Source organism: Carcharodon carcharias, chromosome 22 (assembly GCF_017639515.1).
Source record: "Carcharodon carcharias isolate sCarCar2 chromosome 22, sCarCar2.pri, whole genome shotgun sequence".
Classification (NCBI taxonomy): Eukaryota; Metazoa; Chordata; class Chondrichthyes; order Lamniformes; family Lamnidae; genus Carcharodon; species Carcharodon carcharias.
Window position 1 is genome coordinate 35,414,234 of NC_054488.1, and position 144,091 is coordinate 35,558,324.

At 42.2% G+C, this 144,091-nt stretch overlaps 1 protein-coding gene across 1 annotated transcript; it reads right to left on the reverse strand.

Moving 5' to 3' along the window:
- Window positions 1-63,958: 63,958 nt before the first annotated feature.
- Window positions 63,959-115,652, reverse strand: LOC121293726 (SEC14-like protein 1). Its single transcript, XM_041216944.1, has 16 exons — window positions 115,375-115,652; window positions 115,073-115,158; window positions 91,382-91,531; window positions 89,257-89,388; window positions 86,624-86,752; window positions 79,016-79,259; window positions 78,529-78,638; window positions 77,647-77,836; window positions 75,640-75,728; window positions 69,017-69,087; window positions 68,698-68,869; window positions 68,463-68,597; window positions 67,098-67,232; window positions 66,684-66,935; window positions 66,313-66,491; window positions 63,959-64,931 (listed from the first exon to the last, which is right to left on the reverse strand). The coding sequence occupies exons 2-16, from the start codon at window positions 115,133-115,135 to the stop codon at window positions 64,826-64,828; spliced, it is 2,157 nt and encodes a 718-aa protein (XP_041072878.1). The 5' UTR covers window positions 115,136-115,158; window positions 115,375-115,652; the 3' UTR covers window positions 63,959-64,825.
- Window positions 115,653-144,091: the final 28,439 nt, after the last annotated feature.

Below are 144,091 nucleotides of genomic sequence, written 5' to 3' on the forward strand. Positions count from 1 at the left end.
GGTAAGGTGTTCTGGTTTTTGGGTTTTGAACCAGATTTAGTTAATTTTAACACTTGAAGAATGCTGAGATGTGATACAGCATACAGTATTTATTGGCCCTGAGCTTCCTTAGAATAGTGGAATCATCCCACACCTGGATGAAGTGCGGTAGAGTGAGAAAAAGGACGTTCTATCCGCTGGCCACAATAGAAGATTTTCAGGCCGTATCACCCCAATCCCACCTCATTAATCATGTATTCCCGGGAAACATGCCGGGTCACTGGTGGGCCATCCTCTCATTTGCCCACCGTGCCATCACCTCAGGCCTTCAGTAAACCGGGCGCTACATTTAAAGGCCGCCCCTGCAAAGGGCTAACACTCTTCAAGTCATAGGAAGCCGCTGAGAACTGATGACTGCCAAAAGGAGGAAAAATGCTGCCTCCAGATTTAGCGATGCCTCCCTCGAGCGCCGACTGGAGGCAGTGGAGTCTCGCCGCAATGTCCTCTACTCCTGCTCTAGGTAAATGCCAGCAAGCAAGTGACAAATCCAGCATGGAAGGCAGTGGCAGTGGTGGTCAGCACCAATGCCCTGCAAAAGAGGGCAGCCACCTAGTGCTTTATCCGTTCTGCCAGGGTAAGTCACTCTTCTCATCACTCTCAACTCACATACTCACAGATCCATCACACATCCACAGGGATCTCACACTTCAAGGGACAACACCACTAACTCTCACACACACCTTCACATCTCCATCAAGCTCATACCACTTGGAGCTCACATCCTCATCCCGTCCAAACAAACGCCCGCTTGCCACACAAACATTCCATGCAGTACCATGCATCCCGCTCACTCTCTCTCCATCTGTTTTCAGGCAGGAGAAATTGGCTCACAACAGCAGGGAGAGATCCAAGACCAGGGGCAGAGTGGCCACATTAGGCTCCTCACTCACTTTGAGGAATGTGCTATCACGCTGACTGGTGAGGATGTGGACCCTGCCTGCAGTGACAGTGAGGTCGGCGGCCAACGATGAAGATCCTGCATCACATCATCCCTCTCTCAACGCAAACGTGAGTGCTCTCTCTCCTGCTTTTGACTCTGCTGCCATGCACTCATTATCTTTACTTTGATTCACAGAGAGCTCTGCCATGCCACTGACACCTTCAGCCAGCCAGTCCCTCAGCTCCGTTCATGTCCTCACCTTCAGCCAAGAGGACACCTTGTCCATTGAAGAGCTGAAAATAAGCAGGGTGTGGGTAACCATCACAGCGCATACCCACACCTTCCACCAGCACAGAGACACACACCTCGATAGGACCTAGATCAACCGCAGGCTCGGGTTCACAATCGGGTGGTCACCACATAGACACATGCCCGCAGCAGGAGGAGGCAGGCACTCGGTGGACTGCTGGGGAAGAGGCATCTGTGAAGTCCGAGTCAGATGACGAGCCTCTGGATTCGGCCTTCCAACTCATCCTGGAGAGCTAGCAAAGGTGGGGGAACATCAGGCAGGGCTGTTGGAAGCCCTCAACAGAATGGCACTTGAGTCAGAGGAGTGTATCCGTCTGGTCTCTGAAAATTTACCTGCACTGAAATCTATTTGTCACAGTTTTGTCTACTTAACCCATCGATATCTCTTCATAATTTTATGTTCTCTCTTTATGCCACTATTCATTGCCTATCTATGTGTCACCAGAAAATTTGAATATGTGGCTTCCTATTCCATCAGCTAATAAATACAGTGAATAGCTGAGTCCCCAACACAGATCCTTGCAGGACTCCGCCAGTCACGAAATGCCAATTAGAGTACCTTTTCATTATCAACACTCCCTGTCTATTACTGCTCATCCAACTCCCGAACAAGGTCAATAATTTACCTTCAGTCGCATGAACTTCAACATTAGCTAAGAGTCTCTTATGAGAAACTTTATCAAATGCCTTCTGGAAGTCCATATAACTAACACCAGCACAGGCGTTTACCTGTTCACTAATTTTAGGCACTTCTTCAAAAAACGCACTCATATTTGTCGTGCATGACCCACCCTTTACAAATTGGTGCTGGCTCTCTCTGGACATTTTCAAGGTGTTCAGTCATCCTGATTATAGACTCTAGTAATTTCCTGACAACAGATGTTACTTAACAGGTCTATAATTCTCTGGTTTTCACTCTCTCACCTTTCTTAAACAGCAAAGTGACCTGTGCAATTTTCCAATCTAAAGCATGGATCCAAATAATATTTTGGATCAAGCAAATGTTGAATGTTCTGACAACCTTTCTTGATTGAAACAAAACTGTATAACAACAACAAAAGACAGATCTGGAGAACTTTTGATCTGTTTCTACACAGCGCTGCTTGCAAGCGAAACAGTTATAGATAATGCACCAATCAACCACTGACAGTTCAAATGTACTAATTAAAAGGACCACACTGCACTGAATTTCCCATCAATATATCATTTCTTGCACTGGAGGGCCATTCAAGAACTAACAGAAAATAGCAATTAGCTTCTCCAAGATGCAGGGGGTCTTACCAATTTAGATCAGCTTGGAATGGGAAAGGTGGATTAAATTGCATGTTATGGTATGTCACTGTAATAATTGCAGGTTAGAGTCTTCCTTGTGGTTGTTTATTCTCTAGCGATTTCCTCAATTAATGTATTTATTACATCAGCTGGTAACTAGGGATGGTGAACAAGTGTTGGTCTTGACCGAGATGTCCATATTCCTAAAATTAACATAGTTTCAAAAATTAGGGATTCAGTCAGAAGACAATTGACTTTATTAATGAATTTAAAATAAATTGAGAATTACTATAGAGCACATAAGGAATTCCAAAACATGTATTGCTTCCTGTAAATCATATCAATTGGTGAAATATAAAAAAAACCTAGGATTAAAAAGATAAACTCTTTTTGAATTTCTGCCAAATTAACATTTTCATTCTGCAGCAGTGTTATAATAATTTTTACTTGTATCAGTCACTAATTCAGAATATCTTTGTGACCACAGTTTGGAGATATCTTGTAAAAAAATGAATCACACATATCACAAAAAAATCAGTGTATATAAATTAACAGAGGAGTGTATACCTCTTTAACTGTAATTGTGAAGGCTCCTGGGGTGGATGGCTACTTTTCAGAATGTTATTAAAAACTCTCTCCTGAATTGGGCCCTCATTAGTTTGAGTATTCACCCAAATCATTGAATATTGAAATCCAACACATGGCATTCATTTTAAAAAGAACAAAGACTCTTTGAAAATTGGAAGCAGCCACCCAACCCATCTATAGAACCTGAGTGATGACAAATACCTTTTGTTTAGTATAAATTAAAAAGCTAATTTATTAAAATTCCTGATGTTTGATTTGAGTTGTAATGAAAATCTATACCCCCAGCTCCCACCCAAGAACAGCAGCCAAAAGGCCTGATGAACACCATTGCTACTACAATGGAAAAAGCAATTTTATTAAGGCCATGGCTTAGAAATTGAATCGGTCAGTGACTGTGACATGTGCACACTCATTCTGCGCTGTGCACGCTTGCACACCAAATTGGATAGGGCACCCCAAAGTAACCCAGGTCAACCACCTGAAATAGGCATTTGGCCCTTTGTGCATGCAAACTGAAAGACTCTAAACATTTCGAGCCCCTTTATGAAATTGTTCCCATCTGACTAGTGGATATTTCATTGAAGTCAATATAAATGAAATTAAATGAAATGACTGAATCAATATCACCCATTTTTCATTATTACTCAAAGTGATGATCAATCTCTCTATATAGCAGCCTTTATCCTGGTTTACTCTACAGAGGAGTACTGTTCTCTGGGCTGGCTATCAGCCCCACAGGTCAAACCCATTGGCCAGCTGAGCTCTATTATATTTATTAGTAAAGTGCTTTTATAGACAACAATATCTTGCAGCCTGTGCTTGCAAACATTGCACAAACCACCCTTACACCACCAATATGAAATCACCAGAGAATACAACCGTTACATCAACAAAGACACGCCAATTCAGATCAATTTGACCAACCTGTCACCAACCATCTCTAACCTCGAAGGCTATTTTGGACTGTCACAGGAGCCGTTCAACAATCATTCAGCAACATACTGAATGGATTCCTTATAAAGGGCCCCCCAACATAACCTGAAAGACCAGATCTCCCTTGCAAACAGTGGACAACAGCTAACCACCTCAGGATGGGCCATGGTAGATGCTGTCACCTTCTCCATAGATGGAAGATTAAAGCCCTATCATGCGATTACAGATCTCCGAGGACAGCACTGAACTCTTCCCTCAGGAAATTCACAGGCCACCTACAAGATATCCATACTGTTACTCCAGAAGCTTTGGTCTGACTATTTGACTTAGATTTTGATATTTTGTCTTTGTTACTAACATACAAAAGAAGGCCTGATGTCAAAATTACCTTCAGAAATTTTATGAATTAAATTTTATTCTAATCAATCCGTCAAGTGACCGTGATGATGGATTTTGTATTAGTTGCTATTTTATTTCCTTGCAAGTAATGCAAGAATATTTTGATACCTCACTTATGTAAGAACATAACACAGGTTAGGATGCAAAAACCAAAAGTGCCCAAGTGCTGATATAGTTTTGAGTTTGATTTATTGATACCTTGCATCTGGCACTCCTATAGCATTAGATAGAGATGCTGTTCTTGCTGTCTCTTATATTTGTTATTGACATTGAAAAGTCATTGTAAACCAAAACAAATTTCATTTAATACAAATATAATTTAGATGTAGAAAAATGCTGTAAGGCACTTAACAGAAGTATAATCAGCCAAAAATGAACTTCAAGTCAAAGAAAGAGATATTAGAACTATTGACCAAAAGCTTGATCAAAGAGGTGGGCTGAAGAAGGATCTTAAAAGAGAAAGAGGTGAGGATAGGAGAAGAAAGCAGAGAGGTTTAGGAAGGAAATTCCAGAGTACAGAACCTACATAGCTGAAGGTGCAGCCACCAGTGGTGATGCGAAGGCGGTAGGATACACAATAGGTCAGGATTGAAGAAATGAGTTTTAGGGTGGGCTGTTTTAGGGCTGAAGGAAGTTATAGAGATAGGGACTACTTTGCTGAAAAAGGTCAAGTTGACCTTGAGGGTTTAGATGACATCATAAGCCACAAGGGCAAAGGTCAAAAATGACACATCAGGTTTACAATCTCACTGAAAGCTTAAGTTTGTGTAGTATTTGTTCCAAAAGATCTATGCATTCCTGTCCCCAAGCAACTGAAAAATAACTCACAAAACCAAACCCTGGAGAAAAATAGAATCCGAAGTCTGCTTGCATTTTCATAACTCTATTCAGATTCAGCTTCTGGAAGCAGTTTTTCAGCAATTCCACACACTGGTCCATTTTGGATTTTTAATGGGCGGAATTGTCCCAGATTTGCACTGAGTGCGGTAGCGGACGGGTAAAATGATATTTTACCCGCCGGCTGTCATGGCAGGTTTTCACGCCGTATTGTCCCAAGCCTGCCACATTAATTATGCAGTCCTGGGAAACACACTGTTTCCATGGTGGGCGGGTTCTCACTCGCCCTCCTGCCCTCACCTTGCCACTGCATCATACTGGGCACCATGTTTAAAGTCCAGCAGCAAGCACACATCCCAGTGCTTCCAGAGCACCACTGCTACACAGAAGACATGGCCCTGAAACTGAAGAAGACTGCAGCCCCCAAGTTCAGCAACACGTCCCTCGAACGACTTTTGGGTGCTGTGCAGGTCCGCTAGGATGCCCTCTACCCCCGCTCTGGCTGCAGGACGGGCAGCAACAGCACTAACCCAATTTGGGAGGCGGTGGTAGCAGTGGTCAGTACCAACACCCTTCAAAGGAGGATAGCCACCCAATCTTGCAAGAGGATGAATGATCTCCTCCGTTCAGCCAGGGTAAGTCATTCCCCTCATCATTCCCAACTCACACTCACAAACCTATCACACATCCACAGGGCCCTTACTCACTGCTGGTTCAAGAGACATCACCATTCACTCTCTCACATATACCTTCATTGTCCTCAGCCTGTCCATGGGACCACTCACCACCCACACATGTCAGACATACTTATCATCTGGCCTGGCCATCATCCTGCTTACACTCTCTCCATCTTATTCATGCCGGACAAGCTGGCACACAACAAGAGGGAGAAGTTGGTTACCAGTGGCAGAATGCCTGAGATCAAGGTCTCACCGACTCTGAAATCGGAGCCATCCAGCTGGCTGGCGAGGATCTGGACCATCCTGTGCTGACAGTGAGGTCGGCGCTGCTCTACCAAGAGAGGGTCCAGCAGTGCAACATTCATCAGGTAACCATGCTGTGAGTGATGTGTCCTCTTTCACAGGCCACTGCCATGCACTAAGTATCTCCCCCTTCTTCCGTAGGCACATCTGGGAAACAGCTGATGCAGTCCACCACCCATGGCCTCCAATCAGCTCCAAAGAACCTCTGAAGAGGAATCCGGAGGCACCCTCCTTGAAGACCCATCACAGCGCTCACCCACACCCTCCACCAACGCAGAGACACACACCCTGGTGGGACCTAGCTTTAGAGTAGCCTCGGGATCACAATCTGGTGAGCACATCACACTGTCTGATCCACAGCAGGCAGCAGAAGGGACTTTCCAGGTGGTCTAGCACTCGGAGGACTGCTGGAGGCCAAAGATTTGCTGAGTCTGACTCTCAGATGACGAGCCTCTGGACCTGGTAATGTCACTGTTGCTGGAGCTGCAAAGGCAAGCTCGAGAACATCAGGAAGGGAAGTCTGCAAGATTGCAAGGCATGATGGAGGAGTCCGTCCCCCTTCAGGCTGAGGTGGTAGCACTAGCATGTCAACACACTGAGCTCAACACTGGTAGGAAGGCAGCCGCATGGAGACCTTGGTCCAGGACTTCACTCCCGCCCTGTTGCGTGGCTCAGCTCCATCGCTGATGCCATAGTTGGCCTCCAACAATGTGTACGTGAGAGGGGTGCAGGGCAGCTCGATCTCACTCCAGCCACCCTTCTCCTCAAGGAGTCAGCCTGGGGGCCTATGGCACCCATAGGGAGGAAGATCAGCAGGTGCACACCCCGAGGCCATCCATCCAGGTGACTCCAGGTGACTGGGCTGTCCGAATCCCCTCTTCCTGTGACCTCAGCAACTCCAGTTCCACCTGCCGAGGAAGATGCCACTGCTACTCAGCAAGACCCTGAAAGCAGGCCAGGGCTCTCCAAATCTCGGACTCCAGAGGACGCCCGCCAAAGTTATCACAGACAGGGCATCACAGTCAGCAGGCTGCCTCCACCTCTGCTGTGGATGTCCGAGGAGCACCAAAATCTAGCTGCAGGTTTAGGAAGGTCAAGTTGCACAGCCTGGGCATAGGTGTTAATCACTTGTACATAATATTCACTATTGGAGATAAACTCTCAAGAATGTTTCCCTGCTTATGGCTCCTTGTTCTGATGAGCAGTGCTCTTGTCACTCAAATGTGAAACCTTGCTCTGCATAAGATAAAGGCAGGTGTCTCAGTCCAAGGCCTCTTCCCTGTGTTCTGTGCAGCCTTCAGACCAAAGTGATAGATCAGACTCACACTCCCTGGTCACATCACTGATGCCTGTACCTCGGCGGTGCTGGTCATTGCTGCCAGAATATAGTGGGCAGGTGTCACAGAGTCCCGTCATTCTGTCCGTGTGCTCTCAGCACCCTTATGGTGGGGCTGGCCCCCATCTCGTCAGCATCCGTGACCATTGATGATGTGCTCCTGAAAGGCTCAGCTGCTGAAGGCGGACAAAGGATCAGATGCTTCTAAAGTTTCACGACTGCATCTCTATGATATGATCCTGATCATGGAGTGCAAGCGAGCTGCCCTTGGCCAGAAAGGAGTCAGGCATTCTCAGAGGCTATGTGAAGGTCTCTGAAATGTCTTCATTGCACATCGTCATCATCCTCCTGTGACTATTAGGGCCTCCACTGTGTCTCTATGACAGGAGAATTCTCAGTGAGGGGTGTTCACACTGCCATGAGCCAGACTGGAGTCAAACATTCACAGATGCAATGTGAGGATCTATGGGGCCTCCTACTGCATGTCACCATCACCCTCCACAAATCTAGAAGCTATGAGGGTCTCCCAAGCACGCCTGCCTCTCCTAGCATGTGCAAGGGCCTCATCCCCATCATAGTCGCCTCCGAGGACCTCCTCATTCTCATCCCTGTCGGTGTCCTCCTCTTCAGAGGAGACGTGCAGCTCCTCCATCTCCTCCTCAGCCAGTTCATCTCCCTGTTGGAATGTAAGGATGTAAAAGCCACACCAGACGACCATGATGAATGACACCCTCTGTGGACTGTATTGCAGGGCTCCACCAGACTGGTCCAGGCACCGGAACCTCAGGTTCAGTATCCCAATGGTCTGCTCCACCAAGTTGTGAGTTGCAGCATGAGCCTCATTATACCTTCACTCTGCTGCAGCCTGAGGATGCCACATGGGTGTCATCAGCCCCAGACCCTGTGGATAGCCATTGTCCCCAAGGAACCATCCCTACAGCTTCTGTGGACCCTAGAAGACCCCAGGGATCTGTGACTGACTGAGAGTATAGCTGTCGTGCACATTCCCTGGAAACCAAGCGCAGACCTGCAGGATGTGGTCGCACACCAGGAACCCCTTGCGGTTGATATAGTTCACAACGTGTTGTGATAGAGATCTGAGCGTCACATGAGTGCAGCCGATCACACCCTGAAACCCTGAACCTGTGGGAAAACTGAGATCTGGGCGAATCCAATCTCTCTTGTATCCTGGCCCTCCTGGTCCCGGGTGAAATGCAAAAAGCTGTGTGCCCTCGAGAGAATGGCATCTGTGACCTCATGGATGTATTTGTGGGTGGAGGCTTGTGAGATTCCACATGGGTCACCTGTGGAGCCCTGAAAAGAGCCACTGCCATAGAAATTGAGCACTATTGTCACTTTCACAGCCAGTGGATGCCCTCCATCCCCATGGTGCCAAATCCTTCAGTAGCTGGCAGATGTGACCGACCAGTTCCTTAGACAGGCACAGTCTTCGGTGACACTGGCTCTCAGTATCTACTCGAATGAAAGGTGCCGTCTGTAGATCTTGGGCATCACTAGGCGCCAACCAGCTCACTGTGGCTCTCGGGCGAAGTGTGCAGGAGCCCCATCCACACCTTCTTTCTGAAGTTGCTGCTCCTGCCTATATGCAGTCAAGCACCTCAGTCACTCTCTCCTCCGTCGTTTTCGTGCTCTGTGGGCCATCAGGCATACAGCTAGGTCACAGGCTCCATGGTCCTGATGTGCTGCGTTATATTCAACAGCAGGGCTGCCCTTGCTCCCCCTGCCTCAACAGTAGGCTTCAAAGGCAGTAATTTCAGGATTGCTCCCAGTGTCTTGAGTACAGAAATAGGAAGATGGAGCACATGAATGCATGGCTAAAGAGATGGGACAGGAGGGAGGCTTTAGATTTCTGAGATGCTGGAACTGGTTCTGGAGCAGGTGGGACCTGTACAAGGCTGACGGATTACACCTTAGCACATTCACCTGCATAACCTACCCTCCACACCCCTTTCTCCCTCGTACCCTTTCCCTCCTTCGCACCCCTGCCCCCTTCCGCACCCCTTTCCCCCTCACACCCCTTCCCTCCTTTACAACCCCCCGCCCCCCCCACCACGCACCCCTTCCCCTCCACTTCCCGCACCCCTCCTGCCCCTTCCCCACTGGAACCCCTTCCACCCCCCGGAACTCCTCCCCTCCCATGGAACCTCTTCCCCCCCTAGCCCTCCCACCCCACCGGACTCTTTCGTCCCACACTTAGTCCCTCACCTCTCCTGACTCCTTCCTCCACCCTTACCTCTTCTGCCAGCCTCACTTCTTCCTCCAGTCTCATTTCTTCCTTCACCCTTACCCCCTCTGCTCTCCGCACCCCTGGACACCTTCCCCACTCTGCACCCTTTCCTCCCCACGGACAGCCTCCCCTCTCCACACTCCTTCCCTTGCACGTTCCACTCCACTCTCACCTACCTTCCAAGTTGCCTTCATCTCCCCCGTTACCCCTCCTCCCCCTGTTCTCCCTCCCTGTTCAACCTCACCCCATCCTGACACCTTCATTCCCCACCTCCCAACCTCACCTCCCCGACACCTCTTCTCCTCCCAGTCGATCCTAGCCCTCCCTCTCCCACCCCTTCAACCATTGTGAGCATCAACGGTGATTTTCCAACTTCCGTCCGCTGCTTCACAACAGAGCCATGTCCAGGAGAACCCTCCCAGCATGCCATGGATGTTCCTCCAGTGAGCTGTTGCTGTCAGGGTCCTGCATCGCCTGCTCTTCGGATGTCCGCGATGTGAGCAAAGCCCTGGCGGGTAAATCCTGACCTCTGCACATCACAGTTGTCAGGACGTGTTCTATACCGGTGTTGGCGGGCTCAGCACACAATCGCGAACTGGTTTCACACCGTGGTGAAACCAATCACGCCATATTGTCCGCTCATGCCACCAAACACACCTGACTCTGGCAGACAGGAAAAATCCCGGCCATTGTTTCCATCTGTACTTCCAGCAAAGGACATTAGAGGGTTATCACTGTGTGGAAATCCTGGTCCCTCTTGCTCATTGACACTGTACTCAGTATTTATCCACTGTATCGTAAGAGAAGTTCCTCAATTTAGTTTTGATTACTTTTCGAAGGTATGGCATAAACGCTGTAGGCAATGAGGAGTAATTTTTACAATCTTTATCTCTTTCATGGTGCCAATCATCAATCACTTTCAGTTTTGGCTGATAGTGAAGATTCAGGCCTCTCAGCGTATCCCATCTTCCAACATCATACTTGGTGATATAATTTCAATTAAAGTTGTAAATGCAAATTCAAGGTTGTAAGTTGTAATTGTTTTCCAGGTGCCTCTCTCTGACCGTGAACAAGTGAATCATGCTAGGAGCGAGATTTCCCAGTTTCACAACATCAACCATTGTAGAGCCACATGGAATAGAAATTAAATGCCATAAATTTTAATAATATTGTCAACTGCATCATGTGTTCCTTTGGATTTTGCTTTAAAAAACAATTGGTAATGCTCAGAGCAGAAAGTCCCTTTTTCCACAGTGTAGTAGAAAATAATGAATAGCTTGGAAGCTTCTAAAAAAATCGCTTAGGTGATTTTAATAAAATAGTTCCCTTTTTAGTTATTAGTTCATCTTTGTGGTATTAATCATTTGAATTTTGACATCAAACATAGAAGTTGGCCTGATATTACATTTGCTTTCCTTGTTTAAAGTTGTTATGGTCCTTGGCCAGATCCCAAGTTGTTGGTGAGATCTGGCTACGTACCAATATTGTTTTGTTTAAAGTAGACAATGTTTGAGATCCAAGACACTAAGTAAAGAAAGTCACAAGATTCCATGGGTTTTGAACAAACAAAATAAACTTCACTATACAATGTTAGAAAGATAAAACAACTTGCAATAAGTATCTTATAACCTAACATTCAGAGTAATTATCAGGTGCTTATGAATTAATGAGCCATCTGTGGTCGAACACACTACACAATAAATGCTAAATACAACCAAAACAGATTCCATGGATTTCGCAATAACCACCCAGGTGTCTGAAACACTCTCTCACGAGTGTTTCCAATCTTCACCTTCAAAGATCTTGCCTTGGAATTCTCTCCAAAAGTCGTTCCAACACAGATGGCTTCAACGCCAGCCCACCTCGCTCAGTTTCAATCTTGCCTTCTGAGGTTCTGTTGCCCTAGATTCCCAAGTACACTCAAGCTTCAACTTACAAGCATAATTTCAGAACTTCGGCCGCACCAAGCAGAACACCACTGCTCCAAGGGGGTACCTTTGCCACAATGGCCCTCTTTATTTAATGTCTGCTCCCTGCAGCCATTTCTCTAACTTGGAGCCTGTTTCTCAGCTCCATTCTTTTTTTAACTGGGACCTGTTTCTGCCTACTGTCTTCGTCCCTTACCTGGGATTTCTTTTTGGGACCTCTCCATGTAGCTCTGCCTGGTCCCTCTCTCTAGGACAATTTTTGGGACCTCTCCCTGTCCCCCTCCCCTGTCCTCTCTCTGGGACACTCCCCTTCTGATTAAAACTGACTGACTGATGAAAAACTTACATCCCAAGAACTGCCATCCCAAGAACTGCTGTTCACTGACCCTTGAACTGATCTGATGACCTATCAAAACACTCCAAGAGGGTCCTGCCCTTGTTACTAGGGCGGAACAAATGTAACAAGTAGTGGGACATCCTGTACCTTAAATGTTACAACCTCCATAGTCTGCTAACTTAGCACACAGGTACACAGAAAAAATGGATTTCGTAACAAATTTGAAAATCCTTTTTAAGTTTTGCCCTTATGATCATTTTTTGTTTAAAATTTCAAAGTGTTTTATCTGTTCCCTAACTTTATGAGCTTTGTTCTGATGTGCACCAAAACATTACTGCCAACTAATGCTCATAATTAGACTAGACAATATTAAGGTGAAGAAACGTTCTAGTTTTTGTATGAATGAGTTAAGAAGAAACTTAGGATTGTCTAGCAGAACTCCAAAGGCATTAGTCCTCATTTGTATTTTTAATTGTCTATTCTTCTTAATGATTTTAAGAACCACAGGGCTCAGCTATGATTGGTTTTGGTCACTATGAGTGCTGTTGAGGATCCAAAATGGTGTCAGTAACATGAACAGCCAACGTCTAGTGGGACCAATGCAATTTTAGAGCTCCACGCTCCAGCGACACCCTCTGTTAAGCTCCCACAGATGAACATGTATTAGGCAGCATGAAGGATCCCTCCTCCCCCAGTGTTATTTAAAGAGATTCTCAATTACTTACAGCTACATTGCAATTCAATTCTTCTGGTGGTTGCTACAAAGTCACACATTCGTGGTGCTCTCCATAGTTGTTGTAATATGCCTTTAGGGAGCAGCAGTATGACATCACTAAAAAAAAAGCATGTCATGTGATCCAGTCTTAGTTTCACTTTCACTTTGAGCAGAGCAGACAACACAGCTCCTAATGCTCCAGGCTTTTCAACAATGTACGACTGTTCTCATGTGTTCATTCTTAATAAATGAACCCACAAAGTGTTTACCCAATCCCTTATGAGTGATTGGTTCCTTGTGTCTTATATAGCAAATAAGCTCAGGGACTTATATCATTACAAGAACATGACATGGTGATCAACAGTGGTGAGACAGGTGACAGCAAGATTAAGCACAGGTACAACATGGTGAACAGCCTATTCGATTGTGCTGCATTGCTTGCGAAGGCCCTCAATGTCTTGGTCAGACTGCAACAAATTCACAGCATCAGAGAGTGTTGAACAGGCAGCCTCGTGACTTAGAAGAAAAGTTTTGAAGACAACGCCAAGCTAGCATTCAAATAAAAGAGCTAGCAAACAGCTGGATCCCTCATGGTGAGATTGCAGCACAAAGCCTGTCAATTCCGTGAGTGGACCAGCACTGGATTAGCTCAATCAGGAAAGGCGAGTGACCAAGGTGTAGAGCGGGTCGATAGCGTGCCAGGGAGGATCAAACAACAAAAAAAAGACAAACAAAAGAACCGTCATAATAATCAGGCGGGAGAAAGCTGTGATTCTAATGGGCAGCTTTGGGAGTTGCTAAAAAATAACTTGAATAAAAGGCAAAGATGCCACTAATCTGTGCTGCATTCCAGCCACAACTTACCTTTATGGGTGGAGCTTCAGAAAAGCACACAAAAGCAGCTACAGCGAGATTCATCCCAGGCACTACAGAAAAAGGAAGGTCAAAGGGATGTTGTCAGAATGTCTACAAAATTCTCCCGTTTGAATGGGCTGCAGCTGACCTATTATCCAAATTCAAAATGTTTAAACAGTGTACAAAGCAATGGTTTCTTGATTCAGGTGTGTCTGAACCAGACAAGTAAGTCAAAAAAATTCACCTAGCAATTGAGAATGAAGGTCTACACAGGCTGAACATATCAGAATTAACAGAAGAAGAGCTGAAGGATCCCCAAAAAGATATGGGCTACATTGGAAGACTAGTTCAGAATCAAGTTAAACTTCTGTATCATCAGCTAGAGTTCAACAATAGCCTACAGAATCCATAGACCACTTCCTCAGCCAGTACAGTGAAAATGGTATGTACTGTGATTGTTCAAACACAGAGCTACTAGGCACAATTGTTGAGTTGGTGATTGCATCCACTCCCCTGGAAGCTTTCCAGAAAGATCTGCTTGGCAAGCCCAAAACATACAACATTGAGGAGCTACTCAAGAATAGACATAAGCACAAGGCAATCCTCACAGGTCAACAAAGTTAACAAACGCTAAGTATAATGCCAATTATTGATGCACTCACTAGAACACCCAAACCAACAAGGTGTATGGAAGGTGTGGTCTTCTGCATGCCCATGGAAATGCCCAGCTTTTCATCGTTCAGCATGGCATCTGGGAGAAAGAGCCATTGGCAGCAGCAGTGCACTAGAGCAAAGGCTGATGCAGCTACAAAGACCTGCGCACTGATCCAAATAGAACAATACACAATGAGTACCTTCAGCTCTAAGAATGATCATGTGGTATCCTGTCAGAAACAGATAAATGAGGTGTTTGATAAATCTGAAAATTACAATGATGTTATTGCCATCATGAAGAATGATAAACACGTTTCACACCATCAATCATGTGGAAAACAGAGATGCCATCACACCATCTGAAGTGTTTGCCAAGATGCAAATTATCTGCCTAAGAATGCTGATAACTATAACTGTTTGTTATTGGCCAAGATTGACACACGGACAAGTGCCAACATTCTACCTCTGCAAATTCTAAAAGACTCTTATGCACAGATGTGGAACACCATGGCAAAACCTAAAGTTGTGAAACTTTCAGCAAACAACAGTTCACTAATTCTATCTGCAGGATCCATAGTTTGGAGTGCAAGTACAATCAATCACCTTGGGTATCACAGATGTTCTACATCATGGAAAGGACCAGCAGTTGCATGTCAGTGACCTTGCACTACTCATAGTCCATGGAATCAGTCAGACATCACAAGGCAGATCAACCTCAAATACTACTTCTAAGTTCATGACCTAACATCAAAATATCAAAAATGTTTCAAAAAAATTCACAGTTTCAAGGGAGCTGCAACATTACACTTGCAATAGAATGCAAGTACATCCATTTAATCCACCATGTAAGTGCCGCATCCACATACAAGAAAAATTGAAGGTCGAACTAGACAAAATGGAGAACAACGGCATCGTTAGAAGAGTAGAAGAGTGCACAGATTGGTGCAGCTCAATCTCGTGACATAAAGAATGACAGATCATTGAGAGTTTACCTCGATTGACAATGTTTAAACACAGCTTTGAAATGTTGTCCTTACAAAATACCAACATTAGAAGAGTTAGTTCTATGATTTGCTGGTGAAAGGTTTTTCTTGAAGCTTGGTGCCAAGCAATACATTTCATGGAGAAGTCCCAAAAGCTTACAACATTTCATACTCCATTTGCACAATAGTGTTTCAACAACTTCCTTTCGGGCTATTTGTTAGCCAGGGACGCTTTCAAGCTCACACGGACTGCATTACATGCACTGTATCAGATGACATAACCTGTTATGGGAAGAACAAAACAAGAACATGACCACAATCTGCACTTATTGATGCAAGCGGCACATAATGAAAGGTTGGTTTGCAGTAGACCAATTTCTTTGCTTCTATTTATTCCAGTACTGGCATTTGTCCTGATACAAGTAAAATAGATGACAATCTTCAAAGATGTCTAAGTCTTTTTAATTTCTTCTCTCCATACACTCCCAATTTTGCTCAGAAACTTCATTGCTAAGAAAATTGTTGAGAAAGGATGTGCCTTTCCTGTGGTATGAAGACCACTAATACTTCAAGGCACTGAAACAGTCATTATCAGGGGCATCAACATTGTAATTTTATAATCATAAGGAGACAACTATCCTGGAGATAGATACCTCATAGAAAAGTCAGAGAGTATGAATACTACAGAAAGACAAAGCCATCATAAAAGGACGACCTGATTCAATTCAGCATGTTCAGGAACATGAATCACACAAGTGGAAAATCTGAACTCAACAGGGCCATTTGATTAGACTGCTGAGAACAAACAGACCAATTCTCGTTGCTGCAACAGCCTTAACGCACAGTGTGGCAGCCTTGATTTTATGGAGGAGGAATAAACAGTTGAGAAGGGTGGATGTAAGAGTTATCTAAGTGTCACAATCTGAAATGATTTAATTCCCCAGCCCATTAAAATTGAAAAAAAGAGTCTGCAGAGTTCACTTGGAGTTAAAAAAAGATACCTGCTGCTAGAGTGCATTGATTGACAAGTCATCTGGTGTAGCTTAGAAAAAACATTAGCCATCTGTTTTTGCAATTTCAATAGACTCCATTGTTTAGATTTCCAAAAGGTTGTTATTACAGCTAAGCCCATTATGAATGCTTGACTGAGCTTCAAAGGTTTCGGAACCACTTATGTAAAGAAGGAGCAATTTTTACATTTTTATTGGCAGTTTAAAGTGGTTATTAAAGGATTATCCGTCTTTGTGATAAGTGAAATAGATGTTTGTTTGTTTTAACAACAGACTGCCCACTTGAAGGGATTTAGTTTTTTGAATAGGTTTTATGAATGAGAGTTTTTTTTCAGTATCAAGTGTGTTTGAGTGAGAGCTCTATTTAATTTTTAAAGTGAGGAGTCATGGAGAATATAAGGGGCCATGGAGAGAACTTGGGGAATATGAGAGATCATAGAGGTGGCATGCAGAATATAAGAGAGCATGGAGGGGGCATTGTGTTGAGGGGGAAGGGGCATGGAGGTATGAGGAGACATGGAGGATGCATAGAGGACATGGGCAGTATGCAGGGTCCAGGAAAGGGGGGTGCGGCCCATGCCAATGGCCGGAACTCACGCCTTTGGGGAGGACCCAGGCATGGACAGTACCTCCCTTCTCTCGTGGCTGCCTCATGCCTAGGAGGTAGTGAGTAAGTGCCACATGCCCTCTGGAGGCCTAGGGTCCCCAGACTTAAACTGCAGCTTTTGCTTTACAGGCAGTATCACCATATTCACACCATATTCACTGACTCAGAAACCTGGCCGTTATTCTTGTTTCAACAGAGCGCCTGGACACAGCATGCTAAATGGCCCCCTCCAGGGAGATCTATCTAACAGATGCTCCAATGACAGTGCACCCCCTCCCCAACCACACCCTCTCGAGCCTTGCCCTCAATTTCTGGTTCTCCTACCCCTCCTGACTGTAGTCCACATGGTTCCAACTCTCTGTGGTACTGGTCATGTAGTGTCACCAGGCAGTGGGTAGAGGTGTGAATTTGGGATGCAGTTTGGCAAGAAGCTTATATTGCTGACCTTCCAGGCTAACAGAGAAAGTGCACAGGGAGGATATCTCCTGATTCCAGGAAACTTTGGGTCATTCTGGGAAGGTTGGGAACCCCAGTCCGTTAGCTCATGACTGGCTGAGCCCCAATCCGAGTCACTGTTACCCTGCGTAACAGAAGATGTGCAGGGCCTTTTCATATACAAAGAAAAGCAGCCAATGGTCCTGACAAGAGCAGCAAGTTGCCCTAGCAGGAGAACAGCTGCAAGGAAATGAGCCAAGAAAAGCACAAGAGAGAGGGAGCGTGTAAGTGAGCAAGAGAGAGAGAGCGTGAGAAAGGGAGAGAGAGTGGGAGCATTTGAACACCCTCACATAGAAAGGATTACAAAGTAATAGAAAAGGGCCATTGTAGGTTCATCATGAACTTATAAAGGATGAGGAGACAGAGTAAGGAAGAGAAACTTGAGAAGGAGTCTGGGCTTTTTCACTAAGCTGCGAAGAGTGATTGAGTTGTTCTTTTTTATTCATTCGTGGGGTATGGGTATCACTGGCGAGGCCAGTATTTATTGCCCATCCCTAATTGCTCTGGAGAAAATGGTGATGAGCTGCATTCTTGAACTGCTGCAGTCCCTGTGGTGTAGGTACACCCACAGCCCTGTTAGGCAGGGAGTTCCAGGATTTTGACCCAGTGACAGTGAAAGAACGGTGATATATTTCCAAGTCAGCATTGTGTGTGACTTGGAGGAAAACCTGCAGGTGGTGGTGTTCCCATGCATCTGCAGTCCTTGTCCTTCTAGGTGGTAGAGGTTACAGGTTTGGAAGGGGCAGTCAAAGGAGTCTTGGTGAGTTGCTGCAGTGCATCTTGTAGATGGTACACACTGCTGCCACTGTGCAGTGGTGATGGAGGCAGTGAATGTTTAAGGTGGTGGATGGGATGAATGTTTGTGGAAGGGGTGCCAAATGAGTGGGCTGCTTTGTTTGAATGGTGTCAAGCTTCTTGAGTGTTGTTGAAGCTGCACTCATCTGAATAAATGGAGAGTATTTCATCACACTCCTGACTTATGCCTTGTAGATGCTTTGAGGAATGAGGAGATGAGTCACTCACTGCTGTTCAATGCATTACCATCACTGAATACCCCACTATCAGCATCCTGGGGATTACCATTGATCAGAAACTGAACTGGACTAGCCATATAAATACTGTGGCTACAGGAGCAGGTCAGAGGCCAGGATTCGTGCGACAAGTAACTCACCTCCTGATTCCCCAAAGCCTGTCCACCATCTACAAGGCACAAGTCAGGAGTATTATGAAATACTCCGCTCTTGCCTGGATAAATGCAACTCCCACAATGCTCAAGAAGCTTGACACCGTCCAGGACAAAGCAGCCCACTTGATTAGCACCACATCCACTCCCTCCACCACCGCCACACAGTAGCAACAGCATATACCATCTACAAGATGCACTGCAGGAGTTCACCAAGGCTCCATCGACAGCACATTCCAAATCCACGACCACTGCCATCTAGAAGGACAGGGCAGCAGATAGATGGGAACAGCACCACCTGCAAGTTCCCCTCCAAGTCACTCAATTTCCTGACTTGGAAATCTATTGCCGTTCCTTCACTGTCGCTGGGTCAAAATCCTGGAACCCTTTCTTAACAGCACTGTGGGTGTATCTACACCACATGGACTGCAGTGATCCAAGAAGCAACTCACCACCACCTTCTCAAGGGCAACTAGGGATGGGCAATAAATGCTGCCCCAGCCAGCGAAGCCCACATCCCTTGAATGAATTAAAAAAAGGAATCCTAGCCTAGTATTTATATGGCTGTTCCAGTTCACTTTCTAGTCAATGGTAATCCCCAGGATGTTGATAGTGGGAGGGAATGTGGGGGCGGGGTTCAACGATGATAATGCCATTGAATGTCAAGGGGAGATGGTTAGATTCTCTCTTGTTGGAGATGGTCGTTGCCTATCACTTGTATGTTTGTGTGTGTGTGTGTGTGTGCCAGAGAAAGAGAACACTGAGAGTGGGAGTGACACACACACATGCCCATACACACACACACACACACACACACACATATACACTTGTTCACATGCACATGTGCACACACACATGGAGACACATATGCATGTACCCTTCCCCCACCTCTGCCTCCTCCATCTCCAGAAACATATCCACACACTTGTAGTTCAAGATATTCCCATTTATACATGGGATTGTTGTTTGTGGCGCTCCGGGTTTCGGAGCTCAAGCGGCGGTTGGAGTCACTGTGGCTCATCTGCCAGGCTGAGAGCCACTTGGATAGCATGTTCAGAGAGGTGATCACACCACAGCTTAAGAGGCTAAAGGCAGAACGGGAATGGGTAACTGCCAGGCACTGCAAGAGAACTTGGCAGGTAGTGCAAGAGTCCCTGCTCGTCAATCGGTTTTTCATTTTGGATACTGGTGAGGGCATTGGTTCCTTGGAGGAGTGCAGTCAGAGCCAAGTTTGTGACATGACAGGTGGCTCTGCTGGACAGGAGGAAAGGAAGAAGAAAGGAAGAGCAATACTTATAGGGGATTCGTTAGTTAGGAGAATAGATTGGCATTTCTGTGGCAGTAAACGTGACTCTGGGATAGTATGTTGCCTCCTTGGTGCCAGGGTCAAGGATGTCATGGAGCAGCTGCAGGACATTCTTTTGGGGGAGGGTGATCAGCCAGAGGTCATGGTCCACACTGGTGCCAATGATTTAGGTAGGAAAGGGGATGAAGTCCTGAAAACAGATTTCAGGGATCTAGGAAGGAGATTGAAAAGCAGGACCTCTCAAGCAGTAATCTCAGGATTATTCCCAGTCCCACATGCAAGTGAGTATAGAAATAGGAGAACTGAGTGACTAAACATGTGGCTGGAAAGCTGGTGTAGGAGGGAGGGCATTAGATTTCTGAGGTATTGGGACCGGTTCTGGGGAAGGCAGGATCCAGACAAGCTGGACAGCCTACACCTGAACAGGACTGGGACAAACATCCTCACAGAGATTTGCTAGTGTTGTTGGGAGGTGAGGGCTAAACTAGGTACAGAGGGATGGGAAGTTGAGGGCAAATTCAGAGCAGGGACCAGGAGATAGAAAATTTGTGAGTGACTGTTGGATCCTGTACCCTGGTTTGTTGAGACTTATGGACCCGGGTTGCATGGTTGTTTCGGGGTGGCCAAGTTGATACCATAGAGAGAGAAGATCAGTAGATTGTTCTTAGAAGAAACACATTCTGTTTATTTACAAAAGGAACTCAGCAGCTACAACTCAAAACTCTGTCTTTACACTTCAGACTCTAACTCAAGACTACTGACTACAGAGATAGTGCACGTTACTCTGCTATTGGATACCAAGATCATGTGATCTTTCATTACAACATTCATCTTAAGGGTGTATTACACAGCGGTTTACTACATCCCTCCCCTTTTACTCAGAAATACATTTTACAATTTTTCCTCAAAATATCAAATTTTTCACACAGATCAGCAATTCACAAAGTCATTTTTTCTGGGAGTTTCCTTTTGCCTTTAGAACATCTCAGATGTACAGCTTCTGATGTTTTACCTGGAACCTCCTTCATTGGAGTCATCTGAGCATCTGGCTCTTTGGTAGGTACCTGCAAATCTGTTTCCTTGACTCTTTCAGGTACAGTCGACCCTTCAGACACATCTGTACTTATTTGAGTTCTTTCAACAGGAAATGTTGACTCAGGCTCGAACATTGGTGGAATCATTTCTTGATTCTTTTTTCTCCTCTTCTTATATGATCCACATGTCTCAGTATGACTCGGTCTTCCACTTCCACATGGTAGGAAAGAGGTCCAGTTATTGCACTTATTTCACCAAACAACCATATTGGTCCTTCTCTAGAATTCTTCACATATACCTTCCATCCTACATTAAACGTCCTGTCACAATTATGTCTGTCATGTCCAGTTTTCTGACTTCCCTGACTTCTTTCCACCTTCCCCCACCAAGTTTGGCATAATTAGGCTCAATTTCGACTGGAGACGGCGTTTCATCAACAATTCCATAGGTTTGACACCGATCGTTGTATGAGGGGTGGTCCTATAATGGAAAAGAAAATGTGCTAGTTGCTATAGAATCTCCTGGCAATTTCTTCATACCAGACTTGAACACCTGAACCACTCCCTCGGCCAGTCCATTTGAAGAAGGGTGATATGGTGAAGTTTTTACATGAGTAATACCATTGAAACTGATAAATCAGTGAAACTCAGTACTTGTAAATACCATTCCATTGTCAGATCACTTCTGGTAGTCCGTTGATTGCAAAATTTTGAGGTAGCTTGTCAATTGTAGCAGAAGATGTTGGTGGCTTCACTTCACATATGGTCACCCATTTTCAGTGAGCATCAATGATAAGTAGAAACATTGTTCCCATAAAAGGTCCCACGTAGTCGACATGTAATCGCACCCATGGCCTTCCTGGCCACTCCCAAGGGTGTAACGGAGTTGTTGAAGATAACTTTTGCAATTACTGACACTGCACACAACTTCTCACTAAGTTCGCTGTTTCTCCATCTATCCCACGCCACCATAGATTGCTGCGTGCTATGGCCTTCATTCGGGAAATTCCTGGATATGCGCTGTTCAGACAACAATGGCTTTCATCCTTTTGGAGGAACAATCACTCGTGCTCACCACAATAAGATACATTCCTGGCTGGTTATCTCGTATCTTCTCTGAAAATACCGTTTCATTTAGTAAATTTCCGGTTCTTGTGACTAACAATGAAGAACTCGTTCTCGTACTTTGGATAAGACTGGGTCTCAACTTGTCTAATCTTTAATCTGTCTAGCACATATCGGTGATGAATCCAGGAAGTTCAATAATAAAATTAAACCTTCAGGAATTAGAACATCCTCATCATTTACTTGCATGGGAAAACAACTAAGTGCATCAGCGTTTGCAATTTGACTTCCAGGTCTCTGAGTGAAAGCATACTCACACATTGCCAAGATCAATGCCCATCTCTGTATTCTTGCTGAGGCTATAGGGGTTATAGCCTTGTCTTTGCTGAACAATCCCAGCAATGGCTTGTGGTCCGATATGATAGTAAAATGACAACTGTGTACATACTGGTGAAATTTCTTAACACCAAAGGTGATTGACAGGCCTTTTTTTTCCTATCTGTGAATACCCCTTTCTGCTGTATTGAGCATTCTCGATGCATATCCTTTAGGCCGTTCTGATCCATCATCCATTCAATGGGAGAGCACTGCTCCCACTCCATAGGGAGAAGCATCACATGTCAACACCAACTCGTTCTTCAGGTCAAAATGTATTAGTAGGGTAGATGATTGCAACAACTGTTTCACTTTTGTGAAAGCTTCTTCTTGTGGCATTGCTGGATTTTCTTGAATAAGTAATACATTGGTGCCAGTTCTGTCGACAAATTAGGCAGAAAGCATCCACAGTAATTGATCATCCCCAAGAATGATTTGAGTTTGGATGTATTCTTTCATGCTGGTGTGCTTCTAACGGCTTTCAGGTGTAGGCCTGGTGAATCTACCTTGTGACCTTGGTAAGTTACCTCCATCACTGGAATGTGTACTTTTCTTTATTTAAATTCATCCCTACCTGTGAGAAATGTTTCAAAACTTCTTCCAAGTTTACCAAATGTTCCTTTTCAGTGAGTCCTGTCACCAGAACATCATCTAAATGAACTACAACATGGGACAGTCCCTGTAGTGAGCTTTCCCAGGTTCTTTGAAATATGGTGCAAGCTGAAGATACGCCAACAGGTAAGCGGGTGTATTGGTACAACCCTTTGCATGTGTTAATGGTGACACACTTCCAGGAGGCCTTGTCTAATTCCAATTGTTGATAAGCATGACTCATATCAAGTTTTGTGTAGGCAATTCCACCTGCCAGCTTAGCGTATAAGTCTTCAAGTTTTGATATGGGGTGTCTGTCCAACTTAGTCACTTTATTGACTGTTAAATTGTAGCCCCCACAAATTCAAACACTTCGGTCAGGTTTGAGAACAGTTGCAATTGATGCTGCCCATTCTGAAACTGCACTGGTTGTCTCACTCCCAGATTTTTTAATCTGTCCAGTTCGGCACCTACCTTTTTCCGCTTTGCACAAGGTACTGGTCTCGCCTTCATGAATCTGGATGTTGCCTCTGGATCCACATGAATTTTTGCTTGTAGCCCCTCAATCTGTCCAAGTTTATCCTTGAAAACTGAGGCATTTTGTAGTAGCTTGGAAACCCTTTAGTTCTCAGATGGAAGATTTCAGTCCATTCCAATTTAGTTTCTTTCAGCCAGATTCATCCAAGGAGACTAGGTCCCTCACCTGCAACCACCATCAAGGATAATTTTACTATTTGATCCCTGTAGTGTACTCTGACTTTACTTATGCCCTTGTCTTGTATGTCTTCTACCGTTACGTTTTCAATTTGGCATCTGTTACTTCCATGTTTAGTTTATGCTCCCCGTGATTCAGGTATTTAAAAGTATGCTCACCTATCACCATACTGGACACTCTTGTAACCACCTCCATTCTTATCGGCCTCTCATTCACTCTCATTGTTACATAGATAGGTTTTGTACTCCCTGCCTTTAAATTATACAATGAATAAATATCTGAATCTATTATTTCAGGTTTTTCAATGATGTAGATCACATTGGGTTTTTGCTTTTGTTTGACAGTTTGCCTGATTCTATCTTTACAATGTCTCATGAGGTCCGTTTCGATGACAGAAAAAAATTTGATTTTTTTTAAACTGTGATTTATTACAAGGTTGTCTGGTCCCACCTCTGTTACCATTATGTCATCTTTTTGCTGCTAAGTTATCTCTTTTTATTTGTCTGCTCGCGGTGGCTGCATCCTGCTTCTGAGTCAAGCCTTGCACTTTTGCACTCTTTTTGGCTGAGGCTCCCTGCCCAGCATGGAGGATCGCGCCGTTTTCGAGTCCCCCATTACACCTCCCATTGCCAGAGTGATTTCCAATGCCTTCTGAAAATTAACATTTGTTTCAGACAGTCATCTCTTCTGAATGGCATCTTAATGTATACCGCACATCAACCAATCTCTAAGCATATCATTGATAAATGTACCAAACTCTCAATATTCTGTCAATTATTTCAGACTTGCCACATGACAATCAACTGTCTCCCCTGCGGCTCTATTCCTTGAGTTAAATTTGAACCGTTGCACCAACACTGAGGGTCTGGGCTGGTGGTGATTCTTTACGACACTTACTAAGTCATCAAAGCTTTTTGAATCTGGGGCACTGGGTGCCAACAAATTTTGAATTAATCCATATGTCTTACTCCCACACATGGATAAGAGGATTGTGTGCTTCTTTTCCTTCTCCGTGATGTCGCTCGCTTGGAAGAACACGAGGACCAATTATCCAAGGCTGGATCGAAAGGTTCAACTGCTCCAAACTGTAGCATGCTCTGAGGGGACTGTTTCGACAATCAGGAAGGAATTTTTTTTTTTACTTATAATTACCGTGCGAGGTACGGCCTGATTTCAGTTCTCTTGATTGCTTTCGTTCTTTCTTGCTTTTTCTCGTCCTTTTGTGCCTTTTTCATGCTCTTTACTCTCGTCGCCAGTTCATTGGATCCTGTACCATGGTTTATTGGGACTTAAGGATCTGGGCTGCATACTTGTTTTGGGATGACCGAGCTGGTGCCATTGAAAGAGAAGATCAGTGGAGCGTCCTTAGAAGAAACACATTCTGCTTATTTACAAAAGGATCTTAGCAGCTACACTTGTGCGCTTATACCTCAAAACTGTCTTTACACTTCAGACTCTAACTCAAGACTACTGACAATAGAGACAGCCACGCTACTCTGCTATTGGATACCAAGATCATGTGGTATTCCATGACAACATTCGTCTTGAGGGAATACTACACATCAGATTACTACATGACTCTGAGGGCTGAGTTTTACAGCCCCATTGCAGTGGGGGTGGGGCTGTAGAATGCAACAAGCCATTCAAAATTCCATTGACTTCAGCAGAACTGTAAAATCCTACTGGTGCTAAATTCCACCCCAAAAGACTGAAGAAGCACAGGTTAAAAAGTGTACAACACAGGAATTTGGCAATGTTAAAAGGCATATATGTAAATGCAAGGAGTATAGCAAATAAAGCCAATGAACTGAGGGCACAGATGGCAGCATGATATCATCGCCATAATGGAAACTTTATTTAAAGAAGGGCAAAAATGGCAGCTCTATATCCCTGGATATAGAGTTTTCAGGCAGGATGGAGAGGGGGATAAAAAAGATGGGGCTGTAGCATTATTGGTTAAGGAATCAATTACAGCTGTGAGGAGGGATGATATATTAAATGAAGCATCAAATGAGGCCATATGAGTTGAGCTCAGAAATATAAAAGGGGCAGTCACATTGCTAGGAGTGTACGATAGACCCCCAAATGGTGGAAGGGAGTTAGAAGAGCAAAAATGTAGGCAAATTTCTGAGTGCAAAAACAATAGGGCAGTAATAGTTGAAGACTTCAACTACCCTAATATCAGTTGGGATATGAACAGTGTGAAGAGCAGAGGCCACAAAATTCTTAAACTGCATTCAAGAAAACTTTTTTAGCCAGCATGTAATAAGTCCAATGAGAGGGGGTGAAATTCTAGATTTAGTCTTAGGAAATGAAGCTGGGCAAGTGGATGAAGTAGAAATGGGGGACCATTTTAGAGATAGTGGCCATAATGTAGTTAGATTTAGCATAATTATGGAAAAGGACAAAGATAGAACAGGGATAAAGGTTATAAATTCAGGGAAGACAAGTTTTACAAAGCTGAGAAGTGAACTGGCGAAAGTGGAATTGATACAGCTACTAGAAGGGAAAACAGTGTCAAATCAGTGGGAGGTATTCAAAAGTGAGATTCTACGATGCACAGTGTAGACATATCCCCACAAAGGAAAAGGGTGATATTGCCTAATCTAGAGCTCCCTGGTTATCCAGAAGCTTACAGGGTAAGATAAAACAGAAAAAGGAAGGTTATAACGGTTACAAAAAGCTTAATACTGTAGAAAGCCTGGAGGAGAATAGAAAGTACAGGGGTGAAGTAAAAAAGGAAATTAGGAAAGCAAAGACAGGATATGAAAAACTATTGGCAGGTAAAATCAAAAAAAACCAAAATCTGTTTTATCAGTCATTAGGAGCAAGAGAATAGCCAAGGAAAGGGTAGGGCCTATCAGGGATGTATGTGGTAACTTATGTATTGATGCTGAAGAAGTGGGCAGGGTTCTCAATGAGTAGTTTGTCTCTGTCTTCAATAAGGAGAGGGATGATGCAGACATCCTAGTTAAAGAGGAGGAGTGTGAAATATTAGATACAATAAGCATAGCGAGAGAGAAAGTACTAGAAGGACTGACATCCTTGAAGGTGGATAAATCACCAGGGCTAGATGGATTATATCCCAGGCTGTTGAAGGAAGCCAGAGAGAAAATAGCAGATGCTCTGAGGATCATTTTCCAATCCTCACTAGCTACAGACAAGGTACCAGAGGGTTGGAGGTCTGCGAACGTTATACCAATATTTAAAAAGGATGCGAGGGATAGGCCAGAAAATTATAGGCCAGTCAGTTTGATTTAGGCAAATTATTGGAATCAATTCGGTGAGACAGGTTAAGATGTCACTTAGAAAGGCAGGGATTGAGCAGGGATAGTTAGCATGGTTTTGTTAAGGGGAAATCATGTCTTACTAACTTAATTAATTTTTTTGAGGAAGTAACAAGGAGGATTGATAAAAGTAGTGCAGTAGATGTTGTCAAATGCATTTTAATAAGGCATTTGAGGTCCCACATGGCAGACTGGTCAGAAAAGTGAGATCCCATGGAAAATAGGGAAGGTGGCGAGTTGGATCCAAAATTGGCTCAGTGACAGGAAACAAAGGGTAATTGCCAATGGATGTTTTTGCAAGTGGAAAGCAACTTCCAGTGGTGTTCCACAGGGCTCAGCATTGGGTCCCTTGCTGTTTGTTGTATATATTAATGATTTGGGCTTAAATGTGGGAGGCATGATCAGGAAATTTGCAGATGACACAAAAATTGGCTGTGTAGTTGATAGTGAAGAGGGTAGCCATTGTCTTCAGAATGATACCAATGGTTTGGTTGCTTGGGTGGATAAGTGGCAAATGGAATTCAACCTAGAAAGTTGTGAGGTAATGCATTTGGGGAGGCCAAACAAAGCAAGGGAATACTCAATAAATGGGGGGATATTGAGGGGAGCCGAGGAAGTAAGAGACCTTGGAGTATGTGTCCACAGGTCCCTGAAGGTGGCTGGACAGGTGGATAAAGTGGGAAAGAAAGCCAATGGAATGCTTTCCTTTATTGGGTGGGGTATTAAGTACAAAAGCAAGGATATAATGATGGAACTGTATAAAACGCTGGTTAAGCCACAACTGGAATTTTGTGTACCGTTTTGGTCACCACATTACAGGGAGGGAGTACAGAGGAGATTTACAAGAATGTTGCCAGGGCTTGAAAATTGTAGCTATGAAGAAAGATTGGATAGGCTAGGGTTGTTTTCCTTACGACAGAGAAGGCTGAGGGGTGACCTAATTGAGGTGTACAAAATTATGAGGGGCCATAATTTCTCCCCCTGGTCTTAGCGGTATGAGGGGTCATATGGAGTGGATGGGAGTGAGGGGGTAATGGTGAAGATTTGAGGGCCTGATATTAAGCTTTAAAACTGGGCTGATGTACCAGTAAACAGAGGTGGGTGTTCTAGCCTGCAGGCCTTGTCATCTACCCACCTCTTTTGCTGCCTTGTGCTGGCCTCCAGAGGAGGCATGCCCTACTTCAAACTGCCCTATCTCCACTGGAGTGAAAATACAGTACTTGGAATCCCTTTTGAGGAAGACGGGGCTGCCAGGGTGGGAAGTTTCCTGACTTGACCTTCCCACCTCCTCCACAAAAATTCAGCCTATTATCTTATTTCAATCTAAGAACTGTAATTGTTGCTGCAACAGGTGATCAGGGATATCCCTTGGGTTTGGTTATCAAATTAGCATAAAAGATGCTGGCAGAGATTGTGCATTAGCAGCAACCATACTTCAACACCAACAACATGGACAAATCCAGAGGACTAATATTTTCATTCCCAATTAACATTGGAAGTGTTTTACTGCATATGATTATTAAATCATTGAAAGCTTTACCGCAACTGGTAATTTATCATATAATTTAACAGGGAATTTGTTACAAATATGAAGCTTGTAAGATTGTTACATTTTGGAACTTTCTCTTTAATTTGGGGTAAAATGGAGGAACGTTGGGGGCTCATGTGACCTGTTCTGACTCCTGAACAACAATAAGGAGCGAAGGAGATGCTCCTAAAGCAGAGAACCCGGTGGTCACCATGTGAAATACGGGTGGGAGCTCACGTTCAGATGGAAGAGGCCGAGTTCATGATGATTTAAATGAGACTGGAAGATTCACCTAGCTTGGCTAGAGGGAAGAATCTCTAATTCGTCCCTCACCATGAAAGTCAGTTCAGGAATTAGATGTCATCCATCTGGAAAAGGGAAGCAAGCCATAGGGAACAGAAAATAGCTTTGGGATAGTTCCTGGAGAATGAAATGTCCACATAAGGGACAGAGTAAATATAACCATGAAGAGGGATTTTATGTCATTTTAAGAGTTAAATGGGGAATCTTTTTTGTAGCTTAGAGTATAAGTTGCCTACTGAATAGTGTTTAGACAATGTTGCTTTGAGTCTGTTTATTACAGTAAAAGACTTGAAAACTTGCCATGTAATCCTTCCAGTCAGCCACTGGAAATTTATATATCCTTCTAAAAGTTATTGGCCTCTAAGTGGATCATAACAAATTGGCAACAGTTGATACCTAATGCTAATGGAATTCAAAGCCTGGGGCAGAATTTCACCCATGTCGGTGGGGTGCTCAGTGGGGGTTGTCGGGAAGCCGACTGCCACCCACAATCAGTCCAGAAGGCAATTTCGTTCTGGTGGGCCAATTAAGATCCGCCCAGTGTTAAGCGCTAGTGGCAGGTGGGTGGGAAGCATGAGTGAGGTGAGGGGGGTGAGTGGGGTGAACGCAAACTTTGCACATGCACATGAGTGCCATTTGCAAATCTCTCTAAGGCACAGAGATACCACAGGGAGATGAACAAATTTAAAAAAATACAGATTTTATAAATGTTATAAAATATGTCCCCTCATGTGATTGTCACATGAGCAGGGATATTTTATTAATGAAAAATTAAAGTTCTTATTTTATTTTTTATTTGCTTTTGGAAATCTCACCCATCCGTGGATGAGGTTTCCAAAAAAGTGCAAAGGCTGCTTGGCCTTTTCGTCCGCCCGCCGAACGTAAAGTTGGATGGGCAGCAAAAGATGTCTTTGAATTAACTTTTTAGTGGCCTTCATAAGCCTTTTAATTGTTGGTGAGCGCGCTGCCAAATCTGGTGCACGCCCGATGACTGAAATACCACGTGAGTGTGCGATGACATTGGGATGCTCGCCGTACATCATCGCATGTCATTTTATGCTCGGTTAGGTTGGGCGCGTGTCCACCCACCGAGCTAAAAATTTTACCCCTGAAGCAGAAAATTCCTGTCTCATGCATACTGAGTCCGAGCAAATTCTATTTACAAAAAATAATTTTTATGTTAATGAGAATCCCTCTCCGATACTAAGGACAAAGTGACCATCATACCAGAGAACTATTTCAGCACTTTAATGTATCTATAAGGCTGCATGGAATTTATATTTATATCATAATGGAAAACTCAGGTCTATGTGCTCTATGTAGAATAGCTGCTTATAACAAAAGAATATGAAATATTTGTAACAGCTGCTCTGGAAAATGAACACCTTTCTCTTTTCTTGGTCGTGGCACATGTCAAACAATGCAATAAATCCAAGGAATGTTTACAGACTACAAGAAATGTAATAAAAAGCATGTGCATTTGATTCACAAAGTGTTACAGGCAGTTATTATAAATTACAAAATAAATATAGATCATAGAGGTACAAAATGTGTGCACGTATACCATCTTGGAGATTCTGGGGCTAATATTTGCACTTGTAATACCCTGTAAACTGGCACAGATGGGGCTTTATTAACCCCTAAAAGGGTCAGAAGCTTATTATGTTGGTCTGAACCCAGTTTACACATTGTACTCATTTCTGGGTCATAGAAACAGGTGGGATCTTCACTATAATGTGAAACCATGCATGGGTCATATTATTAAGATGTGGAAGCCTTCCTCCAGTCTGAATATTGGAAGTATTCCAGTTCTTAATGTGTCTGAGATAAACTGAGTAATCAGCTTTTACAGTTTTTGAAATGTCAGGAAATTTGAAAAGGTTCACCAGCAGCATACACTTCAGATTGCTTTTTCTCATTTTTTTCCATGAATTTTATTCAGTTTGTAATATTGTAGGCTAAAGGGGTTTTCTGCTGGACTTTTGAAATTTCCCAATTTTAGTATTGCTGAAAAAAGAGACATGCTATCAAAGCTTTTCATCTTCCACTCATCAGGATAACTGTCATGAAATTACTAATAGTAAAGAGGAACAACAATTTATACTACATATGAAAAGAGTGCTGATTGGTTGGCAAGTGGACTCTGATTAGCGGAGGCATTGCCATGGAGAATGTAGCATGGAACAGTTAACTGCCCAGTTTTGTTTAAATTCAAACCAAGCAGGTTGGCTCTGATTGGTTAAGTCATTGCCCTGGGAAATGAACCAGGGAATGACTGTTCTCAAGCTTTTGTTTAGTTGAAAAAGATGCAATGTGTTTCCCAATTTTACTAATCCTCTACCATTTGGTTGAGTAAATTACACTGTAGGAATCCTGCTGTACTTGTTCTACTTGAAAAGGAGAAAAAGGAAGAATGTATGGATATCAGAGAAGCAAGACTGCATGCAAGATGAGGAGTCCTACCTATCATTATCATATTAAATGCATATATTGACCAAGCAGAATTATCTGGACTTAACTGTGAAACATTGGATAGAAAGGCTAAGATTCACCAGGGAGTTTGACAAATGCTTTAAGATGAGCTCCAGCCAAACCCCATGGGCTCATGAACTTGTTAATTGTTGTGAGTCACTTCGGCCCTTGAACATCTTTACCACTGGCTTTATCCAGGCTGACAGTGGACATTTCAGCAACATGAGGCAATCAGCAATTGCCAGATATATAATGGAGGTGACTAAGGCATCACTTGCAGAAGCTAACAATTATATAACTTCGCCATGAACAAGAGGCAGCAAGATAGAGTAGTAGGTTTTGCCAAATGACAGGATTCCCCAAGGTCCAGGGAGTAATAGATGGCTCCTTCAGATAGGCTATATTTGAACTGTACTGATTTTAATTGCTTCAGTGCCTTCAGCTGCCGAAATCCTAAACCCTGGAATAGCTTCGCTAAACCTCTCCACCTTGCTATTTCTCTCTCATGCTTTAAAATGCACCTTTAAATCTACCTCTTTCACCAAGTTTTTGGTCACCTCTACAAGTATCTCTCTATGTCCCTTTGTGCTAAATTTTGTTGGCTTAAACTTGGAATATTTTGTTTCATTAAAGGCAGTTATATAAATGCAAGATACTGTTGTGGTAATGATACCACTTAATCAATATAAAGATCATTTGTGACCAAGTATACAAGATAATGGATACGGATGCCCACGTCCCTGGAAGCATATGATACGTTTGTTTTAAAGCAAACTCTCATGCCCATTATTTGCCTACAACAAAAAAGTGCAAGGTTAGATCATTGGGAACAGGGATATCCTCTGCAGCACTGTTTTCTTAGCTGCTACTTTAAGATGTACAGCATCATGCTGTTTTTATACCCTAACAGAGAGCGTCCATGAAACCTGTCAGCTTGTCATAGAAACACAATTGGTTCATCAATGCCTTTCAGAGAAGAGACCTTGTCACTCTTACCTAGTATATCCTACATGTGACTCCTGTCCCATACAACATGATTCACTCCTAATGTCTTCAAAGCATCTGGAGTTGGACAATAAATACTGCTGTGTCAATGTTGGTCATATCCCTGCTAAAAATACAATTACACTTGCTGTTCACCCATTCTATATGAATGTTCTCTTCCCAGAAATACCGATGCATTTAGCACAGGAGGCATAGAAACATTGCACTGCCTGACTTCACTTGAGACATAAAATGCCCCGGCATGTGCAAATTCAAATATGGTTTATGCCAGAGAAAGGTATACATTTGCTGAATCTCTTTATGTTCTTCAAAGCCATTTAGATAATTCACTTTCCAGTGCATCAATTACTTTGAAAATCAGACAACATTAGTAGCTGTGGACACCTTGCTCTAAAGGCCAAAAACAGTACTCCGTTGTGATCATGGTTCCATCACTGAAAGACGCCAGCTGTTTCTGACTACAGTGAAAATGTTCTTTTGGTAATGAGTTTACCTACAGTGCAATTGTGGCATGCTTTTATCTTGAAGAGTAAGCAGATTGTCTCCAGCACAACCTATGCACTGAATTCTTCCTGGGAGATTTTTTTATCCCCAGTACAGATCCTCATGGTACTTCTATAAATACAGTTTTCTATCTTAATAGTGTTACAACCAGGTGAGGAGGGGTCAAATGGCTTCTCTCTTTGAGCTCTTCTCATTTGACTGCAACAGGGTTTTTTTGTTTGAAAGGGGTATATTTGCCAATTCAGTTGGTACTTAGCTATTTACATGCTGTAATCATAAAAGAGCCAATTGGACAGGTTTTCTTGAGTTTAGTAAAGAAAGATACGCACAAATTACGCACTGCCTTTCACAAACTCAGACACACATACATACTCTAAGTTCACATACACACAAATACCGATTACAGAGTGGGGAAGGATAGGTTGGCCAAATTAGAGTCCCAAAAAAGAGGTAAAAGAATATACAGTTTGGTTATTCAATTGGCTTCAAGCTGAATTTGATGGTTTCGATGCTTCTGATTTAAAGCTGTAGATGACTGAGTTGGTTGCTCTTCAGGAGATAGTAGCACTGGGTTGGATTCTTTTAAGAAATCTCTGTCTGCAGCAGGGTATTCCTGGGTGATCACAGTCAGTAAGCAAAGGTTTGAAGCTTACGAGGTGGGTGGGAGAAAAAAGGAGACAGGAGGGATGCTGCTTAGGCCTTCTCCCTAAGCTGCTTGTCCTCAGTTCTGCTGAGGAAACATGTGCTTGAAGCATACTTGGCTAGTCATGTGACCTTCCTTCTCCAACTGCTGGGGAATTCAAAAAAAGACATTGCCCATGTATTGCAAAAGTGACTTGATTAACTCATGTCTGGAAGCTAACTTATCCAGCATCCCATTGCCCAAGCAACTAGTCTTAATGGCCCATCTCCAATAGTTGAATATTGCAGGTGATTATGTCCCTGAAGTCATTGCCTTTGATGGCTTTTGCAGATAGATTGACTCCACTCCAATGAATTGGAATGTGGACTATAGAGCAATGCAAACTGAGGTTAGCCATCTTGGGCTGTGAGTTCAAGTCACTTTAGTCTCTCTGGTTTTAAAAGTTCAATTCAGATTTCCAGCCAATAGATTAAAAATCATTATTTCGCATAAAGCATATCTTCATGACAACAGGAAAAGACTTCCAATATTCTACACAAGTACTAAAGCCAAGATTTGACATATCTTAGCAAAAACTGTGAGGAATAAAATTTAAACTTACATATGTCTTTTTGTTGAATTGGATAGAATGCAGCATAAAACTGGCAGTAGCACAAGTGCAAGTCTGCAACTGATGCAGTGGACGGGAGAAACATAACCGCAGAAGGAAAGAATGCACTAAGATAAAAGCAAAATACTGCAGATGCTGGAAATCTGAAACAAAAACAGGAAATGCTGGAAAAACTCAACATGTCTGACAGCATCCGTGGAGAGAGGAAAACAAAGTTTTTGTTTTCAAAGTTCTGAAGAAGAGTCATATGGACTCGAAACATTAACTTCGTCTTTCTCTCTCTACAGATGCTGTCAGACCTGCTGAGTTTTTCCAGCATTTTCTGTTTTTGTTGTGAAAGGACGCACTGTTTGGAACAACTTGGGGTAGCTGCTATACAAGGGAACAATTAACATTTTCTTAAAGTCTTACAAAACTGTACTATATGGTTTTCATTGATCATTATATATGAGGGACAATAAAAGTGAAGAATTCTAAATGCATCATTTAATTCAAAATTAATTGTAACAGGCTAGCTACTGGAGAAGGTCTACTCAAACCCAAGCTGTCCCTACTCAATGACCTCCACAACCCACCAGTCATATGCATTCTCCCACGCTACCCCATATGGTTAAATCCACCATGCCGAGGAGTGACAGCTGAGGACCTGTGGCAGAACGATTGGCAAGAGAAAATGTCCACCAGAAATCACTCTCATCGTAGGTTCCACTGCTTTTTCACGCTTTTTAAACCATTTCCAAGTGCCCAAGGCCTCTGCCTAGCCATCCAACTTGGGGTCGCCAAGACTATCCAGGCTGCAGCTGTGGTGGAGTCCAAACCATGACTCACATTGTCAAGGAGTGTTGGCTGACTAAACTTCAAGGCAGGCTAAAAAAACTCCATCTAGTCACTGTCAAGGCTATTGCTTGGCTCTGTGACTATTCATGTGCTAAATAAATAAATAAATCCCAAAATCTCTGAGGTGTTCAAGTTGTAAGATCCAGTAATTACTTTCGCATAATAACATTCAAACACAATTTCAAATAAGTCAACTTATGTCAATCTATAGTGATTCCAATGTCTACTTGCTATTCAAGTGATGGGAAATCTAATTAATTGTTGTCAGGGGCCTATGTTATATTTGAATATTTCATTTTGTTATGCAAATAATGTTATAACTAGTCATTCCAAACCTTTTTGTAAGCTAATGGTATCATTAGAGTGTTCTTTAAGTTTAATTCATGATCAACTGCTTTCAGGTTACACCAAAAACCAATGTAAATATGCAACACAAATGTTAAATGATGATTTCTAAGACCTTAACAATTTGAAATCTGGAAGTATTGACCAAAATTTACCAGAGGTTTTCTTTGCAGATGAAACAGTAGCTTCCATTATAGGTGATGATGTTTTAATATTGTATAGCATCTCATTAAAACAAATCATGAATTCGCACGTTACATGAATTTTGTGTGATAATGAATATTTCGAGGCTGAACAGAGCTGTATAAAATCATTCTTCTCTTACCATATATATTTCAGAGAGTGAAATAGGTGTTGCAGTTTGATTGGTTACTGAAGAAATACTCCAAGATTTGCCAGGAGGACTATTTCCAAAAGCCATTAACCATGATTTACTTTATTTCCAGATAGAAATACCAATGACCCAAGAGTACTATTTATATATAAATGATTTCAACCTCAGTTGAAATACATCGACCAGAGTATCAGATTAATTCAAATCCAGATATGGGGATTTATTCCTTCCTAATATTTTAATGACTAACGTAATAAAAGCCATAGCTGAAGCTCCCCAAAAATCATTTAAATTCTTATTAATTGCATATGTTGTAAAAATGAAATATGAACTAACCATTTTTAAATTACCTGGGGTTTTATCAGAAAGAGCATAATTGAGTTATGATTGCAAAACATAACACCCATAAGAAGGATCTGTCCTCAATCTGCAGTATACATTGAATTAGATCTTATCTTTACATATTGTAGTGTAAACAGATGTATTAAATACTGGCAGTAGCTGGCTCAATGTCCTTTTTTATATCAAAATTCAGAGCAAAGCAGTTACCTAAATTTAAATCATTCTAAATATCAGTTTGTATTAAAAATACCAAAGTGCTACAGCCAGTCTTACGAATATTTTTTTGGGCTTCATAAAATCAGATTGTGAAGCCTAACCATAATCTGATATAACAGGACAACAAGTAATTTTGCAAACCATTCCGTAACCTTTAAATTTAATTTTAGCGAGTAAAATATGGGCATAATGAGATAGCAACTTACTTTAAAGAGAGCTGTCTTCTGTTCTGTGCTTGCTGGTACTAGACAGTTTCTGGAAATAAAAATTATAGTAATTGAGTTTTAAATTATACAGCTCTCAGGACAAAATGAGTCTGCATTTGTTTTCACTACAACATTTGTGGAAAAAAATAACACACACACTCAGCCCTAAGTCCAAATACCACTTTTATTTTGATCTGGAGAAGGCGTTTCACCTTCAGGCTTTCTTTAAAATTCTGGCAACAAATAATTAGCCGATTTGCTTTCAGCTTGCTTTTCTCACACTTCAGTTTAAATTGTTGTATTATACCATGCTAAACACTGGCTTGTAGGAGATGGCACTACAAAACAGCTGAGTTAATATCCACAGGTACTGTTATTAACTCTGAATACTTCATCTATTTTGTCACGTCAAGTATATCTGTTATTTCAAGCAACACATCTCCTCCGAAGTATTTCTACTAATCCAGTAATCATTAACTATTCAAAACAAAATCACAGAAATTAAAAATTTCCATAGAGCTGATCATCATGGTTCTTGGTTTCATTTTTTTATGGAATGTTGACAGTCCTATTTAAAGTAAAATCGGAAAGCTTAGCCTATTTGCCTATTTATCTAGTTATCCATAAGTGCTAGTTGATTTGTGGTGGGGGGGTGGGGGGGGGGGGTGGGCGGTGGGCATGGGGCCAGCAGAATCAGGATAGGAAGATGAAAATACTTAGACCAGTTCTGCTGGGTCTCCATTCCAATTTTTCAATGTCAAATTCCTCCATAAATGGAAAAGGGCAGCTCTTGAACCCATTTCATTTTGATTGCACGTCATCAGAAGAGGTGGGGCTGGTGCGATGATGCCATCCATCAAAATTCCTAGCAATTCCACCTCCATTGCCCCCAGTACTAAATATACCTGCCAAGCACAGACATGCTTCATGCTTGCATGCCAGGAACAAATTGTGATAGAAGTCATACAAATGGTTTCCAAAGAGCAATCAGCCACAACATTTCAAATTACTGCACCCCTCAAATTTGCCTCAGGATGCTGCTTTGAAACCTAATTTATGCATAAAAGTGAATTGACAGGTTACAGTCTTATATTGATGGAGAACCTCAATATTAAGACTATAAAGAACCAATTGATTCTAGATACAGTCAAATCTTGGTCTATTTGACTACATTTCCTGAAAACATCCAAAAAAATGATATTCCTGCCCTAATTTAATGCAAAAACAAAAATACCTGGAAAAACTCAGCAGGTCTGGCAGAATCTGTGGAAGGGAGCACAGTTAACGTTTCGAGTCCGCATGACTCTTCAACAGAACTAAGGAAAAATAGGAAAGGGGTGAAATATAAGCTGGTTTAAGGGGGGCAGGGATGTTGGGACAAGAGAGCTGGATAGAGGGCCAGTGATAGGTGGAGATAACCAAAAGATGTCACAGACAAAAGGACAAAGAGGTGTTGAAGGTGGTGATATTATCTAAGGAATGTGCTAATTAAGGGTAGAAAGAAGGACAAGCAAGGTACAGATCGCCCTTGTGGGGCTGGGTGGGGTGAAGGAATCGAAAAAGGCTAAAAGGTAGATGGATAAAGGCTAAATGGATGGAAATACATTTAAAAATAATGGAAATAGGTGGGAAAAGAAAAATCTATATAAATTATTGGAAAAAACAAAAAGGAGGGGGAAAAATCAGAAAGGGGGTGGGGATGGAGGAGAGAGTTCATGATCTAAAATTGTTGAACTCAATATTCAGTCCGGAAGGCTGTAAAGTGCCTAGTCGGAAGATGAGGTGTTGTTCCTCCAGTTTGTGTTGAGCTTCACTGGAACAATGCAGCAAGCCAAGGACAGACATGTGGGCATGAGAGCAGGGTGGAGTGTTGAAATGGCAAGCGACAGCCAGGTCTGGGTAATGCTTGCGGACAGACTGAAGGTGTTCCGCAAAGCGGTTACCCAGTCTGCGTTTGGTCTCTCCAATGTAGAGGAAACCGCATTGGGAGCAATGAATGCAGTAGACTAAGTTGAGGGAAGTAAAAGTGAAATGCTGCTTCACTTGAAATGAGTGTTTGGGCCCTTGGACGGTGAGGAGAGGGGAAATAAAGGGGCAGGTGTTGCATCTTCTGTGGTTGCATGGCAAGGTGCAATGGGAGGGGGTTGAGGTGTAGAGGGTGATGGAGGAGTGGACTAGGGTGTCATGGAGGGAATGCTCCCTATGGAATGCTGTCCGGAGGGGTGAAAGGATGATGTGACATTATGCTGGAGTTGGCAGAAATGGCGGAGGATGGTCCTTTGAATGCGGAGGCTGGTGGGGTGATAAGTGAGGACAAGGGGGACCCTATCATGTTTCTGGGAGGGAGGAGAAGGTGTGAGGGTGGATGCGCGGGAGATGGGCCAGACACAGTTGAGGGCCCTGTCAACCACCGTGGGTGGAAAACCTCGGTTAAGGAAGAAGTCGGACATATCAGAGGAACTGTTTTTGAGAGTGGCATCATCAGAACAGATGCAACGGAGGTGAAGGAACTGAGAGAATGGGATGGAGTCCTTACAGGAAAAGAGGTGTGAGGAGCTGTAGTCGAGGTAGTTGTGGGAGTCGGTAGGCTTGTAATGGATGTTGGTGGACAGTCTATCACCAGAAATTGAGATAGAGAGGTCAAGGAAGGGAAGGGAAGTGTCAGAGATGGACCATGTGAAAATGATAGAGGGGTGGAAATTGGAAGCAAAATTAATAAAATTTTCCAGGTCCAGGCGAGAGCATGAAGCAGCACCAAAGTAATCATCGATGTACCGGAGAAAGAGTTGTGGGAGGGGGCCCGAGTAGGACTGGAACAAGGAATGTTCCACATACCCCATAAAGAGACAGGCATAGCTGGGGCCCATGCGGGTACCCATAGCCACACCTTTTATTTGAAGGAAGTGAGAGGAGGTTAAGGAGAAATTGTTCAGTGTGAGAACAAGTTCAGCCAGATGGAGAGTGGTGGTGGATGGGGATTGTTTGGGCCTCTGTTCGAGGAAGAAGCAGAGAGCCATCAGACCATCCCGGTGGGGGATGGAGGTGTAGAGGGATTGGACGTCCATGGTGAAGAGGAGGCGGTTGGGGCCAGGGAACTTGAAATTGTTGATATGATGTAGGGTGTCAGAGGAATTACGGATTTAGGTGGGAAGCGACTGGACAAGGGGTGGGAGAATGGAGTCAAGATAGCAAGAAATGAGTTCCGTGGGGCAGGAACAGGCTGACACGATCGGTCTGCCGGGACAGTTCTGTTTATGAATTTTGGGTAGGAGGTAGAAGCGGGCCGTCCGAGGTTGGGAGACTATGCGGTTGGAAGCTGTGGAAGGAAGATCTCCAGAGGAGATAAGGTCAGTAACAGTCCTGGAAACAATGGCTTGATGTTCAGTAGTGAGGTCATGGTCCAGGAAGAGGTAGGAGGAAGTGTCTGTAAATTTTCGCTCAGCCTCCCCGAGGTAGAGATCAGTGCGCCAGACAACAACAGCACCACCCTTGTCAGCGGATTTGATGACAACGTCAGGGTTGGACCTGAGAGAACGGAATGCAGCAAGTTCAGAGAGAGACAGGTTAGAATGGGTGAGAGGAGCAGAGAAATTGAGATGACTAATGTCACGCCGACAGTTCTCAATGAAAAGATCAAGACAAGGTAAGAATCCAGAGGGAGGGGTCCAGGTGGAGAGAGAATATTGGAGGTGGGTAAAAGGATCCATTGAACGGGGAGAGGACTCCTGCCCAAAGAAGTGAGCCCGGAGACGAAGACGGCAGAAGAAGAGTTCAGCATCGTGCTGAGCCCGAAATTCATTGAGATGAGGGTGTAAGGGTATGAAACTAAGTCTTTTGCTGAGCACTGAACGTTCAGTGTTGGAGAGGGGAAGGTCAGGGGGTATGATGAATACACAGCTGGGACTGGGATTGGAAGACGGGATGGGGACAGAAGGGCAGGCAGGGGTGGAGGGTCCTGGATGGGTGTTGGTGTCGATGAGTTGTTGGAGCAACAATTTTAGATCATGAACTCTCTCCTCCATCCCCACCCCCTTTCTGATTTTTCCCCCTCCTTTTTGTTTTTTCCAATAATTTATATAGATTTTTCTTTTCCCACCTATTTCCATTATTTTTAAATGTATTTCCATCCATTTAGTCTTTATCCATCTACCTTTTAGACTTTTTCGATTCCTTCACCCCACCCCACACCCACTAGAGCTATTTGTTCCTTGTTTATCCTGCTTTCTACCCTTAATTAGCACATTCTTTTAGATAATATCATCACCTTCAACTCCTCTTTGACCTTTTGTCTGTGACATCTTTTGGTTGTCTCCACCTAACACTGGCTGCTGAGTTTTTGCAGGTATTTTTGTTTTTGTTTTCGATTTCCAGCATCTGCAGTTTTTTGCTTTTATCTTAGTGCCTAATTTAATGCATCTGGTTTGGGACCAGTTGTTTTTGTCCTTTGCTGATTTCCAGTTTCCCAAATAGTTTCCTCAGTAAAAACACAGAAGATTTATGTAAGTTCCATGGATAGAAATTTGCACTTGTCAATTAACCAAAACAAAGTTGCTGCCTAGTTTTTATGAGCTGCAAACAGAAATCCTCACCTGACTAGATCAGTCCTCCATCTCAAACATCTTTATACTTTGTCTTTTTTCCCTGGTGCCCCAAGTCACATCTCTCTCCTGATTACAGACTTTCATCTGTAACTCAGATATTCTTTCTGCTTCCTTAGGATTTAAGGTCAGGTTGAAGGTTTTGATAAGTGAAACATTTAATTTACTGAGTTGAAAGGGGTGTAAGGCTAGGGCCTGAATTTTACCTTCAGTGGGCGTACGCGATTGGCGGGCCCAGGAGCGGCTGGGAAACAGACCGCCGAATGCGATCAGCCCCCAACCGTGAATTCACGCTGGCCGTTAATTGGCCAGCTAGCGTGAAACGCACACTGCAAAGCTCAGCGCTGCTGGGGTAGAGGCAGGAAGAGGGCGTCAACACAGGTGTGGGTGAGCGCTGTGAGAGAGCTCCTGAAGACAGACAGCTGCCTCAGGAAGCTGCAGACATTCAAATGATGAAATAAAGGTTTAAAAAGCTGCAAAAAAAAAAAAAATCCATGCATCACAATCAAGCACCTGAAAATATACTTTATAAAAATGCTGTCCACATATTTATTTTTATTTTATTTCAAAACCGAGATTTCATCCCCCCGCCCCCCCCCCCCCACAGCCCCTTGGATGAGGTTTGATGAGAAATGTAAAGGCAGCTTGGCCAATTCGCCCATCTGCCAACTTTTGCATGCGCCCGCCAAGCGAAATACTGCACAAGAGCACAATGACACCGGAACGCTCTCCCGAAGTCACCTCGTGCGATTTTACACCGATCAGGTCAGGTGCGTCCCCACCTGCTGGATGTAAAATTCTTCCCTACCAGTTTATAATGGCAGTTTAGTAAGAGAAGTTTTCTTCAATGCTACACATAGGAAATTATACCTATAAGTACAAATCACAAATAATCCTTGAGGAAAAATTGACCCCCCCCATTGGGGGTGGGGGGGCGGGGGAAGAGTGCGGGACCAGGTGCGCCACCGATCAGTGTCCCCAATCGGGGGCACGCGTTGCCATTTTACGTGGGCAGGCTAATTAAGGCCTGCCCAGCGTGATGTCCGCCAGGAAGCGCTATGAGCTCCCTGTGAGGGTGGGGGGGTTGGATGTTCCACCCGACATCATCCTGCATCTTTTTACGTGTCAGCGAGCAAGCCCCGCCCCCGCTCGCCGCCCGGAAGATCCTGCCTTTGGTGTTTTTCCTACTAGTTATTGGAATTTCTCTCCTCTCCTTGTATACATTCCTAAACCATTTCCAACAATCTGGAAACATACCTCACTTCTGAACAGTTAATAAGTTTTGAGAAGAATCCATTGATGACACTATCCCACAAATTTTCAGCTGCTCTTTATGTATCGCAGTAGAGCTACATTTTATTAACAGAAAACAGCCAAGCTCTACAAAATCATTGAAGACCTTAAAAATCCTCGAGAATACAATTTCTTTTTTCCTCCCCCTCCCCCCCACCCCCAACCCCCACGCCCTCTTAAAAATGTGTGCCCTTTCTGCAGTACAATTTCATCAGTGTTGGCAACAGTGTTAGCTGCCTATTCAACTATTCTGTTCTCATCTGACTTTTTGCATATGTGTGATTTCCAGTAGAGGTCATTAAACAGCACTCAGGAGCAGGAACTGAGGCTAATTTATCCTTCCCTAGTTAATAGGTACAAATGATAGCGTCCCTACAATTACCTTGGTTATGTATCAATTAACTCAGCACAATCCAGGATTCTAACCAGAAAGAACATTGCTGCTGGCATGGCTCAGTGTTATGCCATTTGGTGTTTTATCAGATAAGCTAAAAGGAGAATATAGCACATAATTTCTAGCAGTTTGATAAATAATAATTGGTTGTCTGGATAGTTTTTTGTTTGGTTGGTTATTAATACCAATATCAATGCTTGTTCTTTATACAGCATAATTTTTAGATCTACCAATTGCTCTAAGGAATCTTCAAACTCAAAATTTTAATGGGTCAAAGGGACAACAATTCCCACAATACAAAATATATTATTATAAAAACAGCTATCGGCAGAGAGACGGTCTAATGAACTCACGTGGAAATAGTGTGAATGACACAAATTTAGAATTTCTGAGCTTGAAATCACTGGAGACTCATTAAAAGATCGCTTCATTTATAAAGATGACCCAGGCAGAAAGGGAAAAGCTCCACTGACTTGCCACAAAATCATGGGAGCTATCAAAAATTCCACGACATGCTCCTTTGTTTTATCAACTTCAGCAAAATTAAAGCATCATACCTCAGGAGGTTGTTAGTAAATGTATTTATAAGAACTGTTAAAGGGGAATGAATCATACCTAATACCCAAAAGCATATTTGGTGATGCACAGTGCCATGGGTACAACTGGATTAATTAATGCTACATGCACATTGTGGACTGCTGTTGCTTACGGAGAGATGAGCTTTAATTTTATAAATTACAATGGTCATGCAACGAAGTAAATTTAGGTATTTGTGCAACCTGTATTCTCTAGTTACAAAATATTATGCAGCACACAAAGCACATCAAAAAATCTAAAAATGTACAGGATCTCATTGCTTTTCATTTGGTTTAGCTATCGAGTCAAAACCATGACAAACTATTACACCTGGCATTTATAAAATTAATGCAATGTCAGAATCACATAAGTAATGCTTGTAAAACATAGAACAAAATATATCCAGCAAGATCTTGCATGTATTTATTTTAAGCAAATACCCTTAGAAACGGTTAATAGGTTTATTGCACTTGCAGGCTGCATCACTATGGATTTTCCAGCCTTGAATTTTAAAAGCTTATTTTGATAGTTCACTAGCCTCCAGGCAGCTCGAGGTGGAGCAATGGAGCCAATCTAAGCTTTAATGAACTTAGAAAATGTCATATTAAATACAGACCGATGGACCCTGTGCCATGGGATTTGGGTGGCTCTGTGCTGTTGTTATCACAAAAAGTGTGAGCTAAGGAAAAATGATGAGATTTGGCAAGAAGCATAGTAGAATGGCTATTCAATAGGAACAACTCAAGTTTCAGAGTAATTGGCATATTTTGGAATATTACTTAGTGAGTCACTAACACCAGAGCCCTCTGTTCTGAGGTAGTAAAGGAAACAAGCAAAACAAACGAACATATGAACATACAGATTAGGAGCAGGAGTAGGTCACTCCGCCCCTTGAGTCTGCTCCGCCATTCAATAAGATCATGGCTGATCTGACCTTCAAGCCCACATTCCTGCGTACCCCTGATAATCTTTAACCCCATTGTTAATCACAAATCTATCTAGCTCTGCTAGATAACAGAACGTAGCATTAATTGATCCAGTTGTATCCATGGCACTGTGCATCACCGAATATGCTTTTGAGTATTAGGTATGATTCATTCCTCTTTAACATTTCTTATAAGTACATTTACTAACATCCTCCTGAGATATGATGCTTTAGAAATATTCAAAGACTGTGTTTCCATTGCCTTTTGAGGAAGAGAATTCCAAAGACTCACTACCCTCTGAGAGAAAAAAAATTCTCCTAATCTCTGTCTTAAATGAATGACCCCTTATTTTTAAACAATGACCCCTAGTTCTAGATTCTCCTGCAAGAGGAAACAGCCTCTCCACACCATCCCTGTCAAGACTCCTCAGGATCTTAAAGGTTTCAATCAAGTCACCTCTTAGTCTTCTAAACTCCAGTGGATACAAGCTTAACCTGTTTAGTCTTTCCTCATAAAATATTCCCATTCCTTGTATTAGTTTAGTAAACTTTCTCTGAACTGCTTCTAACGCATTTACGTCTTTCCTTAAGTAAAGAAACCGGTACTGTACACAATTCTCCAAATGTGATCTCATCAGTGCCCTGTACAACTGAAGAATAACCTCCCAACTTTTGTAATTAATTCTCCTCACAATAAATGATAACATTCTATTAGCTTTCTTAATTACCTGCTGTACTTGCATGCTAGCCTTTTGTGATACATGCAGTAGGACATCCAGATCCCTCTGCATATCAGAGCTCTGCAATTTCTCACCATTTAGATAATAAGCTTCTTTTTTATTCTTCCTGCCAAAATGAACAATTTCACATTTACCCACATTATGCTCCATTTGCCAGATTTTTGACCACTCACTTAACCTATCTATGTCACTTTGTAGCCTCCTTATGTCCCCTTTACAATTTACTTTCCTACCTATCTTTGTGCCGTTGCTAATTTAGCACCCATTCCTTTGGTCCCTTCATCCAAGTTATTTACATATGTTGTAAAAAGTTGAGGCCCCAGCACTGATCCCTATGGCGCACCACTCATCACATCCTGCCAACCAGAAAAATACCATTTAGGCCAACTCTATGTTTCCTGTTAGCTAGCCAATTTTCTATCCATGCCAATATGTTACTCCCTATACCATGAGTTTTCATTTTCTGCAATAAACTTTAATGTGGCACTCTGTCACATGAGCAGGGACATGTTATAAATTAAGTTTTAAAATTTTGATTTTATTTTTATTTGCTTTAGGAAACCTCATCCCGTCCATGGATGAGGTTTCCTAAAAAGTGCAAAGACCGCTTGACCTTTTCGCCTCCCCGCCAACTATATGATTGGATGGGCAGCGAAAAATTTAACTTATTTGATAATTTAATGGCCTTTTAATTGTCGGCAGGCATGCTGCCAACTCCGGCTGACTGAAATATCGCGCGCCTGCATATTAATGTTGGGATGCTCGCCTGACATTAACACGCGTCATTTCACACTCGATTGGATTGGGCACACGCCTGCCCGCTGAGCTAAAAATTTTACCCTAATTATAGCTTCTAAAATTTTCCCTGTGACGGATGTTAGGCTAACTGGCCTGTAGTTTCCTGCTTTCTGTCTCCCTTTTTGAATAAAGGAGTTATATTTGCTATTTTCCAATCTAATGGATCCTTTCCTGAATCTAAGGAATTTTGGAAACTTAAAACGAATGCAAAATATTGGGATGTAAAGCAAAGGCCATAACATTTGAATTGAAAGTGAATGTTGCCTACATACCATTATATATGGAGTATTATCCTGTGTCTTGTTTTGATCTCATCTTCTTCATTAGACATTTTATGTTATTGGGTAGCGCCATGAACGTGTAGTTGTATTATTATAGATTTTTCAGGATAACTGGTTGAAAAGTGCATGTTTGCATGTTTGAAAAAACTTAAAGGTCCCCTTCAAAATTCAGGTGTGGACCAACATCTTGGCACCTTTCCGTATTTGTTCAAATCTTGTAGGAACATACGCGCGGAGCTGCCTCAGGGAGATTATAACACAAAAAGTTATTTAGACATGTCCGCTCATGTGAGAGTGTCACATGAGCTGGGACATATTTATGAAATGTGCAAAAATGAATTAATAATTTTATAAAACCTTCAGGAAATCTCATCCTGCTCGTGGATAAGGTTTCCTGAGAAATGTGAAGGTCGCTTCGGCTCTTCACCTGCCCGGAAACCTTAAGGTTGGACGGGCAGTCCTGACAGTTACCTAAATTATTTCCCTAATTGCCTTAATAGGCCTTTGACAGTTGGGCGGGTGTGCAGCTGCCTCCAGCACGCGTCCGCCAAATGAAAGATCTAAATGACGCGCAATGACGTCGGGACACACACTTGACATCATTTCGCGTCACATTGCGCGTCGGCGTGCCGGACCCACCCCCGCATGCCGATGGCAATATTCAGGCCTGGAGTTGGTTATGAAGAATTACTGAAATGCAAACATTCCTCCAGGGATGACCATTATCCTCTAAAAGATATGAAAACCCCTTGGGCAGAATTTTGCCCTTGGTGTGCGGGCTCGGTGGGGGTGGGTGGGGGCGGTCAGGAAGCTCACTGTGCCCGTGATCAGGTCCGGAAGGCAATTCCACGCTGGCGCTCCAGTTAAGGCCCCACAGCATGAGAAGCGAGCAGCAGTGCAGAGCGCTGCCTGTGCGGGCAGGGGGAGGAGGTGAAGGGGCGAGCACGAGCTTCACGCACACGGGCAAGTGCGCGCTACATAATCTCCCCGAGGCAAAGAGCTGCCGCGGGCAGATGAAGATATATGAAAAATTATAATTAAAAAAAAATGTAATGAAACATACCCCCTCATATGATCCTGTCGCATGAACAGGGACATGTTATTAACGAAAAAATAAAATTTTTATTTGATTTTTATTTGCTTTTGGAAACCTCATCCCGTCCGTGAACGAGGTTTCCAAAAAGGTACAAAGGCCCCTTGGCCTTTTCGCCTGCCCACCAACCATAACGTTGGATGGGCAGTGAAAAGTTTATTTTAATTAACTTGCTAACGGCCTTAAAAGACCTCTTAATTGTTGGCAGGAGTGCTGCCAACTCCGGCACACGCCAGCTGACCAGAATATCGTGCGAATGCAGGATGACATTGGGTTGCACGCCCGACCACATCGCGTGTCATTTTATGCTAGGTTTATGATCAGGCACCCGCCCGCCCACTGAGCTCAAAATTTTATCCCTTGCCTTCTAAGAGAACAGAAGACAGGGAAGGACTTTAAGGGACCTCAATGTGATTAACTTTGCCTGGCGGAATAATGATTAATTAAAATTAACATAGCAGCCATTTTGTTCTTGGTTGTGATAAAGATATACTACGAAAGCCAGGTGTTCAGAACCCCCAGGGAGAACTCAGAGATATCATCAGAGGGGTTTTCTCTCTGCCACCGGGAGTCAAAGAGGAAGGTTACCTAGAAATCAACTGTCATTCTGCTGAGAAGATTCTAGTTAATTTTCAAGTGTCGTAACCGCAGAACTAGTGAGGAACAAGAAACCTTCTCTCTCTGCCAGAATCTGCTTGACCCTGTGAGTCCACCTGAAAAAGGAAACACCAACTAGTTGACTGTATAGGAATATAGGAAATAGAAGCAGAAGTAGGCCATTCAGCCCATCAAGCCTGTTCCACCATTCAAACAACTCATGGCTGATCATTTAAGTCTATGCCATTTTTCCCCACTATCTCCATATCCCTTGATATCATTAGTATCCAGAAATCTATCGATTTCTATCTTGAACATGTTCCACGATTGGACTTTCCCAGCCCTATGAAGTAGAGAATTCCAAAGATTCACCACTTTCTGACACTGTGTCCCTTGGTTCTAAACTCAGCAGCTGGGGGAACCATCTTATCCACATATCCCTTGTCCTGTAAGAATTTTAAGATCAAGTCTCATTACTTGATACTCCAGAGAATACTGGCCCAGCTTCCTCAATCTCTCCTCATAAGACAATCCCACCATCTCAGGGATTAGTCTGGTGAACCTCTGCTGCACTCCCTCTATGGCAAGTATACTCTTCCTTAGGTAAGGAGACCAAAACTGTCCACAACACTCCGAGTGTAGTCTCACCAATGTTCAAGACAATTGCAGCAAGACATCTTTACACCTGTACTCAAATGTCCTTGCGCTGAATGCCAACATACCACTTACCTCCCTAATTGCTTGCTGCACCTGCATGCTAGCTTCTAGTGACTCATGAACAAGGACACCCAGGTCCCTTTGGACATCAACACTTCACAACCTCTTGCCATTTAAAAAATACTCTGCCGTTCTGTTTTTTTTTACCAAAGTAGATAACTTCACACTTATTCACATTATATTCCACCTGTTAAACCAAACCTCAAGTTCCAACCCCTTCACTTTGGAAAGAAGGAACTCAAGCAACGAGCCAGCAATGATATCTCACAGAAACAGATTTGAAACCTCATCTTTAAATATCTTTTTTCCTGTATCTGCATTTTAATCCTCGTAACTGTATTTTAGGTAAAGCTTTATCACTTTTACTTAAGTAACTTTCAGCAGCAGTTTTATAATAAACCAACCTTTATCTTGTTTAACACTAAAGCTTGTCTGATGGGTTCTTTTTTAACTTGAATCACTCATAAATTTAAAAAGGGGGCTTCATACACACACACATAAATTCTTAGCTCATGGGCTACTTTGAGGAAATGCCTTTTACATGGTCACGACAATTGGGGTTTCTTATCTGGGATTGTACCCATTGCAAAATGAGCCAAAGCCAATTTTGTACTAAAGCCAGGATTTATTCCATTGTGGAAAGAGCTACATTTTGAACTACAAGAAATTAGAAACAGATGTCCAAATTAGAAATAACTCTGTCCAAATTGTTTGAAACCAAACCAGATATTATGGCAGAAAACTTGATTTTATAAAAATTGCTATCAAAAATTATGATGGCAACTTTTGATGCACAAGACTGTATCGATCAGGTGGTTTAAATTTGCAGAAGTTTGTGCCCTTAGACATGAAGCAACTAAAAGCCATTGCTGAGCAGCTAGGACTCAAGATTCCCAGTAAGACAAAGAGACAGGAATTTTTGAAAATGCTGGCTGAGCATTTTTGAATTCAGTCCAGAGTTGGAACAGGCAGCAGAAGCTGAACCAGAAGCAGACCAGATCACTCTAGCCAAAATAGAGCTGGAAAAGTTGAAAATTGAACTGAAGTTTGAGGCTCAGAAATATAGGGATGAAAGGCAAGCTCAGAAAGAAAGGGAGGAGAGGAATTTCAAGCTACAGACCAAGATTTTTAGCTCGGCGGGCAGGTGAGCACCGACATCAACGCACAGTCGCATGATATTTCGGTCGGCAGGCACACTCCAGAGTCAGCAGCGCACCTGCCGACAATTAAAAGGACTGTTAAGGCCATTAAATGATCAATTAAGTTAAATTTTTCGCTGCGGGCAGGCAAAAAGGCCAAGCGAACTTTGCACTTTTTAGGAACCCTCATCCATGGGCAGGATGAGGTTTCCTAAAGCAAATAAAAATAAAATAAAATTTTTAAAACATCATTAGTAACATGTCCCTGCTCATGTGACAGAGTCACATGAGGGGATATGTTTCATTACATTTTTAATTTCTTTATTGTTTTATAGCTCTTCATCTCCCTGAGGCAGCTCTGTGCTACAGGGAGATTATGAAGCAAGCACTCACGTGCATGTGCGAAAGTCATGCTCGCCTTGCTTGCAACCGCCCCCCCCCCCCACTCCCCTGGCCGCACAGCCAGCGCTGCCGCTCGTGTTCCTCACTGAACAGACTCTAACTGGCCCATCAGCATGAAATCGCCTTCCAGCCCCGATCGTGGGCAACAGTCAGCTTCCTGACAGCCCCCGCTGAGCCTGCCCGACAAGGGCAAGATTCTGCTCATAGAGACCATAAGCAGCTAGGGGAAACCTCACTCTAATAACAGCCCTGTTCCCCGTAAACCTGAAACAGGACTCGAAGCCCTGAAATTCTCCAAATTTGCCCCCTAAATTTGAAGAGGGAGGTGTAGAATCCTTCTTTACTGCTTTTGAAAAAACAGCAGATCAGCTACATTTACCCCAGGATGGGTGGACGCTGATAATCCAGGTTAGAACAGGAAAAGCCCAAGAGATCTTCTCCACACAGGCCCCTGAAATGACCTCTGATTACAGACAGACCAAGGATGCTATCCTGAGTGCCTACAAACTTTGCCAGAGGCTTTTCATCAGCAATTCTGAAATTCCTGTAAAAGAGTCCACATAATCACATCTGGAATGTGAAAGAGTCAAACAGTTTGCATTCAACCAATGGGTACATGCTTTAAAAACAGAGCATACTTACGATGGAATAAGAGAAGTGGTGTTGTTAGAGGAGTTCAAAATTTGTCTCCTTTACAATACTAGAATGCACCTTGAGGAACAAAGGCACCCAGAGGTACCCTCAGCTAGGGTAACTGCCATGAAAGCCGAGGATTTTGAATTGACTCACACACCTCCGAAACACAGCAGGCGTGGGTCAACTAGCTTGTTTAAGCAGGGAAAAGATAAGAGGGAGACAGAGGGAAAGGAAATAGATGCTAAGGCAGAAGAAATTGGAGAAAAATGGGGGAACCAATCTCTGTCTTTAAAAAGAAGAAATGTAGAAGGCAGAGCTGTGGGACTGTGCCCTGTCTGTTTTAATTGTGGCAAACCAGGCCATATAACAGAACACTGCTGGCATGTGAAGTGAGCCAAAGGCAGTATTCCAAGACAGTCCATATTAGTAGTCACTAAAATCGTAACCCTTTGCACAAATGCAAAGGAAGGCACAGAAGCCTATCAGGATTTCATCTGTAAAGGGGAAATGGCCACTGCTGGCTCCAGAGAATCGAGAAAGGAGATTACCATTCTTCAAGACACTGGTTGTTTACAAACACTGCTAGTGGGAAGAATTGAAGATTTCCCCTGGAGAAGCAGGATAAATTCCAAAGTGGTAGTCAAAGGACTAACTGGAGAAGGTGTTGGGGTGCCATTGGTGAAAATTCACTTAAAGAGTGAACTCGTTGCCAGGCTGGTAATGGTGGGTGTAATCTCAAACTTGCCCATGCAGTGGGTCGACCTTTTGCTAGGAAATGACCTTGCAGGCTGGACAGTGTCACCCCACAAAACTCAAAAACAGTCCAGGCAGACTGAGCAAACTAAACAATTTCAGCAGCAGCAATCTGTAAAGTTGCTGGCAGCTGAAAAGGTTTCAGAAGCCCTACAGAGGATGAAACAACCCATGAAGGCTGAAATGGCTAAACTAGAGCCCAGTCAATTAAACAGGGACCAAGGAAATGCACCAGCATGTCAAGAGACAGTAAAGGAGATGCCCACTTAGTCAAAAAGGCTGAGGGATGTCAATTGAATATTAAAAAAGCTGAAACCAAGCCAAATGAGTTAAAAGAGGCACAAAAGGTTTCTACTGAATTCCCAAATCAAAATGCCCAAAGAAAAGAGTGAGGCCTCGGGGGATCCTAAAGGGTTAATAGCAGCAAACACTGATGTACATAGCCCTGACTGTGCTGAAGCAGCACAGAAGCTGACTATATCCATCAGTGTGGAGTGTCAGAATACAGCTCCCAAACTAGGATACCCTGAACTCAGTTCAAACTATAATTGTGATAAATTAGTTTGTGGGATAAGCGGCAAAATGTCCGAAGAACAGATCAAATAAGAATACTACATCTGCTTCTTAACGACATTCTTGTATCAGCAAAAAGAGACTTGGATCAAAGAAGGGATAAGTTACTGGCACAGAAAGAGGCCATCGCTAACTTGAACACTCAAAGGGAGAATATAAAAGGTTTAATAGAGTCATAGAATCATGGAGGTCTACAGAACAGAAAAAGGCCCTTCGGCCCATCAAGTCTGCACCGGTCAAACAAGTACCTAACTATTCTAATCCCATTTTCCAGCACTAGGCCCACAGCCTTGTATGCCATGGCATCGCAACTGCACATCCAAATACTTCTTAAATGTTATGAGGGTTTCTGCCTCTACCACCCTTTCAGGCAGAGTTCCAGATTCCCACCACCCTCTGGGTGAAAAAACTCTTCCTCACATCCCCTCTAAACCTCCTGCTCCTTACCTTAAATCTATGTCCCCTGGTTATTGATTCCCCCACCAAGGGGAAAAGTTCCTTCCTGTCTACTCTATCTATGCCCTTCATAACTTTATGCACCTCAATCATGTCCCTCCTCAATCTCCTCCGCTCCAGGGAAAACAATCTATCCAATCTCTCATCATAACTAAAACTCTCCAGCCCAGGCAACATCCTGGTAAATCTCCTCTGAACTCTCTCTAATGCAATCACAGTTTTCCTATAACGTGGATTCCAGAACTACACGCAATACTCTACCTGTGGCCTAACCAGTGTTTTATATAATTCCAGCATAACCTTCCTGATCTTATATTCAATGCCTCGGCTAATAAAGGCAAGTACCTCATATGCCTTCTTAACCACCCTATCTACCTGTCCCGCTACCTTAAAGGACGGGTGGACATGCACACCAAGGTCCCTCTGATCCTTGTTACTTCCCAGGGTCCTAACATTTATCATGTATTTCTGTGCCTTGTTTGTCCTTCCCAAGTGTACCCCCTCACACTTATCTGAATTAAATTCCATTTGCCACTGATCAGCCCATCTGACCAGCTCGTCTATATCCTCCTGTAATCCAAGGCTATCCTCTTCACTATTTACCACCCCACCAACTTTTGTGTCATCCACGAACTTACTGATCAACCCTCCTACATTCAAGTCTAAATCATTTATATATACCACAAACAGCAAGGGACCCAACATCGATCCCTGTGGGACCCCACTGGGTGCATCCAGTCACAAAAATACCCCTTGACCCATCTGCTTCCTGCCACTCAGCCAATTCTGGATCCAATTTGCCAAATTGCCTTGGATCCCATGGGCTATTACTTACATTATCAGTCTCCCATGCAGGACCTTATCAAAAGCCTTGCTGAAGTCCAAGTAGACTTTGTCAAATGCATTGCCCTCATCTACACACCTGGTCACGTCTTTGAAAAATTCAATCAAATTGGTCAGACATGACCCCCCTTAACAAAACCATGTTGACTGTCCTTGATTAATCCCTGCCTCTCCAAGTGTAGATTAATTCTGTTCTTCAGAATTGTTTCCAATAGTTTCCCCATCACTGAGGTTAGACTGGTTAAGTCTGGTATGTGAACAGGTGAAAGAGCAGTAATTGATTTAGCTTTAGATTTGTCAGGCACATTCTTTGAAGGCGTCAATGGTGAAAAGGCTACAGATAGTGAGTCCAGAGAAGTTCCAAAGTTAAATTCAGTGCAAACTGTTATAAAAACCAGAAAAAAGAGAAGGAACTGAATCCTTGATAAAACCTAACTGGAAAATGTAATGGGGAGCTGTATTGCATCAGCCATCTGCCTGTGTGAAAAAAAGTGTGTATTTCTTGACCTCTAGTTTCCACAATGTAGTTCTGTAAAAAAAATTGAAAATTTTTTTTCCTGTAAGGGGGAAGATATGAGAAGAATCTAGTCAATTTTCAAATCTCGTAACAGCAGAGCTAGTGAGGAACAAAAAACCTTCTCTCTCCCAGAGCCTGCTCAAGTGCAGAGTCCACCTGAAAAACACCAACTAGGCAACGGCAGAAGCCATCACAGCTGCTAAACTGAACCTCAGGTTTCAACCATTCATTTTGGGAAGCAGGAACTCAAGAAACAGGCCCCCAACGATACTGCACAGAGACTGATTTGAAAACCTCATCTTTAAATATCTTTTTTCTGTATAAGACCATAAGACCATAAGACATAAAAGCAGAAATTAGGCCATTCAGCCCATCGAGTCTGCTCTGTCATTCATTCATGGCTGATAAGTTTCTCAACCCCATTCTCCCGCCTTCTCCTCGTAACCTTTGATCCCCTTACCAATCAAGAAGCTATCTATCTTGGTCTTAAATACACTCAATGACCTGGCCTCCACAGCCCTCGGTGGCAATGAATACCGTAGATTCACCACTCTCTGGCTAAAGAACTTGCTCCTCATCTCTGTTCTAAAAGGTCTTCCCTTTACTCTGAGGCTGTGCCCTTGGGTCCTAGTCTCTCCTACTAATGGAAACATCTTCCCCACGTCTACTCTATCCAGGCCTTTCAGTATTGTGTAAGTTTCAATCAGATCCCCCCTCATCCTTCTAAACTCCATCGAGTATAGACCCAGAGTCCTCAAACGTTCCTTATATGTTAAGCCTTTCAGTCCTGGGATCGTTCTTGTGAACCTCCTCTGGACCCTCTCCAGGGTGAGAACATCCTTCCTGAGATACAGGGCCCAAAATTGCTCACAATATTCTAAATGTGGTCGGACCAGAGTCTTATAAAGCCTCAGCAGCACATCTCTGCCTTTATATTCTAGTCCTCTCGAAATAAATGCCAACATTGCATTTGCCTTCCTAATTACCAACTCAACCTGCAAGTTAACCTTAACAGAATCCTGGACTAGGACTCCAGATTTCTGAATTCTCTCCCCATTTAGAAAATAGTCTATGCCTCTATTCTTCCTACCAAAGTGCATGACCTCACACTTCCCCACGTTGTATTCCATCTGCCTCTCCTTTGCCCATTCTCCTAACCTGTCCAAATCCTTCTGCAGCCTCCCTGCCTCCTCAATACTACCTGTCCCTCCACCTATCTTTGTATCATCTGCAAACTTAGCCAGGATGCCCACAGTTCCTTCATCTAGATCATTAATGTATAAAGTGAAAAGTTGTGGTCCCAACACTGACACCTGCAGAACTCCACTAGTCACCGGCCGCCATCCTGAGAAGGACCCCCTTATCTCCACTCTCTGCCTCCTGCCAGACAGCCAATCTTCTATCCATGCTAGTACCTTGCCTCTAACACCATGGGCTCTTATCTTACTGAGCAGCCTCCTGTGTGGCACCTTGTCAAAGGCCTTCTGGAAGTCCAAGTAGATAACATCCATTGGCTCTCCTTTGTCTAACCTACTCGTTACCACCTCAAAGAATTCTAACAGATTTGTCAGGCATGATGAAACCATGCTGACTTTGCCCTATTTTACCATGCACTTCCAATTATTCTGAAATGTCATCCTTAATAATGGACTCTAAAATCTTACCAACAACCAAGGTCAGGCTAATTGGCCTGTAATTTCCCGTCTTTTGCCTCACTCCCTTCTTAAACAGGGGGGTTACATTAGCGATTTTCCAGTCCTCTGGGACCCTCCCTGACTCCAGTGATTCCTGAAACGCCTCCACTAGCCTTCAGCTATCTCCTTCAGAATTCTGGGGTATAATCCATCTGGTCCAGGTGATTTATCCACCTTCAGACCTTTCAGTTTTCCTAGCGCCTTCTCCTTGGTAATGGCCACAATACTCACCTCTGCCCCCTGACTCTCTTGAACTTTGGGGATGTTACTCGTGTCTTCCACTGTGAAGACTGATGCAAAGTACCTATTTAGTTCCTCCGCCATTTCTTTGTTCCCCATTACTACTTCTCCAGCATCATTTTCCAGCAGCCCAATGTCCACTTTTGCCTCTCTCTTACCCTTTATATATCTAAAAAAACTCTTGCAATCTTCTTTTATATTACTGGCTAGTTTACCCTCATATTTAATCTTCTCCCTCCTTATTTCTTTTTTAGTTGTCCTCTGTTGGTCTTTGTAGGCTTCCCAATCCCCTGGTTTCCCACTGCTCTTCGCCACATTGTATGCTTTCTCTTTAGCTTTTATGCTGTCCCTGACTTCCCTTGTCAGCCATGGTTGCCGCGTCCTCCCTTTAGTATGCTTCTTCTTCCGAGGGATGAATTCTTGCTGTGTCTCTCAAATTACTCCCAGAAACTCCTGCCATTGCTGTTCCACTATCTTTCCTGCAAGGCTCATCTCCCAGTCAATTCTGGCCAGCTCCTCCCTCATGCCCCTGTAGTTGTCTTTATTCAACTGTAATACTGTTACATCTGATTCCAGCTTTTTCCTCTCAAATTGCAAGGTAAATTCTATCATATTATCGTCACTTCCTCCTATGGGTTCCTTCACCTTAAGCTCCCTTATCAAATCTGCCTCATTACACATCACTAAATCCAGAATTGCCTGTTCCCTAGTGGGCTCCACCACAAGCTGCTCCAAAAAGCCATCTCATCGACACTCCACAAATTCTTTTTCTTGGGATCCACTACCAACCTGATTTTCTCAGTCTACCTGCATATTGAAATCCCCCATGATCACTGTAACCTTGCCTTTCTTATACGCCTTTTCTATCTCCTGGTGTATCTTGTGCCCTACATCCTGACTACTATTCGGAGGCCTGAACATAACTCCGATTATGTTTTTTTTACCTTTGCGATTCCTCAACTCTACCCACACAGATTCTACATCATCTGACCCTACATCATTTCTTGCTATCGATTTAATTTCATTTCTTACTAAAAAAGCAACCCCACCCCCTCTGCCAACCTGCCTATCTTTTCGATAGGATGTATATCCTTGGATTTTTAGCTCCCAGTCCTGATCCCCTTGCAGCCATGTCTCCGTGATGCCCACCACATCATACCTGCAAATTTCAATCTGCGCCACAAGCTCATTTACCTTATTTCATATACTGCGTGCATTCAGATACAGGTGCATCCAGGTATCTGCATTTTAATCTTTATAACTGTATTTTAGTTAATACCTATCACTTTTACTTAAGTGACTCTCAGCAGTCGTTCTGTAATAAACTAACCTTTAACTTGCTTAGAGCTAAAGTTTGTCTGCTGGCTTCTTTTAAATTGAACAACTCATAAATTAAAAAAGGGGTTCCTTGCACAGGCACACAAATTCCTAGCTCAGGGACAACATTAGGAAATGTCTTTTACGTGGTCGTGCCAGTATGCATTATGGATGAAGAGGGAGCAGGGGTATAACTATGTTTAATTGCTCGAGAAGTGTAAACTTACTTGTAGCTTCTCCTTCTAAAGACCTAAAAACTGTGTTGTGTGCTGTACAAATCAGCGCACATCAGACCCCACTTACCATAGCTCCTATCTCAGCCTTATTGCTTAGTTTCAAGTGTTTAAAATAAAAAACAGAAAATGCAGGAAATTCTTATTTTTATTGTTTTTATTTCAGATTTATGGCATCTGCAATATTTTGCTTTTGTGTTGAATTGTTTAAACATGACTTCACACTGTAGGTGGGGACTGCAAGATCGATCAATTCAACATTCAATCTCTTGTTGCTTTGAAAGCATCTTCGATAGGTTTCAAACTGGAATGCAGGGGAAAACTCAGAAATACTGCAGGAGATAGGATTCTTAGAGCCTAAGAAATGAGTGTTTAGCACCAAAGCAGTAAACGTGAATGAGCTCAAGTTTCGTTGAAGGAAGAGAACAAGGGCCTGAATCTTCCAAGCAGCAGCGATGATTGTCACTGTGTTCAACGATTTGTCTGACCTGACATTGCTGCGCATTTCTTCCAAGATGTGCAGCATAGCATCCCATGGGAACTCCATCGGAATGGAGTAGAATGGGGGAAAGGTAGGACACAGCCCATTTTAACAGCACTAGCTGTTGTATGGTAAGTTTAAATGTACAAAACAAAAACAGAATTACCTGGAAAAACTCAGCAGGTCTGGCAGCATCGGCGGAGAAGAAAAGAGTTGACGTTTCGAGTCCTCATGACCCTTCAACAGAACTTGCGTTCGAGTCCAAGAAAGAGTTGAAATATAAGCTGGTTTAAGGTGTGTGTGTGGGGGGCGGAGAGATAGAGAGACAAAGAGGTGGAGGGGGGGGGTGGGGGGGGGGGGGGTTGGGGGGGTGTGGTTGTAGGGACAAACAAGCAGTGATAGAAGCAGATCATCAAAAGATATCAACGACAATAGTACAATAGAACACATAGGTGTTAAAATTAAAGTTGGTGATATTATCTAAACGAATGTGCTAATTAAGAATGGATGGTAGGGCACTCAAGGTATAGCTCTAGTGGGTTTTTTTTTATATAATGGAAATAGGTGGGAAAAGGAAAATCTTTATAATTTATTGGAAAAAAAAAGGGGAAGGGGGAAACAGAAAGGGGGTGGGGATGGGGGAGGGAACTTATGACCTAAAGTTGTACAGTCTTTGAATGTGAGAGAATGGATGAGTGAATGGGTAGGGTGGTTAAATAAATGAGGCGGACAGGTGGGTGAGTGAGCAGTTGGGTCAGGGGATAGTTGGGTCAGGTCGAGGGGGTAGTCAGGTCTTGTCAGTGGATAACCAGGTGGTTAGGGGGTTGGTACGATAGTTGGGTTTAGTCGGGTAAGGTCTAGTAGGGTCGGGTCAGGGGGTATTCGGGTGGTTGGGGCAGTAATTGGTTCAGGGTGGTTGGGGGGTAGTCAGGTCGGAGGGTGGTCGGGCCTGGTCCAGGGGTTAGTTGGGTTTTTGGATTGGGTCTGGAGTAATCTGGTCGGGGGGAGGTGGTCAGGTTGGGGGTGGAAGTTGGGTCGGACAGAAAGGCGGAGGTTAGCTGTGTTGAGCCGAGAGGGGCTAGCCAGGTCAGGTTGGGACGGTGGAGTGATTGGGGGATCAGTCGTGGAATTACCAAGGCATTATACCAGGTTTTAATCTGTCTAACATTTCCTGGATAACTATTCATGTCAAGTACCATGGAATGTCCGAAGTCTCTGACTCTAACTTAGAATCAGAGACATTCACAAAGGGACTTCCACAGGGTCATGATGCGCATCTTCAGTTGTACAATCTTAGATCTTCAGTCTCTGACATCTGGAGACCGGAAGGTTTGGCCCAAGGTTTCAGCAGAAGTTTAGGAGAATTTTAACCCCACTGACTGGAATAATTCAGATGGTGCAGGCAGTTAAAATGAAGTGGAGCTTACCTGCTGGTTTCCAATTTTGATATGGAGAACTGCAATTCTATATTGTAGGCAACAAGGACATGCAGTTAAAGTTCAAGGGGTCCTTCTTTAAATATACAGATTGATATCCAAATGCAATGCAAACCTGGGGGAGGAGGGATGGTTGAAGGGTTATGAGGATGGATAGGAGGGAGGGAGGTAAGGATGGATTGATGGAGAGATAGATAGATGGAGGGATGGATGAAGGGATGGAATTAGGGATGAATGGAGGGAGGGATGGACAGATGGAGGGAGGGATGGATGGATGGATTGAATGATGAAGGGAGGGAAGGATGGACAATGGATGGATGGACGGAGATGAATGGGTGAAAGGATGGACGGAGTGGTGGATTTAAGGATAGATGGAGAGAGGGATGGATGGATGGAGAGATGGATGGATGTACCTATGTATGGACAGACAGGTGAAGGCAGGGACAGGCGGATGGAGGGATGAAAGGGTGGAGGAATGGATAGATGAATGGATGGTAGGAGGGTTGGATGGACAGATGGAGGGATAGATGGACAGTTGGAGGATTGGATGGAGTGCAGGATGAAGGGATGGACATAAAGAAAAAAAAGCTGGTATAGATCAATTAAGACAAGCAAGGCAAGCAATACCTATACAGCAGAGTTTGAACATGGTGGAACTTGTGGAGGGTAGACAATGGGGAACTACAAAGGGGACTATTAGAGCAGTTGAGTCTGAAGGTGATGAAAGCATGTTTAAGGTATCAGCATTGGAAGTGGGGCTGGAGGTAGGAAATATTGCAGAAATGGCAGTAAAGGGTCTTGATGATGAGTAGCATATGGGCTCAAACATGAAGGTACCAGATTGTGCCTGAAGCCTACAGAACTGTACCCAGGCACAAATCAGTGTGTGCAGGAGTTGAAAACTAATGGGGAAAAATGTCCTGACTATGCTCTTCTAAAATCATCTAAAAGGTTTGACTCATCACGTTCTATTTATAGTTGTGAAAATGGAAACAGGTAATTGTATTGTAAATTAAAAGAGCATGCATGTGACAGAAGTGAAACCAATTGTACAAAACTTGTTCAAGAGCTTTATATTGTGTCACTAACAACACAAATAAGCCAGTCAGCAAGAAACACAGTAAAGGAAATCTTAATCTAAAGTAGATTGAAAAGTCACAAGCAATTAACAGCAGGAGCTGGTAGAACATCCAGCATCTAATATGGGGCCACTTTTATCTCCAGGTTGATATCACAGATCCTTGTATAAGTTAACTCCAGGAAAACCACACAAAATGCCAATTCCTGTTAAGTGTAATATTGCTTTGAGAATTCACATTATTCTAATCCAAATAGCTACTGGCATTTCATATATTTTGGAGACCTTAATTTTTGCTTTTAATAAAATGTTGAGAGTAGGCACAATACCATTTCAATGGCAGTTTAGAAATAAATGAAGTTCAGTCTGTAGTGATATAATTAGAAATTTAACAATTCAACGGATTAATTTGACGCTGATGAACTGTGATTTTAGCAATTAAATTAAGTAGGCTCAAACAGATGATGTGCTTTAATACAATGAGATGTAAATTTATTGTGCCCAGGTAAATGTGACCAAATTGGAAGGTCATAATGATCTGCATTTGAATGAAAATCTGCCACGTGACATTGCTCAGATATGTGACACTTCAAGACTTATTATTGTACCACAATCGATTAGGTTGCAAAGATAATTAAATACAATACAAACTAAATTAAATTTTCCACTTTTTCCCACCTGTTTGGTTTTTAGATCATTCAGTATGTTGGCATTGTCTCGCCAATCTCTATTCTATTTCTTACCACAGTATAACCCTCTATTGTCCACACTACTTTGAACAAACTCAAGGTTGATCTCCCAGACCCTGTATGAAGTTACTGTGTGAAGATAAACTAAAAGCAGGGTCTCAACCACTCAAATTCATAATTATTTAAATGAGCTGTTTCTGTACTTTATGGTAATCATACCCAGGACAAATTGTTCTTTTTCAGATGTTGCCAGACCTGTTTATTATTGCCATCTTCTTTAACTTACCTATATGAAGAAAAAAGTCTTAATATTATGACAGGCAGAAAATATTAATTGTCTTTATATGACCATTTTGCCCATAGCAGGTGTGGTATTTATAATTATTTGGGTATAAATGTTCCTTGTGCACCTTTACCTAAATGTTTACTGAAGCGCTGGCACTTGGATCATAGCAGAACTCCAAAACATAACCACTGTAACAACCAGAATGTCTGAGAATAAGTCATGAAGGTAATATAACACATTTAAAAACACATTTTAAGTTAACTTATTCCACTGTTTGCAACCCATCAGACCTTACAGATTGTCTCCTGCTTCCAGACTCTTATGAACATGGCTGACGCACAAACTGGCCTGCCTTGGTGCATCAAGACAAATGAGTTGCCTCCAGGGGTGCAACTCACACCTAGAGTTTGTCTAAACAAATGAGGCCAGCACACCAATTGGCAATTTTCCATGTTCCTGTCACCAGGACTCATAAGGCATGTGCAATGTGCTCAGCACCTGAATCACATCGATTCACTGCAATCCAATTTCTGTGCCTCTAACTCCTAAGCAAAAGCAAAAGTAGTGCTTCAAATTCAGAGTTGTAACATTTGCTCAGTAACCACTTTTCTGTAGAATTTATCTATTAACTGAAACACAGATTAACACCATGGTACTAAAAGCAGCACATCATCGACAGTGCTATCGAGCAGCAATAACCTGCTCACCAGAGTTAACATTTCAAATCCATATGACTTCTTCAGAGCTGCTGACTTGAAACATTAATTCTGTTTCTCTCTCCACAGGTGCTGCCAGACCTGCTGAGTCTTTCCAACATTCCCTGTTTTTATTTCAGATTTCCAGCATTCACAGTGCTTTGCTTTTATATCAGATTATCTGGTCATTTTATTTAAATTGCTGCGTGCAAATCAGCTGTTGCATTTGCCTAGAAAACAATGATACACTTCAAAAAAATTACACATTAGCAGTGAAATACTCTGGCATATTCTGAGAACCTGAAAGTTACGAGAAAAAACAGTTTTTGTTTATTAAAGGAGCATTAAAGCAGTACGTCCTGAAACTGGAGAATAGGAAGGAAAAATAGCATGTGCGACAACTTCTGTTTCAGGCATTTGACCAAGACCCACCTGCTTGGCAAACTTCTTTCACTTGCTTTTCTGCAAACTCCATGCAACATGTTTCCAAATATAACTTTGGCTTCAATTAGACATAGATCATAGCTCATCCTTGTTTGGCAAAATGTGTTTTGCCTGCCAAATCTGTGACCAGAAATCTGCAGGAAGTGCAAGCTTGAAGCTGTAAACCCATGTGATATATGCAAACTCTGTCCAATATCTCTCTGTGCTTTACCAAGATGAGCTTAAAATATAACTTTCAAAGGTGGAAATTGAATAAAGCCTGGAGTTCACCTCAGCCCAGTGTTCCTGCTGCATGAGACAATTAACTTATATGCAGACACAAATTTGACCTTTTTTATCTTGATGTCTAGCCAGAAAAATTTCGCCAGTTTTTACACCTGAATCAGGACTTACCAACCAATTCATAGCTTTCTTGGTTGATTATTCCATTCCTCCAAGATGCACTTCTATTATTCGAAGAAATATAGCACCATCTGGTGGTCATTCATAAACAGCACAAAAGAATCTAACTACTTCCATCCACTTCAACTTACAGCAAAATATAGCCAAGTGGTTATGGTACTGGGTTTGTAACCCCAAGATCAAGAGTTCAAATCTCACAATGGCAAACTATGAAACAATGTAACTTCATCTGAAACAGATGGAAACGGATTTACTCAAAAGAGTATCAAGAGTTCAAATCTCACAATGGCAAACTATGAAACAATGTAAATTCATCTGAAACAGATGGAAACAGGTTTGTACTCGAAAGAGTTATAGCAAAATATGTGGTTGTTGATGTTCAATGGATCATTATGCCTTCATTAGCAGAGCTTCTGACAATGAGATGTATTTAGCAATCTCCTCTAGAATTTCTTCCTGCCAATCATAATATTGGCAGCTGGTAAGGGTATTACACTCCAGCAGATTGTATACCTATAGAAGCATAAACTTTTTCCAATAAATTTGATTTAAAGGTCTGCCTTGAGTAGAGGTCAGTTTTTAAAAGAACAATGAAAATACATAACTAGCAACACATTGGCGAAGTTACTGCATACTATCTGCAAGCATTCTGTTATACCAGAAGAGAAATCCTCTGCTGCTTTTGGATTTTATGGTATCCTCCAATGACTCGAGCTCTCCTTGGGTCCATTCACATGTTCGCATGATCTATTCTCACGATTGCGGTTTTTATTTAACAACTGCTCCTGTTTATCACTCTCGGACTCTTTTCTGTTGTCATCTCTCCTTTCACTTCTGCACTCTGAGGTACACTGATCTACAAATTCCCTACCCCAACCCTTCAGTACTCCTTGGCCTTCCTGCTTTCTTGTTGCCATCCCAGGCTTGCAAGTCTCTCCATGGCCACCCCCTCTATCTCTGTATTCTCCTCCAGCCTTGCAAACTTCTGAGATATCTGCATTCTTCTTATTCTGATCTCTTGTGCACCCCCAATTTTAATTGCTCCACAATTGGTGGTCATGCCTTCACATGTTGTTGAATACCCTCCCTACACCTCTCATCCTCACTTTCCTCCTTTAAGCCACTCCTTAAAACCTTCTACCTCTTTGACTTAATATCTCCTTTCTGTGGCTGGGAGTCATACTTTGTTTTATAATTCCCAAGCACCTTGGAATCTTTCATTACATTAACTTATATTTATATGGCACCTTTAATGAAAAATTGCAGTTGTACAAGAATCTGAACCACTACAAATGGTAACACAAAATAAGACAAACATTAGGATTTCAGTTTAGAAGTTTATTATTTAAAAAGAGACTGTTTAAAGGATATTTGAATGATTTATTACCAACCCAGTGGTAACAAGTATTGCTCCATAAACAAAGATTGATATGCAATGTACAAGTAGACACAACAAGAATATTAACACAATGATTTTGTTTCATGAGAACATTATTGGTTTCAGGACATTAAACACAGTAACCAAATTGTAGAAAGATGTCTTATACAGTTAAAGAGCAACTCCTTAACAAAGATGAAATGTTTAGCTATAACTACATTCAAGTAGGTTGTGACAATGGGTTTCAAAACTAAAGTGTGCGACCTCATGCTTCCAAGCAATTATTTGTCTGGTTCAAGTGCAAAAGACACACTTTTTATGTCTAGCATGTGCTTGTAATAACTTTTTTTCCCATTTATACAACGTTCTTTTCCTTTAACTGTCAAATTCAGAATATTTGTTTCTTCGACTGTGTGCTTTTTTTCAATGCATTGTAACAACAATTTCAAGAATCTAGGAAAGGTTTGGTGACATTTCCAGGACAGGTAGGATTTAAAGTACAGTACTATCTTTAAAACATATTACAGTCTGTTAAAAAATACAGTCCTGTAAACATTTACACCTTCATGACATTTGGCTAAAATATGAATTAGTACATTATTTTAAAAATCTTGATTGCAAACTATGGGTGCACTCTGATACATAAGTGAAGGAGAAATCGAAAGATACAAAGAAACTGAACTGATTGTACTTGTTGCACTAGTAACGTCAAATACGCATTGTTTGTTGCTGCACCATCATTCCAATCAGCTGCCACCAAAAAAATTGTCCTGTTTTTACACTTGTATTTTAATTGCAGGCATTCTGAATCACTACCTGGAGATCATAGAGCTGGAGTGTGACTGGCTGGATGATGTTGTAGTGGCACTGAGCTGTGAGAAGCCACTATGGCTAGATTCGAGGCTAGTCATGGACCCCCTAAAATAAAAATAGCATGTGTTTTTGGGGTTTCGATGCAATATAAATATTCATTTACATGAAATAATTTGAAGATTTGTTTGGAAGCTGTTTATTGGGAATCTTTCCTTTGGTATCCACACTATTTTAGTATTTTTTGGATGAAAACATAGAATTTTACAGCACCAAAGCAGCATCAACTGGCCTTTGCACTTACTTATACTGGCTCCCTGAAAGAGCTGTCCACTTAGTCCTATCCCCCTGTCCTTTACCATACACAAATTATAGCTTCTTACAACGCTTTAGTTTTTTAAAAAAAAACACACCTCTTTCTACAACAGCTTAAGTAGTTTCTCCCCATTAATAATTTTGATATACTTCGCAATTTTGAACTACTGCATCAGATCTAACCTACCAACGAAGGGAGTCAGAAACCATCTTAAATACTGGTCCATCACTATCTAAAAACTGATTTAAAAAAATTGGTATTAAAATGGCAACTGGTCAGTTGGTGTAATTATCCTGTTTTTTTTACCTCGCTTCTCATCTTTTTTGAATGTAAAATTCATAACCATATTCCTTAGAGTAGCTGAAACACTTTTGGTTACATCAACATGTACCTAAAATATCACCTTCATTTGGACCGGTTTCGTAGGACCACAACATCTAAACTTTTAATTAAGGTTATTTCAAAATTGATTTTGTTTTTTTTGATTCAGTGTTGTCATATGATTAAGGAACCACTTTTTTTATAATAGCAGGCCACACAATAGAACCCAAGATTGCAGGAGACTTGCCAAAACATTGACTTAACACCAGCACTTGTGGAAAGTGCAACTCAACAATTTTCCAACGTATAACTTGCAAAATGGAACTCAAGCTTCTTTTCCTTCCTTTGTTAAAATAAACAAAGGACAAACAAGTCAAATTGTATCTATGGAAAATTACAACTTTTTTAACCATAGTAAACTGAATTACCATCAGTTTTAAACACTATATAATTTTAAACATCCCCAAACATCTCACTGAACCGACTCAATGGAATTGCGAGATATGGGTTCCTGCTGCAATTCCTTGTACTTAAGCTTCAAATCCATTCAGACAAAGATATTGGGGGAGGGGGGGGGGGGGGGGTACAGTGGAGGGGTTATGAGCAGAAGTAAGGATCTGTAGTGCATCTGTGCAATTCTCAACAGTCTTAGAGGAGAAGTCTGGGAGTAAATCACAGCCTGCTCTAAATATCAGGGATTAGTGTATGGTGTGGAAAATACACTGACAGATTTGAATTGAAGAATAAATAGATTCAACCATATTCAGTGAAGACTAATTGCCTCTAGTTCTCATCTGAGCACGGTTCTGACATCATACTGAATTCTCAACACAATAGTTTTATACGTCGTACCTGAAATCATCCGATCCTATGACCTCAGTGTAATACATAACTTTACACTTATGGGAAGAAACCTGTAATGTTGCCAGCACATCATCTACACGAGGCAGGTTAGTTGTAGCACAGGAAGGCATACTGTGAAATTTCCACTGTAGGATATAAAAACCAGGCCATCTTGTTACATGTGAACCCTATGGATAACACAGAAGATAAAAACAGAATTGATTTTAAAAATATGCAAACACCAATTAACCTGAACATTACAGCAAAGATGAACCTTTAGAATGCTTCATAATGGATTACTTTGACTGGGCACCACAACTAAAATTACATCATGTAACACTGGCCTTACTGTGTTGGTTTCTGATCATTACAAAACTGACCTGTACACTTTCTCCTTCTTTGCAGATGAGTGGTGGCTCCACCATACTATAGTCTTTTCCTAGTAGCCATGATTTATCTATAAGCTGCACATTATTTCCTCCAGGACATGTTATCCCATGTGCTCCAAGGGTGTCCTTTTTGGGAAGCTGAGGTGCTCGTTTTGAATGGTAGATGTTGAAAGCGATATCACCTTTCACCACATCAAAATCCCAGGTTATCACAGAAGATGCTTCCACCATTTCAATTAATATCTGGATGCACATACAGCAAAATATAATACAATCAGTATATTAATAAAATGTTTACTTTTTCATCTTAACTATCAGGGCACATAGAAGTTAATTTGTATATGTACAAACATTAAATTAAGGACTTGAAATTAAGAACAGCTAAAGAGATAGCACAAATTTTACCTCATGAGGTGAACCTTTGAAAACACTTGCTGACTGATAAATAGTTTCAGTCAATAACCTGATGTCATCATTGTCAAGTTCCTCTGCTGTTCTATACATTGATTTGGGGATTAGACCTCCCTCTGGAACCTCACACTAAAAAGTGAAACAAAAACATCATTAAATAAGATTTTTAAATCATGCACAATTCTCAAAGGGTATTTTTATAACCTAAACGACTAGCAAGTAGATAACTGGGCTCTGGAGGTCATTATGCTTCTAAGTAACTAAGTAACAAATGATGCCTATTGAAAAATATAAATAACACAGTAACAATGCACTTTGCTAAAATAGTAGATTATGGGTATATGACAATAATTATCCACATGTCAAGTTCTCAGTCTTAGCTGTGCTGTTGGAAAAGCTACCTTCCCTCCATGCAGGAGAGCTTTTCTTTAACTGGGTGTGACAAGGGAGTACATAATGTTGGAAATTCAAGACGGCAAAGGGACAGTAAACATATAAGTGCCTCTGATACAAATGACACTCAGGATCAAACTAGTGCTGACATTTGATTGTCATACTATAGAGTGCTATAGAATAACATCACGCCCCTTTGGATCTGCCTTGTATATACCCATACCCCAAACATTTCTTCATGGTTTGGGTCAAAACATCTCAAGAGCAAAAATTAAACAGACTTGCAGAGTAGCCCCCTCAAAGAAATAATACTGCCTTATAATGAACAATAGTAACATTAGTCCTTCATATTTATATACATAAACATCAGATTGTAACCAGTTCTTTTAGGAATCAAAGCCATAGACAGAGATATAGAACAAGCATTTTGATTGGGTTACTTGATGTTACAAATCTGCCTGAAAGGCAGTGAGGGGCAAGACTGCTCAATCCTCTGCAGCCTGTACATTAAATATTTAACTTGCGTTCACAGATAGGCAGTTACTATTTAGAAAGAGTGAAACAAGAACTTTAAACAAAGCAAGCTGCATTTTCCTTTTGATCAAAATGGAAACACAATACATAAACAGAATATGTGATTGGCTACAGTTCACAATTATAAACAGCAGCATAATTTATGATAATTTACCTATTCTACCAACTCAAAAACATACCTGTACAATCAAGCCCTTCAGGTGCCAATGCAAGATGCTAGGAATGCTTGAAATACCTATTACATAATTCTGGATCCAATCAGTTCCAAAAGATAACACCCTAAATTAGAATTCCTTCTTCAAAATATTATTTAATTTAATTAACATTTAGTTTTCCTTTTGTTGAAGCACCAGAGACTGCATATTTCTTGTCATATTCAATTGTTGGCATTAGAAAATGACTCCAAAAATCAACTTGTGTACATATTCTTACCACACATTCTCCTCCAAGGAAATCAGGGATCACTTCTTTGTCTATGTAATCAACCAGTCCTCCAGGCCCCTGGTAATCATTTCCAGCATAGATTAGGAATTTTTTTCTTGTATTGTCATCAATGAAAGGACTGACCTAGAATCAAAAAAAGGACATTAAATCATAATTTAGAATGCAAGGTGTCTTATAAGCGAAACAATTTACAATTCGTTTCTTAGACACTGCGACAACTTACCAACGTCCAAAGTACTGGAAACACTCTAGGTGCTCTAAGGATCAATAGTCGCCCCAATGTTTCTGGATAGTTAGCTTCAACAACCTCAATGATTCTCAAAAGTGCCTTAACACCAGGTCGCCAAAGGTGTCTCATATTCAAGCCTTCTAAATCCACCAAGCATGTCCATGAACTATTTAATAAAAGTAAACAATTAAGAAAAACGGCAATTTGAGGCTTTGATAAAGTTAAAGAGCTGTAATATATACATGAAACAGTTCTTTTGTGCAGTGCCAGCCTTCGAGTACTTTGTACTAGTTAAGATGGAGCTTGTGGTTACCTGATTGGTCTTCCAAACACTTTGGTGTTTTCTTCACATCGTCTTAATCCTTCTTCATTGATAGACAGAACCTGATTTAGAACAAAAATACTAGAGGGTAAACTTATTTATCCTAATTTCAAAAACTTCTGCATATTTGTTGAATTGATATTTTAATTGTAAATACCCCCCATGTAAGAGGTTCTTACTAAAAAAATGCTATTTCTTTTTGCCCTCATTCAACACCTTGAGCCTGTTCCTGTCATTCAGTTAGATCACAGCAGATGGCAATTTCACCTACTTGACTTGGTCTTATAATTTTTAACACCCTTGCCTAATAAAAATCTAGTCAATTTGAATGTTTCAATTGACCTAGCCTCAAAAGTTTTTTGGGAAAAGGGAGTTTCAGAATTCCACTACCTTTGAGAAAGTGCTTCCTGACCACTTCAGAATGGTCTCGCTCCAAACTTTAATGTTATGTCCCCCTTGTTCTAGACTCCCCACCCATCCCCTGAAAGTTTCTCTCTATCTTCCTATTAATTCCCATGATGATTTTAAACACCTCAATTAGGTCACCCCTTAATCTTCTATATTTAAGTGAAGACAAACATAGCCTACGCAACCTGTTCGCATAATTTATTCCTTTCAGCCCCAATATCATTCTGGTGAATCTGCATTGCACCCCCTCTATGGCTAATATATATCCTTCCCGAGGAACCCCGAACTGAATGCAGTATTCCAAATGGGATCTAACTCTGGCTCTGTATAGCTGCAACATAACATCCACCCTTTTGGCAGGGGTGGATTTGAACATGGTGACTGTAACATCGCTATATTGTCATGCTCGACTATCTTTTCGATGGCATTATATCGTGGGTCTTTTCTGATGAACTGTGGTTTATTCACATCTCTGAGGGCTGTCCAGTAGGATTAATCACTACTAATTTGACTTGTTGTACAGATTTGTCCTTTGGATTTAAAAACCACTGATGACTAATCACCTTTACCGGCAAAGTAATTGAAACTGACAATAGCAATATTGACATAGACAAAGACATGGATGGATCTACCCCGCAGTTCCGATCAACTGCAAAAAATTGTTTTCATTCTTCTCGTTGGACTAGGCATTAGGGATTATTGTTCAAGAAATTCTTCAGTCGCTGGCTACTCTCTTTCAAAACTCAACCTGTCGTTTGAAGAACATCTTTGATGTACCATTTTGACAGTTGAACTGTCAGATTTATCTGCATTGATTGCTAAGGGACTCATCCACAGGAAGCAATAGATGTCTTGGCTCCGGCAATAATTATTTTAGTAGATATTGAAAATATTTAATACTTTTTGAAAATACGCACCCCATTGTTCTGCACATCAAATTGCCAACTTCCATTCACCTGTCTCAGCACCTGGTCTTCAATTCATCGTCGGTTTAAGGCAGGAGATTAGTCAGATCAGCAATGATATTACTGAACGAAGAAGCAGGCACAAAAGGGACGAGTGGCCTATTCTTGCTCCTAGTTCATATGTTCGTATGTTCTCTACATCATTTAATTTTGAATATAGTTTTTTTCCAATGCGTTTGTTCCTCTCTGCTCTGCATGCATTTCAAAGTTTAGCTATCTTGAACTAATTTGTAACTTTGCTGTTCAGAGATTTGCTTCTCTTTCACCAATCTGCGCATGTTTTGGCGACTGCTTTGAAACTGAGCCCATCACTTCTCACCACCCTGCCCCCTCCCCAACCCTGTCTCCCCTTACCACTAACATTTATTCTTCATTTTCTCTGCCCAAGGTAATCCACCTTGACAAATGCCAATTCTTCAATTCTCATTGCCTTTGCTGCTCCATTGCTGCCATTCCAGGCTGGAGGCTCTTATTCCACAGATTCCTTTTTGGTGCCCTCAGAAAGGCTCCGAGGCACCTGTTGCTACGTCCTGACCAGCAGCAACCCCAATTACCTCAATATTCTCTCCCACCCTTCCTGACCTGCATGTCTGCTGGAGGCTAATTTTGCCAAACTACATCCTGCCCTTCTCATCAATCCCAACTTTGACCCTGTGGGCTCTGCTTACAGACTGGTTATTACTGGTCTCCTCCACATCTCCCTTTAGTATGTTCACTTGCTAATAAAGCCGTCTATAAGCTTATTATGGATACTCAGATTGAGGTTAAGACCTTGACAGAGACATAGCTGAGGAGTAATGGCACCATATCCCTTTAATGAAGCTTCCCCAGCTGGCTATACTTTCCATAGCTTGCAGTTCAAACCATTGTAACCCTTATTTCTGGAACACATCTTGGCCTGTCCCCTGCTCTTCTGCCAACTTCTTTAAGCATCTCATTTCATTCTACTCTTCACACCTTTCATTAAAACTTCTTATTCTGTATCACCCACCCAAATTTCTCAGATATTTTCTCTGCTTTCTTCTCTCTGCCTCTGCACTGAGTGACGAGTCATCCTTGGCAATTTCCACATTTCCATTTCTCTTCACTGAATTTACTGCTCTTTCCTCACAAAATCTCTTCCTTCATATAAACTGTCCTACCCATATACATGGCCGCCCTCTTGATCAAATCATCTCACGCAGTCTCACTACCCTGATCATTACTATCACCATTACGAAAACTTTGATCATTTCCTTGTATTGTTCTCTACCCACATTCCCCTTTTCCCTCTCAAGTCCGCTTCTCCCTTTGTCTGTCTCTGTTTAAAAAAAAGTTTCCCTCGAGTCATTTACCACTGCACTCAAATTCCCAATCATCTATCCTCTGGCCTTCAATTCATCATGATACCACAGCTGTTACTGTTTCGTTAAATCATACCCTCTCTATCACAGTTGATGCCCTTGTCCCCACTAGAACTACTACAGTTTCTCACCTTAATCGATCTCCTGGTATGCATACTCTCTTAAATGCAAGGGACACAAACTTGAACGTCTTTGGCAACTGGTTTAACCATGCTAATCACTTAAAACATTACTGGGAAATGCTCTGCATCACTAAAACTGATCATTATTCAAAGATCCAAGAAAAGCCACAATCCATCTACTGAAACCACCCGTTCCCTTTCTCCTCCATCCTCACCCCTAACAAGTTCAAGGAATTTGAACTTTTCTGTTTAATAGATCAAGACCATCCATTCAGCTGCTTCATTGCCTTTCTCTAGCCCACCGTTTGAACCTCCTCTATGGTTCCACCCTGCCCTGACCCTGAATTTGCATCTTTCTCTAGTTTCTCTCTTATCTCTCATCATATCCCCTGAGCTCAGCTTGTCGATGAGATCCACTTCTTGCTCCCTAGAACTTATTTCTAATAAATTGTTGCCAATTCAGTTCCCTTCCTGGCTCCCATATTAGCTGATTTTATTAACAGTTCCCTCTCCTCAGGTACTGTGCCCATCTCCTTCAAAACAGCTGCAAGTAACAATCAAAAGATCAATTCTAACTACTCACCACCTCAAACTTCTCCTTCCTCGCCAAAGTCTTTGAGCGTGTTAACACCTCCCTAACTCATGCAATCGTTTTTGGTCCGCATCACAGAGATTCCATTCCCTTGCTACCAACTCCAACCCCGTAGCAACCCTGAGGCTGACTCAGTGTTTGCAATCTTGGTGCTATATTTGCCCCTAAGACAAGGTTCCAACCAGACATTCACTAAGAACACCTATTTCTGTCTCCGTATTATCACCCGGCTCCACGCTACCACAGCTCATCTGCTGCTGAAACCTTCATTTACGTCTTTGTTATCTTTTGAGTTGATTACAATGCATTCCTGGCTGGCCTCCCATGTTTTATTCTCTGTAAAGTTGAGGGCTTTCAAAACTCCACTCCCCATACCCTAATTCAAGTCCTGCTCACCCTTGTGCTCCCTGACCTACATTGGCTCCAGGTCAATCAAAATCTCAACATCAAAAAAAATCAAAGCTAGGGAGGAATTTGAAATCTCTAGTTCTACAGCCCTGTCTAACTGATGTTCCCCTAATTGATGCCTTTTGAACTTTCCCAATTTTAATCACTCCAGCGCTGGTGCCATGCCTTCAACTTCCTAGGCATAATTCCCCAAATCATTATCTCTTTTCCTTCTTTTAAGACACTCCTTAAAACCTACCTCCTATCAAAACATTTGATCTGGCATAATATCTTTATGTGCCCCAGTGTCAAATCTTGCTTTATTATTCTGAGGTGCTTTATTGAAAGCATCATAGAACTGCAAGCTGCTGTGGTAGTATTTGCAGCCCTCCTGAGATAAAAGCCAACCTTCCATTAGTTTTTTTATTGATTTGTGCATTCGGACTCTGGAATCTCACTGCTCATCTATAGTTCCTAGCACCTCACCATTTAGGAAATACTTTGATCTATCTTTCTCAAGTCCATAGTGGATGATGTCACAATTCTCTCACAATGAACTCCATGGGCCAGTTATGCCCACTCAATCTAGCAATGCCCCCGGCAACTTTCCACTTCCATTTACACAATGTACCACGCCATTAACTTGGTGTCATCAGTAAATGATGAGTAAGTGATGATCAGTAAGTGCTCTCCATTCCTTCATCCAGTCATGTATACATAGTGAACTGCTGAGGTCCAAGCACAAATACCTGTGGGACATCACTAGTCATATCCTGTCAATTTGAATGCATATCCATTATCTCGGCTCTAAGTATCCTTCCTCCTAACCAATTCCCTATCCAGGCCAATAAATTGCTTCTTTCCATATGCTCTCATTTTTGTTATTAGTCTATGATGTGAAGCCTTGTCAAATGGCTTCCTGAAGTCCATAATAAGAATCTTCATAACTAATCTGCTAGATAAAGGAGTAGTTATCTCCTCAAAAAATTCAACTAAGTTTGTTAGACTTACCCATTACAATTCCCTGCTGGCTCTCCCTGATGAACTGATATCTGTCCAAATGCTCCGTCATTCTGTCTCTAATGGATTCTAGTAACTTCCCTACAACTGATGTTAAATTTTCTACTGTAACTCTCTTGCTTTTCTTAAATAAAATGGATTCAAATTTTATCCCATTTAGTTTACTATAGGTGCAAGTTTATTTGTTATTTTAAAAAGACAATTACTTAAAACACAGAAACAAAAGATCCTTCTGTGTGCAGAAAACGCCATCGTAGACATTCCATCGTAAGAGTAGCTGTGGCTAGAACAGCTGCAAGAAGTTAAAATAAAATAACTGCCCCCATTGAATAGGGCAGGGACATGCATTTGATCCCTGCAAGTTATGTAATAAGATCTCAGGAGAAAACCAAAGCTCTCAGCAGCGTACTGATTGAGCGGGGCAGGGGATTTTGAAGGATGCATTATTACTCCCTGGCAGTCTATCTGCAATGATCTGTAGATAATTTCCTGCACTGCTCTTTGGCAGCATAAATTCCTGAATCATATCACCAAAAACTGTAAAATGTTTATCCCTGTTGAAACAAGAGAAGTTCTGGTGGCTTCAGATCTATATACTTTGAAATAATCCAATGTGGTTATCTTATAGGTTGATGAGATTTGTTTCAGATACCAGTCTGCATTTTTTTGAAAAAGCGAAGGTAACTTCAAAGGTTTATGTGACAAGTGCTTTGTGAACAGCAGTAAGTTAGTGAGGCTTTAGTCTGGTACCAAAGATTTCAAGTATGCATAATCTCAGGAAACTGTAAACTACATGAGAAGACACCATCAGAGCTCACAAATGAAACTGGGCTCATAGTTGTTTTGTGTTTTTATTTTTTCCTATTATTTTCAATTTTCTCCCAAGGGAGTTATGCCATAGAATGGTTGCAGTTAATGATCTGGTGGTCACCTACACTTGAGAAATTCAGGCAATACAATCCATCTTATTAAAAACCAAACAAATGGCATGCATAAAATCAAATCTAGAATACTGGAATAAGGCAATAAACACAATGTTATGCTGCTCAACTGGAGAGCATTGAAATAACTATGCAAGTTTCCCCTCAGTTTAAGTTTGAAAGCTGCGTCTTCTGTTGCACAGAAGTCTGGACTTATTATGGTGAATTTAAATTAAGTGAATGAAATTTAAAATGAAATTTTGTAGAATTTGTCGTGACATTTGCCATGCTTATAATGCTCTCGTTTACTTAATATTTAGCGTAGTTGAGGAAGAGGAAGAAGCCTGTGATCGTATATAGATAAACATTCTGCAATGGCTTAATGATTAATCACTTAATTCAGGTGAGTTATTCTAAGTTGTCCATCATAGAACTGAGTTAAAATTAATATTTCATGCAATATTTGCTGTTCCTATTAGGATGAAGAAAAAATCTTAATATAATTTAAGACTGAATCGAGTTGTGGATTAACCAACAATTTGCACCTTTTAAATCCAAGTTTGATTCCAATCCAGACTGAAGGGATAAAATCATCCCTTATCTGATAAGGGTTGGGACTGATCAAACCCCTATGCCATAAACCCCTGTGAAAACAGCAAAACAATTCTGCATACCGGACAGGCACTGCATAAAGAAATCACTTAAAATAAATAAATAAATGCTAAATTACTTATTAACTAGAAGTACCTCTTGTAGCATTTTTGTTGACTGTGTAGAGTTCCACTAATTCAGCAGAGATGATACTAGAAACATGCATTAATTTAATTTTAAAAAGACAATGATTAAAATACACTTACATGCCGCAGCAGTGCTTCCTCTCCAAGTGCTCTGACAAGACCTTTGGTATCCATTTGCCCAAGTCTTAAGATATATAGGGGTCTCCCATCTGTATTAAAAAAAAGCATTAAATTTTTTTGCCAAACATATTAAAAGTCCCCAGACTATAACATGCAAAACACTGAACTAGAAAGTTAGTCTACCTGAAGACGCTTATGCATTCTAGTCCTCAGAGTATCCAATTCAATACTCAGAAATCAGGTTGTAATTTAACTTTCAGATTCCTGCATGGCCTCGACCTCCCCATCTCTGTAATCTCCTCCAACTCCATAAATCTCCAAGGTCTCTGCGCTCCTCTAATTCTGCCCTCTTGAGCATTCCCAATTTTAATTGATCCACCATTGGTGACTATACCTTCAGGTGCCAAGGCCCTGAGCTCTGGAAATTTCTCCCTAAACTTCTTGGCTCTCTCCTACTCTTTCCTCTTTTAAGGCAGTGCTTAAACCTCTGTTTGATCAAGCTTTTGGCCATCTACCTTAATATCACCTTATGTGGCTCAGTGTCAAATTTTTATAATGCTCCTGTAAAATGCATTGGGATGTTTTGTGACATTAATGGCACAATATAAATACAAGTTGCTGTTGTTACAGGTAATAGTAAATTTGTCAAATTATTGCTTCCATAAAACTAGCTATTACACAGTAGTTTAACTAGCCAGACATTTGCATTTACACAGAATATTGAATACAGGTGAGCTGGAAACACCTGCTTAACCACCTTAAATGTACCAACTGAACTGGACGTTATCACTCAAGTTTATTTATGCATTAAAATAGTTATTTACTCTTGCCCTTTGGAGTGCAATTGGTACTTTATCTGATTCTCTAGCTCAAAAGCTCTCCAGAAAGAAGTATCAATATTATTATACAATTGGCCCACAAAAGGTACAATTAAAGAAAAGGAAATTCAAATACCCTTCTACAATTTGCATGCATATCTCAGTTTACGAAACCATCCAACAAAGAACTAATTCAGAAGCATACACAGGCAAATTTGAACTAATTATCTGGCACTTAAGTATACAATTGCTTGATCAGGAACCTAAGCACTTCTACTGTTGTAACAGCCAATACAAATATTCAAGCTTTATTTGTAATATCTATATGACATGTCTGTTACAATTACAGTTATCAGTAAGTTTGTTCCCATATATACGTATTTCCATAATTACCACCTAGCTACAATACACTGATGTGACAATATTAAAGCACGTAGGAAGTTTCTTTATTAAAATGAGATAGTGGAGAAAGAAGAGGTAGATAGTTTTATTGTGAAAACTAGAAACACTCCAGTTAGAATACTTTTCCAATTTTTTCAGCCAATGTTGGAACCAAGCATTGCCAAGTCAGTTCAAGCAGTCTAGGTGAAGTGCAGCACCAGCACCCTTCCCCACAATTCTATAACATCCAAAACTATGAACGTGTACTTCTACCAGTAACCCTGCTTATCCACCATAACTTCAACACAAAAGCCACAAAAGCCCAATTAACCAACATAAATAGTTACAAAGTGTTCCACAGTTTCCACGGTGCAGTTTCCACGGTTCTTCTGCCAAAGTTAAGGCAGACAAGCAGGAAACCCTCACAGAAATTCAATGCCTAAAACTGAACCCCAAAAAATGATGCCTTCTTGCACAAGCATATTGCTCTGATTTCCTACAAACTTATAACTCAAGTGAAATGTCAACGTAGTATCAAATCGTGCAAGTTTTTTGACTGGTAATTGATGAACTACCCAAATAAACTTCATTTTGGATCTGCAGAGAAAATTTCAACTATGACTCTAGGCTGAAACTAGTCACTTCAACCACATATGCACTTATATTCATACTTGATTGTGAAATACAATGCTATTCCATTAAGACTACTGGATATTAGAGTCTAGTTCTGTTTAAAATAAAATTTAGACAATACTCTCATCAACAGTTTGATAGTCTAGTATTGTATATAAGGTCACATCTGGCTTACCTTTATCATGGTGATGCCAACCCCCTGTGTAATAATCATGCAGCACTTGTGGTGGTGTCCAAGTTTCCAGCAGGTAGTCTACTTTGTGCTGTTTGCGCCATGTCAAAGACTGGCAGAGAAGTTCTCTTGCCTTATCTATATTGAAATCACGTGCTCTTAAGAACCGCAGAATATGCTCATCTTTAGGGATCTGTAAAAATGATAATTAAATTGACTTAAGCGAAAGAACAGATAATTTTCCTATTGACTGAATGGAAACATACTAAAATCCAAGTTGTTACAACTGTTCAAAGAATTGCCGTTGCCTTGTTCATGTTAGCATTACTTCTTTTGCCAATTACCTTAAATTTGTGCCCGCTTGTTCTCAATCCTCTCAGCAACATGAGATAGTTTTCACATCTACTCAGTCCAAGCCCGTCATGATTTTGAATACCTCTATCAAATCTCCTCTCAACCTTCTCTTCTCCAAGGAAAACAGTTCCAACTTCTCCAATCTATCTACGTAATTAAAGTTCCTCATCCCTGGGACCATTCATGTGAATGTTTTCTGTAATCTCTCTAATGTCTTCAGTTCGTCAACCATGACCAATTGTTGGCAGCACCCCCATTCCAGGACTTGAACAAAAAAGTCAAAACTGATACTCTTGTGCAGTACTGAGGGTGTGCTGCACTATCAGAGGTGTCTTTCAGATGAGGTATTAAACCAAGGCTCTGTCTGCCCTCTTAGATGGAAGTAAAAGATTGCTTGGCACTATTACAAAGGAGAGTAGGGGAGTTATCCCTGGTGCCCTAGTCAATATTTATCCAGCAATCAACAAGATAAGGTGAAGTAATTTGTGCCCTTGCTATTGCAGAAGATCATCATGGCAATTATATCCTTACCTTGCCTTTATGTGCTTCCTGAAGCCGCGATCGAAGTCTAATGAGACAGCTCTCTTGCAGTGGTGTCAAGTCACCCAAATAACGCTCAATGTAATCAGCATCTAGTTTATCTAAGACACAATAAGAACTTAAAATTATACATAAATTGAAATGCTTTATTCTTTCACCTGAAACTCCAGTTCAGATAGCTAAATGCTAAAATGCATTTGAAACAAATGAAAACAATTGGTTATTTTCTTAAAGATTTTGCACCAGCCTTTTTATATACAGCAAGCTAACAAAAATCTTTATTTCAAGGACACTACAAAGAAATATTATGTACTTTTCTCAATCTGGCCCTGAAATATTTATCGACAAATATATCACTGTTTCTTATTCAAGAGCCTGAACGTGCATAATATACTTTCAAGACTGTGCAACAATTCTATAAACATAGAAGAAAGGTGCAATTCTACAGTTAAGGAAATGAAAGTCCCAAGTCATTTACCATCTGGTGTTCCTGAGAGAGAATCAGGTGAATTATTGGAACCAGCAGTCAAGTCTTTGTTGACATGTTCTTCCTTTACAACAGCATCACCTCGGCCAGGAATAGCCACAGCTGGAGAGGAGGTCAGCTTCTGAACGGGAACTGCCTTTTCTATGTTAGTGCTAGCCAGTGGTGTCCATCGTGGTACATAAGTAATTCCTTCTTCCTCTAGCTGTTTTAGGTAATATTCAATTATTTCTTTCCCCTGTTAAAAATAAAAACATAACTCACAGCAACTGAAATGCTGAAAAATGATGTACAAAACGCCAACAATTAAACAAGTATGCATTATGGAATTTAAGTCAGTTGGGAGGGAGCTTAGTGTACAGGTATTAGAAGGTATGTACTGATCATTAAATCTATTTTTGGTGCCAGTATTTTCTCTACTATTTCACTGGTTATGTCATAAAGATGTCTGTTATGCCAAATAATGGTTGTTAATCCACCAGCTGGAAGTTTGAATTGAGCTTTTAAAAAACAGGCTTTTTCAAAAACAGAGCCTAAAGGTGACTTGAACTCACTGCAAAAGATGACTACCCTAACTTGCATTACTATGTATTCCACATTCCTATCTATTGGTATGGAGATAGCATGTCTGCAAAACCCAAAGACAATGACTTCAGGGGACTGTGAAGGACTCACATCTCCTGTCTCATTAGCAAGGCATCTGTGGCAATTACCTGAAGTATTCAACTGTTGCAACCAGACCAGTAAGAAGAATCACTTAAGCAATGGGACCATGGCTAAGATAGCTTTCCAGACATGAGCTAACCAGGTTACCCTTGGAATACATTATAAGACCTTACTTGGATCCCTCTGGCAGTTGGAGAAAGATGATCACATGACAAGCCAATCCTTTGTATGTTGTAAGCATGTTTTCTCAGCAGAACTGAGGACAAGCAGCTTAGGGGGAAGACCCAAGTGGGGTCCCTCCAGCTTCGCTCCCTCTCCAACCCACCCGGCAAGCTTTGAGCTCTTTGCTGACTGTGACTATTGCTGCAAACAGAGGCTTCTTAAAAGAATTGAACCCAGCACTATCGTCTTTAGAAGAACACACAAATCAGCCGGCCAAAGCTTTAAATCGGAAGCCAACCGAGTCACCAAACTACAGGCTGTATGTTTCTTTTTTAATTTTTATGGACTCTAATTTGCTCAACCTATCCTTCCCCACTCTGTAATATATATGTGTGTGTGTGTCCACGCGCACACATGCAAAAGTTGGAGTTTATTTTATTATTTTACTTTGTTAAACTCAAGAAAATCTGTCCAATTGGCTATGATCACTGCGTGTAAGCAGTTAAGTAGTCACTAAATTAGGAAGTATACCCTTTTCCAAACAAAAAAACCTGTTGCGGTGAAACAAGGAGGGAAAGTTGGGGATCCATCCAACCCCTCCTCCCCTAGTTATAAGTTAAAATATAATTAGAAATTCAGCCCTTCAAGGGGACATTTCTGTATAATTATTTTAGAAATTTGATCACTGTAGAATTATAAGAAATAGAACATTAATTAGGATAGACATATTGTTAAGGGCTTGGATGGAGTGCATTTCTTGAAATGTGTACAGAACTTTTTAGGGCAATATGTAGAGGGTCCAACAAGGGACAGCGCAGTGCTGGACCTAATTCTGGGGAATGAAGCCAGACAAGTGGCTGAGGTGGTGGTGGGGGAGCATTTTAGCGATAGCGACCACGACATGGTACAATTTAAGCTTGTTAGTGACAAAGAAATAGACAAGTTGCAAAAAAATGTTTTGGATTGGGGGAGAGCAGATTTTAGTAAAATAAGGCAGGATCTGGCCAAGGTAGACTGAGAACAGCTACTTGTGGGGAAATCTACAGAGGAGCAGTGGGGGGCGTTCAAAAAGGAAATGGGGAGGGTACAGGCTCAACATGATAGGAAGAAGTAACAAGCCCAGAGAACCATGGATGAACAGGGATATTCAGGATACGATGAGAAGGAAAAGAGGCTTTTAGCAGGTACAAAGGGAGCAAATCAGCAGAGGCATTAGTGAAGTGCAGAAAGTGTAGGGTGGAGCTTAAGAAAGCACTTAGGAGAGCACAGAGGAGTTATGAGAAAGCTCTGGCTTGTAAAAGTAGGGAAAATCCCAAGATATTCTATAAGTATATCAATGGGAAGAGGATAACCAGGGAAAGAGTAGGGTCAATCTATGGGTGGAGCCAGGGGACATCGCTAGAGTGTTGAACGAGTACTTCACATCCGTCTTCACCCAAGAGAATGAGGATGAAGGTATCGAACACAGGAAGAGAAACTGCGAGGTTCTTGCATAAATTGATATAGAGAGTGATAAGGTATTGGAGGTGTTGGCAGGCTTAAAAGTGGACAAATCTCCAGGTCCGGATGATTTGTGTCCCAGACTGCTGAGGGAGGCAAGGGAGATCGCAGGGGCTCTGACCCAAATTTTTAATTCCTCTCTGGCCATAGCGGAGCTGCCAGATGACTGGAGAACAGCTAATGTGGTTCCACTATTTAAGAAGGGTTGTAGAGATAAGCCAGGGAACTACAGGCCAGTGAGTCTCACGTCACTGGTAGGGAAACTATTGGAGAAAATTCTGAAGGAAAGAATCTAACTCCACTTGGAGAAGCAAGGTTTGATCAGGGATAGTCAGCATGGCTTTGTCAGAGGGAGGTCATGCCTCACAAATTTGATTGAATTTTTTGAGGTGACGACCAGGTGTGTAAATGAGGGTAGTGCAGTTGATGTAGTTTATATGGATTTCAGCAAAGCCTTTTACAAGGTCCCACATGGGGGACTTATAAAGAAGGCAAATGCACATGGGATACAGGGTAATTTGATAAGGTCGATTCAAAATTGGCTTAGTTGTAGGAGACAGAGGGTGATGACAGTTGGATGCTTCAGTGACTGGATGCCAGTGTCCAGTGGCGTACCACAGGAATCTGTGCTGGGAGTAGGCTGGGGGTAGGATTGGTAAGCTTGTGGATGACACAATGATTGGCCGGGTGGTTAACAGTGAGGTTGAGTGCCTTGGGCTACAGGAAGATATAGACGGGATGGTTAAATGGGCAGATAAGTGGCAGATGGGATTTAAGCCTGAAAAGTGTGAGGTGATACACTTTGGGAGGAGTAATTTGACAAGGAAGTATTCAATGAACGGCATGACACTAGGAAGTTCTGAGGAACAAAGGGACTTTGGCGTGCAAGTGCCTAGATTTCTGAAGGTGGAGGGGCATGTTAGTGGGGTGGTGAAAAAGGCATATAGGGCAGTTGCCTTTATCAGTCGAGGGATAGATTACAAAAGTAGGAAGATCTTGTTGGAGTTGCATAGAACCTTGGTGAGGCCACAGCTGGAGTACTGTGTGCATTTCTGGTCGCCACATTATAGGAAGGATGTGATTGCACTGGAGGGGGTGCAGAGGAGATTCAGAGGATGTTGCCTTGGAAACATTTAAGTTATGAAGAGAGGTTGGATAGACTTGGGTTGTTTTTGTTGGAGCAGGGAAGGCTGAGGGGCGACCTGATAGAGGTGTACAAGAGTATGAGGGGCATGGACAGGGTGGATAGGGAGCAGCTGTTCCCCTTAGTTGAAGGGTCAGTCACAAGGGAACATAAGTTCAAGGTGAGGGGCATGAGGCTTAGTGGGGGGGGATGTGAGGAAAAATCTTTTTACCCAGAGGATGGTGACAGTCTGGAATGCACTGCCTGGGAGGGTGGTGGAGGCGGGTTGCCTCACATCCTTTAAAAAGTACCTGAGCACTTGGCATGTCATAACATTCAAGGCTATGGGCCAAGAGCTGGTAAATGGGATTAGTAGGTCGACCAGGTGTTTCTCACGTGTCAGTGCAAACGCAATGGGCCAGAGGGCCTCTTCTGCACTGTGAGATTCTGTGATTCTGAGAAGGAGTAGGCTATTTGGCCCTTTAAGCTTACTCTACCATTCAGCAAGATCAAGGCTGATCTTCTGCCTAAAGTCCACCTGCCAGCACTATCCCCATTCCCTTAATTTCCTTAGTACACAAAAATCTATCATCTTCTGTCTTGAAAATACCCAACCACTGAGCATATACATATTAACAGAAAATGCTGGAAAAACTCAGGTCTAATAACATCTGTGAAGAGAATTTTTCCACTATTTTCACTACAAGCCCACTGATTCCCACAGCTACCTCAACTACAGCTCTTCACACCCTGCTTCCTGTAATGACTCCATTCTATTCTCTCAGTTCCTTCGCCTCTGTTGCATCTGTTCCGCCGATGCCACTTTCCAAAACGGCACTTCTGACATGTCTGTCTTCTTTCTTAACTGAGGTTTCCCACCCATTGTGGTTGACAGGGTCCTCAACCATGTCTGACCCATATCCTGCGCCTGTGCCCTCATACCTTCCACTCCCTCCCAGAACCACGATAGGGTCCCCCTTGTCCTCACTTTTCACCCCACCAGCCTCCGCATTCAAAGGATCATCCTACGCCATTTCCACCAGCTCCAGCACGATGCCAACACCAAACATTCTGTAGGGACCATTCCCTCCGAGACACACTACTCCACACCTCCATCATCCCCAACACCTCATCCCACTCCCACGGCACCTTCTCATGCTATCACAGAAGGTGCAACACCTGCCCCTTTACCTCCTTCCCCCTCACCATCCAAGGGCCCAAACACTCCTTTCAGGTGAAGCACAGCTTCACTTGCACCTCCTTCAATTTCGTCTACTGCGTTTGCTGCTCCGCATGCAGTCTCCTCTACATTGGAGGCACCAAACGCAGACTGGGTGACCGCCTTGCGGAACACCTTCGGTCTGTCTGCAAGCATGACCCAGATCTTCCTGTTGCTTGCCATTTCAACACCTGATCCTGCTCTCATGCCACATATCTGTCCTTGGCCTGCTGCAATGTTCCAGTGAAGCCCAACGCAAACTGGAGGAACAGCACCTCATCTTCCGATTGGGCACTTTATAGCCTTCCAGGCTTAACAGTGAGTTCAACACCATGACAACACTTCAGACCATGAACTCTCTCCTCCATCCTCACCCCCTTTTCTCAATTTTCATTTTCATCTTTATTTTTTATCCACTTATTTTTATTTATTTTCATTTTTATTCATTGTTTTATCCCCACCTTTTATCTTATTTTCAATCTTTATTCCCACCACCGCCCCCTCCCCCCACCCCTACAAGGGCCATCTGTCACTTGTTCATGTTGTTCTTTCCAGGGTGCTTAGCCTTGTCCTGCTACTATCACATTCTGTGTTCTGGCCTTAATTTCACCATCATCACCTCCTTTAGCCAGTACCACTATCATTAACACCCCTTTGTCCTTTTGTCCATGACATCTCTGGCAATCTCTCCTTTGCCTCCACCTACTTTCCAGCTTCACCCCCCCACCTTAAACATTATAAATTTCATCACATCTTTACTTCTCTTTAGCTCTGAAGAGGAGTCATGCAGACTCGAAACGTTAGCTTTTTTCTCTCCACAGATGCTGTTAAACCTGAGTTTTTCCTGCATTTTCTGGTTTTTGTTTCAGATTTCCAGCATCTGCAGCATTTTGCTTTTATCTTAGAGCATATACATACCTTTGGTGAAGAAAATGCAGCTTCTGAGCTTCCTCTTCATTGCTAACCTTCCCACCTAACTTTATATCACCACCAAATCTGGATACGTTACATTCAATCTCCTCATTTAAGTCATTAATATAGATCGTAGATAGCTGAAGCCCAAGTGCTGATCCTTGCAGTACCCGGCTAGTTAAAGCCTGCCAACCTGATAATGCCCTGTTTATTCCCACTTCCTGCTTTCTTTCCATTAGTTAATCCTCAATCAATGCTCATTTTTACTCCCAGAGTCCTAATTTTGTGTGATAATCTCTCTTGAAAGTCCAAATACTGGTACACCCTTATCAAATCAAAAACTCTTAGACTTGTCAAACATGATCTTGGATGTATCTTTTTTTTTGAGGTAGATTGCCAATAGATTGATTTATAGTCAGAAATAAAAACTGTCCACAGGAACAAGTCAGTCACTTGCTGATAGTTGTGGAAAATCACTGATGTAAAGGAAATATTTTTTCTTAATATTACTGTGGGATACTTTAAAGCAGGCTTGTGGGGGCTGTGTTGTGTGTGCATGATTGTGTGTGTATGACTAATTTAACTAAAGACGGTCAGACTGCAAGGTTTGAAACATCAAAGGGATAACGTGTAAAAAAAAACAGGCATTTTGAAATGGAGATGGGTAAGCTAAGGTGAGGTCTCAGTGAATGGAATTTGCATTTGTAGGTAAGTTGAGAGGTTGATTGATTTTCAAAGGGATATGATGAGATATTTTACAACTGGCAAGACAAATAAGGCAAAGTTATTAACTTTATTTTTCCCAAAAATGCTGGCCATAAGGACAACATGAAAGATCCATATATTCTAGGAAAAGAACTTCCAAAGCAAAGGTAAAAGCAGTGGGATTTACAGGTCAAAAGAGAGAAAATACATTTAAAGAAAGATGGATGGCGTGTGACCATGTGAGATCTTGGAAAGGTGGACTGTGAAAACAGACACTAGCCACCCCAGAGAATTGTGTGTTTGTTCTGGAGAGCAAAGTTTTGTTAAAAGCCTTGGAATTCCATTGCTGATTGAGAGGGAGAAAGGAGCTGTGAAATACCTCTCTTATAGCAACAGTGGGTGCCTGTGGTAATATTGCTGGATGTTTTTATAGATTAAGAATCCATTTGGGCTGCTGCCTAAAAAGGTGTGTAGTTGGGAGTCTGGTTAAGTAGAAACCTTTTGGGAACTGTTATAAGACTAATTTTAACAGTATAACTGTAATCTTGTGTGCTTAATTTTTTCCTTTTCTTTTGTTAGTATATGTTTTAATTTAATCTTTAAAATTTCCAGAGGTGGTAATGGACTCTTTACTTCTGATTTCAGTGAACATACCTTCTCATAATAAATACAAATTAGTCAAGCTATCACAATGATTTTGCAAGTTTCATTTTGGGATTTCGTCAGCCTGGCAATTACCATCTGCCATATTGTGACACTGAGCAGAAGCCAAGAGCCTTTTGATTAGAGGGATCAGAGATTCTCAGCAGCAGACTGCTCTTTTCACCTTTTGGTGACAATTCAAGAAGCATTGGTGACACAAATAGCTGCAGGTGGGCAGGTTCACTGTGAAGAGGGACATTACAAGTATGTGTTTTAAAAATGGTTACAATGGAACAGACTTAGGCATCTAAATCTTATGTAAAACACCAGAATTAAAATCCAATCATAATAAGGACCAACATGGGCAACTACAAATCATCCATTGCTGCTTGTACTAAAGCTTATCTTTAAATTCTCAGCAGCATTGGCAATAATATTAGCAGACTGACAGATCCACTTTATTGAGCTTGTTGAAAATTACCATAAAGCTAAATGATCTTATTTACAATAAATATTCTTGATTTCAGGTATTTTTTGTGATCAGGTGGCTTTTGCATTACAATTATAGGTATAGTACTTCCAATCAATACAAATATAACCATAGTTAGAAAAACAACAGATAGCCTGTCTGAAGAATCTGCAGTAAAACTAAAATATCTTTTTATTCACATACCTTTTTGATGCTGCTGGCATACTGTTTCATTGCTATTTTTTCAACAGTGCTTTCAAATCCAAAAAACGATTTGATATCAAGGCTTGCTGACTGCTCAAAGCAGGTCCAATCTTCATTTTCTTGGTGAACCTTGTAGCACGTAAGTAAAGACGTGTCAGGTACTGTTCTGATTTTTAACAGTTCTAAATAATGGTTGCAAAATTATATGACAATTTCTTTTTTTAAAAAAAACTAACCATTCATAAAGCACAGTCCTGAAGTTACGGTTTTACATTTCCAAGTATAACTGAAATATTGTACAATAATAGAGTTCTTTGGTCATTTAGTACAGAAAGAGAATTACTCCACTGCAACTGACATTTTGCATTAGCAGGTGTAAAAAGCAAATCCTGATCAAATATGAAATGGGCCAATGTTAGTTCTAATTATTCCTATCAATTTTTAGTTTACTATGAGTGATTTTCAGGTGTGATTAGGCTCTGGTTATTGATTTAAGCTTTCTTGAAGCAATAAGTTCTCTTGAGTTAATACATTTTGACATGTCAAAGGTTCATTTGGCCACAATGACATGCTGTCAATCTGCAAAATCTGAAAGGTTTTCCAGTTAGTTACTAAGACTGCCTTTGGAGCTACGCCTGAATTTTTCAGTCGGCGGGCGGGCTCAGGAGGAGCAGGCAGGGGCGGTCATGGAGCCGACTGCCGCTTGCAATCGGCCTTGTGCTGCCATTTTAGGTGGGCGGGCCAATTAAGGCCCACCCAGTGTAGGATGCGAGCCATAGCACTCGGCGCTACCTGTGCAGGAGGAGGGAGGAGAGTTGGGGCTAGAGCTCTTTCGCGCGCTTCAATCTCCCTGAGGCATGGAGCTGCCTCAGGGAGGTTGAAGTGGTTTTCAAATAAATAAATAAATGGATCGAACATTTATTTAAGCATGTCCCCTCATGTGATGGGACATATTTTTATATTTCATTAAAAATTGTTATTTAATTAATAAAAGCTTTAGGAAACCTCATTCCACTTGTGGATGAGGTTTCCTAAAAAACGTGAAGTCTGCTTGGCCTTTTCGCCTGCCTGCCAACCTTAAAGTTGGATAGGCAGCATCAACAATGATCTTAATTACTTCCTTAATGGCCTTAACAGGCAGTTTAAATATCGGCGGGCGCACAGCCGACTCCAGCACGCACACGCCGAACTAAACATGAGACAGCACGATGACATCAGGACGCACACCCAATGTCATCGCGCGTCATTTTACGTGCCAGTGTGTCGGGCCCGCCCCCGCACCCCGACTGAAAAATTCAGGCCTAAGTTTCTCCAGCCTTACTTTTTAGAAGAGTTTTCTTTAATAAAAAGAACAAAGTCAATGGCAGGGGGTAGGAAGTCATAGAGTCAAGAGTCAATGCAGAAAAGAAAGAAGCCATTCATCCCATCAAGTCCATACCAATTCTCTGTAAAGCAATCCAGTCAGTTCTATCCCCATAGCTCTGCAAGTTTATTTCCCTCAAGTATTCAGCCAATTTCCTTTCAAAATCATTGATCATCTCTTAGGCAGTGGGTTCTATTCATTACCAGTCGCTGCCTAAAAGTTTTTCCTCAAATTCCCAAATTTGCCAAAAACCTTAAATCTGTGTCCCACAGTCCTTATACAGTCAGAAAATTAAGCTAAAATAGGACAGTAAAAGGAATAAATGAGGACGACAACTGAAAGGCAGAAACTGTATACTTTAGTCATGTATATATTAACACTGTAATACAATCAATTCCTCAAATCAGAGCTGCATTATTACTGTCATATCAATATTGTTTCAATTTCACAGCTTGAATTAAGAAATTAAAACTGGTTGGAAAGAAAAAGTTTCATTTCCCTGGGGCTATCAGGAGCCAAGGCGCTAAACATAGAGCTAAACTTTCACAATTTCACTACCTTGACAGGAGAATATATTAGAAAAACGTACAAAATGTAATTTATAAAGGAGATAAACATTTAATATTACAGGATAGGGTTAATTAAAAAGCCAAATTTTTAACCTATGCTACAAGTCATTATAGGGGCACAAATGAAAAGGACAAAAATTTGGAAGAAATGACTTATTCCTTAGTCACATTTCAAATCTGTAAATTTTTATTTTTTGACCCTTTCAGTCTAGTTTCCTGACGTCCTTGCCCCCATTACAATTCAATTTGCAGTGTGGTAACAGTATTTGTTTGCATTCTTGCATTTCCTATACCACACTTCAGAATGGATAATGAATGACTGAACTGGTGCAGGAGCATTTGTTTGTGACTTATGGTACAGAATGCGTAATGTATAAGTGAAAGAGTTCTGCAATTCTTATAAAGCATATATATATTTGCTATGAAGGACAACTATAATTTGAATTCAGCTAGAATTTGAATTCAAACACCAATAACCAGACTGAATCTGATGCATAATGGAACTGATGGGACAAAATACACATACAGATCACTTTTACATAGTTAATTTTATGTCCTTAAGCTATGAAAATTTAGCTCTTCTTCTGAATACCTCTGTTGCCCTGTATTTTCTCTGGCTTCAGGAGATAAAGATACTGGGAATCCAGCCTTTCTTTTTGTTAAATTAATTAGATTTGTAGTTGTTGTAAATGATAACGTACTGTGTAACAGCAGAATTCATTGATGACAACTCTGTTGGCAAAGGTTTCATTGTGGGCTTCGATCTTCAATGTTCTATCCTGCCTGTTCAAGGAGTTCTTCTGAATGAAGTAGATGTAATCAACACCTGCAATCTGGATAACATTATATGATAATTATGTTGTGAAACATAAGTATGGCAGCAAATACCTCATGGTTATGGCAATCAATATATCACAAGTCACACAGTGCTTTAATAAAACTAACTTGGATAACTGTATTCACAATGAAAGCAGTTGTGCATGTTGTTTATTTGGTCCTCCAGGTATTTCAAACAAAAATAAAGACATGAACACTCAAATAATCTTCAGGGTCAAGAGAGACACAGAAAATGTTCAAAACACCATTGGAAAGCAGTACACACAAACCTGTAAATGCAATCAACTAAGTGGAAGCATTTCAAAAATCAATGCTATATGTTCTTTTTTAGTATAAGTTTAATGCAATGCTTCCATTGGTGATCAGATAAACTCAATTTGTTAGAAAAAGTCCAATGTCTGATAACAGGATATCACTTTCAAGTCTCGATAAAACCAAAGCAAGTTTTATGGAATTTAATGATGATTAGGATACAAATAATCCTCAGCTTACCTAATAGCAAATCTGGTTAAGAATCCTCACTAGATCTAGAACTGCCCAGCAGATACATAGAAATATATAGAAGTTACACCATAAAGAGGCCATTTGAGACAAACAGATTGCTTTGACATTTACCCTCCATACAAAGGCTTTCAATTTTACCCAGCCTATTCTTATAACCCTCCAACCAGCTGTCCAATCTAATCTTAAATGTTAATATTGTTTCTGCCTCAACCACCAACTCAAAATGAATACTACATCCTCACGCCTCTCTGGGCAAAGAAGTTTCTCCAAGCCTCCGTTTTAAATCTCTTGCGTTTAGTCTTGTACTTATGGCCCCTTGTCTCGACCCCTCAGGGAAACAAATGGCTTTTCTTCCCCATCTGATCCTTTCATAATTTTAAATAACTCTGTCATCCCATTTTTTTTCCTAATGAAAAATGGTGAAGGCAGTATATAGCAAGCTTTGAATGTCCTTTACATACTCAATTGGGCATCATCTATGTCTTTAGAATGTTCCAATACATGAAATCCCAGGGCTCAAATATGCCCTCTCCTAGAGGAATATTAGAGCCACCAATGACTATGGCATATGGACGCCTAAATGGCACAGTAACAGGAGGCAAAATCTGAACACAAAAATTTTAACGCAATAGGACAAATAGTTTATGGTAATGACAACTTGCACTTGATATATATCAACTGGTACACTTCTCTGCCATAGTCTTACACTTAAGATATTAAAGAAGCAAATCATGGTTACTCCAGCCTCCTCCTCAAACTCTCTGATCTATCATTATGGCGATAGTGATTTTAAAATGAGGAAAAGTCTGTGAGAGGTCCTTCCAGTAGAACTGGCTAAATTTTCCCTGCATAAGGAAGAGAGGGCATTATTACAAATCCAGGACATATCAGTTAATTGGGCAATGGCTCAAGCATTTCTGTTGCCAGAAGCAATTGGACAACTAACTGTTGATGCGCAGCCCTGTCTTTAAAAGGTACTTGGATTTTGGTTTGCTCAAAACTGTAATATTATTTTCTGCCAGCAGATGGTGATGCTTACAAATAATTTGTGCCAATCCTTACGTCAGTCAGCTGGCTTTGTTTTTGCCTCAGAAACGAGGCTTAAAAAGGCAATGTTTTTGCTTATTGTAATAGAAGTTGAGACAAAATTAGCAGTAATGTAATATACATTAAATAAACACAAGAGTAGAATATTCACAGCATTAACATTAACAGTAATGCAGAGATGAAACAATGTAAAAAAAAAGTTACAAAAATATTCCATTCAGTAATAGTTAAAATAGACAGTTAAGTTACAAATCATATGTCGATCTATTAAAGTTGTAATTTTATGCCTTTCTGCAGCAGATTGCTCTAAAATGTAACTGCTCTTTCTAAAAGAATAACATTTCAGAATTACTTAATTGAACTAACTCTTCTTATAAATGACCATCTACTTGCACAAACCTTTACATGCGTGAACTGATTCAATTGTTTTGGCCTTACCTTTTTCAGTAGTCTTGGGGCATCTACATCCAGTTTGCATCGCCTTTCTAAAATATGAACTGTTTCATCCTCACTCTTGTATTCACTGGTAATGTCACTTCCAACAAACATCGGGATTAATGGGCATGTTGGGAATCGCCTTTCATACGCCTACAGAAAAAACAATTATGAAAATTATATTTCTATTGAATACATGTATTGAAATTTTATGTTACATAAGGAAGTTCCCTGTAAGCTCCAGCAAGTACTTCTGCAAACCAGCTGGACTTTTGTCACGGAGCCCAACTTTTCATTAAATGTTTGTCAATTCTTCAGTTACAGAACTGAAAAAGGGAATGTTCCTGCAAGCCCAAGGGGTGGTGAAAAAGCTGTGAAAAAACATACAGGATGCAGTTGTTTTTAAAAAATCAAGCTTGAAGTCACCTAATCATTATTTGCTGATTTACCTCATCTTTCACTCTTTTCTCATGATGCCCTGTATTTTGGGCCATGGCTCTTCATTTTAAAGAGTCTCATTAAAAAGTGTACGGAATAAATAAATACATACAACTGAACATATACACACATTTTCCAACTGAGCAAAAGGAAATTACCTCATTATTGGCCCATTGGCATCGTAGGACAGGCCAAGAATTAAACAGAATCGTAGAATGATACTTCAGAGTAAGGCTGTTCGGCCCATCGTGTGCTGGCTCTTTCACTATCCAATTAATCCCACTCCCCTGCTCTTTGAATATAACCCTGTATTTTTATCTTTCAAGTGTTTATCCAATTCTCTTTTGAATATTACACCTACCACGACCCTTTCAGGCTGCACATCCCAGATCACAACAACATGGTGCGTGAAAGAACATTTCTACGTCACTTGTTTTCTCTTTGCCGATCACCTTAAATGTGTGACCTCTTGTTACTGAGCCTTCTGCCACAGGAAACAATTTCTACTTATTTATTCTATCAGAACCATTCATGATATTAACATCTCTATCAAAACTTTCTCTGCTTCCTAAAGAACAAGCCCAGGTTCCCAGTCTCTCCACATAACTGAAGCTAATCATCACTGGCAAGTCGAATAAATTTCTTCTGCACCTTCTCAAGGCCTTGACATCCTGCCTCAAATGATGCCCAGAGTTGAACACAATGCTTCAGTTGAGAATAAACAACAATTTATAAAGCTTAGCAAGTCTTCCTTGTTTAGGCTATACTATTCCACTACTAATAAAATTAAGGATCCTATGTATTATTTTCACAGCTTTCTCAACTTGCTCTGCCACCACCAAGATTTTGTGCACACAACCTCAGGTATCTCAGTCCTGCAGTCAGTTTGCAATTGTAAATCGGTGTCTCTTATTAGTCTGTATGGCTTAGGACGTTAGAAGTGAAATGTCTGTAGAATTCAGAGGATTTCAATTCATGTCACCAAGTGGAGAGGGTACAGAGACGAAGGGGGAGGAGAAGGTATGGGGGAGGGGGCGAAGCACAGAGACTGCCCACCCCCCAGCAACTTGAATCAAAGTCCTCAGAATTCCACAAACATTTCACAGGGTAGGCAGGGGAGGGGGTAAGAGAGAAGGTGTGGGGGGGGAAGAGAGAGGAAGGGGGGAGAGAGAGAGGGGGAGGGAGGAAGGGGGGGAGAGAGAGAGAGAAAGGGGGGAGGGAGAGAGAGAGAGAGAGGGAGAGAGGAAGGGGGGAGAGAGAGGGAGAGAGGAAGGGGGGAGAGAGAGGGAGAGGAAGGGGGGAGAGAGAGGGAGAGGAAGGGGGGAGAGAGAGGGAGAGGAAGGGGGGAGAGAGAGGGAGAGGAAGGGGGGAGAGAGAGGGAGAGGAAGGGGGGAGAGAGAGGGAGAGGAAGGGGGGAGAGAGAGAGAAAGAGGGAGGAAGGGGGAGAGAGAGAGAAAGAGGGAGGAAGGGGAGAGAGAGATAGAGGAAGGAAGGAGGAGAGAAGAGAAAGAGGAAGGAAGGGGGGGAGAGAGAGAGAGAGAGAGAGAGAGAGAGAGAGAGAGGGAGGGGGAAGGGGAAGGGGGAGAAGAGAGAGGGGGAAGGGGGAGAAGAGAGAGGGGGAAGGAGGAGGAGGAGGAGGGGGGAGGAGGAGGAGGAGGAGGGGGGAGGAGGAGGAGGGGAGGGGGAGGAGGAGGAGGAGAGCGGGGGAGGAGGAGGAGAGGGGTGAGGGGAGGAGGAGTGGTGTGGGGGGGGAGGGGAGAAGAGAGGTGTGGGGGGAGGGGAGAAGAGAGGGGTGGGGGGAGGGGAGAAGAGAGGGGTGGGGGGAGGGGAGAAGAGAGGGGTGGGGGGAGGGGAGAAGAGAGGGGTGGGGGGAGGGGAGAAGAGAGGGGTGGGGGGAGGGGAGAAGAGAGGGGTGGGGGGAGGGGAGAAGAGAGGGGTGGGGGGAGGGGAGAAGAGAGGGGTGGGGGAGGGGAGAAGAGAGGGGTGGGGGGGAGGGGAGAAGAGAGGGGTGGGGGGAGGGGAGAAGAGAGGGGTGGGGGGAGGGGAGAAGAGAGGGGTGGGGGGAGGGAGAAGAGAGGGGTGGGGGGGAGGGGAGAAGAGAGGGGTGGGGGGAGGGGAGAAGAGAGGGGTGGGGGGAGGGGAGAAGAGAGGGGTGGGGGGGGAGGGGACGAGAGGAGGAGAGAGGGGCAGTGGGAAAGCAAAGCAAGCAAAATCTTGAGGAGTGCTGAGTGAGGCCAGAAGCAGTGCTACTCAAGGCTTGTTTGGGTCATTTAGTGTTTCCTAATTTCAATGTATGTAGTATTTCTGTTATATGCAGTGATATATTTTATTCTGCAAGTTATTCCTGCTCAGAATACAAATGGACGGTAGAGTATTTCAACTTGTACATTGTTTATTCCCAGGTAAGAAATGTCTGAAGGAACCTAACTCTGGCTTTAACATTGATTCCTATTGGAACCCATGATTCACATAAACTTGTTTCAATGAAAGTCCTGATTTTCAGGAACGCAACAACTTATCGTGAGGACTGACTGTATTCCACTCATCCCATCACTATTACGGGTTCTGTTGCCATCAATGATCTGATAGTATAGTCCATGTCCTTACAGCTGTATGTCCTGACCTCTCCCTTGAAAAGGGTGACATTCATAAATTTAAAACCTTTATCAACTGAACAATTTGGCCACCTCCATTCGATCTCCTGTTAGCCTTCTGCCATGATGAACGGCGACCCAGGGCAGGATTTGGTCATGACCCTGGCATCAGAGTTAAATGAGAGCCCCAACCTCACACTGTGGGCAACAGTCACTCAGCAGAGATCTTTCCTGAATTGGCCAATTAGTGGCCAAAGGGCAGTGGGTTCTCAAAGCAGGAGGACCAATAGGAGGTCCTCAAGGCACCAAAGGAGTTGCAGCCTGCTGCTGCACCATAAGAGAGGGAGGGTGCCTCCATCTTGAGGCACCCTCTCAGCAACTTTAAAAAACTGTGAATTAAAAAATGGCCACAGCTACCAAAGTGCCATTGTAGAGAAGGACCCCTGCTAAAGGTAACCAGGTAAGGGACGAGCCACCCCAGCACTCCCCCGTTCCCCTCCCCCATCCTTTATATTCCCCCAGCTGCTAGGATGGAATTTGAATTCAAGTTTCTGCAGCATCAGTCCAGGCCTCTGGATTAGTGGTCCAGTAAGATTACCACTATGCTACTGTCCTCCCCTATGTATTTTCACACCACCAAGAGCAAAATCTCTCGCTGCAGAATTAGTACTATAAATTGTCAGTTGCAAATAAAGCACACAAAAAATCAAAATTCAGACTTAATATGCATGGCTTTGTGCACAGAACATCAAGCTGTTATGGGCAGTTGGCCTTATGTTCTCAAAAGTATCAAGTCCTGAATGAGGTATCAATGCATCATTTATATGTCAAACATTAAAATGGTCCTCACCTTACATTTTGGAAGAGTAAACATTGGTAATTGTGAAAGACGTTAATTGTGGATGGCTCCTAAATTTAACAGCTGAGAATATTTTCTTTAACAGCAAATTAAGAAAGCATTACGAAGACCTATGGCACGATTAATATGCCACAAGTTATGTTCTCTGGAGAAGAGCAATAATTTCTTAAGTCAATCGCAGTCCATACCATGACCCACATGTCTTCACAACCTATAATATTACAAAGTATATTGCAAATTATGTGAAATATGTTTAAGGGATTTATAATAATTACTGGAATCCTCATCATTGATTGGAAACAGACAACAGCCAAAGCAGAAGTTAAATATCTTCATATACCTGTCAGATGAAGACAGTTCATGAACAATTTACTCTTGCACAATGCAGACTGAAATTTTTCAAACAAAAGTAGGCTCCCCATAGTTTATAAAAATAAATTTAAAATATTTCCTTAAACACAAGGATGTATAACTGGGTTCAGACCCGTTCTATTCAGCAATCCAAACCAGACATACAAGGTCTCCATAAAGCCACTCTGAATCCTCTGAGAGAGAGAGGTGGCATGACTTAGAAATGTTTGGAGAAGACGACAAGTATTTTACATGGTCCTGTATAAAGCTTTAAATGAGATTTATGATGAGCAATAATTACTTTAATTACAAGAGTTACAGTGTTCATAATTATCAGAAATATTCTCTCCTGATTACAATAATTATTCTAGATGCGAGTATTAAAATGCAGTGGTGTACTGTGATGCAAAAGTTGCATTCTTAAATAAAAATTGAATTTTTGATGCATTTAAGCGCATTGTACAAATTCACCAAAAACCAAATGCTATCATGTGAGGACCAACACCACACCTTAGAATAGCTTCTCAAACACAGTCGCTGCTTCTTGGGTCACCAAAAATCAGGTTGTAGCTTCTCTTGGATGGGAAGATGAACAAGAAAATGCAAGCCAGAGTTCCGAAGCCTGATTCCCAGTGCTGTAATCTCAACATTCTCCACACTCATGTGAAGGAGGATTACTTGGATGTGGAACTAGATGATCAACTAAAGTGCACTAGATGAGCACTAAACTGTATCCCAGTGTGAATGACTGCATACAGATGGGAAAAAAATGAACAAAACCATAGAACATATACCATATTTAAATTAGTTTCAATTACAGTCAAGATAAGCCTTAAACTACTTACTTATGAGGAGGATGTCAGATTCTTCACAGGCAAAGATCTTGGGAAAGTTTGATTCTATTATAGTTGGCATCATCATTAGTGACTCAAGAAACCAATACTTGATCTGCAGGCTCTTGAGCAATTGGGGCCAGAAACCCCTGCTTGGAGAGGCTCTGGTATTGGCAGATGCATTCTGTTGTCTGCACCTTACATTATACATACACAAAAATAAATGTAGATTAACCCAACAATTCAATTGTAATATGCCAGTTTTAAAAAAAAATAACGGCTCAAAACGGGGTACAATTCCAGAGCTGCACACAGTACGTTCTCTGCTGTCTTCCCTGGTGACTACTGCTCATGAATGAGCCAAGGCATTGATTGTTCACAGACATAGTGGAGAGTGTAACCCTTTCCTCACTCTGCATTCACAGTTCAAGCACCTTCCAGCAATTCTGAAGGATGTTCTACACTTATCAGCATCTGTCTATACAAAAAAAGGGGTGTATGTATACCTTGTCGGTTCAAAGCTGTTAAGTGTAAAATACATTCAGAAGTTAATGAGTTATCAGCTGACTTGTTGACAGAAATCAATGGTAAATCCAGTCACAATACATTAAAGCAGGTTATTAGTTAGCAATTAATGATCTAGAAGGTTTAATTTAATTGAAGGACTGAACTCTCATCTGCATCCCTATTCTAGTAATTAAAAGTTTCCTGTCATTCTTTATACCATCAATAAACACTAATAACGCTGGAATGACACCACCTTGAATAACAACTTTCATTCAGCACATTCCAGCCACATTGACAGGCACCCAACAACACTGCATCATTATGAAGTGGTCCATCAACACTATATCAAACAATGTATTCCCAAATCAAAAATAAAAAGTATTTTTATTAATTGCCACCAAAAATGAGCTTCAAAAGCAGCTTTTCATAAAATATAATGACACAATAGTTTTAATGTTTTAACTACACATGCGCACACACACAATAGAGTTAGATGAAAGGTGTGCAAACTAATTCCAAAGGGCTACCTAAAGTCAGAGTATACAACCAGGCTGCAAGTTGCATAGTAAATCGAATGGGAAATGTTGACAAAGGCATGAATAAAAATTGTGATAACAAAAAATAAGGCTTGTGCACAGGAAAGCTAAACACAATTTTCAACTGGCTGTGGTGTGGATCAAGATATAAGATACTAGCTAACTCAGTTAATTACACAGCAATAAGCCATTCCGAAAGTTCAGATCACTGATATATTGCTTATTGTCTCTACTTCCTGTTAGAATACAAGAGTGTAATCCATTGAGAAGCATATGTTTACTATCACGCGAAGTTTTATTTCTTAAAGTATAACAGCTATTTTCAGAAAGCTACTTAAATTTTCCACTGTTAACAAAGTCATCAAACAGGGGATATGTCAATAAGAAGGTGAATTTTACATGTCAGAAAGCAGAGTGAAAAATGTTGAAGTTTCTATTTGATGGTAACCAATTTCTTGGATACCATGCATCTTTTTTTGAAGATGAAACTACTACCAAGCCAACTTCTGACCAAGTTTTGCATCTTACTACAAGAAAACAAATTATTTTGTATAAAATCTACAGAGGCAAAAGAAATCTCAAGAAAGGTTTTGCAGTCAATGCATCATACAAACTCAAGGAGGGGAGCTGCCATTCTCTTGACACTTAACCAATTTTTACATAACTAAATATCTAAAAAATAGTCAATGTAAAATTTAGTTTAGCAGACAAACAAACAGAGGGTTTACATAGTTATTTTCCACTGTCCATTGTTAGAGAATGCAAGATATAGTTAATTGTTAGAATCGTATCTCTCAAGCCTGAAGTTTCCTTTCACAAAATAGAAAGATTTGGCATGACCTGGACATGTGAATGCTAACCTGGGATTTTTTTTTAAAAAAGGTCATAAGTTTACCTTGAAACTGCAAATAAGTAGACCTCTTCCAATAAATCTACATGGTACTTGAGAAGGAGTTGCTTGTTTGTGTTGAACTGCAAAGACTTTAATTAATAAAAAGCTAGGAGACAAAAGGCAATCACATAGGAGAGGGAAAAAAACACTTAAGTTATGAGCCTGCTTGTTTGAAGGCAGTTTTGTCGGAGACCAATCTGAGGAAGGTTACCTTGACTGATTCCCTCTCTCTAACTTGCCTAAAATTGTGTGTGGCTCTCAATCTGTAGCCAGAATACCCTCATCTGATTGTAACTGGTCTGCATTTGCACCTACAAAGCCAGGACTAGTGGTGAGAACTTCCAGGCACATGAGAGAACTCCAGGTTGACAGCGTTAAGTCCCTGTGGACTTTATCCTTTGTTTTATAAGGCCCATCCTCCAAAGCCTATCTCTGCAGAGAGACTGTTTGTCCTTTGTTTGTCAGTGTGTGCTGGGGGAATTCCTTAGGAAGAGATAGATAGTTAGACTTCCCGATTACCATTGTGTGTTAACTAGTACTTGCAGCTTGTTAAAAGAAGTTTTGTTTAAAAATAAATTAGTCATTCTGAGTTTTTGAAAGAAGACTGGTCAGAGTCTCTTTTGTTTGGGGTACTAGAAGTATAGGTACACAACTGTCCATTTTGATGGGAAAATTAAACATTTAGATTAATGGTGCAGCCTATGGAGTAGTGGGGCTTGATAGTTCAGGCACTCCTCCCATCCCGGTCATAACATGATATTCTCCTCAAATGAACTTAGAACTTTTCACCTTTCTTGGATGATGAAGCGAGAATGCACAAAATAAAAAGCCAGACAGGTTTAAGCATGTTCAATTTTAAAAGGAGCCAAAATTAAATTTGTAAAATTGATGAGGATAACTCCCTGGGGGCTAATTTTCTCACGTTTTTTTTTAGCATACTGGTTAACATATTGTTAAAACCTCATCTGTGCCATTTTAACAACAGCAACAACCTACAAACATAACATTTAAAAAGTGGTGTGAATGTATTAAAACATCCCAAGGCACTTCACAGGGGCATTGTTAAACAACATCTGACACTGAGCCACAAAAGGGGATATTTGGGCAGATGACCAAAAGCTCAGTCAAAGAAGTCATAGGAGCATCTTTGGAAGGAAAGTGAGGTACAGAGGCACTGATGTTTAGGGAGGTAATTCCCGAGCTTAGGGATCAGGCAGCGGAAGTCACAGAGACCAATGGTGGAGCAATTAAAATCAAGGATACTCAAAAGGCCAAAATTCAAGAAGCAGTTTTGGGGCTGGAGGTAGTTACAGAGCTAGAGAAGGGCAAGGCCATTGAGGAATTTGAAAATAATTTTAAGTCACTAATCCATCTAATAGATTAGCAATTGCATTAAGATGGCACAGACAGGAACTCATGAACACATGCGGTAATCAGTGCTCTAAAGATAGTGGAAGGTCAAATTCTTTAAAAGAAAAAGATTTGCACTTATGTAGCAGTTTTCACGATCACTGAATTTCTCAAAGCTCTTTATTGTCAATGATGTACTTTTTGAAACGTAATCACTGTAGTAATGTGGAATACACAGCAGCCAATATGCATTCAGCAAACTCCCACAGATAGCAATGACCAAATAATCTTCTTAATGTTGATTGAGGGATAAATGACGGCCAGGGCACTAAAAGAATCATAACATGTGTTTCATTATTTGAAGACACCAAGAACGAGTAAATATACACCAGTTACGGAAACAACAAATCTACAGAGCTGATCAACTGTCCAAAAAAGGCAGACTGCAGACATATAACATCTCACTGCTGTCAGCCGGTGTCAAGTCATTTCTAATGCTAGGAAACTATAACAAATCCACATCCTGTGGTATGAGCAAAACAAATAAAAGCAAAATACTGCTGATGCTGGAAATCTGAAGTAAAAAAAGGCAATGCTAGAAATACAGTAAGTCCTCACAAAGTTATGGTTGCATTCCTGAAAATCATAACTTTAAACGGGTTCTGTAGAACCTTCCTTATCAAAAAAAATTAAAACATTATACCATCTAAGTTGAAATATATTACAATGCTAAATTCCTACATTGGTAAATAAAATAACCTATAAAATAAGTTTAAAAATATTAAAGAAAAATGTAACTTTCTACATCCAGCATTCCCTGCTCACCGAACCTCTCACTCCCTGATCCTCCTGGTCATTGCAGATCCCACTCCACCCTCCCAGCCGAGGCCTCTCCCCAATCCGTGACCCTCCCGAGTTGTGGCCTCTCCCCCATCATTTTGGAAAATGCTCCCGCTTGCCACTCCCTTCTTTCGAACTCACTCCGAGCAAGGGCCTGGGAGAACAGCAGTGAGGAAGAAGCAGCTTCGACGGTCATTTTTAAAAAAACCTGGATTATAGCAGCCCCAGCTTGGTGCTTCTACACCATCGAGACTATATAATATTGAGGTTACAAGCTACACAAGTAGTAATAATGCCAAGTTCAAAATCAAACAGCTGCATCACATGTTCTCAATTTTCATTTCAATTTAAATAAGAATGCATTCACAGCCGTTGCACTTTTTAAAATTACAACAGAGATGCCAATTTACCCTATTTAATATACATAAGAGTTTTTCCAGTAAAATCTGTCTGTCCAAATTCTCTTGCAGAAATACAGAACTCATTTGAAAAGCCAGATATTATTAGCAGCTTGCAGTTTTCGTATATTATATCGTATATCCGTATTTTTAAAAGCAGACATTGTACAATCCTATTATACAGCAATGATATAGTTAAAATTTGTTAAAGAAACACTGCATTTTGCAACAGAAAATAGAATCTGAGCAAATTATTCCTTTAGGTGCTCGTGTATTTTTATAATACGTTCAGCCAGATTTTTCTAAAATGACAATTACTATCTCTGTAGAGCAGCTTCAGGATTTTATTAAAGGCTTTTCCCCCAGCAGCTGTGAATATAATTATTTTCTTTTTCAGGGGACTTTAACACAACCCAAAGCAAATGCAACATTGGCTCCCCCACCACCAACTAAAAATACAAGCATTTAATGAAGAATTGGTTCCATAAGTAGCTTTTTGATTATTCAACATTAAGAACTTAGCATTTATTTGAGGTCAGGTACCATGTAAATACACCACCTACTTTACTGACAGATTAGTAATTTAAAAGAAAACATTGCATCATGAAGGATATGAAAAGTTTTGAATTCTTCAGTATTTAGCAGGTTTAGCAATATCTCATTGAAATCACTGACAATTCCATTCAACAAATGGAATTAGTGCATTACAACTAAAATAAATCTACATATTATTGAAAAATTAATTCTTTCCTGAATGAACTCTTGCCTGAATGCATCAGCAGGAAAAGGCAAACAAAATATTTTACAAATAGTAGCAACAAATTAAATGTGAACGTAATTGCGGAATATAAAGTCTGATTAGGAACAGCCAGAAACAAACCACTGCAACTTGATGTTCAGAAAGTATTCAATACTTGCGCTCAATAAAGCCCAAATGCATTGCTGGTAACTTCAGTGACTATTTGTAAACTACCTAGAGAATAAAAAGCTGAATGTCTGACAATTAATCACCTCACAATCCTGACAGAGGCTGAAACTTACCTCACAAACACAACACTCATTCAATTCTTACAGCAAGGGGCAATACAGAATCCAAATGCTCTATACAAGAACTAATCACAAAGCTAATTAAGATGGTAAGACAGTTAAACACCAGTACCTGAGCACAAAAAAGTTGCTAAAGTTTATTCTTTATGTTTGGCATAGTAAATGTTCAGGTCAGTGATAGCTGTTGATAAAAACAAGCAAAATTATACCATGCAAAGGTATGGTAAACAAAATAGTTCAGGCTCATATTACAGCAGTGACTACACTTCAAAAGTACTTCATTGACTGCAAAGCATTTTCAAATCTCATGTTGTGAAATGCATTATAATACACAGAATTATATAGAATGTACAGGACAGAAACAGGCCACTTGGCCTACCTAGTCTATGCCAGTGTTTTTTTGCTCCACACCTGCCTCCTACCACCAAAACTTTCTATCCCCTTCTCCCTCATGTACTTGCTCATATATACTATTCACCTCAATTACATATGCAATTTTTTTCCTTTCTTGTTTAGTTGCAGATGCAGGGATTCATGACTTGTCAATGTTATTTCTGATGAACAGCATTAAGAAAAATCACCAGTCCAAAATGGATAAGCTCGGTTGAAAATGCTACTGAGATCAAAGTTTTGGCAGTGACAGGAGCTGAAACATATTCCAGATTATTAGGAGTAAGATTTTGAACTGACACTGTTGTGTAAAATAGCGCAGTACAAAACTACATCAATTATTTACTCATTTCAAGGAGTGGGGTGGGGCGCAAAGCAAGAGAAGTGGGTTAACCAAAAATATGTTCCGTCCCCCAACACTAACATCCTTCATTTTGATAAGCATGTTTAAAAGGACTAGTTCTAAGAAAAGTTTAATGAACCGCAACATCAACCCCTGGCTCCACGAGGACTCAAATCCCCTATGCAATTGAGTTGCAAATTGCAGCTGTGTCACTGTGGGAAAACACACAGTAAAGGCTAAGCAGTTCCCCACCAGAGGGGAAAAACCGGAAACATTAGGCTCTGGTGAATATCTCCAAGCACCTGTATACCTCTGTATCAGCGACAGCTCAAGACCAGTTCATATGGCTATTAATCAGGGGAAAAAAAGAATTTAAAAAATCTATTATTGTCTAAATAAGTAGAACCTAAACATTTATGCATCAATGTAAAAATGAAATTTGTTAACGATGAATCCACCAGTGCTAGACTGCTGCTCCTAGCCAGTACAATGATTTTTTATTTAGAAAGAGTACATTATTGCCTCTATGCATGACAGCACCGCTATATTATTTTGTACAGCAACCTACATACAAGACGCTGCACATTAAAACACACTGAAAATGAAGTATTCTTCCAATATAAAAACTAGCATTAAAGATGCACAGACTGTGTTTTCCACCCACTGATTGTGAAAATCCAGACCGAGAGCATCAACAGGATACAGCATTTGCAAAAACATGATAATGTTACTCAATTTTGGAAACTAGAAGAATGAACAGATTCTAGATTTGGTCTGCACGATAATGCTAAGTGTTTTCTACTACAAAAGCAAAATACTGGGATGCTAGAAATGCAGTTCAGAAATTTGAAGAAAAATCCTTCGAGATGATTTTTAGCCAATCAAATAAAAATATTTTCCAAAGTCATTCATGCCTCCAAAGCGGATGATGGGAGAAGGGGGGGCTTGAAAACACAAATGAGAAAAGGAAAAATTAAAATTGGGTGGGGGGGTACATTACATGAAACGTGCAACATACAAACAGGCCTTTTGGTCCAACTGGTCTATGCCAGTGTTTCCGCATAAATCTTCTGCCACTCTACTCCATCCAACCCTATCACCATTTTCCTTTCTCCCACAAATGCTTATCTAGCTTCCTGTTAGGTGCATTAATGCTAGTAGCCTCAACTACACCTGGTATAAGAAAATAAAATGTTAATTAATAAAGATGGCAAGGGAATATGAAGAAAGGAGGATGACAAAATGAGCACAAATATTCACCTTACTTTTATATTTTGGTTTCTGGAGTTTCCTTCAGTAATTAGTTTTATAAGGCTCGAAGTATTCTCAATGCTTGAGTTATGTTTTTACCACTAAATAGTTACTAGGATCTGCACACCAGTTGAAAACCTACTAAACCAGTTTGACCTGGAAGACAAGTATTTTCCTGAAACTACAAGGATTTGAGGATTAAAATACAATATACAGAAAAATTTTTACATAAGTTTTACAGTTTCGGTCTCCAGATTTAACCAGCTAAAACTGCAGCCCATCACAAGCAGGTTAAAATAAATGCACATCCAGCAGTGTTCAAGAATTAAATGTTCTTCTTTTTGAAAACAGAATAGTGTTTAAACAAAAATGTAGTAGTGCTGGAGAATAGCATATTAACTCTACAAGCCTGATATTCTTCTCATTAACCCTCCCCAAAAAATCAACCCAGTCTCAAGTCTGTTTCACAGTCTCAGCTGCAGCCTTCCATCTTGTAAGATGATGGTTTGCACCGTGATGGACAACTCTGTATTAAGTATTGCCTTGTGTTGCTCAGGAACTCCACTCTGGCACAGCAGTCTCTGCCACTTTCTTTTTATCCATTCATGGGATGTGGGTGATGCTGGCTAGGCCAGCATTTATTGCCCATCCCTAATTGCTCTTGAGATGATGGTGGTCAGCTGCCTTCTTGAACCATGCGGTGTAAGTTCATCCACAGTGCTGTTAGGAAAGGGCTTTGATTTTCACAGGATTTTGACCCAGCGACAGTGAAGGAATGGCAATATATTGCCAAGTCAGGATAGTTAGTGGCTTGGAAGGGGACCTCCAGGTGGTGGTGTTCACATGTGTCTGCTACCCTTGTCCTTCTAGATGGTAGTGGTCATAGGTTTGGTAGGTGCTGTCGAAGGAGGTTTGGCGAGTTCCTGCAGTGCATTTTGGAGGTGGTACACACTGCTGCCACTGTGGGTCAATGGTGGAGGGAGTGAATGTTTGTGGAAGGGGTGCACATCAAGCAGGCTGTTTTGTCAAGCTTCTTGAGTGTTGTTGGAGCTGCACTCATCCAGACAAGTGGAGAATATTCCATCACACTCCTGACTTGTGCCTTTTAGATGGTGGACATGCTTTGGGGAGTTAGGAGGCAAGTTACTCGCTGCAGGATTCCGAGCTTCTGACCTGCTCTTGTAGTCACAGTATTTATATGGCTAGTCCAGTTCAGTTTCTGGTCAATGGTAACCCCCAGCATGTTGGAGGTGGAGGGTTCAGCGATGGTAATGTCATTGAATGTTAAAGAGTGATGGTTAGATTCTCTCTTGTTGGAGATGGTCATTGCCTGGCACCTGTGCGGAGCGAATGTTACTTGCCACCTGTCAGCCCAAGCCTGGATATTGTCCAGGTCTTGCTGCATTTGGACATGAACTGCTTCAGTATCTGAACTGCAAATGGTGCTGAACATTGTGCAATATCAGCGAACATCCCCACTTCTTTATGATGGAAGGAAGGTCATTGATGAACCAGCTGAAGATGGTTGGTTTGCTGCAGAGGAAGACAGTGGGCTGAGAAGCTGGACAATTGCAGCTTGTCATTTTCTCTGGGTCCTGTTCTTGGCCAGCTGAGCTATTTGTTTCTGATTGCTTCCTCTTGGTGTGATGAATTCCACCTACTTGTTGAGCAGAGAATTTAAGCTCCAACAGCCAATGAAGTAGATTGACCATGGCGGGTCAGCACCTTATTAGTCGGGGAGTGTTGGACTTGAAGCAGGCAGCAGCTGACCATTGGGACATGATGGTCCCTCCCATCATTAGAGACAGCCCGTAGCATCTGTTCTCTACATCAATTGAATTTGGCTTATGACCCATAATTGCTATCTCCTGTGCTGTTAACGCATTGTTGAGAAACTATAGTGTCCTTTTCAGGACCCAATTTATGGAGTTCCTAGGCTGCCCAAATGTCAAGATAACTCTCTCAACCTCCCCTGATGAGTCCAAAGAAATGCAAAGCACTATGATTGGCACCAGCTTGACTGGAGGAGTTTCTGGAAAGATAACATCAGTCTGCCTTCGGCCTCCAGTCCAGGTGTTTGTTAGGATTTACTACCTTAGCCTTCCACTCTCCTGAGGTATCCACAATGCAGTGGAGCTATTCACCCATAGTTGGGAGTTTGATTCATGAATGCCAGGGCATGTCCACAAGCTGGTGGGCCTGCTCACTATATGTCTGGGGGCCATACTGCTTAGAGTTCCTCTGAAGCTTTAGCCTGGAACTGTGAGGGATCCAGTTTCCATGTGTCACAACAAGGAGACTCAGCTGAAGATTGCCAATGGAGAGGCTGTGTACTGACAGGAAGACACTTACAATATTTGGTTTTCTTTTTCACATTGCTGCCAGCGGCGTGGGCTGAAAATGAGAAGCAAGCTACCACACAAAAGCTGAAAGCATGCTAATTCTCTTCACCTACACACTAGATGCATCACATCAACCTGTTGGATACCCACCAATTATAGTACCGTTGATGCAGGATAGGATCCAAAATGCAGGAAAAAAATAGTGCAGATATTCGAAGGTAAAAAGAAAGGCTTTGTCCTTTCAAACATGATAAGTCCTACAAAGTTACTCTTCAAAAAAATTTCTCCAGAAATACATCTCCATACAAGATTTTATATAGTAAAATTATAAATTTTTAAAATGAGGTATTTCAACTGATAAAATTTAACTATTCTCTCATTTGGGTCTCAAAATAACTGCATGGACACGATATTCACTCTAACCACTTCTAATATAATTGGACCACCATTTAACTACGCAATGTAACAGGAACAAAAACAGAATACTTTAAATTCAACTTTGGTGGGGGCACAAATAGGCAGTATATTAGACGTCCTGTTCAATTTTCCTTGCAACGTGTATAATAGGTCCCGATTCACTACAACCTATTTCACCTCTTGGACATCTTCCTCTGGATTGACTTTTAAGAATACAATTTTATAAAAATCTTTTCTAAATATGCCAGTGGCAGCTAGTGGTAGGTCAATAACAAACCACACTTTACTGGTATTTATCCAACCTTTGGATCAAAATCTGGTACTCCCTCCCTCACAGTGCTGTGGGTGTACCTACACTACAAGGACTGCAGCGGTACAAAAAGGCGGCTCACCATCACCTTCTCAGGGGCAATTAGGGATGGGCAAGAAATGCTGGCCTAACCAGCAACATCCTCAGCTTGTAAAAGAATTTTAAAAACTCAATAACTTGGTGCTGCTCGATAGGTTTAAATAAAAACAATAGCTCCAACTGCCCCAGAATACTCTGAATTTTCAGTTTGTATCAGCCTCAAAAATTGCAGCTGTATGCTCCTGACCTCATTTCCTTGGCATCATAATATGGTTATACAACAGATGTGACGAGACTAACCGCGAGCATGGATAACACAAGATAATTGAAGTGTGTGTGACTTTTTAAATTTAGAATGTGTATGTAAAAAAACTGATCAGCGAGCATAACACAAGCGGTTTTGTAAAAGGAATGAATTAATTAGACATTTTTTGGTTTTGTAACTTGCTTTTACTTCCGAAACAGATGAAGGAGTTTTACTAAATTATTCTCTTCAATTAAGGAAATAATCTGATGTATTAAAAGAGAGACAACCCAACCAGGGTTCAAGTTGGCAAATTCTCCTCATATCCTCGTGGTGCTTTTCTTAGTAAATCCCACTTGACCATCATTTCTTTAATATTCTTCCAAAAGCAAGACTTAGGCAAGGAGGGTGGCCATTAGGTCTAGTTGAGAGTGGAAATGTTACATTCCATGGACTTCCTCCAAGAGAAAAGGATTAAGTCATGTTCCTAAAGTCCCCATATTGAAAATTACACTTAATAGACAGTTGCATTAAGATCCAGAAGATTTCTCAATAAATCTGGTTAAAAGAATATTTCACAAAGCCCCCAAACTTTACAGTGTTGTAGTAGCAAAGTAATTAAGTCAGCTCTGCTTTTTATTTGAAATGCTTTTGTAACTAAGGATTGATTTATAAACTGTAAGTCAGCCAACACAATTACTAGAACAGTTAAGCTGCTGAGTTGCCTTTCTTGTTACAGTACTTAGAAAACTTGCTTTTAGCTTACAATAGCTGCTGACTGTGATTAAAAAAGCATGAATGCTGTTGTCAGCAATCCCATCATGCACCAGAAAGTGGCTGAATGTTGTAAACAGCTGTCACACAATATGTAACTGTGTTTGTCAGCTGACAGTGCAGTCATGTGCATGCTGATTAAAAATAGACGGACAACACTGGAAAAACATTAATCTCAGAAAAAATGTTAATGGGGTGTCAAAGCTAACTAGACTTTGTTGAACTTATTTCCAACAAGTTAGCAGTATGAAGCAATTTAACTTATTGTAATAAAGCAGCTCAGGCTTAAAATAAGCCAAACCAATGCTATTATAAATTCAAATACAGTTGGATTATATTCACTTGAAGCACAAATTTGGCTCAGCAGGCATACAAAAATTTCTGAAATTTGTAACCATGTCAGAACCTTTTTAAAATAAGTCTAAAAAAAAAACTACCTTTGTGGAACCACATATGAAAAGATGGAATTAAGTTGTTCCGATACTTAATTGGACACGTTTAGAAATTAAAATCTGTTGGTTTATTCTGTTGGGTAATGAACAACCCCTTATCAAATGAGGCCTTAAATATTAGGAAGATCCCAATATTTAATGGAATTCTTCCCCTCCCCCACCACATTTATAACAATTTGCAGCATTTCCTTCCTCTCCTGAAGGATGGAATATTTTCTGAGGTACAATTCCATAGGCACTAACTTCTCCCAGTTAGCCTCAACAGTAACTAGCAATAAGTTATTTCACCACAAAAGGCATCACATTTAAGCAGAATCTTTTTTTACATTAGCTCTTTTAACAGGCTTTACAAATTAGTGATCAAAAGAAGCGGATAACAGCTCTGTGGGAGGAAATAGAAGCTAATTTTAAAACCTATATCTTCAATTCAGGTTAGACCTAGTAACTCAGTGTGTCTCAGTTTCTCACCACAAAAGCTTGCTGAACACTGGGGCTGGGGAAGTAGGTCGCAGAAGATTTAAGGTCCAATTCCCATTTTATGCAGTGTCAGTTGATTGGCGAGCACTTCCGAAACATACACACGTACAGATGAGATCACTGTTGGCAATGACGCCAAGCGATAATTGTAATGATCAAATAGCCTGCTGATGGCATTTAAGCTACATGAGAAAGGACAGAATCCAATGAACTGTACCTCAACAGGAGGTGATGATCCCTTCAGGCAAAAGGAAAAAAAAAATGCTTGAAAAAAAAAAAGCACCAGATGATGGTTATAGTTAGCTGGCTAGTTTCAATGTGGGTCAAGACTGCTGTAAATGAGTTATTGCTTTGAATGTATGAGTTGCAAATACAGAGTGCACCATAACACTAATGTCAAATACAACAGCTATTTGCTTCATGTGTAACATACAGTAACCACTTGTGATTAAGTAAATCCCCAGCCAGTATTATATCCTATTTTCTTCCAGCAATGCATACCCCATAAAAAAGTAATAACTACTACCATTTTGTGTCAATTCTACTCTTCACCACAGGTGCCAACTTATCTTAAATTAACCAACACTACACAAGTTGCATTTTTGCAACACAGGTACAATGTCTCAAAGCCAGCAACTTCGAGACCGAGTCTGTGCTAGGTTTCGGATCTTACGATTCAGCCAGGTCGAATGGGGTCAAGGGTTGCTCAGAGATAGGAAAAGGCTGGCGCGTGTAGCAGATAACTAATCTGGTGTGCCACTGCACCAACGCAGCACATAGCCGAACAAGCCGGTTATTTTACTCATTTAATAAGAATTAAAATTCATGAATGGCAGCTCATAAAAAGGTCCATTTTTTTGGATAGCCAGATTTGAGACACTAAACCCATAGTGTGAATTGTTTTTTGTTAATCTCAATTTAATTTGTAATGGTTCCTGCAACAATTACTGTAAATTCAAATGACCTAAAACACAAGCCAGGCACCAAATGTCATCTGCCTTTGCTGTGTTTTCTGAAGATGAGCTGTAATCATCACTGAATCTTCCCATTCATATACCATACATTCCCATTTCATACCAGCATATCTCTCCCAATGTCCTCAAGAGCAATGTTACACAAGATCTGCTCATAGATCACATTTTTTATAAATGAAACAATCCCCTTAATATAATGCATTCTTATGATCCAAAAAGTTCAAGAGGTACAAACTTGACCTTTAAACTCATGTTTATAAAAGGCTACAACTACAGTCAGAATTAGTTAATCATATATTTATAAGGAGATCATGGCCCAGAGCATCTGTGTCCCTCCTTGTTGGAATACATTTCTAGGGAAGGAGCCTTTTAATTGTCATGGAGATGTGCCCTAACAACCTTCCAGTCTCAGGGTCACCTTGGAAGTGGTTCCATTTCTTCTGGCAGGGAGTTCAGCCGAAAAAAGTGTGGAGTTCTGAAGCAACCGGAAGCAGGCAAGCTCTGTGCTGCCTGCAAAATAGGAGCTTTTCTGTTCAGAAAGTGTTTTACTCTCCTCTTTGGGTCTATGAAAGGCATAGATCCAAGAAGTTGATTCAAAAGTTGTCACAAAAAAAAAAAGCCATTTTATGGATAGCATGGAAGCAGCCAGGAATAATTTCTCTTGGCCTTCTGCCAACCACTGAATGCTGGAAGTTTGGCCCTTGCATCGAATATTTAAGTAGTACAATTGGTGTGAAGCATGTCAGTTTATCTTATTTGCATATAATTTATATACATCCAGCCAACAAAAACAAGACTTGCATTTATGTAACACCTTTAACCAACTCAGGACACCCCAAACAGCTTCAGACCCAATTAATTACTTTTGAAGAGTTGTCACTGCTGTCATGTAGGAAACATATGGGTAGGTAAATGCCACACAAACTGGACTAACCACCTGGAAATGGCAACATGATGCAAAGAGCAGGGACACAGTGGAATGTGCTTCTGTGTACCTTCCTGCCTCACAAAAGGCCAGAATGCCTAGCTGTGTGTATCTGGTTTCTACATATTAACATGTGGTCAATGTATAACAAACAAAATAAAGAAGTCAAAAACAAAAATAGCTGGAAAAACTCAGGTCTGACAGCATCTGTGGAGAGGAAGACAGAGTTAATGTTTCGAGTCTGTATGACTCTTCATCAGGTTCTGATGAAGAGTCATACGGACTCGAAACGTAAACTCTGTCTTCCTCTCCACAGATGCTGTCAGACCTGCTGAGTTTTTCCAGCTATTTTTGTTTTTGTTTCATATTTCCAGCATCCGCAGTATTTTGCTTTTAAAATAAAGAAGTCCACTGTCTATAAAACTTTTAAGCATTCACAAAGATTGAGGAATAAACGTACACAATAGATTTTTTGACGAAAAACATCCATTCAGACCGATCACATATAGAAAGAAATATGTTATTAAAGTACATTCAGTAACCATTTGAATGCCATTTGAACAGACCAGTGGCAGCTAGTTCCATGAGCAGCAAGTAACGTTGCTAGCTAAAGTATATCACATTTACAATATTTGTTTTGTAAGAACAAATATATTTTGCATTGAGAAGTACAATCTCTGCCTGAGCAATTATCAGTAGAAATTCTGCAGTCAAACATCCAGTCTACATAAACTTGGCCAATATTCACTAGGTGTTCTAAACATAAAACACATCTCAAGACAAGGAGCCACATTGAAGGTTACTGTGCAAAATAAGACTCATGGTGGAGGGACTAACATTGGTTAGCTAATAGGAAGCAGAGTAGGCATAAATGGGTCATTTTTGGGTTGGCAAGAAGTAACCACAAGGACCAGTGCTGGGGCCTCAACTATTTATTATTTATATCAATTATTTGGATGAAGGGACCAAATGTATGGTTGCTAAATTTGCTGATGACACAAAGATAAGTCGGAAAGCAAGTTGCCAAGAGGAGGTAGAGAGCATACAAAGGGATATAGGCGGGTTAAATAAGTGGGCAAAAATTTGGTAGATGTGGAAAAATGTGAACTTGCCCACTTTGGCAGGAAGAGTAGAAAAGCAGCATGTTATCTAAATGGAGAGAGACTGCAAAACTCTGCAGTACAGAGGGTGTCCTGGTACATGAATCACTAGAAGTTAGTATGCAGATACAGGAAATAATTAAGATGACAAATGAAATGTTGTTTATTGCAGGGAGAATGGAACATTAAATTAGGGATGTTTTGCTACAGTTAAATAGGGAGTTGGTAAGATCACATCTGGAGTGCTGTGTACAGTTTTGGTCTCCTTATTTAAGAAATTATATAAATGTGTTAGCAGTCCAGAGAAGTTTCACTCGACTGATACCTTATCTTATGAGGAAAGATTGGACAGGCTGGGCCTGTATCCAATGGAGTTTGGAAGAATGAGAGGTGATCTTATTGAAATATAAGATCTTGAGACTGCTTAACAGGGTGGATGTTGTAAGGGTATTTCCCCTTGTAGGGGAGACTAGAACTAGGGTACACAGTTTAAAAATAAATAATGAGAAGAACTTCTTTCTCAAAGAGAGCCATGAGTCTTTGGAACTCTCTCCCCCAGAAAGCGGTGGAGGCAGGGCTATTGAATATTTTTAAGGCAGGTAGATAAATTCTTGACTAACAAGGGAGTCAAAGGTTATCAGGGGTAAGCAGAATGTGGAACTGAGGCCACAATCAGATCAGCCATGATCTTATTGAGTGGCAGAGCAGATTGAGGGGCCGAATGGCCTCCTGGTCTCCTAATTTGTATGTTCGTATGTATGTAAAGGAAACAAAATTCCTTATAAAGGACACACCTACTTAAGGTTATATTCTAATGCAAAGCATGACCCATTATTCTTAAGCGTTAAATGGTGTTTTTCCCCAATACTTTACAGAAAGTATCAATGTACTTGAAAAGAAGGAAACAAACAACAAAAAATGGTGATTTAGAACACAAATCTACTGATTTTGTAAATATAACAACAGTGCATTTAACTTCAGAAAACCTGAAGGAACCATGGATCAACAGAAATTGCTGAATAATACTATAGCCAAAAAGTAAGTGCTGACATAAATAGCACTATTCGGAAAAATCCATCTAAAATCTTCAACGACAAAGTATGTGTTCCTTAGGGACTTAAGACAGCTGCGCTGCAAGATAATGGTCATTCAGTGCAGAACTAGAATCTTATTACTTCAGGCAGCCAAAATTAGAACACAGTAAAACTAACACTCTCTTGTTGCCATGTGATACAACAAAAAGAAAACAAATGACATTCTTACTTTTATCTGAAAAACAGTGCCAAGAGCATCAATATTCTCATGGATCACATTCACCCAGCTTAAATTCTATCCCCCAAAAAGGCTGAAATATATTAACCCTCAACTGCTATCATCATATGCATTTTGTTTAGCTACAGAGAAACCTTCAACGTTAGCAGATATAACAGTCAATGCCGGTCTTGAAAAAGACCCGTGTTCCTGACATCGACGACTTCCGTCTTCAGGCATGGTGTTGGTACTTGATCAAACCAGCAGTACAAATATGTATACACTACTTGCTGTGCGTGGTGGTGGTAGAATTGGTTGAAACAGGGCCATGACGTGAACGCTTCTACCTTGGCCCCCAAGGTGTCACTAAGCAAATGGGGATATACAACCAGCCCGACAACTTGTGAATGTGGAACTGAGCCACAGACTATGCAACATCTCCTGCAATGCCTATCGCTAGAGGAACCCTGCACTGTTGCAGATCTTGCCGAATTCAACAACAAAGCACAAAAATGTGTCCAGTTCTGGCTGGGCCGTGTATAGACTGTCCGTGGACACGATAAGTTCATCATATGCGTGAACCCAATAATACAACTGAAACAATCGCTTTGCTGTTTAATCTTGGTCAGTGTTTCAATTGCATAGGTGAACATTGTTTGTGATCAATGGCCCTGTTGTCATCTTGTTTTAATCAACGTGGATCTGTCCTGAATATGGAAGTCTGACTCATTTTTCTCCTCAGTATTCAAATTTGAATAATTCAAACATTTTGTAGGCAGAATCCTCTTTCTTCAACAAAGCTACTTACTCCACTTCCTAATCTTCCTTGGCATTCGTTCCCGAACACCATCTGTGAAATTCCTTGAGATGCTTTCTACCTTAAAGGCGTTATATAAATTCAAGGTGTCAACTCAGCTTGTTAAGTGTTACTAAGTTTTCACACTTAGAAATTGGATCCTATTTTGTTGCAAATGTTCCAATTTTAATAGGAGTATTTTTTGTGCGATAAATTCTAACTTGCTAATAACAATGTCTATCCTTGAACCCTGATAAGAAAAGCCATTATTGATGCCTTGTTTAGATTGTCATTTTAGATAGTTTGAATCACATAATAGCCTGAAGAATTACTTTTGTAAGCTTAATTTTAGATTATGATTCCAACTAGAGGAACATACAGAACCACACAGTGATTACCTTTGGCTCAGAAATTTTGCAAGAATATTCAAATATAATTGAATAAATGCTACTATACCTTCAAACATGTAATCCTTAACATGACAAGTGCAATATAATCTTCTCACTTTTGTCATGAAACAGGGAAGTGGTGATACATTTTCACGATCAAGCTACTTTAAATGTTAAAAGTCACAACGAGGTCTCCATGAGGAACTGCAACTTAATATTATTCTCCAATATTTTTAAATTTTGATAAATTCATGCAATCAGCAGGTGTTTATGTATAAGCCTACAGCGCAGACTCTTGGCTGCCAAGCAGAATACCAACACAAATGTATATTCATAATAGTTAAATATTGAAGAAGGGTTGCATGCATTTTTAAACACTGAAGATTAAACAAGCTACCAGACTTGGTACAAATATAAAATCTGCCCAAAGTAGCTCAGGTTATCTCTGACCTAACACAAACGGGAGTCGGTCAATTATCTGGCACTCGAACATGCGTGGGAATAATCACATTCTATATGGAGTTTCTAAAAAGCCAAAGCTACGACCAATATATAAAAAAAAATATTCTACTTACTGTCATAACAAGTTCAAAGGGATGTTTGTAAACCCTGACGGGTGACTGGTATTTCTGTACCATGACTGAGCTTGCATTAAAAGCACCTAAAGAAACAGTGGGGGGCGGGGGGAGATGGGAGCAGAGAGAGAGAGAGAGAAAGAAAAAGACATCTGGTGAGCCAACTGTAAGCACTCGTTTCCGGCGCCGCCGATCAAAACAAAAACAAAACCGCACACACGGATCCAAATTGTTAAAGCCGAGCAGGACAATTCGGTGCTGGGAGACTGAGGGGAGGGGGGAACAGGGATTGATCCGTTTACCTGTGTCCACGCCAAACTTGTCAGAAACTCGAGGACTTCACAGGCTCGGGGCTGAAGGAAGCCGCCTGGGACGGGGCCGCTCTGACACGGGGGCCTGCGAGCTCTCTGGCCGGCCCGCTACTCGGTCAACAGCAGCCCCCCCCCCCCCGGGTCACCGCCTCCGCCTTCAAACAGCCGGACACCGGGAGGCAATAACGGCGAGGCCCCGGCCCCGGCTCCCTCTCCGTCTCTCTCTCCCACCCACCGATCTGGAAACTTCCAGCGCTCAGACTGTAAGCGGGCGGAGCGGATTGTGAGAAGTTTCCTCCACACACCCTCCCCCCTCCCTCCTTCTCCCTCCTCCTCCTCCTCCTCCTCCTCCTCCTCTCTCTCTCTCTCTCTCTCTCTGCGGGACCTTCGTCACTCACAAACAGACCGAAATACCAACTGCCGAACACCCAGCGCTGACTGACTGACTGACGGTCCCCGGCTCCGCCCCCTTCCCTTCACCCTCCCCCCCCCCCCAAAAAAAAAGGCCCGGCCAGCCGAGCTCACTGCGCCTGCGCACCCCGGCCGGCCGGTGTGTGACGTCAGGAACCAGAGGCGACATGTCAGAGACAGGAAAGAGAAGCACAAAAATAACCCAAAGATCACGCACTGCCTGGGCAGCGCACATTGCTCACTGACCGGAATTTTCCGGCCCCGCTGGCGTCGGGCGGGCGGGGACAATATGGGGAGAAGGTCAAAAATGGGCTTCACGCCGCCGTGAAACCACTTTGCCGTCGGTCCACCTCGATCCTCAATGGCAGGTGGCCCTAATTTCAACACTTTAGCATCATTATAAGCCCTGTTCACCAGAATCATCATCCACCCCCACCCCAGGATCATCTCCCCTCCCCCCCCCCACCCCTTCCCCTCTCCCCTCCTCCCTACTTTCCACTCCCCTGGATCATCTGGACACATTGGCCTGATTTCAGGCTGCATGTTTCACAACTGTACATAAGGGACGTGCACCTGGTGAGCTGGACTTCGCTCAGGACTTTGAGGTTTGTTTGCCGACCTCTTGCTTTGGGCAGCATACATGGCCATCAGCGCCAGTCTTCACAAGCAGCAGCATAGCACTTTTAGGGAGGCTCACGGGCAGGTCTCTACCTACCAGACCAGCTTTCAGGTGGGGGTGGTTTTTTCAATGGCTGCAGGGCTAGGGCTTGCTTGAGGAAGGGGGAGAAGTGGCCTCAGGCAAGCGAAGAGGCTGCAGAACATTGGCTGTACTGGGGTGGGGGTTGGGGGCGGGGTGTTATCCCAAGGTGTGTATCTGGGGGCACATATCGATCTGTGCAAGTAGCCTCAACATGGTGAGGGCTAAGGAGGCAGTCTCCAGAGGAGATGAGGTCAGATCAAGATGTGAGAGCGTGATTGGTGATGTCCCTTGAGCTGGCAGTGAGTTTGGAGTGATGGTTGCCTTACCCTCATGGCATGGAAGATATCATTCATCTGTTTTCTGTGCTGGATGGCTGACCTTTTGTGTGCAGCTTTGGCACTGACCACCTCTGCCACTGCCTCCAAAACCGGAGCGGAGAGACTGTTGGGCCTCCTGCAGCTAGAGTGGGAATAGAGGACATCACAGCAGGCCTCCAGGGCATCCAGAAGGCGACCCAACGATGCGTCACTGAATCAGGCTGCTACACTCTTCTTGGCTTTTGGGGCCATGACGTTACCAGAGCAGTTCTCGGACAATTGAGAAGCATGCGTGCGGCTGCAGTTTAAATATGATGCCCTGTGTGAGAAAGCAGTAAGGTAATGGCATGGTGGGCTAATCGGAGGCTGCCCGCCTGCAAGACAGCATGTTTCCTGTAGCTGCATAATTTATGAGGTCAGAATAGGAAGATGTAATGCGAAAACCCGCAATTATGGCCGGCAGTAAAACATTTTTTTTCCTGCCCTCTACAGCACTTTGTGAAAATCTGGGACGATTGTTAATCACTGGATGGGCAGCAAATACTACTCATTGCCTGGGCAGCACATGTTGCTCACTGGCTGGTTAGCAAATATTACCCAGGGCCTGGGCAGCACATATTACTCACTGCCTGGACAGCAAATATTACTTGCTGCCTGGATAGCAAATATTCCTCATTGCCTGGTCAACAAATATTACTCACTGCCTGGGCAACAAATATTCACTGCCTGGACAGCAACTATTACTCTCTTCCTGGGCACCAAATATTACTCAGGGCCTGGGCAGCACATGTTGCTCACTGTCTGGTCAGCAAATATTACTTACAGCCTGGACAGCAAATATTCCTCATTGCCAGGGCAACAAATATTATTCACTGCCTGGGCAGCAAATGTTACTCACTGCCTGGGCAGCAAATATTACACATTGCCTGGGCACCAAACATTACTTACTGGCTGTGCTGCAAATACTACCTACTGCTTGAACAGCAAATATTACTGTCTGGGTAGCAAATACTACTCATTTCCTGGGCAGCAAATATTATTCACTGCTTGGGAAACAACTATTCCTTATTGCCTGTGCAGCAAATATTAGTCACTGCCTGGGCTTCAAATACTACTCATTGCCTGGACAGCATCTATTAGTCAATGCCTGGGCTGCAAGTTTTACTCACTGCCTGGGCAGCAACTATTATTCACTGACTGGGCACCAAACATTACTTACTGGCTGTGCTGCAAATATGATTGACTGCTTAAACAGCAAATATTACTGTCTGGGTAGCAAATATTACTCATTGCCTGGGCAACAAATATACTCACTGCCTGGGAAGCAACTATTCCTCATTACTTGTGCAGCAAATATTACACACTACCTGGACAGCAGGTATAAGTCAAGACCTGGGCTGCAAATATTACTGCCTGCGCACCAAGCATTACTTACTGGCTGTGCTGCAAATACTACCTACTGCTTGGAAAGCAAATATTACTGTTTGAGTAGCAAATATTACTCATTGCCTGGGTAATATTGTGCTTTGTTTGAACAGCAAATATTACTCATTGCCTGGGCACCAAACACTCTTGTCTGCCTGGGAAGCAAATATTACTGACTACCTGAGCAGCAAATATTACTCACTGCCTGGGTAACAAATAATTCCCACTACCAGGACAACAAGTATTACTTTCTGTCAGGGCAACAAATATTGCTCAATGTCTGGGCATAAAGTATTACACACTGTCAAGGCAGCAAGTTTTGTTCACTGTCTGGGCAGAAAGTATTACTTACTAACCCAGCAGCAAATATCACGCATTGGTTGGGCAGCAAGTATTGCCTGGTCAGCATGTATTAGTCAATACCTGTGCAGGAAATATTACTCACTGCCTGGGAAGCAAATATTACTCATTGCCTGGACAGCTTGTATTGGTCAATACCTGGACAGCAAATATTGCTCACTTACTGGGTAGAAAATATTACTCACTGCTTGGGTAACAAATATTATTCACTTATTTACGCAAACTGGAGGAACAACACCTCATCTTCCGACTAGGGACTTTACAGCCTTCCGGACTGAATATTGAATTCAACAACTTTAGGTCTTGAGCTCCCTCCCCCATCCCCACCCCCTTTCTGTTTCCCCCTTCCCTTTTTTTCCAATAAATTATAAAGATTTTCCTTTTCCCACCTATTTCCATTGTATAATAAAAAAAAAATTAAAAAACCCCACTAGAGCTATACCTTGAGTGCCCTACCATTCATTTTTAATTAGCACATTCGTTTAGATAACTTTAACTTTAACACCTATTTGTTCTATTGTACTATTGTCATTGACATCTTTTGATGATCTGCTTCTATCACTGCTTGTTTGTCCCTACAACCACACCCCCACCTCTCTCTCTCTATCTCTCCGCCCCCCACACACACACCTTAAACCAGCTTATATTTCAACTCTTTCTTGGACTCAAACTCAAGTTCTGTCGAAGGATCATGAGGACTCGAAACGTCAACTCTTTTCTTCTCCGCCGATGCTGCCAGACCTGCTGAGTTTTTCCAGGTAATTCTGTTTTTGTTTTGGATTTCCAGCATCCGCAGTTTTTTTGTTTTTATAAATATTATTCACTGCCTGATCAGCAAATAATACTCATGCCTGGGCAGCAATAATTATTCACTGACTGGGTAGCAAATATTACTCATTGCCTGGACAGCATGTATTAGTCAATACCTGGGCAGCAAATATTACTCACTGCCTGGGCAGCAAATATTATTCACCACCTGAGCAGCAAACATTACTCTGACTGGATAGAAAATATTAGTTGCTGCCTGGATAGCTAATATTACTCACTTATGGCAGCAAGTATTACTCATTGCCTGGTCAGCAAAAAATACTCACTGACTGGGCAGAAAATATTACTGCTTGATCAGCAAATATTACTCATTGCTTGGGCAGTAAATGTTACCCCCTGATTGGGTAGCAAATATTACTCACTGCCTGAGTAGCAAATATTACTCGCTGCCCGAGCAACAAATAGTGCTCACTACCTGGGCAACAAATATGACTCAGTGCCTAGGAAAGAAACTTTACTCACCGTCTGGGTGAAAAATATTATTGACTGTCTGGGGAACACATATTACTCACTGCCTGAGCAGCAAATATTGCTCAGTGCCTGGACATCAAATGTTACTCACTGCCTGGGCAGCAAATATTACTCACTGATTGGGAAAGTATTACACGCTGCTGAGCAGCAAATCACACACTGTCTGCAAACTGTTACTGAGCAAAATGGCAAAATATTACAACTTGCAAGCTGTTGCTGAGCAGAAACTTCAAAATATTATTCACCAACCACACAATTTACTGACCAGAAACCGCAAAAATATAACTAACTGGCTGCAAAATGTTACTAATCAACATCAGATAAAACATTATCCAACAGCTCCAAGCTATCATTCAACAGGAGCATAGTAGTATTAATCAGTGTCAACAAAACATTACTTACCAGCATCAGCAAAAACTTGCTTCCCAGCAGCAAACCATTACTCAGCAGCATTTATATCATCAAAATATTTTGATTCTGCTTACTAATGTTAGTTAATAATGTTTTGTTGCTGTTACTGGTGCTGATGAAAGATGAGTGTTGTTGCTACTGATGAGTGATCACCAATTGTGGCAGAATATTACTCCACAGCACCAAGATTAGCAAAACATCATCCATCAGATATCACTATCAGTAAAACATTGCTCATCAACACCAATAGCAGCAATACAATATGAGACACCAGCACTATAATATCTTCAATCAGTTGAGTTCAGCTTCTCTCAGCCATTACGTTATTAAAAATCTCTGTGGTAAATGAGAGAAAAATATCTGTCAGGTTTTTTTCACTCCTTATCACTATTTTGTCTAATACTGTCGGTAAATAGAAAAAGAGGTTGCTTATGAAGCCTTTTATTATTCAATTACTTGCTGGGATCCACTGCCTATGCTTAAACATCAGAAATGGGCACTTGTATAAGAAACCAAAAAATGACTGCTATCTGCAACTATTAATCCAAACTGAACAAGAGTCAGCATCTTCAGGAGAGGACATGAGACAATTAAGAGAGAAAGAAAGCACCTGCATTTATATAGTGCCCTTCACACCCCCAGGGCATCCCAAAGCACTGCACGGCCAATTAAGTAATTTTTGAAGTGCAGAGAGAATAGAGAGAAATATAAGTTGGAAAATAACACAACATAAAATGGAAATTAACGTCAGATGAATGACTCCATCCAGGACAAGTCCGTAGCTATCTGATTTCATCAACTATATGAATGGATTTTAGCCATAAATTCTCAAGTTCAAACTAAATAATGAACCACTGACCCCGCAGTTCAATGCCTGCATTTTTTGCAGATGCATTCTTGTGATGTTGTAAATCCCTATGCCTACACCATTGCTTTTATGATATAGCAAATAAATATATAATCCCTCAAGTGCATCCTAACATGAATACTTTTCAATATCTTAATGAAGCAGAGAAAGAGAATAGGAACTGGGAATGCAAATGTGACATTTTACCATATCATGTATATACAATAGCAAAGAATGCAGAGTACAACACTTTCTATATTTTAGAGAGTTATCAGTTGCTGCTGTTTACACAGCAAGTATTAAAACTGACATTTTGGCATGAATCTAGTTGGTCAATACAATGTGAAGAATGTACTTTATAATGTGATACAAAAACAGCATCAATCTCAATTTCTATATTTAAAAATCCAGTTGGTGAATCTACTGTGAATATTTTTATTGTTCATAAATGTACACAATTATTCAGTTATAAGCAACAGACAAGGAAAACAATGGGCGGTATTTAATAGAGGCAACGGGGGTCTGGCTCACCTACCTGGTAATCAAGGACCCTGGGGGCAGAAGCCCCAGCGGCAAGAGCTGCTGGCCAATCAGAGGTGGTGGCTGCTGCCAGTACAACACCCACCCAAGGCCTGGATCCCAGGACACAAGTGAGTGATGGCGAGAGAGTGTTCGTGATGTGGGGGTCGTGCGGGAGGTGATGGTGGGTTGACAGCAAGGGCAAGAGATTGGCAGTGCCGGATCCCTCAATCAGGCACTGAGTGATTTGAATGAGGGAGTCTCCCTAGGAGCTCACAAGCAAGCTCACAAGCAATGCAGCACAGGTTTGCTTGCCATGCTCCCATCATGGTGAGTCCCCCACCAGTGGCGGTGGAATGAGGCCCTTAAATGGGCCATTTAAGGGCCTCGATTGGTGGCGGGGTGGGAAGGCTGTCCACAGGCTTTCCTACCACGGATTTAATCAGGGTGGAGGTGGGAAGGCGGCAAGGTTCCCAACCGCCACCTTCCAACTTGTTTATATGTCTGCCCCGCCAACAAACTCACCACAAGGGAGGACATTAAATTCCGCCCAATGTTTATTTCAAATACACAAGATGCAGGTGAAAAATTACTTTTAAAAGGAGGGGGAAAGACAAATAAGTTTACAAAATGTTATCCAGAATAGAAATGTCTATATCCAAATTTGCCTGCAGAGAAATCAGCAGGCGATGTAAAGCACTTGGCAACACTGTACTATTAGATGTTGCCACATATCACCAGAAACGGAGTTGAAATCAATGTATTTTCCTGTGCGAATACTGGTGTGAATGAAAACATCCTAGCTGATTTACTGTCGTGTGAAACCTCCCTCACGTTCTGTAAGAAAAACAATTTCTAGCATATAATTATCAATTCTCTCAGAGTTCAGGTTATTCTTTGACCTTCGTTATTATGAAGTAAATTCAAAAAAGGACTGACATCCTTTGTCCTCTATCCCATTTGGTGTTTCGCACAAGTCACTAAGGCTAAAAATTTACATTTTCAACATTGCCTAGTTTGTTTAGCTGTGCGTGCAGAGCTGTTTGTGTAACTTGAGCCTTTGGAAAAGGTACAATGGAAATTTGTACTATGAAGCAATGAAAGATTATATCAGATATGCATCATCCTATTGTGCCAAGTTGGACAGGAATAAGGTGAGTTTTCACCTTTGTGCCAAAACTGAAAGTCTTACAAAACTGCTGAGACTGTAAAAGGTGTCTCACGTGGTCTTGCTAGTCTCACCTTATCAATTACAGATAAGGCCATATCTCTAATCATTTCTTTTTAACACTCACCACCCAAATTCCTCTTCCACACCCCAGCCCGAGCTCCTTTTGTAACCATCCCTGAGAAAGAACTATCCACCAATTCACTTACAACCACACTTCAAATATCAACCGTTTAGCTTTTGGCCCTCTATTTGCCACAAAATTTCTACAGCTACTGATTTGTTCAACTGTACCCTCAACTCCAACATTAATGCCCTATTCCATATAAAATCCATTACATTTCCTCACCCCAGCCATGGCCCCAGTGTATGGCCCTCATCTCCTATACCTTAAGTCCAAGCTATGGGAACATATAGGAACATAGGAAATAGGAGGAGGAGTAGGCCCCACTAGCCTGCTCCACCATTCAACTAGGCCATGACTGATCTTCTACCTGAATCCCATTTTCTTGTACTATCCCCATATCCCTTGATATCTGTAATATGTAGAAATCTATCAATCTCTGTCTTGAAGATATTCAATGACTGAGCTTCCACAATCCTGCGGGTAGAGAATTCCGAAGATTCACCATCCTCTGAGTAAAGAAATACTTCCTCATCTCAGTCCTAAATTGCTTCCCTCTTATTCTGAGACTGTGTCCCCTTGTCCTAGACCCTTCCAGCCAGAGGAAACATCCTTCTTGCATTAACCCTTTGAGCCCTGTAAGAATTTTGTATACTTCAATGAGACCACCTCTCATTCTTCTAAGCTCTAAAGACTATAGACCCAGAGCAGAACCATCCCTGATTTGCACTAAGTGTGGTAGTGGGCGGGAAAAAGGACGTTTTACCCACTGGCCGCAATGGCAGCTTTTCATACCCTATCATCCCATTCCCGGCACATCTCACCTCTATAATGCATTCCAGGGAAACATGCTGAGTCGCTAGCAGGGCAGCCTCTGATTCACCTGTCCCACCTTAAACTCAGGTCTTCAGTAATCCAGGCACCATATTTAAAGGGCACCCCTGCACATAGCTCTCTCTCTCTAAGGCATCGGAAGCTGCTGGAAAGTCATGATTGCCAATTGGAGGAAACATGCAGCCCCCAAATTTGGTGATGCCTCCCTCAGGTGCCAACTGGACACTGTGGAGGCCTGACATGAAGTTCTCTTCCCCCGCTCTGGTTGAAGACCAGAAAGCAAGGTCACCAATCCAGCATGGGAGGCTGTGGCAGTGCTGGGCAGTGCCAACACCCTTCAAGAGAGAACAGCCACCCAGTGCCTAAAGAGGATGAATGGTCTCCTCCGTTCCACCAGGGTAAATCACTCTTCTCATCACTCTCAACTCACACACTCATAAACCCATCACATATCCACAAAGATCTCACTCACTGCCAGTTCAAGGGACCATCACCATTCACCCTCTCACACACACCTTCATCTGACCTGCGGATTATGTCATGATCCCGTCCATGGCACCACTTACCACCCACACATGTCAGGCATCCCTCTCATCTGGCCTGGCAGGCATTCTGTTTACACTCTCTCCATTTGTATTCATGCAGTACAAGCTGGCACACAACAAAAGGGTAAGACCGCAGACTGGTGGAGGAACTACCGACATCAAGGTCCTCACAGACTTTGAAAATAGAGCCATCCAGCCAGGACCGTTCCTGTGCTGATGGTGAGGTTGGTGGTGCGCAACCAAGGGAGGATCCAGTCGTGCAACATCCATGCTGTGAGTCAGTTCCCCTGTTCTGCAGTCCCCTGCCATGCATTAATTATCCTTGCTTTTGCAGGCACACCAGGGAAGCAGCTGAGGGTCCACAACCCAGGCCCTCAACTCAAGCCCCAAAGACACCTCAGAAGAAGAACATGATGGCACCCTAACTGAAGACCTGTCACAGCGCTCACCCACACCCTCCACCAGCACAGAGACACGAACCTCGGTGGGACCCAGTTGTAAACTAGCCTCGGGATCACAAACTGGTGAGCACATTGCACTGTCTGATCTACAGCAGGCAGCGGTAGGGACTGCCCAGGTTTCCGGCACTCAGAGGACCTCTGGAGGCCAGAAATCTGCTGAGTCTGAGTTAGATGACGAGCCTCTGGACTCGGCCATGACACAGTTGCTGAAGCTGCAAAGGCAAGCTCGGGAACATCAGGAAGGGATGTCCACTGCACTCCTCAGATTGCAAGGCACAATGAAGGAGTCCATCTGCCTTCTGTCTGAGGTGATAGTGCTGGCATGCCAACGCATTGAAGTCAACGCTGGTAGGATGGCGACTGCCATGGAAACCTTTGTACAGGACATCAGTCCTGCATTGCTTTGTGGGCGGAATTCCATCGCTGATGCCATAGTTGGCCTCCAACAGTTTCAATGCAAGAGGGGTACAGGGCAGCTTGATCTCACTGCAGCTTCCCCTTCTCCCTAAGTAGTCAGCCAGGGGCCCTCAATGCACCAATAGGGAGGAGGATCATCACCCTTGGACCATCTACCCAAGTGACTCTGGGAGTGTCCGGCCCATCCGAATACCCTCTTCCTGTGACCCCAGCAGCTTCAATTCCACAGACTGAGGAGGGTGCCACTGCCACAGAGCAAGATCCCAAAAGCAGGCCAGGGCTCGCCAGGTCTCGGCCCACCAGACAATACACAGGTGTAGCAGTCAGCAGGCTGCCTCCCCCTCCACTGTGGATGTCAGGGGAGCACCAAGATGTAGCGACAGGGTTAGGAAGTTTAAGAAGATGTAGTTGCACAGCCTGGACACAGATGTTAATCACTTGTACGTAATGTTCACTTTTGTAAATAAAATCCCAAGAATGTCTCCTTGTCTATGGCTCCTTGTTAAGATGAACCATGTTTGTGTCACTCAGATGTGAATCCTTGGTTCCTGCACAAGATAAAGGCAGTTGTCTCAGTCCAGGACCTCTTCCCTGTGCAGTGTATAACCTTCAAACCAAAGTGATGGTCTGGCTTCACACTCCCTGGACACATTAGTGATGCCTGCATCTTGATGGTGCTTGTATTGCTGCCAGAATATCATGGGCAAGAGTCACAGAGTTCCGTCATTCTCTCTGTGTGCTCTCAGCTGTGCTGCTGAAGGGGCCAGGTGCTGAAGGCTGACAAAGGATCAAGTGCATTTAAAGTTTCACAGCTGCGTCTCCATGATATGACCCTGATCACAGAGGGCAAGCAAGATGCCCTTGGCCAGACAGGAGTCAGACGGTCACAGAGGCAGAGGCTATGCGAAGATCTATGGAGTGTCTTTACTGCATGTTGTCATCATTCCCCTGGAATCTGACAACTATTAGGGTCTCCGCTGCATCTCTAGGACATGATCCTGAGCACTGAGGGTATGTGCACTTTCATCAGCCACACAGGAGTCAAACATTCACAGATGCAAGCTGAGGATGTCAGATCTGCCCTCACTGCACTTCGTCATCATCCTCCATGAACCTTGTGGCTATGGGGGCCTCCTGAGTGTGCCTGTCTCCTATGGCAAGTGCAATGATCTCATCGCTGGCATCCTCGACTTCGAGGGCCTGATCATCATCATCCCCTTTGATGTTCTCCTCATCGAAGGAGACATGCAGCTCCTCCATCTCCTCCTCAGCCAGGTCAGCTCCACTTTGCAGCACCAGGCTGTGGAGCGTGCAGCAAGGAACGATGATGCGCAACTCCTCAGGGGATTGTATTGTAGAGCTCCACCAGACCTGTCAAAGCACCAGAACCTAATTTTCAAAATGTCTATGGTTTGCTTCACCAATGTCCGGGTCATGGCACGAGCCTTATTGTACTATCACTCTGCTGCAGTCTGAGGCTGCCACACAGGTATCATCAGCCACATCCTCTGCGGCTGGCCCTTGTCCCCAAGGAGCCGTCCCTGTAGCCTCTATGTACCCAGGAAGATGTCAGGGACCTGAGACCTGCTAAGGATGTGGGAGTTGTGGTCGCTGTGGTCACACACCACCTGAACATTCAGCAAGTGGAAGCTCTTGCAGCTGATGTAGTTGACTGCATGTTGCCATGGAGATCGAAGTGCTACATGAGTGCAGTCGATGGCATCCTGCACTTGTGGAAAACCTGAAATCCGCACAAATCCCACAGCTCTTGCTTCCTGGATTTCCTGATCCCGGCCGAAATGCACAAAATTCTGTGCCTTTGCGAAGATATTGTCCATGACCTCCTGGTTACATTTGTGCATGGAGGCTTGTGAGATCCCATACAGGTCACCAGTGGAACATTGGAAGGAGCCACTGGCATAAATATCGAGCAACACGGTCACTTCCATGGCCACTGGCAGTGGATGCCCTCCATGTCCCCGTGGTGCTAAATCCTGAAGCAGGTGGCATGTGTGACCGACCAGTTCCCTAGATATGCACAGTCTTTGGAGACACTGTTTCTAAGTCATCTGCAGGAATGACACATACCCACTGTAGACCCTGGGTCTAGCAAAGCGCCTACAAGCAATGGTTCACTGTGGATCTTCAGCTGAGTGTGTAGCATGCCCTGCTGCCCCTTCATCATGAAGGAGGTGCTTCCCACTTTGCTGAGCTAGGAGACTCCGCCACTCTCTTCTTTTTATTCTCTGGTCTCTGTAAGCCATGAGGCGTACCGCTAAATCACCAAGCTCCATGACCTTGATGTTCTCCTCCTGCAAGATCAAAGAGAGAGATGCGTGGGTTAACATGGGTGCACTCAGAACCTCTCTTGATTAGGTTTGAAGGCCTCTTCATGCATGCAGGACAGTGCTGGGCACCACTTGGATGACCAGTGTGTAGTGCGCTCATTGGCTGTCCGAAGCCCCATCCATCTCCACCCCACTCTACTTGACCGATTGGCAGCAGCTTTGCCCATTGGACTACATGCTGTGCTCCCAGCTCAAGCTCAGGCATTCTCCTAACCCGCACTGCAAGGCTGCACTGTTAGCTTGAACCATAATGGATACTGGTCGAAATCTTAATAAAGACATTGCAAGAGGCTGTGAGCACCTCCACTAGTGACTGTACCATGGCCACCTTTCGCAAGGGGATTGTACAGCTTACCCAGTCGGCCATTACCCTGCTGGTTCCTAAAACACACATTAATTGCCATCTGCGCCCAAGGGGTGAAACATCCTGGAGCATTTAGTGGCACATTCATGCTTTTGCATTGCTTGAGTGGGCAAAAAAGATTCAGAGGCCTGACTCCAAGCATGCCAATGAAGCTGCAGCTGAACGGTCTCAGCTGTAGAAGAATGCTCACTTTTGACAAGCACTGAATGCCAGCTGGGGAAAAGCGACTTGCCTGTGCCACCCATGAATGCCTCTTCCTTGATGTCCTATGGGCGATGCTTGCGTGCGCTGAGCAATGTTGTGTGCACTCACCTCCGAGTTCCCCTCAAAGTTCAGGTCACCAGGTGCACGCCTTTTAAAGACAGTCGTGAAGCGCACCGTTCTGAAGTCACGCCGATGTGGGCGGTAAATTTGACGGGGGATGATTCCAGCGAGCAGGGCTTATATTTAGATGCAAATGTATTAAAATGACGTGCCTGATATGCGACAGCGAGAAACGCAGCCCGCCATTGACAGGCAGAACGGATGATCACAAACTGGTTTCACGATGGCGTAAAACAGATTTTTGGCCTTCCCGCCATATTGCTTCCCTCTGCCCACCATGACGTCCGAAAATTCCAGCCAAAGTATTTGTTTAGTATTCAGACTTGAAAGGATATGCCAGACAACTGGATTAGCCATCCACTGCCGGATCAGGCTGAACTACGAGACCCACTATGGGATCCTGCTCTCATCTTCTAAAACTGCTCACAAATCCAGGATAGTCCTGGAATTCAAACATAACCCCTGGCTTCATTTCTCTACTGCAAACCATCCTTTTAAACCCCTCTCCCCTCTCCTTTACACCCTTACCTCCAACAATAAAGGTGAGGAGCTCATGGACTTCTTTGTCACTAAGATTGAGACCATCCTATCAGCTGCCTCTGCCACATCCCTCCTTTCCACGAGCCCACTGTGCCAAATCTCCTCTGATGCTTCTTTTTGCCCTCAACCTGAACTCACATCTTTTCTAGTTTCTTTCCTATCTCTCCTCTTGCCCTCTCTGAAATCAACTTGTTCATGAGACCCAGCTTTTGCTCCCTTGATCCTATCCCCACTAAACTACTGGCCACCCAACATCCGTTCTTGGTCCTCCATGTTAACCGATATTGTTAATTGTTCTCTCTTTTCAGACGTTGTCCCTCTCTCCTTTTCAATCTGCCTTCATCACCCCAATCCTCAAAAAAAACCTAGATCCCACTGTCCTTGCAAACTATCATCAACCTCGAACCTCCCTTTCCTCTCCAAAGCCCTTGAAAGTGTTATCGCTTCCCAAATCCATTTTCAACTTTCCTGGAACTCCGTGTTTGAATCCCTCCAGTTATGTTTCCATAGCACGGAAACAGCTTTTACCAACGTCACAAATGACATTTTATGTGACTGTGACAAAGATAAATTTTCCTTTCCTGCTCTACTTGAACTGTCTGCAGCCTTTTATCTTTAGCCTCTAGAGGAATGGCCTCTTGGCTGGTCTCCCACATGCTACCTTCCAGAAAAATTCAGGCCATCCCAACACTGCCCATATCTTAACTCAGACCAAATCCCATTCACCTTTCACCCCTGTTTTCACTGACATACATTGGCTCCTGCTCAAGTAATGTTTTGTTATTAAAATTCTCATCCTTGTTTTCAAATCCCTCCATGGCCTCAGTGCTCCTTATCTCTATAAACTCTTCCTTCCTGCAACATACTGACATATCTGCATTCCTCTAATTCTGGCCTCTTTTGCATCCCTGATTTTAATTACTGCACCATCAGTGGTCACGCCTTCCTCCCTTCACCTCCCCAGTTCTCTACCTTGCTTTCAGCCTTTATGACCTTCCTTAAAACCTACCTCTTTAACCAAGGTTTCAGTACTTTTCCTTATTCATTCATGGGATGTGGGCTTCGCTGGCTGGGCCAGCATTTACTGGCCAGCCCGTCCGTAGTTGCCCTTGAGAAGGTGGTGGTGAGCTGCCTTCTTGAACTGCTGCAGTTCATGTGGTGTGGGTACACCCACAGTGCTATTAGGAAGGGAGTTCCAGGATTTTGACCAAGCAACAGTGAAGAAATGGCGATATATTTCCTGGTCAGGATGGTGAGTGACTTGGAGGGGAGCCTCCCGTTGGTGATGTTCCCATCTATCTGCTGCCCTTGTCCTTCTAGATGGTTGTAGTCGTGGGTTTGAGAGGTGCTGTCGAAGGAGCCTTGGTGAATTCCTGCAGTGCATCTTGTAGAAGATACACACTGCCACTAATGTGCATCGGTGATGGAGGAATTGAATGTTTGTGGATGTGGTGCCAATCAAGCGGGCTGCTTTGTCTGGAATGTGTCAAGCTTCTTGAGTATTGCGGGAGCTGCATTTATCCAAGCAAGTGGGGAGTATTCCATCACACTCCTGGCTTGTGCCTTGCAGATGGTGGACAGACTTTGGGGAGTCAGGAGGTGAGTTACTCATCACATGATTCCTAGCTTCTGACCTGCTCTTGTAGCCACAGTATTCATATGGCTAGCCCAGTTCAGCTTTTGGTCAATGGTAACCCCCAGGGTGTTGATAGTGGGGGATTCAGTATGGTAATGTCATTGAACATCAGGGGACGATGATTGGGTTCTCTCTTGTTGGGGATGATCATTGCCTGACACTTATGTAGTGCAAATGTTTCTTGCCACTTGTCAGTCCAAGCCTGGGTATTGTCCATGTCTTGCTGCATTTGGACATGGACTGCTTCAGTATCTGAGGAGTCACAAATGGTGTTGAACATTGTGCAATCATCAGCAAACATCCCACTTCTGACCTTATGATAGAAGGAAGGTCATTGATGAAGTAGCTGTAGATGGTTGGGCAGAGGACACTACCAGGGGATGTCCTGCAATGATGTCCTGGAGCTGACATGACTGACCTCCAACAACCACAACCATCTTCCTTTGTGCTAGATATGGCCCCAACTAGCAGTGGGTTTTCCCCTGATTCCCATTGACTTCAGTTTTGCTAGAGCTCCTTGATGCCGGACCTGGTTAAATGCAGCCTTGATGTCAAAGGCAGTCACTCTCACCTCACCTTGGGAGTTCAGCTCTTTTGTCCATGTTTGAACCAAGGCTGTAATGAGGTCAGGAGCTGAGTGGCCCTGGCAGAAACCAAACTGGGCGTCTGTGAGCAGGTTAATGCTAAGCAAGTACCGTTTGATAGCATTCTTGATTACCTCTTCCATTACTTTACTGATGATGGAGAGTAGACTGATGGGGTGGTAATTGGCTGGGTTGGATTTGTCCTGCTTTTTGTGGACAGGACATACCTGGGCAATTTTCCACATAGCGGGTAGATGCCAGCGTTGTAGCTGTACTCGATCACCTTGGCTGACCTGATATCTCCTTATGTGGCTCAGTGTCATATTTTATTTTATAGTGCTTCCATGAAGCCACTTGGGATGTTTTGTTATGTCGAAGGCGCTATATAAATATAAATATTGTTTGTTTCATTCTACCTTTTCTATCCCTTCCAACCATATACACAAGTAGTGTTATAACCATGCTTGATATCAATAATGACTTAATTTATCTATTGGGCTGAAACCACTTGTTCAGTTTTAAAATACTGAGCAATAGCAGTTCAGTGACTTCAAACAGCAGCTTCTAAGATGGCCGAATATTTGCATAATTTTACCTTACATATTTCAAAGCCATTAAAATGGAGTCAGGCTGTCTAGAAGAACCCATCAAAGACCTTAATCAAATGTGGATGGCCCAATCACAAAATATCCAGACAATCGCCTCTGTATTCAACTGAGTGTGGAACAAGCATTAGACGCAATCACTTTGGACAATGGACGCTGGCTGAGAAAGGAACTCACCTAACCATAATCCAATCATGTCTAAACCATGGACCTGGAATCACCTTACTATGACCATGTTTGGATAACTGGTCATTTGGTGAGAAGGGTTCATGTGATGAGCCAAACAACCCTCTTTTGTATTTTAAGAAACTGCTTTCTTTAGGCTACAATATAGAACACAAGAAGGAGGACTCTGAGTGGGTAATATCTCTCTCTCTCTTTCTCTCTCTGTCCATCCTGCAAGCTTGAGCCCTGCCTGTTGTTTGACTATCCACAAGCCACAGACAGTATTTTAAAAATAACCCACCAGCTGCTGGCTCCAGAAGAAAAGATAAATCATCCGTGAACATATTTAAATTGTCTCAATGCAAAATCCAGAGGGACCATCAAGCCCAGCCTGAAACCATCCAGGTCATCATCAATCTACAAGATCTGTATAATACTAACTTTTATAGATTAAAAAAACTATTTAATCTATCTTCCTACCTTGTAATTTACTTGTATGTGTGTGTGTGAACTCCTGAATGCATGACAGTCAGAGAGTTTTTATTATTTTTATTTAGTCCGGTTGATAAGTACAATAAATATTATTTTGTTTTTTTAAAAACTTAAGAGGAAACCGGTCTGTGTGTGTATTTTACAGTTACAGCACTTAAGTAGTTAAACACACTGAATTGGAAAGCATATCCCTTTAAAAAACCTTGTGGCGATCAAATAGGGAGAGGGAAAGAGGGGAGCCATTCTACCCCTCCTCACCTGATTGTAACAGTAACAATAATTATATTCTAAACTGTATGTGCTTTTTATACTTAACTGGATCAAAGTTAATTAATTACAATGAAGGAAATGCGATGCTTTGGACACTCATTACAATGTCATTTTATGGAGGAATAAAACGTCGGCAGAACATACATTCCACAGGCTGAAGTCAGTTAGATAGGAACAATGAGAGTAAATTCCACATAAATTTCCGTTAATTTTCCTTAGTATAGTCACAACACTATGGTCAGCAAACTGTATTGTGTGAGTTCCTTTTTAAAGGTTTTTGTTTTCTTTTTCCCATAGAAGTATTTTCAAAATCTCTTGGGCCAAAAGAAAAAGTGAGTAATCGGCTATAAGACACCTATATAACACATAGTTCTGTTCTATTGTTGTACATGAGAGTACACACTCTCTTTTGGGAAAACCAATTCCTTGACATCATTCCTCATGACATTGCCAAGATTAGAAATTCACTGAGTTTCACCATGGCTTATGATAATGAGCCTTGAGAATTCAGACTCTTTTGAAATAATGTAATAAATAAGATGATAAAATGTGACATTCTTAATTAATAAGCTTTAAACAGAATTTTTAACAAAACCAGTTTAATGATCATCTTGTTTATAGCTAATTTGAGGCCTAACAGGTAATTGGTTGAGTTGTGGGGCAGGTGGGGGATAAAGTAATTTTAATTTTAGAGTGGGAGAACAACTTGGCTCCAATGCATTAATTGGGATTAATGGAGGATAATTTGGATACAACGAGAAAACTGCTCATCAAAATTGGGGATTTCATAATTGGATGTGACTGGGTATTTATTGATGTAATTAGCATCCCTAGGAGATGTAATCAAGGCATTCTTAAATTGCTTTAAACTTGACTTCAAATTTCACATCAACAGCATGAGCTTGCTGGGGCTTAAGAAACTGCTGGGGAAATGGAGGCATGTTTGTAGAGCAGTTCAGATGGGTATTTAAACGCATTATTGTCCCATCTGAATAAAACCTCAATTATTTCAGCTATTCTCAGTTCCCTCTAGCAACTGTTTGGCAGAGAGTGCTTGTGCGGATATAGCTTTTGTCAATCTTTGAGGATAGTGAAGAGTGTGCTCATGAAGCTTCTCAATAACAGCCACTGAGATTCAGCATCTGTGTCCAACTGAACAAAACTTGGAGGGGATTATACCCCCTTGCGGGCTATTCACAGCATAGTCCTTAGCCCAGGGTAGCTCATGTGCACCTGTGAGATGTGAATCACCGGGTGAAGATCCAATTAACATTCTATGTGGACCCATCCAAGTGTGAGTACCTGCATTCATGCTTTACTGTAGGTCCTGTGACAATGCATCCTCAGAAAGAATGAAGCCCTCTGAGAAATTGTCCTTATGGATGTCATGTGACATTTGCTGTGAAGGTCCTAGAAGACTAAAGAAAGGGATATGATTTGGGTGGCGATGGCATAATGTATTCCAGAGACTCAGGGTAATGCTCTGGGGACCGGGCTTGAATCCCACCATGGCAGATAGTGAAATTTGAATTCAATAAAAATCTGAAAAGCCTGATGATGATGACAAAGCCGTTGCCGATTGTCATAAAAACTCATCTGGTTCACTTTTGTCCTTTAGGGAAGGAAATCTGCTGTCCTTACCTGGTCTGGCCTACATGTGACTCCAGACCTGCAGTAATATGGTTAACTCTTGAATGCCCTCTGAACAAGAGCAATTAGGGATGGGCAATAAATGCTGGCCTGCAAGTGATGTCCACTTCCCATGAACAAATAAAACCATGTAAAGTCACAATCTGTACAATCACCGTACTTAGTCTTTTCATAGCTTAGTGTTATGACCGGTTGAGGAGAAGTGGCTCCCCTTTTTCTGATCCCTTAGTTGGTCGCAAGAAAGATTTTTAACATTTCTTTTCCCTGTGAATGCCTTTTCCAATCCAAATGTACTTGTTTGCTAATAAGGTGCCAATCAAACCAGATTTTCTTTAGGGCACGAAGAAATAATTTTATTAGTTACAAAACCTGAGAAAAAAATGATAAAAAACATGGCATCAGACACGCACAGATATCAGGAGTTAGGAAGTTAGAGTCCAAATAAAAGTTAAAAGAATATATGATTAAGTCCTTTTGCTTGTCCATGAGGCATAGTTTGTTGAAGTTTGTTTGAAGTAAGTTGGTTTCCTTTAAAATACTGGAGTCAAATTGAAGTTCAGGGTCTGCACTTTGCTGGAGATACTCTTAGCTTCAGAGAGAGAGAAAGAGAGAGAGAGAGACTCCTTACTGCTTTTTCTGAAGTTCTTTTCCAGATGAATTTGATGATTTCTTTGTTTTTGGCTTTGCAAAACCAGTTCTTAAACCTCTTGTTTGTATAGTCCTAGGGAGGTATTTGATTAACATGTCTCACAGTCATTATTGTAGACCAAGTAATCATAGTTTTTGATCTTTCATCTCAGAAACTTTTTGACACATTTTGAGGTCATAGAAACCAAGAGGGTATGGGGTTATTTTGTCCTCCATGATGGGTTTTGAGTGTCTGTTGGGGTGTAATTAGCTGGGTAGCAATTCCCATTGTCTTGACAGAATTACACTGGATTAAAAGTAGAGCACTTTGCATTTTTAATGCCTTCCTTTCAAGAGTCCCTGTTTGACATGGACCTTGACATCCTCCAGGTTGCATCCTCCATGCAACATCTCAGAGCAGGTCTGCAATGCATATAGGAACTTCCCAGAAAAGTAGTCACTTACAATACCAAACATCAGGTGATTACTGGTATCTCTCTTGGGTCAGTGTTTTTGCTTGTATTTATAAACAGCTCAATATGTCTATGGTTAGCTGGTGACATTATCAGTAGATCTCACTTGGTCATCATTTCCTGTCATTGTGACATCATTCATTGATGAAATTAAGTCAGCCTATGTCTGTGAGATATTTTTATTTCTATTTCTAGCTGTCCATGAGTTCCTTGTTTCTCCAGCTCTGACTGGGAGAAATAAAAATGTGCCACTTAACTGCAGGGCAACCTCTTGTGCTTGAGTGAGCTGGATTGTTTGTGCTTGCCCACTTATAGTTCTGCCCCTCTCTCTTGTATTTTGTACTCCCTTCTCTTTTATAAGGGACAGAAAAGCAGATTCATGAATAAGTGAAGATGAGATATTCACCAATGGATGCAGTGCATTCAGTGAGGGCAATTCATGAGACACAGACAGGGTGCTACTGAAGGTTAAATGAGTGGGAGGAGTGAGGTCTGGCAAAACAGATTGAAAGGTGGTGGGGGCTTTAAGCACAGAAAGTTGATGAATCAGCAAATGTACTCATTTTACCTGACTAGATTAGGTTATTAAAATGTTTTCCACATTGCATCCAAGACCTGAGAGGTGGAGTTTTCTTCCTCCTATTGCTAGGGAGAAATATATCCCTCCTGCTCCTGACTGTGCCCAGGAATAATTTCAGAAACGCATCATTAAATCATGGCGGCCCTTTGCTCTAGGACAACCATCCATTCTGAACACCTCCAGTTTACATCTGTGAACTGTCCCTTTAAATACAAGTGAAATTGAGACATGCAAGTGTACATCAAGGTAGCTTGGAGGTGCAAAACCTGGAAGGCAAAATCAATTGGTATAATTCAGTTGAGGTCTTAAATTCTGACCCGTTGATTTGGCTTTCGGGTTTCTCTCCTGCAATTCTACATTCTATAAAATTGATTTGTCAATCTTTGTTATACAGTAAATCTTACATAACACTACATCATATAATTGTCATGAATATTGGGGCATTACTGACTCTGAAAACTCTAGATATAGGGTGGAATGTTCCGTGTTCGCTGGTGTTGGACACGTTAGGCAGCATAAGCGGACAATATGCTGAGAAGGCCAAAAATCGGTTTCATGGCAATGTGAAACCAGTTTGCAATTGTCTGCTCTGCACATCAATGGCAGGCTGCATTTCCCGCTGTTGGATGTCAGGAACCTCTTGTAATACATCTGCTTATCGTTTTAAGCAAAGCCCATCAGAATCATCCCCCCACAGTGGATCATCGGCCCAAGTCGGTGGAAAACACATCAGTGCAGAACACGTCTTAACAAATGTGGTGTGCAAAAATTGGGACTTACCATCGGGGCCTTGCTCACATTGTGGACATCCAAGGAGCAGAAGATGCTGGAGCCTGACAGCAACGGGATCCTGGAGGAACATCCATGGCATGCTGGATGGATTTTCATGGACATGGTCCGCTGCAAAGTAGTTTAAGGAAGATGGGAGGTCTCTGTTGAGGGTCTGCTCACAACGGATGATGGTTGAGGGGCGAAGATGAAACCCCAACTGTGTTTGGGAGAGGAAGGTGAAGAACAGGGAGAAGAAAGTATAGGTTCGACTGGGAGAAGATGTGTCGCAGGGTGAGGTTGGGAGGGGGGAGCGATGGTGTCGGGGGGTGAGATTGGGAGGAGAAGGGAGTATGGTGGGAAGAATGGGGTAATGAGGGAGAAGACGTCAACTGGGGAGGTAGGTGTAAGAGAGGAGGAAGGTGTAAGAGATGGAGTTTGGAGGGGGGAAGGAGTCCAGAGAGGGGAAGGAGTCCAGGGGGAGGAAGGAGTCTGGAGAGGGGAAGGAGTAAGAGTGGAGGAAGAAGTAAGGGTGGCAGATGGAGTCAGGAAGGGGAGGGGTGTGTGGTGTGGGAGGGGTGGGGTAGTCTGGGGGTGCAGGGGGGTGCGGATGAGTTCCAAGGGGGGAAGGAGTTCCAAGAGGGGAAGGAGTCCAGAGGCGGGGGATGTCTAGGTGAATGTGCAAATAAGGGCTCTGTTGAGTCCATCACTGCCTCCTGGAGAGTGAACTGAGGGTGGGCGTGATATGAGGGAATGGTGAGAATGACCGTGGGCAGCAACGTGGTAGAGTGGGAGGGTGAGGATGCGATGGTATTGGTAGAAGGGAAGGCAAGGGTTTGTTGGACTCGGAGGCAGATGCATAACCTGGGGTTGGGAAGGAAGGGGTCGGGTAGGTTAATGTGGATGGGGGTGGGAGTTTCAGGAAGGAAGGAAGGGAACATGAATGTTTACCAGGACATCCACAAAAGAAAAGAGTTGTGGCTGGTAGGTCACAGTGAGAAGGTGGAAGTGATGCTAGGGGGGTCGACAGTGTCGACAGTGATGGGGGAAAGGAAATGGGTGACTGGGGAGGGGAAAGGACAGGGAACCTGAAGAAAAATGTTAGCTGCATCATGCTTGCTAAATCGAAAGTGAAACAAGACTCGTGGTGGGCGAGATCAGGTGCTGCATGGGGGTGTGATTATTGGGTGGGTAGAGATGCAGGTCAGTTCAGATGGACAACTGAAAGCGAACCCCAGCAGGCAGCGCTGAAAATGTTCAGGACCTTGAGATGAATATGATATGGGAAGGATCCACTTGCATTGGAGAATGCTTGCATAAGGCTCCGAAAGGCCCTGTCTCACACACACAATACTCCCTTCAGAATCACTTGTGGGCAGGTGAACTGTTAGGGGTGGGGGGGGGATGCAGTGGAAGGATTTGCAAAGCCTGTAAATAAAGTTGAAAGACACCATTACACATTACTCAGTGAAAGTGGATATATTTTCCAATCGTAAAGTGACATAATATGTTCACCTGTGCAACTAACTGATCAGAATTTCTTAACTTTTGAACACATTACATTTCTAGATGCTGCCCTGACATCTGCAGCAGGGGTGGGGACAGCCTGTGCAATGGTTGGCCCTGTTGCTGATAAATTTAGTCTGGGTCCTCAGGAGATCTGAAGCCTTGGGGGCTCCAGCTTGCTTTGGTTGTCCTCCTATGGGCCAGCTGTTTCTTCTGCGGTGACAGAGAATGAGTTTGAGGGGCACAGGCAAAAGAGGCTCAGAGGGAGAGGACAGCCTCTGAGATTCCTGAGTGGATGACCCGGGGTGTCCAGCTACTGCTCCTCCTCCTTTCGGGTGCCCAGCGGCCCCAGCCTGACCCCTTGAGGGTAAGGAGCACCTGGGGGGATGTTGAGATGCCCCATTTCCCTCCAGCATTGCCACTGCAGGAACTCACCCATAGCTCTGTGCACATCTCTGTGTTCTGCTGGACCAGGGTCTCCGTGGCATTCACCTTCCTACCCATGGAGACCTCCGTATGCGTACATGTGGGCACTGCTTCATCAGAGAGCAGGTGGACACAGTCCTCTGTGCCATTCTGTTGAGGGCCTCCAACAGCTCTGCGTGATGTTCCCCTGCCTTTTGCTGCTCTCCAAGATGAGTTGGAAGGCGCTCAAGGGACACATCATTAAACTGGGGGGGCTGCAGTCTTCATGCCTTTCAGGGCCATGTCTTCCATGCAGCAGTCCTTGTCTGGAAGCACTGAGGGTGTGCCATGTGGCTGCATTTTAAATATGGCGCCCGGCATAATGAAGCGACGAGGTGATCATGTTGCAGGTGAATGAGGGCCATTCCCTGGAATACATAATTAATGAGACAGGATTGAGATGATACAATGTGAAAAGCCGCCATTGCAGCCAACGGGTAAAATATCTTTTTTCCTGTCCACGACCACACTTATTGCAAATCTGGGATGATTCTGTCCATAATATTTATAATAATATTTAACAAAGCTTACTTAGGATACTTCACTTTGCTCTTAAGCTCTAGGGCTGGATTTTGCACACCTCTGCCGATGGGTTTAAAGGCGGGGGATTACTAAAATCCAGAGTGTGGTCTGCCACTGCCACCAAACTGCCCACCCCCGCCTCTGTCTCAAATTGTACATGGGGCAGTGGAGGTATCGGGTGGTCTGTCCACCCCTGGGCCCATTGATGCCCTTAAGTAGCCAATTAATTACCACATAAGGGCCCCTTTCCCTTCCTGTGCTTGGGGAGGCCCAAGCCAAGCAGGTACCTAGGCAGCTTTAGCTGCATGAGCTGGTGTTGGGCAAGGGGCAGGTCGACTTCCTTTTGAAGATCCCCTTTGGCTATCGGGGGCAACCCCCCCAAGATCATCCTTCCCTCTTTACCCTCCCACCCTGGCCTCTCAAACCTGGCCACCCCCAATCCCCTCAGCAGCCTCACTGGGGCCTGCCAGCCTGGCCCTGGAGATACCCCGGATTTACCTTGGATTTTGGGCTCCTCTTCTTCGGGGCTTCTTGTAGTCACATCAATGGCCGCTGCTCCCACTGGACTGAGCTCCCTGTCATCCAAACAGCTGGCAGTTTTCTAAAACTTAGACTTTCTCCCAAGATAGGGGAGGAAGTCTTGCCTTAAGACAATTAACACTGCTCTTAGTGTTAAGTTACCGAGGGGCAGCCGGCAGTATTGTAGGTGGGCTCAACTGCCCAACATTTTAGTCACGGGACAATGGAAGCCATGACGCCCCATAAAATCCAATCCCTAATGTTTTTAGTTATTTAAATTGTAGCCTTTTTTTACTTGGTATTATTTGATTGAGATGGAAATGCTTTATTTATTTGTTAGTTTATTTGTCTCCCGTTCAGTTCCAAAACTCTCTTTCTTTGAGTTATTTGCATTGCTCAAAAATGTGTCATTATTCTTCCTTCACATTGTGGAATCAAAGTTGTTGCTGAAGTTATTCATTGGCACAGCACTACACCAGAAAACCTTTCCCCACTGTTGATGCCTGATGACCAGAATCCTGCACCTTTGTTCTGCTGTGGGCCTGCCTGGCTGATTCTGAACACAATTAGCAAGCTCGGCATCAAAGCATTTCCTCAGCAGCCCCTCTGTGGAACCTCAGGCCCGAAACCTGAATAAGTAACCTGAGTAAGTGAAAGCTTATATATTTTTGATGCCTACTTGCAAGTCCAGAAAACTAACAAAAGCTTACCAGTAGCTTCAAAAATATGCTGACGTGGCCTTCAAAAAGAGCTGACAATTTTAAAATAGGTATTTATGCAATTTAATGCAAAAAGAAAGCTCCAATCCAACAGTGTTTCTCTTTGTGTAATTCAGCTGCATCCCACACACAATATCAACATTCCACAAGAATCAACGTCTTTATTTGGGCTGGTATTATGAGGAAATATGTTTTGGAAATATTCATAACAAATGAAAAACGCATAACACTGATTACATTCAGAACATTGTCTATCACAATTTTCAGAAATACCAGCATTTTCCAATGTCTTAGCAGGCCATAAAAGTATCCTTGAAAGAAACTGGCCTGGAGTTTTCACTTGGTCAGTGTGATTCACCCCAAATCAGTCAAACCACCGAAAAGATCAAGGATCAAGTGCAAGTTGTATCGAGGGCAAATCTAGTTTCCGCAATCCACTGGTGTAAAAATAACATTGCTCTTGAAGCTAGCCCGGCCCAATCAAATTAATCACCATGGTGAGGATCTGCTAAAATTACACCCATTTGCAGGCCTTTGAGGAGGCTTTTAAAATTAAGGTATTTTTAAGACACAAGGTCACTGATATGCATGTTTTAAAAGGTTTAAATGTTAAAAAAAACTACTTTTTAAAGAAATTGACTGCCTTACACCAATAATACTAACAAGTGGTTCTGCGTAAATTTTCAAGTCATTTGCAGTTACTTAAAATCAGGTGCCGCACAGGAGGCTGCTCAGTAAGATAAGAGCCCTTGGTGTTAGAGGCAAGGTACTAGCATGGATAGAAGATTGGCTGTCTGGCAGGAGGCAAAGAGTGGGGATAAGGGTGTCCTTCTCAGGATGGCGGCCAGTGACTAGTGGGGTTCTGCAAGGGTCAGTGTTGGGACCACAGCTTTTCACTTTATACAATAATGATCTAGATGAAGGAACTGAGGGCATTCTGGCTAAGTTTGCAGATGATACAAAGATAGGTGGAGGGACAGGTAGTATTGAGGAGGTGGGGAGGGAGAATAGGCAAAAAGGTGGCAGATGGAATACAGCGTGGGGAAGTGTGAGGTCATGCACTTTGGTAGAAAGAATAGAGGCATAGACTTCTAAGTGGGGAGAGAATTCAGAAATCTGGAATGCAAAGGGACTTGGGAGGTCCATTAGTAGGAGAGACTAGGACCCGAGGGCACAGCCTCAGAGTAAAGGGAAGACCTTTTAGAACAGAGATGAGGAGAAACTTCTTTAGCCAGAGAGTGGTGAATCTATGGAATTCATTGCCACAGAAGGCTGTGGAGGCCAGGTCATTGAGTGTGTTTAAGATCGAGATAGATAGGTTCTTGATTGGTAAGGGGATCAAAGGTTATGAGGAGAAGGCGGGAGAATGGGGTTGAGAAACTTATCAGCCATGATTGAATGGCAGAGCAGACTCAATGGGCCGAATGGCCTAATTTCTGCTCCTACGTCTTATGGTCTTGTGGTCTTATTAATAGGCACTGAACTAGACACTTATTTTTTGTGTTAAAGCCATTTTCAGCAGCATTACTCGAACTGCAGCACTCTAAAATACATCAAGGAACGTTTTTCAATGCAGTTTAAAAAAAAATATCTAAAATGTTGCCCGATGGCATTGGTTAGAATCATAGAAGGTTTATGGCACAGAAAGAGGGCACTTAGCCCATTGTGTCTGCACTGGCTAGAAGACGAGCCACCCAGCCTGATTCCACTTATCAGCATTTGATCCGTAGCCCTGCAGGTTACAGCACTTCAGGTGCGTATCCAGACACCTTTTAAATGAGTTCAGGGTTTCTGCATCTACTACCCTTTCAGGCAGTGAGTTCCAAACTCCCATTACCCTCTGGGTGAAAAAATATTTCCTCATGCCCGCTCTAATCCTTCCAGCAATCACTTTAAATCAATAGCCCCTAGTCACTAACCTGTCTGCTAAAGTAAATAGGCTCTTCCCCTCCAGTCTATCCAGGGCCCTCACAATTTTGTGCATCTCAATCAAATCTCCCCACAGCCTCCTCTGTTCCAAGGAGAACAACCCAAGCCTTCCTATCTTTCTTCATAGCTGCAATTTTCCGGTCCTGGCAACATCTTTGTAAATTTATTCTATCCCCTTGCTAATGCAATTACATCCTTCCTGTAATGAAGTAACAAGAATTGCACACATTACTCAAGTTGTGGCCTAACTAATGTTTTATATAGTTCCAGCATAACCTCCCTGCTCTTATATTCTATGCCTTGGCTAATAAATGAAAGGATTTCAGATGCCTTCTTAGCCAAATATCAACCTGTCCTGCTACCTTCAGGGCTTTGTGGACATTCACGTGTGTGGTAATCTGAGGTTTAAGAGGCTTTGAGCAGATTGACCACATGACTGCAACGACCCAATAGTTGCGTAGCACGGGCTACCATGTAAATGCTAGTCTAGAGTAGGGTCTGGCTGGAGAATCATACACCATGTTAATGCTCTGTTGTTTGTGTAAATAAATAGTATATGCTTCATTTCATATTGGTCTCTGTGTCTGCCGTATATTGCAATCAACTCACCTGCCGACAGATGAGTGTGCAACCGGTTTGCGAGCAAAGCGACCCATAGTCAAAACATAACAACTGGTGATGAGGCAAAACACCACTGGTCAACGACATCAAGGAAAGCCATGAATATTCAACAGTAGTGAATCAGTCCTCATCATAGTTGTCGAAGCCATTGCCCTCCAATTTGGCGCATCAAACCATTTGATCAGACCACCGATGATGACTGGCCACATTATTTTTTTTCTTGTTTCATTTTGGCTAACGACATATTGAGGGAGGAGAAGAGGAGGGTGATCCTCTTGTCGACATGTGGCAGTAAAACGTACGGCCTAATTCATAGTCTATTGGCACCCAATGCCCCAGATTCCAAAAGCTTTGATGAGTTGGTGAATCTAGTGAACCGACCGAAACCCTCGGTAACAATACTGCATTTTAAATACAATTCAAGGTGTCATGGCCCTGGAGAGACAGTCGCTTGCTATGTAGCAACCTTAAAACAATTAACAGAGCGTTGTGAGTTTGGGATGTTGATTAATGACATGTTAAGAGACAGATTTGTGTGTGGAATTAATGAAGATGCCATTCAAAAAAGGTTGCTGCCTGAGACAAACTTGGACTTCAGTAAAGCCCTGGAATTGGCACTCACACTGGAAAGCACAGTCAGGGACTCAAAGAAATCAAGAGAGCACATTCAAGTTGGGAGGGAGACACTGGTTAGAAATGGTGTGGAAGCGCAGGGCTCCACGGAAAGACAGTGAACAGCGCCATTAACAGACCAGCGAAAAGCAATGGCTTAACGGATAAAAACCACGTTCATAACCTGCAGAATTGGAACCAGACAGCCTACAAATGAACAACAATTTAAGAGAACCGAGTGCTTCTACTGTCATCACAATGGGCACATTATGCAATATTGTAAAGGAAGAGTGAGGCTAAAGTTCAAACAAAAAGGCAGAAGCCGTGAAATTTATATAATGGAGGAACCAGAAGAAACAGAGTCAGATATTTATTCCCCGCACAATTTAAAAATGGGTAAAACAGAGCCAATCTACGTGACAGTAGAAGTCAACAGAAAAACCCCTTTGAATGGAGGTGGATACAGGCACATCCACGACAGTCAAAGGGGAACACACATTTAAGTATCTGAATGGAGGAGGCCACTCATGAAAACCGGAAAACTCAGATGC

What these genes read in the sequence shown, in the direction of transcription:
- LOC121293726 (XM_041216944.1), bottom strand. Translation starts at nt 115,135, where the DNA reads ATGGTACAGAAATACCAGTCACCCGTCAGGGTTTACAAACATCCCTTT. An exon ending in TCTCTCAGGAACACCAGATG is followed by an intron (nt 78,639 to 79,015) that starts GTAAATGACTTG and finishes ATTGTGTCTTAG; the next exon opens with ATAAACTAGATGCTGATTAC. An exon ending in AGGAAGCACATAAAGGCAAG is followed by an intron (nt 77,837 to 78,528) that starts GTAAGGATATAA and finishes TCATTTTTACAG; the next exon opens with ATCCCTAAAGATGAGCATAT.